We start from the raw sequence: 135,139 nt of genomic DNA, 5'->3' as shown, positions 1-135,139 counted from the left end.
GCCATTGGTCCAAGTTGGTCGTCATACAGTGGGCATTAGATATTAAGATTTGGACACAAATAGCGCTCGGAAACTTTGTCGAATCAAAATTTCATCAATTTCGGACTCAGTGTTGTACTGGACTTGCCGTCTAGCGGATAAACTCTTTTTACGATTCTTTAATTGAGCTTTCTGAATAGCAACTCGGCGTGAAAAACTCATGGGACACTGCTACCCGGATTTGGAACAAAATATGTAGATAAAGCAATTGCATGCGCGATGACGCGATTTAATCATTGCAAATTTATCCTATTTTCAAATGGATGTAAATATCATCGTACGATCCTGTACCGAAAGACCTGGATCGGAGAGATGGAGTCAGATTGAGTCGGCCGCCACTAATCTTTGTATGATTCCGGTCGAACGAGGTTGAGTCATTCACCTGTCAACAGACCAGGGAATAGAAAGGGATACTTTTGACTTTATGGTGCTTGACTGAATCTCGCCTTAGCAGAGGGAACTAGAAGGGAAATACTTGACTTTAATGTCGAAAATGTTAAGAATCGTCGTTCTCGATGATTCTTTCCAGGAAGGAATCTCGAGATGTTGAAGACTGAGTTACAAATATGTCTCTGAATGTCACTAAAATATTAATCTAAAGAGTACGTTTGCCGACTTCACACGACAAGGTAACAGATCGCGACGGATATCCGAGCTGAACGCCCGAGCTGATGTTATTTACCCTTTCCCATTTGACGCATTATGCAAGGAAGAGACTACATGCCTCATCGAGTGTTTCAGATTATTTGCTGCGATGGAAGGTAAACTTCTCAAGTACGAGATTAGCACCATTAGTACTTTTCCAGAGGCATTGCGAAAACGATCAATCACAACTGTTCATGCGTATGCGATGAGATGATGTAATTCAAATCCACCACTGAGTATTAACAACGCAATAAAGAGTAGTAGTCTGTTGCCCAAGTAACATAATGTGAGAGAAATTGGCGATGTATGCTATGTATTAAAAAAATTGGAAAGAGTTTTCTTTGACCATAACATACAAACGAGGATACCTTTGGTTACCACCAGGAACGGCATTCAAATAACATAATAATCCATTACAGTGACCATTCACAAATTATATATCGATAGAATCAGCGCAGCTTGCGACAGAACACTTTGCCGTTTTGCGTGAATGACGTATTATCAAACGTTTTCAGATCATGTCCTTTATCCATTAAGCCTGCAGATCGTTATCTAAGATAGAAGTCCCAGTGAATATAACAGAGTGTATTCTGTAGTATAAGATACATTTACTTGTTCCAGACGTTGGCAACGTATAGACTGCGATCGTTAAGGTTGACGATTTCAAGGTACACTGAAAATAAGGGACGGGTCTGTGGGGATAGACAAAGACCAGACCTGCTACCATGCCATTTAGTAGATAGAAAGGAGCAATTTCGATTTTCCGAGGTGATGATCGAGATACTGAGATAATCCTAATACTGGAAAAATTGTGATGTATTATGTTTTTAGGTAATGGCCGCCTCGGCGTAATATCATAACAATCCTCGAATGAATTATGATGAATAAAGATTCTTCTTCTAATAATTTTCAGGAACCTTTAATGTAGGGTTTGATACTTCACCGTCAGAAGCGTATCTTACTCCGCTTGACAGCGATGTCGTTCAGCGACCATATTGTCCATATGCTGGTTTTTGCCAACATTTTCGTATCGACATTGTTGGTTGTGGTGATATCGTTGTGCTTCTCACAAAGAAAAACTTACAAACGGGAACTGAGAGCAGCCTACGTTAATTCCTACGGTAACATCATTATACCACGTAATTCCACTGTGTCAAATAACACTCACACTAACTTCCATTGTGCAGGCTCGTCTCCATCCGATTTGACGACACGCAGCGCAACGCACGAGTACCGAATACCAACAAGCACAGCATCGAAGGCAGTAATCCATTTGGCTGAAGGCTTATGCCAACGAATGGTTTAAGAATGACGACGACCTTAGTCATCCGGGTGTGCTTAATGGTCCCGATTCACTGGACGAAAACGTTTTGACCGCAGAATATCTTACTCGACCGAGTGGCAAAGAGTTCAATGGCTTCACAACACAAAATAACTTGAGTCCGTTCAACGTTTATCAGCAAATCGATAAGCTGACCAATGATCTCAATTGCTGACTAGAAAATTAGAAACAACCGAATTGTAATAATGTACTCGTAGCCAATGGGTACAACACGTGTCGTGTAGCCTCATGACTTTTTTTATAAAATATATTTATTGCAAGACATTTGACTCTATGCTAACGCACGACCGACACACGTTTCATTTGACTGTTTCACTTTGGACCGAATGCCATTCTGACATCGCCTTGCTTCAAATTAACCGTATGCCAGCAAGTGCAACTAAACGTCCGTCGATTCATAATGTCCGTATACATGATCCCATTCAAGTGTCCATTTCATGTTGGGCGATGCGTGCATTCCATCCTTTCAGATGTAACTCCTGCTTTTCGCCATTACGATTCAGTCCAGTCAATGTAACACCTGCGTACCGAGTCACTTCACCCTTATATCCACAAACACTTGCACATGCCTCGTCGTAGGTCCGTTTGCTGTAGTCGGTCACTTTCATTTCGGGATTTATCAACACCTGGAATGGCAAAGGAGAAAATTGAGTGAGTTCTTCGATCGGATCTGTTTTTCATCAAATCACCTACTGTTAGTGGCAATGTCTCCATTTCTCGTACTTTATAAATCTCGGGTGAAAATTCTCTCTTCAATTGGTCGCTGAATTCCAAGATAATAATCTGCAAATCGAGCCCCACTTGTGGTGCTGCTATTCCTGCCACTTGATAATCGGACATCACTCGGATCAATTGGTCGATAAAGAAATTCAATTCTTTCGATTTGATGGCATCCAGTGGACAGGAACCGACTTTTGGCGCAAAAACCGGATCGCCGACTTGAACGATGTGAGTGTAGGGCGGCTCTAGCTTACGCGGCATCCACTTACTTTGGTACCAAGACTTGAATGAATTTAACTGTGAATTGGTGTGAATGGTGGCTGGAATTGGCCGTAAATGACTGTGATGTTGATGAAGTAGTGAAGCGACCATTCTTGACAGCGGGAACCTTTTTATTGCGAATGACATATCGTGTGACTTTGACTTATCTGAAAAATGACGGGGAATTAATCGAACGAACGGACAACAGAATCATGGATAGGGCTGTTGTAGGCTGTGTTAATCAATGTAATTAGTCTAATCTCTGCACATCACACAAAACTCTCAATGTATCCCAAAACAATTGCACTCAGTGCTCGGTAAAGGATGCAAATCCTGATATGTACTTTACGCCCAGATACTCGTCTGCACAGAAATTTTTACCTTTGAAAATGCTTAATCAGCACAGCTGTATTCGATCAGTATCGTTCGTCACTACAAACACATTATGTCAATTGATTTTATCGAAAATTCCGGCGTTTTATTCAAAACCAAAATCACATAATCAAAAACATCACGGCGAGAGGTTATTCTGCACCACGACTGACATTTCGATAAATTTATGAACTTTAAAAACCACACTGCGGATGCTAGCAAAACTAACAATATTTTAGTTGGAGATTTGAATTTTTGGCGCTAAAAATTTTTTTTTTATTAAAAAAAAACAAGCAACGGTTTGCTATAGTAGGTTTGTTCCAAGGCCATATGAATTGTCAAATTTCATCCACAGAACCATAACCTCAATAATATCTCGGTGTAAATCGCGTAGGCGACGTTGCTCGGTTTATATGAAATATCAAGTGAGCGACGTTGCTATAGAAGAAATTGTCGTTGTTCGGGTTGTCAAAGTTCGTGTTTACAGTTACTTGGAACAAACCTGTACTTAAGGAGTTGATGAAAACAATGAATACTAAGCTTACTAAAAGGTGAGTCTGAGGAGAATTCTTCGCAGCATCTATTGTTTCAGTCCTTTACCCAGAAGAACAGGCAGTAGCTTAACCCAAACCAAAATTATTTCTTAAGGCCTTAACAGCCCTAACATGGTCTTAAGTAAACTCTCGACTTAATCCTGCTAAGACGTATAATAATTTTCGCTATGATGTCTTCACACAAAAGTTTCATCGTTTTCGAGATAATAACCTGTCACATTCATCTGTTGACCTATTATCGATAACGACGAAAAATAATGACAAGCTCTGTTTATAGGCCCTTCACGTTCACATAGTAAAATGCATGTTAAAAAAATTGAAGTACAAGATTTGAAATCAACCGATTAAAAATACTTCGATCGATGGAAGTAATAGACCCGATAATAATACTGGTCGTATGTTTGCCGTCTTTAACAGGTCAATAAATTTGTATTTTTAGCCCCGTACGAAGTACTGGGGGCTTATAAGATTAATATGCCGTTTGTAACACGTCGAATTGGAAGCAGACAGTAAGGGCAAAGCACTTGGCTATGTTCATAGATGACGAATCAGCAATAAAAAAAATGTCCGTCCGTCCGTCCGTGACCCCTCTAGCTTGAGTAAATCACAACCTTTTTTCAAAATTCTTTTTTTCCCCGACTGGTATCGACAAAAGTAAGGTCAAGTTCGAAAATGGGCATGGTAGGGTCAGCCCTCCAGAGCTAGGGCCCTAAAGGTGTTTTTCAGTCTTTGGACGATATCTACCGAAATACGCACGCAATAGCTGCTTGTGATATATCAAATGAAAGGTATTGACGAGTAGAACAAAGTTGCTGAACATTGTTTTTGGGTAAGATGCAACATGGGCTTTTTAGGAGGGCTCAAAGGTCGTTACTCGGCCCTAAGTGTTTTTTGCACATAAATCGAGTAAATCTCATCCGATTTTGCTAGTTTAAGTTTTTTATGGAAGGTAATTGAATACCGAAAAGAACGTGACGAAAAAAGTTTCAAATTTGGGCCCTTGGACTAAGGCCGCTACTCGGCCCTAAGTGTTTTTTGCACATAAATCGAGTAAATCTCATCCGATTTTGCAAGTTTTTGTTTCATTTGAGAGATAATTGAATGCCGAATAGAATGATGGCAAAAAATGTTTCAAATTTGGGTCCTTGGACGAAGGCCGCTACTCGGCCCTAAGTGTTTTTTGCACATAAATCGAGTAAATTTCATCCGATTTTGCTAGTTTTTGTTTCATTGAGAGATAATTGAATGCCGAATAGAATGATGGCAAAAAAAGTTTCAAATTTGGGTCCTTGGACTAAGGCCGCTACTCGGCCCTAAGTGTTTTTTGCACATAAATCGAGTAAATCTCAACCGATTTTGCTAGTTTTTGTTTCATTTGAAAGGTAATTGAATACCCAATGGTTGGCAAAAAATTTTGGATTTCTAAAATAATGTCGTAAATTGTTGGTTTTATTTGAAAGGTACTTCGTACGGGCTTTCGTAATTGCGCTATGCGCAATTTTAAAAATGAACAGTTTCAGTAAATTTGACAATGCCCAACTTGACTTGCATTTTGGTAACAGACGCATTAGAGGGTTGTAGACGTATTAGGGTTCCGGGCTTATTAGGGCTACGGACGTATTATGGTTGCGGACGAAATAGGATTACGGGTTGTACGGGGCTAGGTCGCAGCAAACGCTCCGACTGTTCTGATGCCTTGTTCATACATACATTCATCGAAATCTCGAGAACAATGAAAAACTATTCTACGTCTCATAAGGATTAATAAAAATAATTTAGAGATAGTTGCAAAAATCACAAGTACATATGGTTGGACTTGTGATTTGAGGGGACTGAACTCAGTTTTCTTTTGAATAAAACTTTTCGTTGAAACAATGCTTTCCTATCCTAGTTTTCAAAAGTGCATTGTAAACTACTCTCTACAATACCCTTGTGGAAATGTCATTCTTTAGCCAAAACTTTTTGGTATTACACTTGGATGAATGAGCTCAAGACATTGTTGTGTCTAATTCATTAAATTTCACAATTTGAGGTGGAAGGATTAAAAATTTTGATTTCATCCAAAACCACATTACATAGTGCTCCATGACCTGATCATTACCTAGAAGAACTTTTTTTTATGTTTACCCATATCAATTTATAGCAAGGAAAAAAATTTCCGATGGGTATGAGATAAGTCACAAAATGTCGAGAAAGTTCCCAACGAAAAATTTCTCAACTTTGAAGTGAAATCTAGAACAGAAGTTGCAATATGACCTGGGTCAAATTAATCATTATTTAATTCACAACTTCATGAAATTCACAACAAAAGATTTTTGAAAATTTGGTGGAAAATTTCAAGAAAATTTGCATTTTCATTGTTGGTGGAAACAGGTCCAACAATCTTCAAGAACTTTGCAAAGTTATCTTTCACACTAGGTGAATGTTTTTGTTGCTCAAATAGATTGTCGTGAAAGACGTTTAACTCAGCTTTTCAACGATACCTCACACGTCACTGCAGTGTAGGGTGATATTTCTTTGCAAGTGTAGTCCAACAAACTCATTCTACCCGCAAGGAAAATTCCAATTCATTCTGAAACCGAAAATGTTGATAAAGCTATTTTAGTGTCAATCTCATTTCAGCATATCTTGATTTATGCATATTCGATCAGGCATGAAAGGATGAAATTTGTGAATTATTTGTAAATTTTTATGATAGGGAATGCGGTTACACTTTAATTTACCCAAGATTTTTTTTAGATGCATATATTCCTAGCAAGAGAACAAATAATGATATAATAAACCACCTTCTTAAAAGGCATATAGTGTCGTCTAACTACGGTAAGCGTAGTCTGCAATATGCTGGACCGACGCTTTTTAATGCCTTGCCCCAGACCAGAGAGCCGCCGATTTTCAGCCGGGCCGAAAACGGCGGCTGACGGCTAAAACGCCGCCGCCGCCGCCGGTGTTTTTGGTCGGCTAAATGCGGCTAGCCGCCGACAGCCGCCGCCATTGCTTTAAGTCGGCTGACTCGGCGGCTGTTATCTTTTTGTTTGTATATAAATTAAAAATTTTGAATTTTTGAATTGAAAATTATAACAACCTATTTAAATTACTACATCTGTTTAACATTTTAACTTGTTTTGATTGATCAAATCAAGCAAAACAACAGCAAGAAGTTTTACTTGTACAAATTCAGCAACACACAAACTCCAAGCAATGTTTGCATGGTGTTACTGCACTATCATCATATGAAAACTTACACACACGTACTCTTAGTAGAGTAACTCTACATTGTAGTCTTTAATAATTCGGCTATTGTTTAACAATAATTGTTATCATCTAATTGTTCAGAAATCTGAACCATCAGTTGTAAAAACGGTTCTCTAGAGTGAAGCATTTCTTAGTGTTTATATCTGTACGTACTATGTTTAAACTAAAAAGCATTGAGTTAAAATATAAATATTCATTCAACGACGATTTAGTGCCGATAAAATATATTCCCGACTGTTGTGAAAGAACTTAAAATTGATATTTTCAAATTAAAAAGAATACAAATACAAAGTGAACCGACAAAGACAAAGGTGCTGTTGAGCTCTGTGGTGAAATTGCAAAACAAACTTTGTTCACATCTTGAATATTTTGAAGACAAAATCCGTGCATATTTTAGTGATAACAAGAAGAGGATGCATTTGTGAACCTTACTACACTGATCAGTTTTAAATATTTAATTTCTACAGTCGATTTTTCAAGTTCAGTTGATAACAATAGAATCTTCTGGCATTGTTGCGTTTTAAATAATTCTTCCGAAGTCAATGTGCATGTCACCTCAATCAGAACGGTTTTTTTTAAAACTTTTCAAACACAATTTCTTCAGAAATGCATACGGTTTTTCCATGGGCATTTTCCTAAAACTTTCGCAATTTGCAAATTACAGAATGACAACGGCTAAACAGACAAAATGATCCGCCAGCAGACGAAAATTGTCTATGGGAAAGACTTATCTATTCGTCTTGCCTCCTTGTGCACCGGTGAGAATCCTTCACTCAAAAACTACTTTGGCTTACTAGTTCGGTCTGATCGAGTTATCGATGTGAAGCATAAATACTGCAAAGAATGCCTGAGTCAAGAAAAGATTACTCGGTAGGAAACTGCAACAAGCATTTTCTTTATCTACGCGAATTTTAATTTTTTGATTGTTTACGTGGCTCGTTTAAATTTTCAGCTACTCTACAAGGACGTCGACTGGAAATTTAAGAGGTCATCTTGAAAGTATTCACGGAATTGTCATTCACTCACAAAAAATTGAAACAAATCAAAGAAAATTTCGGAAATGCTTTTGAATAAGGATTCAAGCATAGCAAATGTTGCTAACGCGATAAGAGATATTTACTTGGCGCGGCAGTTATGTTTGTGGTTTTGTCGTGACCTTGTTCCGTTCAATAACTCAAGAAAACCCGGAATGAACGAGTTTTTCCGATGGGCAAATATTATCGACAAGACTGAATTTTTACCGGATAGTTTCCACTTTGGCTGGTTACCGCACTGAACGATGTTTACTCTCAGTCGTTTACAACAAAGTTCAATCGATTTGTAAAACCGAGCTACCGAACGTTTTGGGCACGTCCTTTCGATTTTTGGAGTGACAATGTTTAGACGATTGTCATACATAAATTACTGGATTAATTGGATAGACTCCAAATATCAGATGCGGTCTATTTGTCTGAAACGGATTATTTTCCGCATCCACACACCGGCCGAAGAAATTGCCAAGTCTTTCGAAAGCGTCAAGAAGGAGTTTGGTCTCAATGAGAAATATATTCGTGCATGTACAGATAATGGTTCGATATGTCAAACTGGCATGTAAAATTCTTAAATCTAGATTGGAAATCATGTCTGGCACATGAGGTTTCGTTTATTCGGTATCGGTGGATCTTGTTACATCATGAGTGAAATTGGAGTTTCCAGCTTATACAGACAAAAATGAAAAATATGATCAATAAGCATTGATGGTACAAATATGAAGATTTGCCGGAAAACGCATGATGAGAATATAACAAAACCCTCTATCGTTATTCAGCGAGCTCGAAAACATATGTAAGTTGGATTTTTCCAGTGTTTTTTTAAGTTATTATTTATCTACCAACCAGAAAATAGTGGCGATGAATGTCGTTTGACACGCCTTTTGATTGTTTCACGTACTCCTTGAATTTCAGCTGATATTGAAACATCAGAATTCATAATCTCAGATTTTTGAGTAATAGAAGAAGATGATGCTGAAATAGTGAAACGATTTTCTTCTACGATCAAGTGAGACGTGGTCACTCAATTTACAACACGATAAAGATTCAAATGCGACCGTTGGAACAGTTTTCTGACTATGCTGAATAGCTTCGACAAAAATATAGGCAAGTTCGAAATTTCTTTTCATTTTAACATTCTAAGGTTGGACTCATTGTCTGGTTTGCAGATGTTATAAAAACTGCTGGAACGGGTCGAAGATATACGATTGTTTTATGCGGACCGACATAACGTCGTAAAGGAATTTGTAAATTTCTTGGTGTATTCGAAAAAGCACAAGGTATTCAAGGATCGAAATATGCAAGACGCTCAACATGAGCGTTAATTTTTACATTGAGATAAAAGAGAAGTAAAGAATTTACATCAAGCATTGTAAGTTTTCGAATTCGTCTATGTCAATCTCTGTTCTAGCTTAATAAACTTTCGAAAGAGAGTCTTTATCACCACTCGTAGACGCGCCGTTACGATACTTTTGGACAACTTGATAAACGTTCAAGATTGGAGCGATGATATGGTCTTGGCGGATTTTTAGATCCGTCGATGCAGCACTTAGGGCGAATTAAAGACTATTTTACTAAAAATGATATTGCGTTGTGAAATTTGTGCTTGATAATGGCAGAAGTACGAATTATACGCTAAGCGAAGGTAAATCACAGTCTTCAACAGTAGATGAGAAACAAGGACGAAAGAGAATCAACAGAGCAAATGGGAATGAATGTCAAACGAATTCGATATAGAATTTAATCGAAAAGCATTGTGCAGTAATTTTCAAGTGCAGAAGTTTCAGATTCTCATCATATCAATTGTCTAGGAGGAATTGAGCAAATACACCTCGGTTGATAGGTGTTTTGGAGGACCCATTAATATGGTGGGGCGACAAATCAAAACAGTATCCTACATGAGTACAATCTCAAAAGTAATTTTATTCTTTTATGGCAACCTCTGCTATCGTTGAGAGATTCTTTTCGAGATAGCAGGAATTCTGATGACAAAAACAAATCTAACTTAAATCAATTACGATGCAAAAATTTTATTCATTCATGAAAACTTTGATCTCGTCAAGGAGGCATTCGATTTTAGTTCTCTATTTTTAGTATTTTTAGTATTAACTTTAACTTTATAATCGAACCTATGAATGTGTTCAATCGTTTCTTCGAATAAATCTTAAATTTTTTGTAATAATTGTTGCTGTGTTATTGTAAGACAAATAATACTAACACGCCGCCGCCAGCGCGACTTTTTAACCGGGGCTAGGCCAGTCGCGCGCTCCTCTTTTAGAACGGCTAAGCCGACTCAGGTCGCCGGCCGCCACTGCTTTTGGGACGGCTAGACGCCGCCGAGATTTTTGATCGGCTCTCTGGTCTGCCTTGCCCCTGACGCTTATAAGGACGAAACTCAACTTGAACACATAGCTAACGCGACCCGTACGAAACATCTACTCGTATCAAAAGCCTTTAATGTGAAATCTTCATTTCTCTTATTCATTTTCTTCTCTGCTGAAAAACTAATTCTTCCTTTTGAATCATTAATTATCACTCTTTGCCTTGTTATCATATACAACTAAATGCCGAGGCAATATAGACAGCCCCGTACGAAGTCAAATTTCATAATTCTCCTATTTGAAACAGCTATATACGCTATATTTAACTATATTTCACTATAAATAAACATTTCACAGATAAATATATGCTATTATATAGCTCTATATGCTGTATATAGCTCAATATAGGTTGGTATATAGTAGTATAATTAGATGTCCACGTCTATGGAATCCCTGAAAGCCAAAATTATTTCTTAAGGCCTTAACAGCCCAACATGTCTTAAGTAAACTCTCGACTTAATCCTGCTAAGACGTATAATATTTTCGCTATGATGTCTTCACACAAAAGTTTCATCGTTTTCGAGATAATAACCTGTCACATTCATCTGTTGACCTATTATCGATAACGACGAAAAATAATGACAAGCTCTGTTATTAGGCCTTCACGTTCACATAGTAAAATGCATGTTAAAAAAATTGAAGTACAAGATTTGAAATCAACCGATTAAAAATACTTCGATCGATGAGAATAATAGACCCGATAATAATACTGGTCGTATGTTTGCCGTCTTTAACAGGTCAAATAATTTGTATTTTTAGCCCCGTACGAAGTACTGGGGCTTATAAGATTAATATGCCGTTTGTAACACGTCGAATTGGAAGCAGACAGTAAGGGCAAAGCACTTGGCTATGTTCATAGATGACGAAATCAGCAATAAAAAAAATGTCCGCTCCGTCGTCTGACCCCTCTAGCTGAGTAAATCACAACCTTTTTTCAAAATTCTTTTTTCCCCGACTGGTATCGACAAAAGTAAGGTCAAGTTCGAAACATGCAGGCATATCTCTCCTTTCATAAGGATTAATAAAAATAATTTAGAGATAGTTGCAAAAATCACAAGTACATATGGTTGGACTTGTGATTTGAGGGGACTGAACTCAGTTTTCTTTTGAATAAAACTTTTCGTTGAAACAATGCTTTCCTATCCTAGTTTTCAAAAGTGCATTGTAAACTACTCTCTACAATACCCTTGTGGAAATGTCATTCTTTAGCCAAAACTTTTTGGTATTACACTTGGATGAATGAGCTCAAGACATTGTTGTGTCTAATTCATTAAATTTCACAATTTGAGGTGGAAGGATTAAAAATTTTGATTTCATCCAAAACCACATTACATAGTGCTCCATGACCTGATCATTACCTAGAAGAACTTTTTTTTATGTTTACCCATATCAATTTATAGCAAGGAAAAAATTTCCGATGGGTATGAGATAAGTCACAAAATGTCGAGAAAGTTCCCAACGAAAAATTTCTCAACTTTGAAGTGAAATCTAGAACAGAAGTTGCAATATGACCTGGGTCAAATTAATCATTATTTAATTCACAACTTCATGAAATTCACAACAAAAGATTTTTGAAAATTTGGTGGAAAATTTCAAGAAAATTTGCATTTTCATTGTTGGTGGAAACAGGTCCAACAATCTTCAAGAACTTTGCAAAGTTATCTTTCACACTAGGTGAATGTTTTTGTTGCTCAAATAGATTGTCGTGAAAGACGTTTAACTCAGCTTTTCAACGATACCTCACACGTCACTGCAGTGTAGGGTGATATTTCTTTGCAAGTGTAGTCCAACAAACTCATTCTACCCGCAAGGAAAATTCCAATTCATTCTGAAACCGAAAATGTTGATAAAGCTATTTTAGTGTCAATCTCATTTCAGCATATCTTGATTTATGCATATTTCGATCAGGCATGAAAGGATGAAATTTGTGAATTATTTGTAAATTTTTATGATAGGGAATGCGGTTACACTTTAATTTACCCAAGATTTTTTTTAGATGCATATATTCCTAGCAAGAGAACAAATAATGATATAATAAACCACCTTCTTAAAAAGGCATATAGTGTCGTCTAACTACGGTAAGCGTAGTCTGCAATATGCTGGACCGACGCTTTTTAATGCCTTGCCCCAGACCAGAGAGCCGCCGATTTTCAGCCGGCCGAAAACGGCGGCTGACGGCTAAAACGCCCGCCGCCGCCGCCGGTGTTTTTGGTCGGCTAAATGCGGCTAGCCGCCGACAGCCGCCGCCATTGCTTTAAGTCGGCTGACTCGGCGGCTGTTATCTTTTTGTTTGTATATAAATTAAAATTTTTGAATTTTTGAATTGAAAATTATAACAACCTATTTAAATTACTACATCTGTTTAACATTTTAACTTGTTTTGATTGATCAAATCAAGCAAAACAACAGCAAGAAGTTTTACTTGTACAAATTCAGCAACACACAAACTCCAAGCAATGTTTGCATGGTGTTACTGCACTATCATCATATGAAAACTTACACACACGTACTCTAGTAGAGTAACTCTACATTGTAGTCTTTAATAATTCGGCTATTGTTTAACAATAATTGTTATCATCTAATTGTTTCAGAAATCTGAACCATCAGTGTAAAAACGGTTCTCTAGAGTGAAGCATTTCTTAGTGTTTATATCTGTACGTACTATGTTTAAACTAAAAAGCATTGAGTTAAAATATAAATATTCATTCAACGACGATTTAGTGCCGATAAAATATATTCCCGACTGTGTGAAAGAACTTAAAATTGATATTTTCAAATTAAAAAGAATACAAATACAAAGTGAACACGACAAAGACAAAGGTGCTGTTGAGCTCTGTGTGAAATTGCAAAACAAACTTTGTTCACATCTTGAATATTTTGAAGACAAAATCCGTGCATATTTTAGTGATAACAAGAAAGAGGATGCATTTGTGACCTACTACACTGATCAGTTTTAAATATTTAATTTCTACAGTCGATTTTTCAAGTTCAGTTGATAACAATAGAATCTTCTGGCATTGTTGCGTTTTAAATAATTCTTCGAGTCAATGTGCATGTCACCTCAATCAAGAACGGTTTTTTTTAAAACTTTTCAAACACAATTTCTTCAGAAATGCATACGGTTTTTCCATGGGCATTTTTCCTAAAACTTTCGCAATTTGCAAATTACAGAATGACAACGGCTAACACAGACAAAAATGATCCGCCAGCAGACGAAATTGTCTATGGGAAAGACTTATCTATTCGTCTTGCCTCCTTGTGCACCGGTGAGAATCCTTCACTCAAAAACTACTTTGGCTTACTAGTTCGGTCTGATCGAGTTATCGATGTGAAGCATAAATACTGCAAAGAATGCCTGAGTCAAGAAAAGATTACTCGGTAGGAAACTGCAACAAGCATTTTCTTTATCTACGCGAATTTTAATTTTTTGATTGTTTACGTGGCTCGTTTAAATTTTCAGCTACTCTACAAGGACGTCGACTGGAAATTTAAGAGGTCATCTTGAAAGTATTCACGGAATTGTCATTCACTCACAAAAAATTGAAACAAATCAAAGAAAAATTTCGGAAATGCTTTTGAATAAGGATTCAAGCATAGCAAATGTTGCTAAACGCGATAAGAGATATTTACTGGCGCGGCAGTTATGTTTGTGGTTTTGTCGTGACCTTGTTCCGTTCAATAACTCAAGAAAACCCGGAATGAACGAGTTTTTCCGATGGGCAAATATTATCGACAAGACTGAATTTTTACCGGATAGTTCCACTTTGGCTGGTACCGCACTGAACGATGTTTACTCAGTCGTTTACAACAAAGTTCAATCGATTTGTAAAACCGAGCTACCGAACGTTTTGGGCACGTCTTTCGATTTTTGGAGTGACAATGTTAGACGATTGTCATACATAAATTACTGGATTAATTGGATAGACTCCAAATATCAGATGCGGTCTATTTGTCTGAAAACGGATTATTTTCCGCATCCACACACCGGCGAAGAAATTGCCAAGTCTTTCGAAAGCGTCAAGAAGGAGTTTGGTCTCAATGAGAAAATATTTCGTGCATGTACAGATAATGGTTCGAATGTCAAACTGGCATGTAAAATTCTTAATCTAGATTGGAAATCATGTCTGGCACATGATGTTTCGTTATTGGTATCGGTGGACTTGTTACATCATGAGGAAATGGAGAGTCTCCAGCTATTACAGACAAAAATGAAAAATATCAATAAGGCATTGATGTACAAATATGAAGATTTGCGGAAAACGCATGATGACGAATATAACAAAACCCTCTATCGTATATTCAGCGAGCTCGAAAACATATGTAAGTTGGATTTTTCCAATGTTTTTTTTAAGTCAATTATTATCTACCAACCAGAAAATAGTGGCGATGAATGTCGTTTGCACCCTTTTGATTGTTTCACGTACTCCTTCGTAATTTCAGCTGAACTATTGGAAACATCAGAATTCATAATCTCAGATTTTGATATAGAAGAAGATGATGCTGAAATAGTGAAACGATTTTCTACCGATCAAGTGAGACGTGCCACTCAATTTACAACGATAAAGAATTCAAATGCGACCCGTTGGAACAGTTTTCTGACTATGCTGAATAGCTTCGACAAAAATATAGGCAAGTTCGAAATTTCTTTTCATTTTAACATTCTAAGGTTGGACTCATTGTCTGGTTGCAGATGTTATAAACAACTGCCTGGAACGGGCGAAGAAGTACCACTTGATTTTATCGGACACGGAGCATAACGTCGTAAAGGAATTTGTTAAAATTCTTGGTGTATTCGAAAAAGCCACAGACGTATTCCAAGGATCGAAATATGCAACGCTCAACATGACGTTAATTTTTTACATTGAGATAAAAGAGAAGTAAAATTTACATCAAAGCATTGTAAGTTTTCGAATTCTCTATGTCAATCTCTGTTCTAGCTTAAATAAACTTTCGAAAGAGAAGTCTTTATCACCACTCGGTAGACGCGCCGTTACGATACTTTTGGACAACTTTGATAAACGGTTCAAATTGGACGATGATATGGTCTTGGCGGCATTTTTAGATCCGTCGATGCAGCACTTAGGGCGAATTAAAGACTATTTTACTAAAAATGATATTGACGTTGCTGAAATTTTGCTTGATAAGTGGCAGAAGTACGAATTATCGCTAAGCGAAGGTAAATCACAGTCTTCACAGTCGGATGAGAAACAAGGACGCAAAAGAGAATCAACACAGCAAATGGGAAATGATGTCAAACGAATTCGATTAGAATTAATCGAAAAGCATTGTGCAGCTAGTGCAGAAGTTTCAGATTCTCCTATCAATTGTATTAGGAGGGAATTGAGCAAATACACCTCGGTGATAGGTGTTTTGGAGGACCCATTAATATGGTGGGCGACAAATCAAAAACAGTATCCGTACATGAGTACAATCTCAAAAGTAATTTTATCTTTTATGGCAACCTCTGCTATCGTTGAGAGATTCTTTTCGGTAGCAGGAATTCTGATGACAAAACACAAATCTAACTTAAATCCAATTACGATGCAAAAAATTTTATTCATTCATGAAAACTTTGATCTCGTCAAGGAGCACTTCGAGTTTTAGTTCTCTATTTTTAGTATTTTTAGTATTAACTTTAACTTTATAATCGAACCTATGAATGTGTTCAATCGTTCTTCGAATAAATCTTAAATTTTTTGTAATAATTGTTGCTGTTGTTATTGTAAGACAAATAATACTACAGCCGCCGCCAGCCGACTTTTTAACCGGCGGCTAGGCCCAGTCGCCGCCTCCTCTTTTAGAACGGCTAAGCCGACTCAGCCGCCGGCCGCCAGCTCTTTTGGGACGGCTAGACGCCGCCGACGATTTTTGATCGGCTCTCTGGTCTGCCTTGCCCCTGACGCTTAAGGACGAAACTCAACTTGAAACATAGCTAACGCCGACCCGTACGAAACACCTACTCGTATCAAAAGCCTTTAATGTGAAACTCTTCATTTCTCTTACTTCATTTTCTTCTCTGCTGAAAAACTATTCTTCCTTTTGAATCACTTACATTATCCACTCTTTGCCTTGTTATCATATACAACTAAATTGCCGGAGGCAATATAGACAGCCCCGTACGAAGTCAAATTTCATAAATTCCTATTTAAACAGCTATATACCGCTATATTTAACTATATTTCACTATAAATAAACATTTCACAGATAAATATATGCTATTATATAGCTCTATATGCCTGTATATAGCTCAATATAGCTGTATATAGGTATATATAGATGTCCGTATATGGAATCCCTGAAACCCCACACACATAACAAATTATTTCCATGTTAACAGAAACTATCTAAGTATCATTTTTCCCAAGATATTTCTATTTTACTAAAATCCAATATGGCCGCCGGCAGCCATTTTGTTAGGAGACCGGAAATAGTACCGACGCTTTACATTCGTTAATACCTTTCAAACAAAAAAAAATTCATGAAATTCGGCCAAAATTTACTCGAGATATTGTCAAAATACACCACGTTCACTGTACTTCCGAGTAGCCAGATAAGAGCTCACTCCAAGAGACCTAGCTCACGCTCCGGAGAACATAATTTCATAAAAAAAATTTCCCTGATTGGTACGGTCAATACCTATCTAATAAAGCTAAAACAGACGAAATATGTTCAAATGTGGCAAAAACTGCTTGCCGCCCTGTGCCTGTTCCACACCAAGGGGTCTAACTCACGAGTCGGTCATCCGATTTCCATAAACTTTTTTTTTGTCGATCGGTATTGTAAATACCTTTTATTTGACGTATCACTTACAAGTTTAACGTTTAAATGTCCGGAGATATCTTCGAAAAACCGTAAAGCACTTATTGGGCCACAGCTCGGGAGGGGTCGATCCAAAATCACTCATCTTCGAACTTAGCCTGTCTTTTGACATTACCAAACGGGAAAAAAAAGAATTTTCAAAATCGGATGCGTTTTACTCAAGTTATCGTGCAGACAGACAGACGGACAGATGGACAGACGGACATTTTTTTTTCGCGGATTTGGCATCTCTAGACAACCACAATAGGTTTCCCCTTACTCAGGGAGTCCAATTCGACGTGTTACAAACGTATGCGTAAACCTATAAGACCCCAGTACTTCGTACGGGTCTAAAAATTCACTCGTGGACTGAAAGCGTACCTGCTAGCGCAGAGTGACTCTTAACTCTAGCTTAAAGTTTAATAGACCATGACGCGCGATAAATCATTAGACCAAGGTAATTGATCTATGAGCGAACGATTGACTTAGCACTGGATAACGATTTGTTCTTTTGAACTTATTTTGAATTTTTTTTGAAGATTATGAACTCTACCATCATTTATTCTAACTTTCCTAGCTTGCTGCCCTTTTTTTCTATTCTATTTTGCTAGTTGATTTTTGTTAAAAAAATTTTGTTCAGCCGGCTGTTTTATTTATTTATATTCTTTCTATGACTTTGATTCATACTTTGTACGATTCGTTTTACACCCAAAATAGCTCCTTTGAATTGTTAATCAGCATACTGGAGCCATGCAGTGTTTATGTTCAGTTTGGATTTATTTGTCAAATAAAGAAGTGATAGAGGAAAAAAGTCGGATAGTGCTTATTTGGGGCTCAAAAAATCCCAAATAATTCTAAAATTCGATGAAAATCGGTGGAGTAGTTTGCAAGATATAGTAGTTACGCCGTTTAGTAAAGTTACCCTCGATGTGCAATAAGTCAGCTCTGGCTTCTTCACCTATTTATTTTCTCCGTCGATATCAACTGAACCAGTCTGACATTAAACGCCCAATAGCCTTAAATGTGGTAAGCCGACATAATTTACCAACCAGCCTCATCGCATTGATGAAATGAATTTAGAATCGTTTTTTTTTTATAAAATAACATTTATTTTCAATATAATTAAATTTTCTTTCCATGCAAATAGTTTTAATCAGATTTTATAAATCCTACGGTGTTTATTTTGTTTTATTTGATTTTAATTTTAATTTGTTTACATAAATATAATTTTATTCCCAATATAACATCAATATAATTAAAACTCTAAATTAATTTAAAAAATATAAATTTTTCATCATTTTAAATTCATTTTTTTTTTGCTGCCATTTCCTTTTTTTTAGAACTTAATCTTATATACCTTCTTCTTCTTAAAAATAGTAGGTTGCAGTGTATAATAGTAGGTTTTGATCTTAAATAACGTGTAATTTAATTTATTTTTTTGTTGCACTCAAATCGACTTAAACATATTTTAAATTTCTTGATTTCATTTTTTTTTAGCACAATTATCTCCAATAAAATTTTATGTATTTAATCTCTACAGAGCATTAAAATATTTAGACTTACAGTCAATTGATTTAATATAAGTTTTTATAACAACGAATTTGTTTATACATAATATTGTAGACAGGCGTGAGTGTATTTACATCAGTACTTAGATAATTTTTTTCCACTAAAGTTTACAAGTTTCACTGATCAACGTTTCATCCACCACATAAGCAGATGTAATTCTCTTGACCTTCTTGAGTCATTGAAAACGCTAGGCAACACATGTCATGCGCGGTTAATGTGGTCTGTTCAGGGACGTTAACAACGTTGTTGGATCCCAAGGCATCCATCACTCTTTATCAGGGAAAATATTGAGAAATATTTCACTAAATTTCACTAAAAATTCTCTAAATCTGTTGAATTCTGTGGTGACCTTGGTGAAATTTAGTGAAACATTTTTCACTATTAGGCCTTGCTCTCTATCAGGTCTATTTTTTCGACTTTTCATAGTATTTTTTTCGACTGTATGAAAACTCGTACAGCAGCCTGAGGTGATGGTGACCTCTGAGTAGTCGTTTTGGAATCAGGTCTGACGTGTGAGTGTCTCATATCTATCTGCTATTACTGCGTATTTAAAATTGTTGCCTAGTGAAATTAGTCTACCTTAGTCCAGTACATCATTTTGTCGATAAACAAGACCCGAACACTCTTCCAGTGGGATGCTGTACATCGTGGATAAACAAACAACAACTAATCGATTCACTCCCACAAAAAAATCTGTATCTACGCTAAAACAAAAACGAATTAAATTTTATTCATCACAGGTCTTAATAACAATGGTTGGCTTTAAGTTGAAGCCCTTCTAATTTTACCAACTAGAAAATCTGCTTAGAACGTCTTTACCCATCAATAAAGTAAAAAAAAAAAAAATAGCTCAAGGGCCAACATTTCTCATTTTTTGTTTGTGATAAGCGATCACATGTTGTTTGTTTATGCATCATTGTAGCATTTCCCCCAGAATCAAACTGCTATTAGCCATGGGTAACAAATTGCAATCAATTTATTTCTTACAATTGAAACGGACTTGAACTATTGGGGGTAAGAAAAAATAGATTGAATTTAAGGAAATATATTAAGCTCTCAAGTGATAAAATAGCGTATAATGGATGGACCTATAGTGATGTTTTGTTCATTCGTATGACGACGGATAAATGTATTATCTCAGGCTTTGAGTGAGTATTCACGTGATAACGAAATAATATCAAGTTACAGTCCTTGTTGTTATGATATGTCATGGCTGTTTGATTCAATGAACGTCAACACAAGGTATGGTCGAATGTCAAACTTTGTACTTAGCGGAGGACATAGCGATGTTATATAAACAAACTCACCTTTCATGAGAGGTGAGTTTGTTTATATGAAATCGCTATGTCCTCCTGTTTGTATGAACAGACAATACCTGGTTTATACTTTCATTGGTTTGATTGTTGCGTAATGTGAATTACTAAACTAAAGAGCGTTAGACAATAGTCATTTACACAAAATAGAAATCGGAAATTGCAAAGTTTTCCGGTGAATTAGATTATACTTTCCGTAGATTTCGTTTGTTTCTTTCTTTCTGTTCGTTCTACTCAAGGCTGTAAACTTTGGGGAGGTCACGCAGATACAGATACGCGGGTGACACACCACAGTTGAAGATAAAATGGCGGATTTCACACAAAAATTCACCTCCTGTGACGATTCTCGTCGCCGTGGCGATTTGGTGAATTTCGTGAAAGCACGAAAATTAAAATCTAATGTTGAGTTCAATTTATGAAAAGGATTCTACAAGCTACATTAGTCGAAAGAAGTGTTTTACTAATGGGTAATAAAGTTTTCGACGCATACAGTAAACAGTAGGCATCATTACTAGCTTCCTACTTAACAGACTATGATGAACAATTGTTATATGCAATTGTTGTCAAGCATAAAACTCCCATTTTGAAAAATGCATACTCACTACTAACTCACTCACTTTCGTAAAAATAAGCAGAGCTCCACTTTTACACTTCATCGCGAAATGAATCAATAGCTTCTTGCGTAACACATGACAGCAGTTTTTTCTGACACATTTCCGTTCGTCAGAACATTCAAAGAACTTCCATTACATGTCTTGATTATGGTCGAACAATAACTATTTTTGCTCAAAGCACGGCTCACACATATTTCACACGTTACAACAAAAGCTTGCAGGCGAGTATTATTGGCGAATGGTAACGACAGTCATCATCATAAACAAGGAAGTTTTATTCGAAATTTTACAGCAGACATCACAAGCTGTGCTTCACTTCATGAATCCAATCTGGCAGAGCTTTCGTAAACAATCGACATAAAAACGGAGATTTTTTTTCTCTCTTTAATCTCGCCGAGGGGCTTTAGTTTTTGTGCAACATGCTACAGTATGCCATTATTGTAAGAATTGCGGAAATGTTTTGCATTTATGCATTTAATTGTTATGCCTTGCGTTGTATTCAAAAATATAACACAAAATTCATTTTCCGCAGACTATGTGCTGTAACTCAACTGAACACATTTTCAAATTGCTTGTGGCATAAATGTTTGTCAATATGTGGTTTTTATTAAAACAAATCATGGATGACGGAATAGGGCCATGCAGAAATGAATTGTGTACAGGGTTGAGAGATGTCTTTTCACTTCTCCTCACAAATTTAATATCCTATGGATCGGGAGAATCGTTTGAAATACTGCTCAGTACACGTCATGCTGAACTTGTTTCTGAACCTAACTTTGTGTCAGGGCATATTATTCCGAATGTAAAATTACTAAAGTTTACTAAAATGAAACACTTGCAACATTCGAGTTGCAAACCAGAACTTTGCGTTTACGTCTTGATAACAAATGTTGATTAGCGATTTAGCGACATTACCGAACTACTAGTGCAACGCAAGGCTATACATGTGACCAATTAAAAATAATCGAGACACGAGCCTAATTTATTGAGTGAACCAATTCAAGAAATACCCAAACCAGCACAGTTCCATTTAATTTTCATTTCTTTGATAATGCAGCTCATCTTTTTTACATCTATTCCAGGCATTCTGTGACATCCTTCACCTTCACATTTTTCGCTGAATTTATTTGACCCATTTCAAGCATAAAACGAACCCACATGACAAAAAAGAAACGCAAAAATTTTTCTTAATTCAAAGTTTTTACGTTTCCACATAATAAATGAATCGTTTTCCCCTTTTTTTTTGTGAATTTCAAATTACACAGCCATAAGTTCCTTGATTTCAATAACAGAAATTGAATGTCATGTTATAGGATTGCATCGTGTCTCTCTGTTTTTTCTTCTTCTCTTTTTTCCTCTCTGTACATCCGCCTCTGCTGTTTACGTTCAAGTTTCTTGTTAAAAAGGGAATCAATTTTTTTCCGTTTCTTTTTTTGTTTGTTGTACGCTAAATGAAAAACTGTTTCAAGAGTACGGTGAAGACATTAGTAACAACAAAGTATCGAGAATAATTTCGTGTTCTACTCAGATGGATGATTAAAAATTTACATATCCAATGTTCAGTCTAGTTCTTTTAATGAATGGAAAGCGTTCACTCAAATATAAAAAAGTAGCGGAAACGTATTTTATATGCTAAATCACATTGATTGAGTTCGGTGAATCCCATTGATTCGAAATAAAAACATTTTCGGTGAATGACGGTGAAATGTTATAACATGAAAGTATATTTCCGGAACAAGAAAAAGAATTTTTTTTTGCAAAATTTTATTTTATTTTTGATTATTTTCGGTATTTTACTGGAAAGTTTAGCAAATTGAATGGCAAAACGTATTAATATTTATCGGTAAGTTATTGCAAGAGGCACTGTATGAATATAATATTTCATCTTTCATCCCGAAATACGTCCTTTGAAGTAGAAATGTGTAGAAAGCTTTCACAAACATTTCTCATTTCCAGAAATGGAAGGGGTTTCGTAATTGTGCTGTAAGGCGATTTATGATGATATGATATATACATGGGAGAAGACGGAATAATCAAACTTTTCTTTGGAAATTTATTGCGGTAATCGGTACATTTATAGTTAACTGAATTGACAACATCTTTCGGAGAAAATGTTACATACAACCGGAGTATTCAAATACAATTTATAATATTGATTGAGCATTTTAACTTTCAACCAGAATATAATGTTTATTCGTTCAAAGCTTACACACTTTATACGTGTGTGTGTGTGTGTGTGTGGCTTGTATGAATATATGCAGTGAATCGGTTCTTGTAACCCAACCATATGAAACACCGAGAGAAAGTTAATTAAATTAAAACTTTTCATATTGAAAAATGTCTACTCCAGCATAATCTTATTAGAAAATTGTCTACAGCAACGAATTTAATATTTGAAGATGTGAGCAACATAAATATACACACACACATACCCATCCATCCATAGCCCGACATCCTTTAAGTTAATATGTGCGGTGAATGTCAACAGGCAATTTTGAATATACTTTTTGGGGGTTTTAACTAAATAACATGGAGTTTACATGTAGACTAATTTTTGACCCCAAAACATTAAAGTTTACCATAAAATTTCACTTGAGGCGTTGTGTTACAAGTAATATGTTGTGCTGTAAGCTGTAAGTGTGGAAAACATCATTTCATTAAGTAATTGTTCAGATAAAAGGTTCTCCTCATCAAAGGCATTTTATTAAAGAAAAAAAAATTGTTTTGCTAAGACATTGACTATCCGAAATATTAGAAAATTAATTCCAGTCGTTACAGCTTGTCTGAGACATTAATGAATATTTGGAGCGATAAGAAGTATGTGGAAAATAGTAGGGACTAGGTAAAATAACCGGTCGGGTCGTTTGATGTTTACGTTCACAGTGATTGTATATATAGTCGCTGTTAAACAATTTTACAACAATTGACCGTCGTTTTATGAAAGTTTTTGATTAAAATGAAACAATCTATGGCCAGAGGAATGTGTTGGCTTATTTCATTACGTTTAATTGCCAGGATGACTTCTAAAATACTCTTCTTTTTAGCAATAAATCAGAGAACGTTAGAAACCTGATATCAGCCTGTTACGAACGACTTTCATCTGTTATCGTTAACAACTGCAGGAATAAACGACAAGCTCGTCTTATATACCATGAAGCATGCTTAGAGGTGTGCGCCGGACAAAAATTCTCGGCGGCGGCTAGCCGAGTGTAGATGTGTCGGCGGCGGCGCGCCGAAAACGATATTTTTCGGCGGCTCGGCTCAGCCGCGGCGCGCCGATATATTTTGAATAATTTAAAAAAAATTCTAAAAATTCATAGAAAATTCAATGGTTTTACCGATAGTTAGTCATAAGAATACCTACTTCATTTCTAATACAAGAATTATGAGTTCCTGTGAACTATGGTGTAAAGCCAACAAAGTTTAATTTTTATATAGTGAAACATATAGACATCAAAATCTGAAGTGAAAGCATTTTTGCTCATAATGTCCACAGCTGGGCTTGAACTAGCAACCTCTGGTTTATAAATCCAGCGCCTATCCAACTCGACCAACTTCATTTCTTTCAAATTTTGAATCTTTGAAAATTTAATTCGAAGATAACAATAAACTGGGTTTGCTAATAGTCGAAAGAACAACGAAACTTCTAAAGTTCGTTGTTAAAAACTAATTACTTTAGTGGTAAGACTCGAGTTTATTTTTCATAAAATGCAGAGGGATGGTCCTTAAAGCACGTTACTCGAAAGAGTCCAGTGACATATTGTTAGAGATAGTGCAAAATATTCAGAACTATATGGAAACGTAATTACGAGATATAATGATAAGTCTGGAAAATGCAGATTTTGTGGATCGCCCCAGAGCTTTAAAAAGTTTAGTTTAGTTTAATTTACAATCCAATCGACGTTATTGATTCCACATACGATTTACACGTTATAATACATACGTAAATGTCGTAAAGTTGGTAATGCATGTGGAATGAAGTCCTAGGAAGTCACTAGTGACTCACTAGAGAGTAAAAAAAACTCTTCTTGAAATGCAAGGTGAGGTAAGAGTCAACTAAAATTTCTTTTCAAAAAATACAAATCCAACACAAGATATTTGTAATATGACATTAAGGCAGATTGCGATTTTTATTTAATTTAATTTAATTTAATTTTAAGTTGACGTAAAACGAGGAAATTATAGGGAATTTTTCCATACAAATTGTATTGTCAATCGACTTATAAATCGAATGTTTTACGTCAAATTATAATAAAAAGTAAAAATCATTCCACGCGCTTTCTCAGAAGGAAGTTTACCTACGTTAAACATACATGATGTTTTACAGCACTCATCGAACCGTTTTATATCGATGGAATATTCCATATATCTAAATAATAATAGAAATTATGCTTTAAAAAAAACTACTTGTTAAGAACGAAGATTTCCGATTGCTACCATTCAAAGAAACGCTAAGCTCCATCGGAGAAATTTAAAATCGTGATATTTAGTTGAATGATGCCCTAAACTTATTTTGTTGTCCAGCCGATGAAAACAGTCGGCGGCTGGCGGCGGCTGATGTCATATTTTTGTTTCGGCGGCGGCGCTCGGCTGAGTACCTCCAGCCGGCGGCGCGCCGGCTGAACTCGGCGGCGCACACCTCTAAGCATGCTCAAACAATAGTAAGAAGTAAAGGCTCTGTAATCAATCTCTTGGCAATTGTTAGATCGAAAGAAGTAATAGATGCGATAGTAAAACTGCCGATACGCTTTCCGTCTGTGAAAGGTTATATCGTTGTTTGGATCTCCGACATTTTGTTTAGAAAAAAGGTAATTAACTTGAAGTTAGCATTTAAATGGAAATATAAAAGAGCCGAGATACTCACAAACTTTTAAATTGTGCAAAATTATCAAATATAACATTTTCGTTTTACTTTCTTCGAGGTCTCATCCTTTTCCATGAAACATGAAATTTTTTGAATTACTGCCATGCATATAAGCGATTACATTGCCAAATTTAAATTGTCCACTTGAATGAGAAAAACCATCCATTAAAATTTAAATTCAAATTTAATGGTGTCCGTAGTCATGACGGTAGTATAATATAAAATGTCGTCCAATTGAAAAAATGAAAGTTATTAAAATAAAGTTTAGTGAAGGACTATAGAAACCATGGGGCGTACAGAAATAACTCAAGAGCCTTAAAACAAGATTATGGATTACACCTTCTTCGGACTATTGTCAAATAATAACTCTTGCGTTATTTCTGCATGACCTCAATTTGAGCTATCCCAATTCTTATACCCGAGCGGAACAATTAATTACAAAATCTGAATGTATAATATCGACAAAGACTACACTGTCACTGTCACTGGAGTAAGTCATCTACATTGTTCTTTTCAATTCATCGGTTCTATCAGTATTTTTAGCTTCTTTGAAGTAATCCACCATTAAGGCCAGTTCATGGTCGCATATATCGCAAAAATGTATGCGAGTATGAACTGGCCTTAAGTAAATTTGGCTTATTTATCTTCGAACTCAAAATCGAGGGGGACCGCACTGAATTTGCTACTCTTTTTTTTGCGTGCGACTCTTTTGCAACTCTTTTTTTCAGATTGCAACTCTATGCAACTCTTTTCAGAGCGGTTCCCCTCGCTCAAAATACGATTTTTTTAAATCTAGCGACTTTACTCATTCGACTTAACAAAATCGCCTATCGGCCATGAGCCCATCTATCAAAGTCTTTCGAATAATGGAATAACTTTTCTTATGAAAATGTCATTGTAACAATTTCGGACAGTTTCATCGAGTTTGCTAAGTGAAGTGTTTCCGTTCGTTCCATTCCGACACGTGTAATTATTTCAGCACGTGTATTTGATTCCATTATAGTTTCGATATCTATTTCTGGCTGTGAGCTACACCCAGAGCTCGAATATGAACACAGAGAGATATGTGTGCATCTGACTGTTAAATATGAAATGGCAGTTTTCCATTCAATGGTTAGTCCATAAATTTAACGGATCCGAATAGACAATCTTTACGGATTCCCTCCAATAAACAACAAATTAACAAACCATAAATTTATCACTGAGAGAAACACATAAACCAAAATAATAATGAAATTTTGTGTCCCACATTGAATATAATGTATGCCCATAACCCTTTTCATTCGTCCAACAAACAAAATAGTTTTTCGGCTTTATCGCCGCTATAAATAATATGAGAAAATCATTTCCAATTTCTCTTACATGGCATAATAATACGAAGTCATAATTCAAAGGACATTATCTTCAGGAGAATATCGTTTACATTGAGCGAATAAAGTGAAACTTGTAAAAATATTTCTTTTTCTCATTTTTTTTTTTGTTATGATGTGTTGAGTTTCCACGACGAGCTTGAGTATTATTTTTTTTCTTAATAAAAAAGGTCGTGAATGCTGGGTTTCTGTTTATATTATGTTTAATGACCATCATTCCAGAGAGCGATTCTTTGAAAAACGGTTTTGAAAACAATATTCTAGGCCAGTTTCGCACATTTCACCGCTTTCTGCTCAGACCAGAAAAGAACACCTTGACAATAATTTCTATACAAACTGTTCATGTCCATTCGATTAGCTTAGACTGTTTTTTCTTTAGGGATAGGAATACGTCTGCACTCAAGCAAGATGCTGAGGTATAACATTCATGAAGTTTGATATCGCTTGAACGCTAATTCTATCAGGATTTAGTATTTTAGGGACATAGGTTTCGCCGATATTTACTGAGATGGCGGGCAACTCTGTGTAAATTCATGGTTCGAACATTTTATACTCAAATTATTATAGATCAGAACAGGTCGGGTTTGACCTGATCTGAGCTTGTAATCTTCTGACCTAAAAAGTTCTCTTAAATGACCTGACCCAATTTTTCGTTGACCTGATCTGATTTCCCTAAAAATCAAGGTAACCAGTCACCTGTCAGCCTGACAGTGTCTGGCAGGTTTAAGGTCAATTCAGGTCAGGTCAGAGACATAAAATTCAGGTTCAGGTCAACTCAGGTTCAGGTCAGGACAAACAAACTGGTCACTTTTATTCGTAGAAACGATAACATCAGACCCATGGAAGTGAGACTTTACAGAATCATTCAAAATGACATCGAAAGATTTTTTGTGCTTGTCATATTACGACGGTTTTACAGATTTTTGACTAAAATGTTCGCGTGATCTCATGTATTTGGTACTGTTGATGGTCTTTGAAGAAAACACAGACAAAACGACCCGATACGCACGACCTCTTAATTAACATTATCTCAAACTCACCGTCATTTTGCTACCAAAGTTTTTAATCTTTTGCGTATTTTACTTAGTATCAAAAGAAAACGAAAAATTCTTTTAAAATGTTCCTTACTACGACAAATATCCTTAGTCTCTATATCCACGTGCGTTTCTGTTTATTTGGTGCGGTATCAATACGACCATCTAAAATAGTCTCTTCATTAACAACATCACTGAATGTAATTTGTCAGGAGATTGACGGTTTTCTCGATGTCCATCGTTGACTGGAGTTATTTGTTCGGGTCAATAGATGATCGTTGTTTTTATTTTGTGGTCCATTTACGACATAGTTATTAGCGGTTGAATTGTGATTGTGACAAGTTGATAAGTGCATGGGTATTCGTACCGAACCTGTAACGCAAACGAGAATTCAATTAAAATTATTGAATTTTTCCCCATCATTTTGTGTCATGTTCAATGTGTGTTTTTAAACTATAAAAGTTTGGTTTTGTAATGGATTTTTATTGAAACAAAAAATTGAGTTAAGCACCTGTACAGTACGCCATTTCAAATTTACTTTTAATATATTTTTATATACAATAATGGGATCATTGAAGTAGAAAAACCGTTTAAAATTTCTGTTTCGGTTAATACGTTTTCCCATCGCCATTTTACCTTTTAGTAGACATGACAAAGTACCGACCTTTAAACATCATTGTGGAACCTGTAAATTTTTCACTGCTAATTCCGCTCCGCTAATTACGGAAAATCAACTTTCGCAACCCGCGTCCAAGATGTAAATTTTCATGCAAAAGGCCGAAAATCCAAAAAAAATAATCAAAACTGCCTTCATTTTCGACCCCGAAGCATGGAAAGTTTTATACGTAACTCGGGGAAAGTGTTTTATTTTTGAGAGTATAAAAATGCATAGAACCTTGGCTTCGGCTCGGGTAGCAACACTACATAATCGATACGTAAATAACTATTTCACTCCAGTCCAGATTATGCTGAACATACTTTAGACTGAAAATCATTCACTGAGTATACACAGTACATTCCCATGTAATAGTTATGCCTAGAATGTACGAGTCTGTACTTCATAAATCAGCTAGTTCGAAGGCTTGTAACTTGAATTCATTAGTCTATCGTCGAAATGCTTCTCGTCCTAATACGCACGTTCGTCATACAGTCGATGTTGATTGAATTTCTTTTGGGAATGATAGATGAAATGGAGTTTTTTTTTAAATTTTTTGAATTCCGGAAGTTCTTTATTACACTGAAAACAGGCACCAGCTGGTTTACGTACGCATTAGTAATGTTCTCGTGCATACCAGATTTACTATTTTTCGCACACGTGGAAGTGAAATGTAAAATTAACGATTGAATAATGGAAAATTGGTTTTGTTGTCTAACAGAATTGCAAAGGTATAAAAAAACGTGGCAAAATTAAGAAGACGTTCAAAAAAAATGTCCCATTTTAGGATAGGAGGTTGTTAGGAGAGGGAGATAGAGACGAAAAAATGCCACACATCCAAACAAGAGTTTGATTTAGAACTTCAATTTCATTTATTTTCTTTCTAGACGTCTTTCCCGTACGAGTGTAACGTTCGCGAAACAGATTCAGGTCAAGGAAAGTCTTTTAGATAACAAGGGATAAAAAGATGAAAAGTAGAGTTTTCGTGTGAATATTGTTGACCTGAAGCGAGGCCGAGGCCTAATAGACACATGAAAAAGGGTCGTGTCTTTTTTATCATTAGTTATGAATGGATTTTACAAGCTAAGGGCGTGCAAATTAGTTGTTGAAAGATGAAACGTACGGTGTTCAATGCTTGTAGCATGTAAAATATAGTAAATGTGCATGGAGGGAACCTAGCATGGTAGTTATAATATTGCCTATATCAAATAAAGTAGTTTTTACTCTAATCGTATGACCTTGTCTCACATACGCAACACAAAGGAAATGATGTCATTTTACATCCATTAAACCAACCACGCTATCAGAAGACGATTTTATTTTCCAACTTCAACGAAGTGCTGTGTAATTTGTGACATGCTTCGCGGATGATTTATCTGATGTACACTTTAATTTAAAGTCTACAAACTGGCAATGTTGTCATCATTAATTTCACAATTTTCAATATTGTGGTTAATCACAAAAAACATTAATTGGAAACTTATTTCTCCGTCCCATGACATTCCATGTACAGCACAAGATATCATCAATCAACATTTCTATTTTTATTAATATTTCCAAACAAGCACTCAATGGTAACAGGTATAAGCATTTATCACTTCATGTGGACGGCTTTTCTGTGCAGTGACATTTCTATAAACCCCATATTACCGAAAGCGCAATGTAACAAGTGGAAATCGCTTGCCGCATCGTAAATATGAAACACAGAGACCAGGCGATTAAAATCGTTTCCCTCGGGTCAAATAATGGGAACAATTCTGTTGCTACCTGTACGTCGAGGGTGAATATTTAATCGAAAAATTTTTATTTGCAGAAATTCGTGGTTTATTGAGCGAACATTTTGCTTTGATGTAGCTTATAACTTTCTTCCCATCACAGATTAATGATTGTTGAAGGGAGTATATCGAATTTCCATTATTAATGTTATGATAATAGGAAATTGTCGATCTCTATGTTTGATGTTAAGTTAGATACTTGATGGAAGTAAATAAAATAAATTTTTATGTTGCAGGTAGTTAGGAAATTATGGAATGACGGCCGAATTTCTATGTTTCCATCTATACAGATTAGCCAATCAAAAAGTTTTTGACGCAGCCAAAAAAAACATTAGGTGTTAGACACTTCTAGTAGAGGTCCCCGAGGTAGAACCATTTTTGTGTGACCAACTAGCACATTGGAGAAGCGAAGAAATTTTTTTTTTTTTTATTATAAACCATTGCAACCTGTTGCATAAACACTCAATTTTCCTATGTAAAAGCTTTCAATATTTGCAAACTTGTCAGAAGTGGCCCATCACTTCTTATCGACAATCGTCAGCAGCGAAGTGAAGCATTGTGTGTAAAATGTGAGGCAATGCTTCCGAAGTTGCAGATTTAAATCGGTATACGCTTGCTGTTTAGCAGTATTCTTTGTTTTCAAATTGAGAACAATTTTCGTGTCTTTGTAACTGACACGAAAATTGTTTTTGCTTCCTGTCAAAGCGATGTCTTAACCAGGTGTGTTGGTTAGAGAGTAAGCATCAACTCGCCAACTAAAGTGAGAATTATTCTTATCGGCGAATTAATGCGAATAATTTCCTGAACATTCAACAACATATTTTAGATGAAATTGAACCTTTGAATAGACGATATAACTGTTCGTAGCATGGACACTTGTATAAAAGACGACAAGATGCCTCCTACATGTACGGGTGTTATACTTTCATGAGTTGTGTATTTTAAATCACACCAAGCAAGCATGACTCCTGTTCTGAGCATAGTAAGTCTGGTCCGAGGTGCTGGAAGAATAACTTTTGTTTGTCTCCTTTTTGTAAAGAAATACTCCTGATTTGAAACTAAATCGCAATGTAGGCAATAAGGCAACACATACAACCTGTACAGTAGTCCATGGGCTTGGGCATATACCAATTATTTCATGCTATTTTTGACTTACCCTCTCCAAAAAATTGTTTTCTTGAACATCCATCTCCCCATATGGCGCGATGTCATTTGCCTAAAGCTACTTATGATTTAAGTACATTCTGCACATGTGGAGCTAATCAATTCACTTTCGGGTTAATTTCTAAATGTCTATCAAAACAAAATCTTTTGTCGAACCTAAGATTTTGTTTAGAAATCCTATGGAATCATTATGGAGTTCTGTGCGTACGGCCAGTAATCCACGAAAATTGAAGATAAAATTTATGGTCTCTCGAAGTTTAGACACAATTAAAATAAGCCTACAACAACTTACAACCATATTAATTTCGATGCGATCTCGTTTTCATTCACTAGACGTGTATGTATACGTATAGTATATATGGTACTACAATCGAACTGTAATAAATAAAGGCACTTGAGCTAGAATTTACCTCCAAATACAACTATACGTTAAACATATGTTCTCATATATAATTATTTAACAGCCGCGTTTTAATAGTATTATATAAGTGAGGATAAAATACCGTGCTTGATTTCCGTTCGAACCTCATTTCTGAAATATAAATTGGAAATTATAAACCTTTCGCTACAATAGCTATTCATACTTACGCCAGTAGTGTGTATGTAATGCGATCAGAAATTTAACCGTTATAAATGTATAGAACGGCGCATTGAATGTGAACTGCTACAAAAGTAAAATTAAACCACCGGAAGCTATTAGTAAAACCTCAGTGGAGTTAGTGAATTTAGTTGTAGACTGTTTAAGTTCAAATAAATTGATTCCACGGTGAAATAACATTTATTTGCAAAACTTTGTAGCGCTCGCAAGTAAAAAAGAAATTCGACTGAACTAAAAACGCAATGTGCTCCAATTGTTTTGACATATTATGTTACATTCCTTGGCAAATTTTCAACACTCTCCTACCATAATACATTTTCCTAGCATTTACTATAACATCCATCATTTTATGGTTGGACGGATAATGAAATTTGATAATTTCGCGTTGTTGCTGTTATGAGGCGTCGCAATTTGATGCACTGAAAATAACTTGCTCAACAGATTAAAATTGGTCTTGAAGGAATCGTTACAAAGTCGCAACGGCTGCTTCATTTTATTTTCATGGCAAATTTATCGCTTCAGTTCAAATTCAATTAATTTATGCGTACAGCCAGTTAATCGAAAATGTGGGAACCAGTAACTTGACGGGAATAAAATTACCAACAAACTTGGGATTTACAGTCATAGAATAAAAACTTTCAGCAACTTCAACCCCACGGGAATGATTTATCACCAAATGACATTTGCGGTAATTTTCATTTCCGCGAGGCTTTGTGAGTAAGGTAACTTAACTAGTGGGATTATAGAACTTCCCACTCGGGATCAAAGTATTTTGGTGCTTCCCTTTTGTCAAAATAAAAGTCTCCAAACACTTCTACTCTCATATATCACAGTAAAGCATATGTCGCGTGGTCCTATTAAACACCAGAAGATTAATTTCCTATTTATCATTGTCATACTACGTAGGGATTGTACAAATATGACGCAATGCTTTCTCATTGAACCTTTTAATCTTCCTCCTATAACAGGACGTAATTTGTGTAATGTATTCCTATTGCTGGACTATGTTCAAATCTACTATTCATATGCAATGTATATAATGAACTGAATTGACATCACATGCAGTGCTGAGGGTTGTTATAATTCTTTCTTTGTGCATTTCAAGACAAGTTGCTTTAGTTTTGCATGGTGCGATTGGATACTTTGTACGAAAATATAATTTTTTCAAAAGTAAAACTGGAGGAATCTGCTTAAATGAACAAACCTTCACTGGAAAATTGACCACGAATGCTTTGATTCAATAGTTTTTGATTGTGATTGTATTGAGTGAAATATTTCTCGTACAATTGCCTTTCAATTTCAATGATTTTCAGAAAGTCTAGTGACAATGCCTCTTACAGGATATATGCTAGATGGTAGATCTGTCAGACCATTACACTATTAACTCGGTCTTCAATTATAACATATATTTGAACAAGGGAAAGGGAATCGCAGTATTAACATAAACTTTGCTATAACAATTTTAACAACCAACCAACCAACCCCAATGTACCGAAAATTATGACAAAGCCTCATTTATTCGTGATTCATGTTTGTAGCTTATCACACCCTCGTAACTATACCACTTAAGTAATGGTTTATCTTATCATTTTATTAAAGCAACTATGTGTCTCGTTATATTATAAGAACAATTAAGATTCTATTAAATTTTCATCTGAACCCATTGAAATCCCCTCATAAATCATCAACACCTTTTCGCCGAGATTCATTATTTTGCCTTTCATACACACATCCGAAAGTCTGGATAAACATTTCGTTTAGAAATTCATCCAAAACTATTCGCAGATTTATATTGAGGCAAGAGGCATTTTAAAGACTAAAGTGGTCTGTGTTGTTTTACTTGATGATAATATATTTCGGAGTGAAAAACTTTGAAATGAAAATTCCCAGCATAATTTCGGGCACATTATGTGCAAATATAGAATCGGATAGTTTCGGGGTAAGTTATTCCATTGTTTTCGATCAAACCACTATTCAAGTGTTTTCGCCCAATAAACACCGTTGTAGATTAGCTTGGATAACTGTTTACTATTTCATTTGTATACTTGGTTATACTCAGATTTGTTTTTTTTTTTAATTATTATTTCTTATGAATTCTTTCAGTATATGAAGGAATTTGTCCGGGTATTGCTCGCACATTTATAACGAGAGAATCTTTATCGGTTTTATTAACATTACGATTCAAGTAGCTTACAATAGTATATTATGCCACTAGGACCAAAAAGGTGTGTTTTCGACCCAGGTGGTCCTCTACATTTCTATGATTTCTTTCAATTCGTATGCTCTTTCAAGAGAGAAGAAAACATTTATTCAAAATAAAGGTACTGCCCTCGTAACGAAGGTTGCTAAATCACACAGTGTATCAATCTATCACCTAAAGACAATCTTAATACTAACAGCAAGCGGAATTCGATTTTTCTTGTCACATTTTAAGTTAACTATAAACGTGCTGATTAATAATGTGGACGGTCTTGACTAGAATCAGTTCGGTTAAGTCTTTAAGCTTAGCCTTGTCTAATTGAAAAGTCTGAAAAAAAAATTATCACACTTTCGCCATAACTACCTCTACCACCGAAAAGCAGTCCGATCACTTGCCACTCTCTTGGTCCGAATGTAGAATACTTTTCTCTGTAAAACGGTATGCATTTGTTGTAGATCGTAGCTTTTTCTTCCTGTACCGCTTTGTCTTGCTGTGGGTCGCTCGTTTCGTACCGAATTGTCGGGTCGATTATGTATGCTTTCGATGATTTTGGATCAAATGCGACTATGTCGCTGAACCTCGACTTGCCATCGGTGTCGACAGCGTAAACTTCTTCGTAGCATTCAAATCCTTTATTCCTTAACAGTTCGGTGATTACGTTCTTTACGCTGTGATGCCCAGCGGTGATCAAGGAGTTATTAAACAGGCAACATCCAGTTACGTGAGGTATTGTTTCAGTCTCTCTGCCGCATTTTCGACAGAGGTTGGATGTGTTGTTTACTCCAGGAACGCTGTGCGTAACACCGTAAATGAAAAATTGGAGCAACCAAGAAGAAAAGCTGAGATACGAAAGTAGGATTTTTTACGTGTGCAAAACACAGACTATTCTAACAAAAAAAAAGTTAATTTTAATCAAGAAATTCTGACTATTTTCAATCAAAAAATTAGATTTTACATCTGCATAACAGCTGATAAAAAACTTGATTGGTAATGTCATATTCAAAAGTTTAATAAACATTCTGATCGAATGGACAATAATTATTTCGAAATTTACCATCGTTTTCCCATATAAACTTAATCGTGTTTTACAGTTGGTGCAATAAATTTGAATTATTAATCAAATTAAATGCAACCCAAACCGAAAAATTAACAGCATCGATCGTAATTCAATTAAAATTGTTAGAAAGTTTGAATTTGAAACGCAATTGAAGTGAGACTACGTTACAAAAAAAAAGCTCACCCAGAACGCTAATGAACAATGTCTGTATAGTCGTTTCATTTGAAAAGAATTTTAACAATACTTCTGTGCACAATGAAAACTTGTGCATAAAAGTTATGAACGGTGAAGTGACTATTCGTCGTCGCCCCAATCTTTTAATTTCCAGATAATTCATCAAAAATTTCGTTCACAGTTACAACTTAAAGAGGAAAACATTATTTATTTTACGTTGTCTATAGAGTAAAATTGTTCGCTAGCTAAAAACGGTTCCCCCTTAAGTGAATGCCACGTTAAAGTCGACCTGTACGAATAGATAGCAGAAACTCTTGATTTTTACTCAAATGAATGTTGGGGACAGCAAATTACTCACAGATCGCTCCATACACAAACGGCACATTCCTAAAAACATTCCCCGCATAACCCATTAAGTAAATAGATTTATTTGTCGATCATCGCACCGCATCAACAAACGTATATACAAAACCACGAAACCGTCTTCCACAATATACAGAAAACGTAATGAACACAAGTTCCGTGCAAACTGTGACAACATTGAATTTATCCCTTTCTTTAATGACTGATTAGTATTACTTTCGCTACAATTAAATTTCACAGAGAAGCAGGTTATAATCATTGACAGCTTTAATTTAATTTTGAAAATTAAAATCACGAAATGTAAGTGGCAGAATGAATGAAAAACTTTGCCGTTGGTTTGGTGAAAAAGTTCATGGGGGAACACTTTACTGGATTTTATTTGTTCAAGAAAAATTGATTGGAAAAGGGTGTCGTCAATTATACTCGCTGCTGACGGTTTAAATAAAAGGTAGAACGGAATTATGATTTATGGGGAATTGTCATGAGAGTGGATTGAGTTTTGTCGATAATTCGGCTACAAACCGAATTGCCGTCTGAAATTAAGACCTCGTTTTCTATTCTGTTTTTCACATCACATTTGATTGTTTTTAATACTTTCCAATTACTTCTCATCCAACCCCAATTGTTGATTTCGTTTGCGTTTTGAAAAACGACCGCGCTGGTATTGGATTCGAATTATGTTATCACGCTCATTTAGCGATAATTTTTCAATTTGTTGTGCTCGTTGGTACAGTGAACTTTGCGAACATTTTTTTTCTTGGGATTATCAATAAGCCGTGTACTTCATTGGTAAGCAAAATTCTTTGATCAAATCACAATTCTTTCTTCAATTTTCCAATGGAATTTCTTCCTACTTTCTATAACGAAATTTTAACAACAGAGGGCACATTCCAAGGTTTGACGACTTCGGAAGTAACCGCAGAACTCAGCCTTAGAAGCCCTAACTCCGGAACAAATAGATATTCAGAGATGATAGAATTATGAGTGAAATATGTTGGTTTTGAACGTGTACGAGATATAGTTCCGGACAAGATATCTGAAAGTTAAACGTTTCATCAGTCAGTTCCCCATAGTCTTGAAGGTTAATAAATTCATTTCTGAATACAAAAACTTCAACACGACATACCCACTAAGTTCTGGTTTTGATACTCATGAGCAATTCTTCAAAAGCCGAAACATTAATTGTGATTACTAATTCCAAACATAAACTTGACCTCACCTCAAAATGTTCAGCCATTTATCAGCCGTCTATATTATTCACCCTCATTTCGCCAAACTTTAACCTCTCTATATGTATCGGACGTTTACATAATTTGAACTATATTTCCAACGTTACACGAAGACGGGCCTTTCCGTATCGTATTATATCAATAACAATGTATGCTCTTACAACACATTGATTATCGATATATACCCTCCATGTTGACACATTTATATATAGGTTTTCACCCATTGGCACACACACACATTCTTGCATACAAACCCGAATAATCTCTCAATTTACCAGTTTAAACAGTAATGCGCTTGTCAATATACATAACAATATGCCTGTCAGTTTTCCGTTTTGAATTTCTTTAACCGAAAGAAAGAAGAAAAAAGCCTCTTCCTCCATCCAATAATATTAAGTTATTTTGCGGTTGTACGAAAATTATGTTTTTCGATAGCACAGACTGTATCCCGTGTAGTATAATATAAATAGCCATAACAACACACAAAAAATATCTACGTTCTGTACAGTGAACATCGATACAACCAGTTATGTGTGTGAACATTATCGAGACAGTTAAAAGCTTAGCGCGCGATATCAAAACCATTCTCTTTTTTTGTGCATATATATATAGCTGGATAGGTATACAATTGCGTATTGTAAGTTGGCTGATTGTTATTAATATTTATGAACATTTTATGTTGAAAATCTGTTCGCCGAATCGTTTTGCATAAGTACATTACTTCCCATCTACAATTCATATTTTACTTTTGCTTGGATCATATAGCATTTGCATGGCAATATTTACAAATGTAAAACGCGACGACGAAATCATTGAATTTTGGTTATTGTTTTTTTTTTTCTTTGTTATACGCTTTTTTATTGAAGCTTTTTACGTACCTACATCAGACTCGGATAGAAAAAACATTTTTCTGGAAAATAATGGGAAATTATTGCCTACAAAGTGGATATAGTAATAGAGAGTAAATACGGTACACATAACACAATAATTTAAATTATTTCAGCGAGTCGTGAAGACAATCCACAAGTATCTATACAAGCATACAAGCTACAGTGAGTAAATAACTTTGTTGTGCACATCTAGTAACAGCTGGTTTTCTCTCATCTGATGTCTACTTCATTGTTAGTACGATCTGTATTTAATCATTTGTTACCCGTCATACCCACTTGTATTTTGTATTACTAAGAATTTTTTTTGATTGAATATATGACCAGGTTCGCCCTTTGTAAAGGTCATTTTCGTAGTAAACTTGAAAATTATAAAAAAAACATAGCTAACGCCGACCCGTACGAAACACCTATTCGTATCAAAAGCCTTTAATGTGAAACTCTTCATTTCTCTTACTTCATTTTCTTCTCTGCTGAAAAACTATTCTTCCTTTTAAATCACTTACATTATCCACTCTTTGCCTTGTTATCATATACAATTAAATTGCCGGAGGCAATATAGACAGCCCCGTACGAAGTCAAATTTCATAAATTCCTATTTAAACAGCTATATACCGCTATATTTACCTATATTTCACTGTAAATAAACATTTCACAGAGGAATATGCTATTATATAGCTCTATATGCCTGTATATAGCTCAATATAGCTGTATATAGGTATATATAGATGTCCATATATGGAATCCCTGAAACCCCTCACACTTAACACATTATTTCCATGTTAACAGAAACTCTCTAAGCATCATTTTTCCCACTTTATATCGTTTTACTAAAATCCAATATGGCCGCCGGCAGCCATTTTGTTGGGAGACCGGAAATAGTACCGACGCTTTACATTCGTTAATACCTTTCAAACAAAAAAAAATCATGAAATTCGGTCAAAATTTACTCGAGATATTGTCAAAATACACCACGTTCACTGTACTTCCGAGTAGCCAGATAAGAGCTCACTCCAAGAGACCTAGCTCACGCTCCGGAGAACATAATTTCATAAAAAAATTTTCCCCTGATTGGTACGGTCAATACCTATCTAATAAAGCTAAAACAGACGAAATATGTTCAAATGTGGCCGACCTACAAGCAAAAACTGCTTGCCGCCCTGTGCCTGTTCCACACCAAAGGGTCTAACTCACGAGTCGGTCATCCGATTTCCATAAACTTTTTTTTTGTCGATCGGTATTGTAAATACCTTTTATTTGACGTATCACTTACAAGTTTAACGTTTAAATGTCCGGAGATATCTTCGAAAAACCGTAAAGCACTTATTGGGCCACAGCTCGGGAGGGGTCGATCCAAAATCACTCATCTTCGAACTTAGCCTGTCTTTTGACATTACCAAACGGGAAAAAAAAGAATTTTCAAAATCGGATGCGTTTTACTCAAGTTATCGTGCAGACAGACAGACGGACAGACGGACATTTTTTTTCGCGGATTTGGCATCTCTAGACAACCACAATAGGTTTCCCCTTACTCAGGGAGTCCAATTCGACGTGTTACAAACGTATGCGTAAACCTATAAGACCCCAGTACTTCGTACGGGTCTAAAAAGTCCTCACGAGACTTTAATCTGTCACAGACTGGGAGCATGTTAACAGTTTTACTAGTTAAACTAATTACTTCATTTGATCTAAGATTTTCAGAGATTGATTTCAGAAATCTTTTACTTCATTTGTTTTGAACATGCTTTTTGCTATATCAGAACTTATTAGTCAGAGCTCGTCGTCTTGCTGTCGTTGTCGATAACAGATGACAGCCGTCTGTAACAGGTGACCACACATTTAATTCTATGACTGAAGTTCTTACAACTTCGAAACGCTGTCATTTCCTCGCGTTCCTGACTGTGTCATGAGCATAGAGCATTTGTTGAGGAATTCTGTTAAAATTTGATTCATAACGACACTGTACATCATTCAAGCTAAGAACATCGTCGAACGCGTAAATATGTATAGAACAAGTGGTACTGATAAACGATTATCTTGTCTGAATTGTAATCGGTTTGCGTTTGAAATGTTGCTTGTTTTTTCTTTCGCGAAGAAATGAATTCTGTTATACGAAGTGTTCTTGCGAACATAAAATCCTGTTATAACGATTCTTACGGAAAATCAAACACAAATGTCATTGTAGACCTAGACGCTTCAAATCATATTCTATTTCGTAAACAACAGTAAAAAAAAACCCGATGTCGTCGACCCCGGCTCGAATTTTGCGCCACTCTCTTTTCTCATGCAAAGAATGATATTAAACCAACGACAATGGAATGGATTTCTAGAATTTCAAACAGATATTTCTGGTAAATTATACAGTAGGCAATCTGAAGTAGAATCGATATTATTCCTGCGGAGTAGTAACGTAACAGAATAGGGAGTGCTTTACGTCACTGGCTACAATGCTATGTGGTCGTTAAATCACTTTTTGTGTTACGCTTGATTTATTTTTACAATAATAGACGAATGCCAATTCAACAGCATGGAATTAAATTCAACATCGTCTGAGGGGCAACGATATTAAAGAAAAGATTTGAAAATAATTTGATAGAAAATGTTACAGATACAGGGGAAAAGTTGAAAGTTTTATTACGGTACTGCTTGGTGAAATGCACCGAAAACTCTGGCTTATCGTGACAGTATTTCAAAATACGACTTTAAAATTGTATCATCATCCCCCAGCGCGCCAATAAACAAGTGCTAGCAGTCTAAACGTTATCTGTTTGAACAAACGTTTTCTTATTCTTTTGCGCGACAATCCCTAATGCACATAGGTAATTAACTGCAGCTGTAGAGAACAAAATTTCAAGAGTTCAGCTATTTTCGAGAACGGAAACAACATGCCACAACAAAGCTTACTGCTTTGCTTTTTACGACAATTTTAATAGCTTTTAAGGTAGTGCAGTTTAATGGACTCTAACAAAAGGCATTCATTGCGTTGATCTTCGCTCAGTGCATCAAGTCACTGGTTTTAATTGAAGAATTTAAAGTTATGACTATTGATTATTATGGTCCATCCGATTGTATGGGATGCATACATCGGCCAGTTCGAGACTGGCAATGAAATAATTTAAAATCTCACCTGTCAAGGCTCTGACAAAAATTCGTCTTTGGCAGATAATGCAGATTACATGGAGACAAAAGCAGTCTCTAGGTAATAGCTGCGACATCAGTTTGCAGCTCGCCATACAAAAAATGCATCTGCGACAGTTAATTTATATTACCTGTAGACAAAGTTACCTGCAACAAGTGAGATTTTCAGCTCTTTTTTGTAAGTGCGAAACTCAATAGATGATGAAATGCTCTATAAAGTCACTATTGTACATTATTGACTGCATTACCGATAATATACTTTTCACATTAAACAGCGGGGGCAATAACTGCATTCTCGCTGATTAATTATGTAAAAAAAGAAGTTAATCGAGTTTGACATTATTGATAAATGTTCCATACTGAGGTACTTAAAAATTGTTTCGTTCGGCTACCATTATTTCTGAATTTAAAATTTTTAATCTAATTTTCACCGAAACAACGATCATTGAAAATAGTGTTGATGTGAAATTCTTGGCATGGCAATGGCATGCACTAAATTTACCATTATATGAATTGCTTCAATGTTTCTCTCAATTCGTTCTCATACATAATACGTACAACATTCCTTCATTCCGAAAAAAAATTCAATGTTTCCAATGTAAAACATTTATTATTTGTCTGACCCGACAACCCATGCTTCTATGGATTTTATGCTGTGCAAGTAATAAAATAAATAGTTTTCGAAATTACGTTTATGAGAACTCTGAAAGATTTTCTTCCTCTTTATTATTTGGCATTATTAGGGTTTTGGGTTAAACGAGTTTCATTCTATACTGTGTGTGTTTGTGTGTTCCGAGGTTTCGTGTTAAGCGTAAGCTAAGCACACTGTACGTTTGCCTCAATGTGTCAACGTTGGTATGCATGGACTGTTTTTCTCGAAATAATTATGAAATTGTGTTTGATGAAATAAAAAGTGCAATGCACTGTACAATGTCCCATGAATGCTTAATGGGTGGTTTGTCTCCGTGTATGAAACACTGACCAAAAAGATCTCGAAAGCTAATCTATGGCAGGTTTTCAGTAGATTACATTAGATGTAGCAAAAGAAATATATTATCCGGATCGCTCCGATCATTCTCCAAAATTCTTTATCTACAGTCTCGAGATTAAGCAGTTCGTTTGTTGGTCGATGATTTCAGTTGAGCTTTATTTGATGAATTTTTGCATCGTGTATTGTCCCATTTGTCCAGTCCATTTCATTTATTGAAAGCCGTTTTATTTCTAATATCGTTTTATTCCTTTAAAAGCCTTTCGTTCCTTTGTTGCTTTTCTTCACTACTTGTGTTATAACAGTAAAAAATGACCCTGTTCTACACAACAATAAATATAGTTAAATATTGGCAACAGCCACACATTGAAGTGAAATGATTAAGAAACCTTAAAGTAGGTAGGTAGTAAGTAGGTATTATCAGAGGCGTAGAAAGTAACATTTGTTAGTTAAAAGTCTGGGTTCGAAAAACCGTTCTTATCAGCAAATATTTGTCACAGCCAACAACATAAAGTACAAAGAGCTCACACTAACCTTACAATGGTTCTAAGTTTTATTTGTAAAATAACGAACCATCTTTTCAATTGTTGTGAACAACATACAAAAGTGACCTTCGAGTGATTACCAAAAACCAAAAATGTTCGTGATGTCAAATGTGAACACATTTCATAGACATCAGCCACCGTTTTTTTTTGATAAAAAATTTGTCAACGCCGGGAATTCTTTGCACGAAAATAAGTCAAAATGCTAATATGAATTCTAATGACTTTTAATCTGTATAATCTGGCAAATGTAATAACAAAAATTTTCGAGTTCAGTCATGGGTGAATTATTTTGATCAATAAGGAAAGTTGTAAGGAATTTTAAATGAACACTTTCCAGTGTTTTATTTCGTCGGTTAATTTTGCCGCAGATGAAAATAACGAAATAAATTACAGTTTAATGGGCATTGATGTGATAACACATTTAAAACTGGTTTTCGGCAAGTAAATGGATTAAAGGGATTTATCGAAAAGCGAATGAAATTTTCTCTTCCTTGCAACAAATTCTGTTTTAGAATGGAAATAAAAATATTTTTAGCAGCACCAAGAACTGTAGTATATCACTTATAAACTTTGTGAAGATTGAAGTGAGGACGTAAATTCAGGCTGCCACTTGGAATTTAAATTTGGGTAATCTTAATCTATGTACTAAAAATAAGTTTCCACAGAGTAGTGGTGCGAAATTCTATTTACTCTCTTGTAGTTCAGCGACGTTTTCCTCAAAAATTTTTTTTTTACAGTGAATAACAATTTAGGGCTAGGAGAGATACTTGTCGTGGCTCGATACGGTTCTGCCTTATTAAGTTGCTGATATTTTACACACAAAGCTTGCCTTTAGGTAGATTTACGTTGTTACATGGTTACACTGCATAACAGTTTGACTAGAATGTAATCCATAATTTACTAAAAGCCTTGATACCCCTGGCAATCTGTAGTTGAAGAACAGATGATAGAATGTTATGGTGAAAGTTTTCAATCATGACGTGGGGAGAGAGCGGAGGACTTGACGCAGTCTAATTTCCAAAAAAAAAGAACCAAGAAAATTTTTTGAGACGCGGCAACTATGTATAGGCGAGAATTCTACTTTCGGCAAAATGTACAATATCGTAGCCAAATTATTTTTAAAATTTTCTCACTTGAAATACAAAGAAAATGAGCTATCACACGACTTCCAAAGTGCTTAGGAACCGGAGATATTGCGTTTTCCAAGGCGTCATTTTCAGTACAAACACATGAAAAATGGCATTCTCCAAACAATCAAAATCTTTCAACTTACTCTGTATGTTTCCATCTGGCTATCTGTCTATCGATGGTCGATCTCGGAAAATCCGCCGCCAATCTCCATGAAACTTTTCAGGAACCTTAGTCAGGTTATTAGAACTTAAGTTTCATTCATCATCATACCAAATTTTCGATTTTCGTCAAATTTAAAAATTTCGTCAAATTTTCGATTTTAGTCAAAATTTTACCAAAAAAATCTGCGACGCATGTGGCAGATAAATTTTCTTGCAGGTCTGTTCCTGAACATCTGCCACTTCGTGACGCAGATTTTTTTGGTAAAATGTTTGTTGTTTCAGTCATATTTTTTTTGGTAAAAATTATTTGGCAAATGATGAGATCAAACTAAGTCAGCTTGTTTGAACTAATTGGGTGTAAAATTTAATTTTTGCGTAACGAAGCTGAAAGCGTCAACTCTAGCGATATCATTCATTTTAGAAGTTGTATTTCAAAGACTGCGTCACACTTTTCTCGAAGAGATTTTTGTTGGGATTGTGAATAGAAGCATAATTTCATTCTTCTCTAAATCAACATCCACCCTGTACAATATAATTAGAGAAAGCAGTAGATGTTTGTTTTGCATTTTTAGATGATTGTAGATGTAATTATCATTCCCTGCACACTTGCAGAAAAAATACTCTTCGTTTGTATAGCAACATTTCTGTTTCATCATAAAATGCAGAAACGAATAAAATTATGCAAAAACCCTTTGATAAGACACAAAAAGCTTGAGTAATTGCCTCTGAGTAATTAATTTCATAACGTAAAAATATCATCATTTTCCGGTGACCAGCGGACCACTTGCCGTTGTCATACAGAATGTCTCAGAGGGCAATTGTACAACCCGTAGGAGAAATGTAATCTATCACGCGAACCCATCTTGATCCCTTTTGTTATGAATTTTGTTAATATCGTCGCTACGAGGCAAACCAGCCACATTTTTTATATGAATATACGAAACGAACAGAATAGAGGTTAAAAGTCCTGAATTTTTATTGAAATTCAGATAAATACCTACTCGCTCCGCGGGGCTTCCTTTGTATTGGTTGTTGATTAGAGGTGTGCGCCGCCGAGTTCAGCCGGCGCGCCGCCGGCTGGAGGTACTCAGCCGAGCGCCGCCGCCGATACAAAAATATGACACCAGCCGCCGCCAGCCGCCGACTGTTTTCATCGGGTGGACAACAAAATAAGTTTAGGGCCTCATTCAACTAAATATCACGATTTTCAATTTCTCCGATGGAGCTTAGCGTTTCTTTGAATGGTAGCAATCGCAAATCTTCGTTCTTAACACGTAATGTCGTTTAAAAGCATAATTTCTATTATTGTTTAGGTATATGGAATATTTCATCGATATAAAACGGTTCGATGAGTGCTGTAAAACATCATGTATGTTTAACGTAAACTTCCTTCTGGAAACCGCGTGGAATGATAAAAAAATGCGATTTTTACTTATTATTATAATTTGACATAAAACATTCGATTTATAAGTCGATTGACAATACAATTTGTATGGAAAAATTCCTTATAATTTCCTCGTTTTACGTCAACTTAAAACTAAATTGAATTAAATTAAATAAAAATCGCAATCTGCCATATTACAAATATCTTGTGTTGCATTTTTATTTTTTAAAAAGAAATTTTAGTCGACTCTTACCTCACCTTGCATTTCAAGAAGAGTATTTTTTTACTCTTTAGTGAGTCACTAGTCATAGGACAGTCTCGGAATTATAAGAAGTAACTATTACAATCCAATCGGCGCTATTCATTCCACATGCATTTCCAACTTTATGACATTTACGTATGTATTATAACGTGTAAATCGTATGTGGAATGAATATCGTCGATTGGATTGTAAATTAAACTACACTTTTTAAAGCTCTGGGGCGATCCACAAAATCTGCATTTTCTCATAATTACGTTTCCATATAGTTCTGAATATTTTGCACTATCTGTAACAATATGTCCAGACCTACCTGTGACTCTTTCGAGTTACGTACTTTATGACCATCCCTCTGCATTTTATGAAAAATAAACTCGAGTCGTACCACTAAAGTAATTAGTTTTTAACAACGAACTTTAGAAGTTTCGTTGTTCTTTCGACTATTAGCAAAGCCAGTTTATTGGTATCTTCGAATTAGATTTTCAAAGATTCAAAATTTGAAAGAAATGAAGTTAGTCGAGCTGGATAGGCGCTGGATTTTTAAACCAGAGGTTGCTAGTTCAAGCCCAGCTGTGGACATTATGAGCAAAAATGCTTTCACTTCAGATTTTGATGTCTAGTATGTTTCACTAAATAAAAGTTAAACTTTGTTGGCTTTACATCAGAGTTCACAGAAACTCATAATTCTTGTATTAGATTAGAAATGAAGTAGGTATTCTTATGAGTAACTGTAAAAACATTGACTTTTCTATGAATTTTTAGAATTTCTTATAAATTATTCAAAATATATCGGCGCGCCGCGGCTGAGTCGAGCCGCCGAGAAATTTCGTTTTAGGCGCGCCGCCGCAAATACACCTCTATTGTTGATATGTATTTTTACAATTTTTTAATAGCAATCGACCGTACCGACTTCCACAATCAATGGCAAATCAACACTACACACTTATGTGCTATTCGATCCTTCCTCCTTCCGATAGCAAAGAGAAAATATAGCAAATAAAAACATCACAGCCTTGGATAAAGCATCTTTCTGGAAAATCATTAGAGTTGCGGAATGAAGTAATGCATACAAAGAAGAAGAAGAAAATATCATCGAAGACGAACCATGCCGGTTCAACTTAAAATCTCTTATTTCGTTGGAAAATCAACACATGTAAACGTGAAGTGAAAGGGACGATAAAAACGAACTGGTATGTGGAGTATTTGATGGCATTGGAGCAAATGAATTTCGGCAATAAATATATATATTGCATTTAACTCAATATCGCTATACAAGCACTTTCGTACTTATCCGAATGTAATATATATGTCGGCATTTATGTCATGAGGGGATACGCGTGGAGGTGGGGGTGAAATAACATTATACTTATGGCAACCGTACATAATATTATGATTGCAATGTCTATGTAAATACGAAGCGAGTTATTTTTCAATGTTTTATTTCCCAAATTGCAAAAATACCTTCAACAGGACGCGCCACAAGGATAAGACGAGAAGAAAGGGGGAAGGTAATATGGTAAGTTCTGCATGCATAAAAAATAATGTTAACATTAACACAGGCGGAATCACTGTAAAGTTTGTTCAAGTCATAATTCTACCTTTTTCCCCGTAACATGTTACCTCATACTAATAAGGAAGCGATAAGTCTATATATTGTTCACACACAAAACAGGATAAACCAATCATGTTTAACCGTAATTTTAAACGAAAACAAAACTCAATTAAAACAAAAACACGAGGTGTTAAATTAATCGCAGGTTCGTCAAGTCAATTTTAAATGTTATGTCATTAACCTTTTCCTTCGACTTTCTAACAACCGAAAAGTTGTTGCAAAATATAAATGAGTGAATGGTATTATATAGAGATGATAGACACAAAAGGGAATGACACCCAAGGTTGAATAATGAATACAATTGAGATGATGGCATCCAGGAACAACTTTATATATATTTCCCTTTATTATACACATCATAATAGTGTATCGTGTGTTATGTCACTAGTCCGGTTTTCGGTTATAATGTGTACACAATGTGTGCGTGTGTAGTGGCTCCAATTTATTATCAAAAATAATAATAATGCCATCAATGTTTATGAGTCCAGCATTTTCCTCGTTTATCAAACCTTTATTGGATTAAAGTCAATATTATTTTGAAAGAAGACAAATTCACGTAATTTATTGTGGATGTTAAAGGGTAAAAATAATCCACTTTTGTTGTCGGACGAGATTGGATTTTTAATTTTCTTTTATATTCTTGTCAATGGACGAAGGCGGACAAACGTAGTGTGTATAAGATTCCATGATTTCGATTTTAACTAATCTCGCCGAATAAGTCTTTAAAAACTAGGTGAAGTTTTGGTTGTTTGCGAATCGAGCTGTGCGGTAATTGTTTTTGGGATTATTTTGGAGTTGTCTCGAGTTTTTCCTTTATTTTTCTGCATTCTATTTTGAAGATCAAGGATTTTCTGGACACAGATGGGACAAACCAGATAACCTCAACCTAAATATTTCAAGTTGCTACCCACTCACGGTGCGGTTGAATGAATTTTAACTGAGCATTTCGATGCACTTTTGATATTTTTGGATATTATGAGTCAGCTCGGAGCCCTGAACAAGGTTCTACAAAATTTTTTATTTTCATCCGTATCGTCGGTGACATTGGTGTATAGCCCATCCTGTCCACAGAGAGAGTGGTAGAAAACTGGTTGTGGTTTCAATTCATAGTGCCTGAAATTCTAATAACAATTGTACAAAAATTTGGTACCCTAAGTGCAAGTGAAGCCGGCAGAGACATGATAAATTTGAAAAAACGTGATTTTCAAACAGTCAAACAGTCGTGTATACTTGAGGAATGAAGCTAATAAATAGTTCTAGCGATAGAGCAACCTCTACCAATGACCAAAAAATTATTTTTGGAGACCAACTACATAGCCGACAGAAGCTTAAAGTTTTCCCTTCATATTTGGTAAAATTTGCAGGTTTCAAAGGGATCTAAGACGCACTTATTAAATTTTTTTGTGCATCCCACAACTGAAATACGACCTATTTTGTCATGATTTTTCATTAAGAAATGTCAGTTTTTCCCGAACTATATATCGTGCGGGAAAAAACTTCATTTCTTTACGATTTATAGTGCGGGAAAAGAATTACATGAATTTTTCTATGACTATACGATTGATTAAATTTAATATGGTGAATGTGAAGTGTGTATGTTTTCAAGTAAATTGATGTGTTTTGTCTATTTCAGTTGTCTGATGCACAAAACGTTGTTCGTACCTCGACAGGAAATGGATTTTTTCAGCACACGTCCTAATTTTCCTTACTTAGGACTGGTGCTGAAAAAATCGTCATTTCCTGTCTTGGTACGAAAAATACTATAGGTTTGTTCCAAGGCTGTATGAATTGTCAAATTTGATCCATAGAACCATAACCTCAAAAATATTTGTGTGTAAATCTCGTAGGCGACGTTGCCATATTTGTATGAAACATCACGTAGGCTATGGATCAAATCATCGTGGTTCGGGTTGTCAAAGTTCGTGTTTAGAGCTATTTGGAACAAACCTATTGTAATTAAAATGGTTAATTCTGAAATGCTGGAAGTATCAGCTGTCCATCGACTTAACACATGCAATGACTCATGTCAACAGTGCCGATATGTTGGATGAATAAGTATGTGTCCTTATAACAGTGAAATTTTGTGCATGATTTGAAAAATCTTTGAAAACACCGCTGGGATGATTCGTTTGATTAACAAAGTTATAGAGACAACAAAAAAACCAAAATAACATCGATATTTTGCTCTATATATAGATATAGACAACACACGGTTTATGTGGTCTTATTAATACAGTAAGATGAATGTTAAAATAAATGAAGTAAAAGATTTTGTATCACACATTAGGCGATATTTTGAATAAAAGAAGTAGCAGATTTAATCTTCATATAGCAATAGTACGCTAGCCAAGGAAACAGTCCCTATTATCAGTATCACAATAGATAGTACGACATATTATATTTACCAATAAAACATAATTTACCTGACATTCGGCGATGTTTCGACGGTGATCCGGGGCAAGTATATAAAAACGACCTTTCAGTATCTAAGAAGGAATTTGGAAAAAAAAATTTGCCGATAATGAAAAATGTACAAAAGAAAAGATTGTTTCACAATTCTGTGAATACTATAGGAACAGAGAGCATGCACAAGATTTTTTTTGTGCTGAAAATGAATATCTTCCACTGATCAACATACCATTCCTTACAATACGGTGGTGATCGGGCGACCCTGAGCACGAGTAGCGCGACGTGACAGCTTCCCGCCGTTGAAGTGTCTCCGGAGTAAGAGTAATGAAAGGGCACCAACGAAAAAACTGCTTGAAACCACGGCGAAATCTGAAAAAATAGAAAGAAATTGTTACTAGCGCCTTCCAGCAAGATAAAACTTCTAGAGAACTGTGACTCCCACTGCGGCTACCGTTATTAAAATTCGATAATGGGAATCAAAATTCGATACGCTGCTATGAGCAATCAACAGCTTTACGTTCATTAATTAAACTCTTCATATGGTTTCCGATTCAATTCTGAATTTGACAGGTAGAAGAGAATATCATTAATACCTCATTAACCAATGATTTAATTTCATTGAAATCGAGTTGTGTACCTTTGCCGGAAATTGGTACTAAAACTTTACGCCAGCAACTATTACTCTAAACAAAGTTTATATTTAAGTAAATTGCAAACAGAACCAATTTAATCATTTAATTTACCTTCAAATGGTTCAGATTCAATTCTGTGTGTACGGTATGGCTTACGGACATGTAACATTTCTAGAATGTGTAGCAATGAATGGTACGAATAATATCGTTTCATATTTCAGCGAAGCCGTAAAAACTAATATGCTCCATCGGAATTTAAATTCAAATATTATTGCTTAGAGGATGCTACAACTGTATGCAACTAATGGAACGTTATAGGAACATTGCAGTAAAGTGAAAATACCTAAATGCACATCTATACCCGGTAACCGATCAGTTGTAGCTTTCGGATAAATATGCCAGATTCTCTGTCGTTTCATGGAAACAAAAATGCGATGAATATATCCGGAGCCGATTTAAAAGCTGTTACAGGCTAAATAGGGTAAAAATTACGTCAGCGGCAAGTGTATGACTATACAATAATCTAATCTATTACTTCTCATGTTGTAACCTCTCTTGATTTATTCGTCTTCGCCTTTTACCATAAAAGAATACTGGCGACTACAGCTCTGAACGACGTTAGTGTAGTTGACGATATATATATGTTTTCAGACCCGGTCTGATCGTATGAGCCAATCGGGCAAATCCCATGCTCCCATGCTGTTTTTTGTTTAAAATACATTGCTTCCTCTAAACGCTCTTTAATCAGCCTGTTAGAAGCTATTCTAAATGTTAGGTATTGATTATGCGCCAGAGCTTGAATCCAAGTTATGTTGACCACCCTAATAATGTAAACAAAGAACGCATGTACCACACCATATTTTTTATCACTACACTACGGATGGTTCGTAAATTATAGACATAAAACTTCGTCCCATACGACAATAGCGTACCGACAATAGCGTACAGCTGTATTCTTTCTGCTGACTGTGATAAATTTACGATACAAGTTTAACATTGCGACTTATAATGCCATCCGCTCCAATTTTTGCCTAACGTATTGTTAATGCAGCTGTTAATTTTTGTCAATATCTAAATAGAAAGTCAACGTGGAAATGCAAGAAAATTTTCATTTGTAACCATAGTCATGAAGGCCATTTTATACACCACTAAAGCTTGGTTATTTTGTTGTTTTTTATTGATTTAACTGACGACTGACGCTGGCAGAGATATTCCATAAAACTTGAATATAAAATTTCGTTCGGTTATCGGTAGTATACCCGGTTTAACAGTCAATAAAAATTTTTAGTTCGAAAATAAAATATACAATCAGTCTCAAACCGAGTCAGATAAGCTTGAGAATTGAGAGTCCATCGGGGACTACAAGCACTTCTATTTACATTGTACATGGAAATTCGTGAAAAAGTCTCCGAAGAAAGTGGATAGCAACTTAATTTTGTATGAGATCGGAATTTATTTGTTGTTCAGTAGATGCTACAACGGCTAGTCATTTAATATCAATAACAACGAAAACCATGAGGAATGTGCTACTGTTATAATATTTGAGGATTTGTGTAATATAACAAAAGAAGTAATAGATTTGATGAGTTGTTATCACCATAATTAGTATTATGTGAACCAAAAGAAGAAATCCAAGAAAATTCTTTGAAAATCCCTTATTAACGAAATTTACAAATGTCTGACCCTTGACGAAACATTGTGGTTCGTAAGAGAATAATACTATAGTTCCACTCATAAACTTCTGAAACATTTCAAGAATATCTCGACTCAAACAAACATAATTCTATTCGGAGTCAGTCACTGTCGCAGACCACCTGTCACATTCTCCTCTATTCTTGTATAGTAGCTATGTCATGTCATATTTAGTGTATTCACGTCTAAATATAAAAAGATTCAAGCTGCATGCAATTTATGTCGAATTTGCGTTGTTGCGTTGGGGTGAGAAAAAAATACTTTATAAAACGCGACCTGTTTTAAAAGCAAACGTAAAGGTAGAAAGAAATGGTGTAGTGATGCAAATGTTGATAAAGTATTAGCAAAACGAAAACTAATTTTTGTTCCCTGTTTTCAGCGCACTGGACCATGGTCTAATTTGTTTCCATAACGCTGCATCACACAGTTTAAATTTAAATTGAATTTTAAATTTGTCCCAGTCAGTCGCAAATATTTTGCATACTTTCCGATTTCAGCAAGAAACATCTTATGTACAATGTTATGTATATTAAACGTTCTAGATAAATTTGCAACTTGAAAACAGAAAGACATATATTGCAGAGTCGATTTTATACCTCGGCGCGGTAGGTGCGGCTTCTTCAACTCAACTGGGAAATCTATTGCCCCTTTTTCACGCGAAACATTGACCATTGACAACACGCTCCATTAACAGAATTTCAGTGGAAAAGGGTCAAACTTATCCCATTTTCTAGAGATCAACAACTCGACACAGAGAATGGTACCGAGTCCGTGACTGCATCACAAAAAAATTCGCAAATTGGGGATATAAAGACGACACGTTTTTTTATTCTAACGATGCCAATTTCGGATGAGCTAAATTTTTCGAAACTATTCCACCCCACATCAGATATATTATGATATATTGATTGCCGTACAGACTATATAACCCAGCATTATGATTGATTTAAATCATTTGTAATAAAACATATCCTAATACATCATGGACAGATTTACTTTTCATTTATTTGAACAATGTAGCGAATATAATAATGAATTATGTCGGTCGGTATATAAATATATATCCGGGGGAGTGCATAAATATGTTAATTTATTATTTATAGAAACCGAAATGATTGATCGTTTCGGTGTCAATGTAATGTCATGTTATGTAATACATAACATGGTCTTAATGCTGAATCGCACACATTTGGGATTTCTCTGTTTGTTGTGGTGTCATTTGTATCGTTCAACAGCGTTTCCGGGTTGCGTGTCAGAATTTTTAAAGATTTTTAAAGTCTTCTGAAAAGGTCATTTTATTGCAGAGATCGAGAATACTACCATAGTTCACATCAACGTTATCATCTGCACTATCTTGATTAATCTTATTTGAATGAAAGATTTGCATCACTCACTAGATACTCTTTTACGCTTAAAAATTACAGAAATTAGTCGAAATGAAAGGGTCTTTGTCAAAGACTCTTTGAAACGATTATAGAACCGAGACAGTCTTCTAATAGATAAAAAGACAGGATAAAAGCCAGTTAAATCCTTACGAATATATGGTCCATTGAAGTTCCATTTTCATTTAATTACAGGGAAGAAAAGATCAGATCCTACAATTTGAATCGAAATAATTATCCAGTCATGTACATCATGTACGTGTGTATGGTAGTGTCTATATAGCATTCATGTGGCAAGAATGACATGAATTTGATTGAAATTGTTCGACCTTATGAATTTGCGTTATCAACATTAAGAACACAACATTTACATTTACATTGTATGTACCACTCGAAAAACTAAATCTCTCACGGAGTTTTTTTTGTTACGTTTTATCCATTTTGATAACCAAAAAATAACTAATAAATAAATGTTGCATCCGGTTTTTTAACTGATTTAAGTCTCTGGCCTTACCCTGGCAAGTAATTTTCCAAAATAGAACGTCACTAGCTGCAGCTAGTGTTCTCTACAAACAACAGAAGTAACATATTTACAAACGGAGTCAATGATATAGGCCAATCAACAATTTTTTGTTTGTGACCCTTACCATAAATCTTCCCTTCGTGTAACCCTTCTTATTTCAACTGATTCTCAATTTTAGTAATAAAACTCAGTATTTTATTACCAAAATTCAATCATAGTATTTTTCGTACCAAGACAGAAAATGACGATTTTTTCAGCACCAGTCCTAAGTTCTAAAAATCTTTGTGCACCGGGCAACTGAAACGATTTTTTGTTATGAAATGTCAGGTTTTTCCGAACGTTATAGGTGCGGGAAAAAATTCATTTCTTTACGATATATCCAGCGAGAACGGTTTTGAATGAATTTTTCCATGGAACTTTAATATGGTGAATGTGAAGTTTGAATTTTTTCAAGTAAATTGATGCGTTTTGTCTATTTCATTTGTCTGGTGCACAAAATGTTGTTCGTACCTCGACAGGAAATAGATTTTTTCAGCACACGTCCTAAACTTAGGACTGGTGCTGGAAAAATCGTCATTTCCTGACTTGGTACGAAAAATACTATTGAAGCATGTAAGTTGTTCGTTCAACTACGCAAAATTAAAAAGTACGGCTCCCAGTTCCAATTTATTTCAGAATTATTTACTAAACTGAGCGCTCAACTTCAAGCATGATTATTATTTTCAAACATAATGGTGCGTTGAAGTAAGTAAGTAAGTCAACGTTTTCTCACTTGAGGCATGACATAAATTGCATGACATAGTATTTTTCGCAATTCCGGTCCATAATCATCACCTTTCCATGCATCCATTTAATGTCGTTTTGAAGGTATTTATTTCACTGTATTACTGGACACAGTGCGATATCAACTTTTTTTTCGCACGCTAAAGAACCTATTACCTTCAACGAAGGCTAAATTTTTATAAATAAAAATCTTGCATTGACCAGAAATCGAACCCCCGACACCAAAAGGTTTTTGAACAGAAAGCAGCGACTATAGCCATTCGGCTATAGAGTCACACAATTTTATCTACCTAGGTGAAATAATAGCAGTGAAAAATTGCTATTATTTCGCCGTCGGTAGATAAAATAGCGTATTCACCTCTGTCCAAATGTTTATTTAGACACTTGGGGTTATAACACTCTCCTTCGGCTCATGCAACAACTCCCCAAGTGTCTAAATAAACATGTGGACAGAGGTGAATAATCTAGTAAAGCCGAACGTATTGTTGAAGCGTATATACTAAGCATTGACTTATATAAATAACTATTTCCTAACGCAATGTAAATGGCTTCTTTAGGAACAAATAGTTTTGTCTTACTACATTTATTAGGGTTTTCTGTAATATCACTAACCACACTCCCTTTTGTCTCGGTTTCATTAAATTACTAAAATTTGATTCAACAAAAACTTCAGACACAGAAAAGAGTTTTTCTTTTAAATTAAAAAAAAAATCCCCATACTGAACTAACAGAGGAGCACCCCGACAACACCAAACTATACACTCGAACATTTGAATAAAATCTCGATATATTTTCTTGAGTTTCCTTGTGTGTTCTTTTCACTCAAAAGATTTTCATCATCAAATAATATCAATGAATATTTTATTAGGAAGATTATTGAAAAATGTTTACTGTATCGGTTGGTATTGGTTGATGTTTGTTCATATCAACATTTCCATAATTTAGAAGGTTTCAACGGGAATTCATCTGAGAGATTGCAATTTTCCTTTATAATTATAAGTCGACGTACAATTTGTAAGTTGACTGCTTAAATGACAAACTGTTGAAAAAAGAACTATTTGTGAGAATAAAACTTTCTACATTCAAACTGTTTAATCACGTTGAATCTGACATCAGTTTGTGAATAGTATCAAAGAAGTAACAAAAAAATATATCTATTCGGTGCACATTTACATTGCCAAGCCATATAAAAATTGATATGAATGTGAATGTAATTATAACACTGGAATGCTTCCTTTCACTAAATTAAGCCAAGAGTTTTGTTTCCGTAAGTAAACATTACTCATTAACCTAATTAAAGCTTTTAGACTGAAATAATTCCACCCACAACAAACATTGATGGGAATAAAAAGAAATTCTACGTTTAAAAAGCCTTTCGCGCTAATTGAACTCCTCTATATGTACCATTTATTCATGTTGTCTCTCTACCACTAAACTTTACTGTTGTCGCATTCATTGTGACTTTAACATGAATGAAAGTTGAACATTACTTTTGCGCTGATGTTTTTGCTGCTGTCTTCACAATATTATTATTTTTTTTTTGCTAGGTTGAAGATTCGAATATTTATTTATTTATTCAATAGACAGCGTAGGTCACGGTCTTTAGTGAAAGCTTTGACAAAAAGCGCTTTTCTGATATAATGTGGTGAGTGGTGACTATGTAATACCGAATATATTTTAAGAAAAATCCAATTAAATTAATAGAAACAGTGTTTCATTTGCGTGTGTTTAATAAAATCATTTAAAAATTTGAAATAGTTTGTGGGATGGAATTAAAATTGCATGAACAAGTCAAACGTTTTTTTTTTGTATTTTTAATTGGTTGGAGGGCATTCGTAAATCCCATTAGTTGTTTATGTCACACCTGAACCCTCAAAATTCATCTAACAATCGAATTAAATTAAAAAGAAAAATGCGTAGGCCGAGTTGAACGCGAAAACTAGAGAAGCGTTCGAGTTTTCTTGTGTTATCAAATTTATGAAGTTTTCAATTCTATTATATGCGGCGTTTATAATGCAACCTTCTCCCCTCCGAATTTGTCGTCTTTTTTTGAGAAACTCCTTTCCCTCCTTTTTAAGCTGACGTGATTTATGAATGTCTCCCCTAGTACATTGTACATACATAAACCACAAGCAATTTCTCAGAATGTTTTTCTTTCGCTATGTTACCGTCACACGAAATTTTCCCGGAACCATTGTATGGGACCTATAAAGGGACATATGGGTTCAAATATGTTTTTAACTTTACTGCAATATTGTGCAATCAATTCTTCGCTTTATTGTTTTCCAATTTAATGACGTTGTTTACCCTGTTTTTGCGATTTGGTAAGAGCTGACGGTGTTCGCTTTAACTGTGTCAGGGTAAATTAAAAAACAAAAAACATTCCAATCCACATCCAATTCCCATTGGTCTCATTGAATTATTATTATTTTTTTCACCGAACTAAAACGATAAAACTATCGTCACACTGTGCTTTTTTGTCTTGATTAAAAAGCATCGACAACTTTTATGTGTTTTGCATATTGTCAAAGCCAAAGCTAAGTGTGTTGTGTACCCTTCTAAATATTTAAATCATTTCAACTTTATAATATGCAATGAAATGTTGCTGTAAAGGTGGGTAGATGTCTTCGCTGCACATTTGCACAAGTAAAAACATGTCACAATGATATAAAGCGAACATGTAGTAGAGTGCAATTAAATGTAATGGATTGTAACATCCAATCTTTCGATATTGCGTTCGTTCGGGTAATAAACACTTTCGATGCGGTGGTGCTGCATATATATACTTATATAGTACAAAACGTTACAACAACGCCTGTGATATTGTGATGAATGTACCATGGAAAGACAGATTAATTGTGTAGCAAAAGACATTGTACATTTAGCAATGAATTTCTCAATAAATGGAAAATTTTTGCTCAATTGAATAAAATTGTGAAATTGCTCCAGTAGTAGGTAGTAAGTTACATTCACTCGGTGTACTGTACTGTAGCAAACAGTTGTGTATATTGGAATTGCATCTGGATGTAGGTGTGGTGCTCATCCATTTCAGGATATATACTAAATTGCGTTTACGTTAGTTATGTTCATGCAATTCATGAATTCATATTATGCTTGGTAGTAGAGTCTATACAACATCCGGTATCAAACAAACATAGAGTAAAATGAGATAAATAGTTTAAAGTGTTGGAATCGTGCATGGTCTTAGTAATTTTGGATTCATGTCTCTTTAAAAAAAAAACTTGTCGTGTGTTGGAATATACACCAATTTATATCGTATACCCGCTACCGCCGAGACTACTACCATCCACTGTGTATCGCTTTTCAATATGCTTAGTGTAAGAAACATAAAATGAAATTGCTCCAATTTAATCTGCTGCTTCTTATTACAAAATATATTTTCTACTTTAGGTACAGATGTAACTCAATTCAGTGAGTCATAAAAATCGATTTTCTACGTGCGGTTGTGAAAATCTAATTAAGTTTATGTTATTTTGGCGAAGAAGTGGCGTTGTTGTACTGTGTTACATGCGATTACATTCATTTTATTCTATTTTATGCTCCATTTATATGGTTCGGTTATTTATTTTTAGAAAACTAATAAAGGACTAGTTTTGCCCATTGCAAAAAAGAGTACCGACCCAAAATTTCTTTAGATTGTAATTAAAAGTTGTACGTCCGATAAAAGTCTATCGTTATAGGGTGGATCAGTATGTCAAACTCATGAGTCTTTAAGAAATGGATAGCTGTATCGGCAAACATGAGGATAATATTATATATTATGGGAAAATGTATCTACAATCAAAATAAATGTCAGATTTTAGCAAGGAACTTACTTAAAAATACATTCTTGAATTTCGAACATTTTCCTAGATTTTCTTAATTAAAAAAAGTGGAACAATTTTGCCAAATGTAACATTATGTGGGAAAGTTCGAGAAAAAATGTGAAAATGGTAGGTAAAAATCCGTAGTGGTTTTATTATCGATCAGGACCTTGTGTTAAATGTCTTGGCAGAGAGACATGTCATAATGTCTTCAAACTAATAATTTAAACCCTTTTTGATCTCTGTTTTTCCGATTTTATTCGGCACTCCTCCTTGAAAAAATCGTCTAATTATTTATAATTAGATCAAATCCAGGTCAGGTCATCGCTAGCATAAATCATATGTAACATTTTGGCGAATTTAATTGCAAACATTTCTTTATATAAATCGATCCGTTCTATCTCACGATGCGTAATGAATACACCTTTTGTAAAATCAACTGCAGCCACATAGTCCTTGTACTTACCTGGAATTCATCCAACAGTAAATGATCGGATTATACATCGAGTTGCTCATAGCCAGCCTGAAAGAGTAAATACACAAAATTGTATTATATAATACACAAAAGATGAAACTGTTCCAACGATAAAAATCCGTTTAAAATGCACACTAACCAATAAATCGCCAAGTAGATCTCTTGAATGTACTCAAATTTAGTGATTTTCGGGTAGTATGACGTGAGTATGAAATAGACTTGAAAAGGTAACCAGCACACAGCGAATATAAGCACCACCACCATCATCATTTTGACAACCTAAAGCCGGAGGAAGAAGAAAACAGAAGATTAAACATTTTTACGTAACGTTATATGTCGGTACACACAGTAAATATTTTCATAATAAAATATATTTTTTCAGAATCTTTGGTCGGAACGGCGACATGAAGTTATTATAATACAAAAAAAAATCAACCGCATAAAAGAATGCCAAGAGTTTTCTTGGCGAATGAGATGGAGCTTTCAAGTAACCGATTATCCCAAAACAATTTGATAATTATTCGGGGTACGGCAGACCATATTTCGTTTCAATTTATATATATAAAAAAAAACAGAAAAAGATTAAAAAAATAAACGAAAATTGAGATGACATTTAAAACAGAGCTATTTTTATAACGCCCATGTCGTTTCATTAAATTTCCGTCAGTGGATTAAATTCTATTTTTCTCGACTGTTAATTACATCAAAGGTCGTTTAATCTATACAAAATGCTTCTGAAGCTTTTAAGTTTGACAAAGTTTGTCGAAACCATTTCATTTATTAAACGTGGGGTTACACCAAGATTGCCTTTATAAAGTTGAGTATATTTTACACCAGAAGATTAAGGTTTGGAATTCGGAACGAAACAAGAAGAAAAAATCAGAAAAGAATTTCCAAATGCATTTCAAAGTCGACAAAACACGGTGTGCCTCAACAAAAATAAAGTTTTTCTTAAGGTTACCCAAAAAATGATTTCTGATCCGAGCGCTAGGACCTAAAACAAGTTCAAAACCGCTTTGCTTAGTCTTCAGCTAGATCCTTCCCCATAGTCGATTTGTGAAAATGCGACATTTCCCATACATTTTCAAGATTCTTTAGAAAATGATGAAACAGAATTACAATTTTTAGAGACAATATAGAACAATTTTTGGCTCAGAATAACGTCGTTTATCGATAAAAAAAAAAAAAACGTCAGTAGGCAACAGTTCAGTTTCATCATTTTCTGAAGAACCTTGAAAATGTATGGGAAATGTCGCTTTTTTCACAAGTCGGCTATAGGGAAGGATCTAGTTGAAAACTAAGCAAAGCGGTTTTAAGATCCTTTTAGGTCCTAGCACTCGGATAAGAAGTCATTTTTTGGGTAACCTTCAGAAAAACTTTATTTTTGCTAAGTGACACCGTGAAAACGGGTTTGTTTAAATGTTGTCATTTGATAAGATATTGACTTCTGGGTACAATAATGTATTTATGCCTAAAAATTCTCGGAAGTCAAGAAAAATTTCAATGGAAAACACCATCTCAACTGTTCTAAACTGTTATAAAAATTTCGTGTTTTAATTTTTTTGAACAGTTGAGAATGATTTTCTTTGATAACTTTTTTACCTTCCACTTCAACTTCCCACTTTTTATTTCAGGAAATGTCTTTGTGGTCATAAATACTTCATTGTAGAAATGAATCGGTACCCAGTGGTCAATATATTCTAGGTACGGCCCCGGTTTGATATATTATATAGTTAAGTGACCGTTCACAAATTACGCAATCCAAAAATTACGAGATCCCTCGTCACGCTTTTATTAGACTCTTTGTCCACACTGAAAAGTGACCCCAATTTCTGAATGGCATCTTCACTATTAGATTGCGTAGTTTGCGCAGTCCGCTGCATTTATTTTCTTATGATTGTAATTTTACACTATAAGACTAAAGCATCCACTATGTCCTAATCCTTTTTTTCTAGACTGAACTCAAAATATTTTTCTATTTCTACGTTCTTCATGGGTCAAAAGTTTTGTTTGTTTAACTTTCGTAGCTTTTAAAACAATTACAAGAACCAAATCGATAACAAATTGCTGCCGATGTATAAAGCTTGGTTTGGAGACGATGTTCACTTACATGGTGAAATTAAAGTGGAATGATTGGAACAAATAGAACGAATAAAAGCCAAGAATAATTACAAAAAATTATTACGATATTTCGTTCGATTCTGAGTAAAACCATATTTATTTCACTCTCAGCGCTTTTCGCTTCGTACGACAAGATGTTTCTTCGGAAATTGTAATTTCGTGAAAGTACCTCGCATTTACAAAATTATAGAATTATCTTCAAAAGGAGAACATTTTCGTTGATACATTGACTCCACTACTGCAACGTACTGTTAATGACGTGAAGAATATGAGTTCATGCACTGTGGCTTTATGAATAAAAAGTGTCATTCATTAAACGTTCAGATAAACTGCAGCAAAGAGAAAGAGTGGTAACGTTAATAAATCCTTTCATAATTATTTTTTCCTATAAAGGAAAGTCTTCCATTGCCTTTCACAGTTATCTCTTTTTGAAACCGAACCATTTTTTAATTAATCTAAGTGTTGTTATACCGAGAAAAGTTACTTAGTGAAATTACTTTTTTTTAAGAATAAATACAGAAAAATTTCATTTACACTCGTTTCATTTGGCTGTGCATCAACTGATTCCTATCTATTTTTAGAATGCAATGAACACCTGTAAATTGGTGTAATATGTTCAAGTGCTTTGCTGGGAAAACACAAAATGAAAAGTCATTTCAATTCATTCTCACAATGTTATTGATGATGAAAATAGAGAGAAAGGAATAGGAAAAAAAAAGAAAAGAAAGAAAGAAGCAAATAATATAAAGAAAAACGCTTACGAATAAACAAACGTAGTGTGTTCTATATTTAGCATAACATAAAAACAAATAAAGCATTTATTTAGACATATAAAAAACGAATATGTAAACATTACCAAATCTCTTGACTTTGTTTACTAAAGAAGATCTGTATGGGTTATCATCATCTAACGTGGTAGGTATTTATGTATGCTTTTTTCTTCTTGTGTATAAATTCATGCGAGAGAAAAACACGAAAACATTTTCCTTTTTTTCTATTCTTTTTTTTTCTTCCTTTCTTTGTAACTTACAAAAAAAATGGTTTGCATGTTTGAATTTCCCGTGTTTGATGAACGATGTGCTGAGAAGACCCGTGCATAGGAGGTTATGGATGTAAATATTGTGTCTTAAGGATCAGATTTGATAAAATTTAAGGATATGTGAAACATTTCTGAATAAATAATTTTTCCACGAATAAATCTTCTGAAAGTCTAGTAAATTTAAAATAAAAATCTGCAGATCGTGAGAAGATTTTAAAAAAGATTTGTGTTGTTCATTTCACGTAAATCTACCTGCTACAAAACATTTACATCTGATTTTGGTAGCATTTCTCGTTTAATAGAACAGGAGAGCTGCTTGGCATCTATTTTTATCCGGTTCGAATGGGGTGCCAATGGCACCGTGCCAATGAGATTCACTAATATTGCATTTCCTGCGGATTTGCGAGTGTTAGAGGAAACTAAATTTCCGGACGAATCTGTTTCAGCTGTTTTTCAGCCGATCAACACAAACAATTAAAACATTTATACGTCTCAAACGGTTTTACCACTATACGACGCGCGTGCGTGTTGAAATTTCACTGCCTTTGACTGTATAAAGTTTCAAACTATTTTTGAGGCATTTTTATCAATGAAAATTCGTCAACCAAATTTGGAACTAAATTTTTGGCAACTGGTCCTTGAGACTCCAATCCATGCGTCTTTATACGTATAGTTTGATAGTCACACAGACAAAAATCAGAGGATAAGCTTCTATGCGCTTCTATGAGTGGACCAGCTGATAAAACAGCTAAAACAAACTTAGACACAAATTCACTTGCTGTACTTTAAATAATCATTTCATATTAAGTTGTTGGATGGCCTTGTTAGATCGAAAAAGTAAGAGAAAAGAAATGACGACAATTTTCCAAACAATTTCAATAGTTAGCATAGCTCACCTAGCATTAACACTGAATTGAAAAGCGTTAGACTTGGAGGCTTTAGTGATAGAAGCCAACGCTGAAGATTGTTTGTATTGTATGTTTTAACTTATACAACGAAGGCTGGTATCTCTGCAAAATTAAGAAATAATTGCATCAGCCTCCCGGAGGCTGCCTCCGAATATTTTGTATATTGATGCTAGGAGCAGTGCTATGAAGTTAGACTGTTAGAGAAATCTAGTAACAATTCAAGATTTTTTCTCGCATTTTTGCACCAGTGCTCAGTGTCAATTTTCGATAATTTTTTATCATAATACATTAACCATCCTCATTTCCACATTTTTACAGATATTGTACTTGTCATACCAGTTGATTTTAGTTCATATTTTTGCGTTGTCATGTCTCCGATGAAAGACTACAAATCGTTAAAAGTACAAAATGACTTTGTTGTAATAATGACCATTTTACCTCAGATAAATTCAATTATTCAATCTCCTATTCATACAATCAACTAATTATCGTTTAACTCATGTGCATACCTTATTATTTCAGATGATTGACTGAATACTGATTCACATTTTCTTCGTCCTATTGCATTGAATCTGTAGCTCACGAGTTGTAATCCATTCATTTATTAAAGCTTTGATTTTATTGTTCCTTTGTTTATAGTATTCCTTTCATGCGGATTTGATTAACATAATCAATAAATACAGTTGCCTTCATTAATTACATTCGTTTGCTTCAAATCCGAAACCAGAGCAACAACGGAATGATGTTGCCCGAAAGTTATGTAGCTATTTTCAGTAGAAGTAAACGGAATTCAGCTGTTGTTATAAGGTCAGATTTTATGCGAAAAACTCCTTGTACTCGTATGTAGATTGGAAAGTGGAGGTTTTTTTGGTAATTTAAACGCTACTCATTCTATATATATGGTGAAAACTGTAATTTGTGATCGTTTATAAATCTTGTCCTCTTTAAAGTGGAAAGGAGGCACGGCAAAAAAAGGACACGAGCCTTTTAAGAAATTGGAAAAGTGACAACAAGGGGAGGGTGGAATTAAATAATTCTTTCGATCGATACTCTCAGCGTCACACACAGATAAAGATAAAGGCCGATATATTCACACACAAAAATATTTGATTGCCTGCCCAAGTCGAAAGTTGACCATTACATAGCAGTTTGCCCCATGCGAAAATGTTACATTACATGAAGAATGTTTACGGTTAATTTAACATTAATTCCTTTGTGATACCCAACTTTCGCAATATCCGTTAACGTTAACACCAGTGACACCTGCCAACTGACTCGTGTGTTTTTGATTAACTTGTTTCGGTAACCGTTTTTCGCCAAGTGTAGTTGTATACCTTGACTCCGGCTCGGATATACAAACTCTAGACTTGTCAAAAAGACAGTACTCCTCCTAGAAGCTAAATGAGGCACATGAATATAACATTCATTTTTGCACTATAGTGTTGAATACTTCGATAGTGAAATGGTTCACGAAAATCGGTGCTTTCTTAACCAAATTACGAAGCATTTTTTGCCGTCGATAATATAATTTGATATAAAAACCAATTGTTGAGATTAACTCGGATTGGTAAAATAACAGGTTAATAGACTGTCTCTGAGATAGAGACACCCTTGAATGCGTTTCCCGATGTTTCTTATTTCTTTTATGGTTATATCTGGTTACGGGATTGCTTACGAGAGATTGTCGAAACGATAACAAAGAAATGTACGCAAAAGGAACAATTTACTAAAACTTGTTCCATTAATTCTATGGCATTTTAGATAATGACTGACCGTACACAGTCGCTATCGCTGAAAACGATCGCCAGAAATATGTATTTACAATCACATTTCCAACTTTAATGAACAAACAACTTGATTGAAGTTACACATAAAAATCCTTTTTTAATTATTTTGAAGAAACGAAAGACTCCCTATTCCCTTATATTCGATATCTGATAGAGAAATTTCGTTTCCAAAACGTACACCAAATTATGTGAATTACATTGGCACTCGTTAGGTATAGAGTACACACTCCATCCAACCATTTTTCATCATAATATAGTACATACAGAAACCATTTCTTTTGGCAAAGGCGCATTGACATGAACATTTTCTGTTTTAGTAAACTGTGTAGCTTCTCGTTTGCAATGAAACCAATGAAACTAATTTCACTCAAACGTGAAACGAGACAAAAGCGTTTGAGTTGTACACAAGGAACTGAACGTCTTTGATGACGTCGTTAAACTATAATTCTGTCAAGTCAACTTGTTTTGAGATTATTTAACTTATTTAAGATTATGTTCTTAACATGATGATATATTTACGACAAGTCTTGAGAGATTGTAACATGTAATACCATGACTGATGGTAAACACACTGGATAGCAAACGAAGCAATCATTTAAAGCTCTTTTTACCGGTTGAATGTTTCGTTCTCAACATGGTGTGTCTGGCGATGTTCGATGCTACATGAATTATTTATGTTTAAAACAAAACCGGTCTGCTATCTGATATCATAAAATGTATAATATAGTATGCACTGCACTACGTCAATGCAAACTGTTATCCGCTTTCATTTTGCTCTGGTCATTACTACTTATATTGTTCGGCTCGCTTTCTCAGTATAAATACTTTTCAAGCATTTTGTTTCTTTCAAATCCGATTAGGAAGAAGGCAGAGGAATAGAATATTGCCCGAGCGAATAGGGAATTCTGACGAATTGGCCACAGCCTTAAATCCTTTACTCCAATGACTGCTACAGATATGCAACATGATTAAATGAAGATCCTAGGTGCAGTACAATGCTAACTGGCCTTGTCCTGTAGCAGTACTAACTGGTACCGCTGCGACTTCTGAAAATTAGTGTTTGAGTCGATTTTTGTAAATATCTGACATAGCTGTCTAGTAAAGACGCTAGAACAAAATGTTTTGTGAATGGTACAAATGTTAATAGGACCGAATACCGCAAGAATTTTCGTCTAACATTTGTACTAACGCAACTGTCTTTACAACTAACATTTAATATATTCGGCATTCGGATTTCATGTGCTCCAAGTGCTCCATGTGGTCCAGGTGACAGATGGGGAATGACAATTTCTGTCGCTGAAGGCTTGGCGTCTTGAAACGTTCCGCCAAAAGCTATTCTACGAACGATTAGATGACAGTGAATTGACCAAAGTGGAATTGGATTTGTTTCTGTTTACAATCCACTCAGAAAATACAAACATGAAAAAATATAATCCCCCGAGGCACTGAGCTTTAAGTCTCCGAGTATAATATTTAACTTCATTTTTTTTTTTTGAGTCTGTATATGAGCTCGAATATTATTTGAAGAGCGTATTAGGATAATGTATTTTTAGTACGGTGAATGCACAAACATATTCCTTCGAATCGTGAATTTAGCTACCCAATTTAGATTTCGACTATCCAAGTTATACAAAAAAACAAAGAAATTGCACGAAATCAAATGTTTGTCGAAAAGTACGTGATTTTAAAAATGTATATCAAAGGCAAATTAAAAAAGTTGTGGGAAAGAACTTTGTAAAAAAAAAGAAAGAAAAATAAGGAGTGAACATGAGTAAAGTTTTTTGTCTAAACTTTCGTATCATAATAGTCTTGGAATACAAATGTGATTTAATACAAAGGTGAGCAGCGCAAAAAAATGTAAAGTAATTGAATATAACAACGAAAGGAACTCAAAAACAACAAGTGGATATCGGTATTTTCTATGAAGCGAACGTCGTGAAAGCTTTTATTTAATTACGTTCGATGCAATGACTGTGTCGCATCTTTAATGGAAACGACAGAAATCGTGACTTTACCGAGTTGATTCAGAGCATAGAAAAGTTGTCACTTTTTGAGTGATGAAAACTGGAATGAGTCTTTAGATATTCAGGGTCAGTGAAACTATGGCTTCAGTACTTTTATTCGACGAAGGATACATTACACAGATCCAGAGGTTTATTTCTTCGATTACAGGCTTCGCAAAAGAAAGAAAACTCTGCTGAATGGCTGTTAGTACCTTTTATTGAAAATTCGTTAATTAATGTCTGAAAGGTGGGAAATATTTTGATGTTCAACGGCGAAACACAAAATCGTGTTTCATTTATATCCCTTTATTACACAGAAATTGTTACGAGAATTACAGCACAGTGGATTTTTTTGCTATACCGACCGCAGCGATCAACCTTCTCACATAAAACCTTGGTCATTACCTCATGTGTACTCTACTTTATTAACAATTGCGATCTACTTTACCAATGCTTCTATTTAATTTATCGTTGATTTGAATTTTCACTAATTTTTTGTCGAAGACGGATGGTAAAACCAAGGCTGTATACATTGGGACGGTCACGCAGATGCAGATACGCGGGTTAGACACCACGTTTCATACAAAAAAATTGAATTTTGGTGAATTTGTTTGTATGGAAAAGGTGTGTTCCGGCGTATCTAATAAAATGGCCTGCATGACCCATCCAAAGTATACAGCCTTACGGTAAAACATATAGCGAGTGAGCTTGAAATTTAAATGAAAGTCACAACTCTTCTTCCATATTTCGCTGAGCCGAAAGATATAACGGTCGATTTTGTTCTAGCCCAGGGCTGGTAGCCCTGCATCCGTATTTTTGTTTTATTGAATTTAAGAAGACATCGTTCGACGGACAAAATCTTCTCAATCATTCGAAAATCTACGAACATTTGGAACAAAGGCTAAAACAAAAGCATTGAGCATAATAGTGTTGATAGCAAGAACAACCAGCAGTGGTACAAGCTGGTGTTTATGTTCCTATGCATGTTAAAGCGATAGTAGACAAACAGTATGAGCACGTAGCAATGCAGGCATTTAAATATTGTTTAGCTGATGACAACCAGTTGTTGCATATTTTAAACAACCCAGAAATTCCTATTATACGAATGTTGGAACATGTACGTGTCAGACTCTGTAACAATTTTAATAATTTTGAAATAAAATTCAACTTTCGAGCTACATATTTGGCTTAATCGGTTTATCTTCTTGGTGCGCCACCGCCTACCTCTATCTTTACTATGGATTACTCTTATTTCCGTCAAAATAACTGTTTCAATGATGTTACGGTAAAATCTGAGTTTAGGAATTCCATACCTTTAATGTAAACTAAAAAAAAAAAATTCATCTCATCATATCTTCAACTGCAACCACTTAAAGCAAAAAATTAATCTCTCCACCAAGCAATATCATAAGTGAGATAAACTTTTGCATGTTCAGCGAAAGCACTTAATGAAAAAACTTTGTGAGGAAAGTAAATCCGAAAACCGAAATCTATCTAAGTGTATCCGGAACGTATTATTATGCAACGAACTATGCTACAATATTTACTTTGGTATACAATATCTACAATATCTACGTTATCCGTTGCCGTAGCTGAACTCAATATCAATCAAATATGATAATACAATTTTACTATCCTCTCAATCGGTGTAGTAAATATAACACAATATGTGTATTATGTGCGGAGTGGATATTAGTAAGATAAGTGTAAATAAAATCACAGCTTTAATCAATACCGTTCGCTCGTGTTGCAGACGCGCCGAACAAAATCCGAAATTTATTTACCGAAAAAAAACAACCCTAATCCCTGCACTAAGTACTTACCCTTCGTTTACTCTTGATATTATCTAATTGTCTCTGTGTACATTCGCCGATACTCTGCGATCCCCATAATTCCAATCCAACACGTGCATATGTAAATGTCATTGATCCAATTGGCAGAAAATATGTTAGCAACGTAAATAAAACGTTATATCTGGAGGTGAAAAACAGACAAAAAAATGTAATTAAAAAACAAGCAAACCTTCTACTTGAGAAACACATTATATCAGGCCCAAATATGGGCATTTCACTGACAACCAAATACATATCAGAGAAAATTGAGATTTTCCTATATTTTTTTACAGACACGGACACTATAAGTTATAGTAAAAGAGGTTTGATTTAATTGCCTTGAAAGCATTTCCGAATGTTTTTTGTTTGAGTAATTTGAGCTGATGAATTCTGAATTCCATGGTAGGAGTGGGTTGAGAGGTAGTTGAAATTTGATAGTATTCTGTTCGCGGCTGTGTGTTCTGTTATGTGATAATAATAGAAAAACGCATGTAGAGGGTGGTATACACTCAGCGATATCAAAATATTTTAGACTTAATCAAATTATGATTAAAATATATTCGGGCGCGATTCGGCTACTAAATATATTAAAATGACGTAACAGAAAATAAATTCAGAATTGAGGGTGAGAGAGACAGAGAGAAATGAAGAATGTGGCGAGTGAAGCGAGCGAAAATTTATTGAGTCAACGAAATTTACAGAAAATTTAATTCTTGGTTCTACTCCATTAAAAACCTTAACGCTTCTAATTCTGTATCAATGGAAAAAGGTTTTTCACTGAAATGATGAAAACATTTTCTTGCGAACACCTATGTTCCCTTATAATTTTACATTGAACATTTTGAGTCCATTTGAGTCCACACATTCATATGAATCACAAGAATCACAAAGCAAAATGGACAAAAGAAATAAGAGGCTGACGACGCCACTTTAAGCTGTTCCTAACTGCACTTCCTGAAGTATTCGGATTCTGAAGAGTACTGTCTACCGAACGTACGTCCATTATTTTAACTCTCACCAAAGGATGCTGTTGCATGCTAAAGCCGTTGCATTCTGTATCTTCAGGTATGTTTTCTGTTTTCCCCATTTCTGACCAGGAAAATTTGTATTTATTTAAAAATTTATTTTAATATGAAAACTTGTTTCAAACATCATTTTTGAACCAGAATCCATTCAGGATGTTTTCAATAAACCGCATAACACAAGAGTAAGCATGAGGTATCACAACACAGCAACAAATTATGCATTCAGGAATGCATTAGGATAGCAAGAATTTCGTTATGAAACAGGTTACGGTACGAAGCTTTGGCATGCAGTCCAATAAAAGCATGATTGCATTTTTCGTTTGGCATCGCTGAACTTTAAGGCTTATTTAAAGGCATATTTTCGTTTCGATGTGGAAATATGGTTTGTGCCACCGAGAATTGAAATACGACGGATTTCAATATCGATAACTAGATTGAAATGTCCAAAATTACAACACCCGTTTTCATGGCTTATTACAACACTCAAACCAGTGTTGAAATGAAATTCGTATGAGTTATTACAGCATTCGTTTTAAAAAAATGCAAAGCAACGTGATCGATCAAATTCGAAGAGTGATTGTTTACAATGAAAATTCTGAATTTTTGTGCATTTGTCTATTTCAATTCTCGGTTGGCACAAAGCATGATGTGTTACACGTATTGTAATGAGATTTTTTCAGCACACGACCCAATTTTCCTTACTCGCTCCGCTCGTAAGGAAAACTTGGGTCTAGTGCTGAAAAAATCAACATTACAATACTTGTAACACAACATACTATTGTGCCACCGAGAATTGAAATACGACGGATTTCAATATCGATAACTAGATTGAAATGTCCAAAATTACAACACCCGTTTTCATGGCTTATTACAACACTCAAACCAGTGTTGAAATGAAATTCGTATGAGTTATTACAGCATTCGTTTTAAAAAAATGCAAAGCAACGTGATCGATCAAATTCGAAGAGTGATTGTTTACAATGAAAATTCTGAATTTTTGTGCATTTGTCTATTTCAATTCTCGGTTGGCACAAAGCATGATGTGTTACACGTATTGTAATGAAATTTTTTCAGCACACGACCCAATTTTCCTTGGGAAAACTTGGGTCTAGTGCTGAAAAAATCAACATTACAATACTTGTAACACAACATACTATTATATCGGACACGGATAGTATTGACGTGAAATCGATTCTAATGAAAATTTGATACACTGATTAGTTATTTGTTTACCGAGGGTAGAAGACAAGATATTCCATCAAGAGCTAAGTTTTAAGGCCAGGGCGTAGGGATGAACCGCGAGTCGCTCGAGTTGGATTTTCTCAATTTTCCAGATGTAAATGCATGCCTTTTTAGCCTTTGTTCTCCACGACACAACAACATCAATTAGTTTCATAATTTTTCAAAACAAAAACAAATACGACAGTTCGTAGAGGAAAATGTCTATTTTCTCCCCTTTCAAAACAAGAGGTGAGAAAATAGATATTTTCTCCTCCGAACTGCCATTAGACAAAGTGTCAATAAAATGTCATTTTCTCATGGCGGTTACAGAAAAAAAGGCTAATCACATCGGACATATATGAAAAATATTTATCGAGTAAACTTACATATTTTCGTATGTTGAATGATTTGTGGGTCCGTCCGGCCATTCTAAATAACAAACTATTCTGATTTCGTCGTTTGACAAATTTACATTCCAAGTGGTAAAGTATAGAAAATTGGGACTAGCCAACAATATACCCATTACCCAAACTGCACCAGCAATTGTCAATGTTGCTCGTTTGCCCATTCGAGGTCGTAGTGGATTCATGATAGCCATATATCTGAAAAGAAAATGAACAATAAAATGTTAGAACAAAATTTTGTGAGACCATCGGCTTTGATTCTTCGAAAAGAATCCTTTTTAAACACTCATTTTACGTCGATAGGATTGTTATTCTTAGTAAAAAAATCTGTCAACTTCCCTTAAAATTACATAACTTTTTTACAAGTTATAAAGAAACAACTCAAAAGTTATGAATTTTTCAAATCCTTGTTTAGAATAACCGAGGCTATTGTCTACACTATGGTGGTGTAGTGGTTCGAGTTGTGATGACGAGATGGTTACATCTAAATTTCGAGTTGCTCTATAACATCTCGATATATATTGTAGTGCTTTGACTGACTTCGACTGCTTAATTAAAGACCAATGCTAAGCTCACAGTCTAAATAAAATGTATTTAGAACAATCGAAGTAACAGATTCAATGCATGATGATACTCTCGCCGTCTGAAGGCGTATATAATGTGTTTAGCTGTGGTATCCTAATAATACTGTCGTCAAGTAGTCGTTTGATTTTCAAGTTCACTTTTTGTGTCTCAATTATACACTCGCGGAATTTTGAAAACCGATACATTTTCTTTTTCGTCGTTTAGTGGTTTTTTGTGAATTTTGCATGCATTTTTATATGGACAAATGAGAAACTCAAGTAAAACACAGAAACAGAAAATGTGTCGGTTTTCAAAATTCCGTGTGTGTAATCAGGGACGCCGACTTGTGTTTGTGAGTAGTGGTGCTCATACAACAAGCGAATCTGGGAGTAGTGGTGCTCTTTCAAGTAAAACTGGAAAGATGTAGTGGTGCTCATCATTCGAGTAGTGGTGCCCGAGCCTCGCTTGTCCTTAGAAGTCGGCGCCCCTGTGTGTAATTTTATGAACAGAATATACCAATACCCTCTCAAGCAACCAAACTACTTTTATTAAGGTGGTGAAAGAATCAATTAGCCTTTGGAATTTACATGTACATTACAGCGTAGTCAGTCAAAATATAGAAAAGTATTTGAAAAATATGATGAAATAAGGTGTTAATTTGACACAGAGAGCTGAGAGTTTGTTTGCTAGAGAGACTATTGAATATACACAACCCCAAAGTTAGGTATCTTATTCCACTTTTTCTGCTAAAAATGATCTAAATAGCAAATCTGGCGCTTCAAATTCTTAGAAACGTATACAGAACATGAGTGGCAATTGAGGAATTTAATGAAAAGGAATATTCATAGAAAAAAAGTCATAAAATCTTTGCTTAGGTTCGGTTAGAAATAAAATGGCTAATTGAGAGAATTTCTTTGGGACTAGCACAATGTTTGAAATCGTAGAACTGTGCGATTATCCACCACAAATTTCCACAAACACAAAAACTTCACTGTCATATTCGCTTTATAAATCAGGTACACCTTTAATGCTAAACTGAATCCGGAAGTATTTTCATTCAACCGAATTTGGCAAAGAGAAAATAACAGACAACGAACGCAACGTTCTCATGACATAATTCCAACTGTTTTATAGTGATTTTATACATTCCGGAAAATTATTGCTGATGAAAGGATGGTAAATAATTAGGTTTAATATATCATTATGGAATATAAATGACTTTGCTCAAGACTTTCTTCAAAGTTTTCAAGTACATGTTGGTGTAATATATTAGGTAGATAATTTCGCCTTTGTGGTTGACTCTGAAACTGGTATTATTGTATTATGTTCAGCATATAAGAGCATTTTGATTCAATGAAGAATGTCTCCATGATTTTATGCTTTAATTTAATTACAGTAGTAAATACGGTTGTAAAACTTTTGTTTTAGATATATTTTCAAATGAATTTACTTTGACATGAAAGTTATGACGGATATAATGCGAATTTTCGTATACAAATACAGTGAAACCAATCAAAATTATGCTTCAGAGTTTCGGACAAACATACTAAAACTTCAACTCGGCATCAAATGATTTAACTCAAAATTCTACGATCAGTTTGTATACTGGGCGAATTAATTTTGTACATACTGACTGATGTATGATGGAATCGAGTAAAATTTTAAAATTATTATTAAAATCATATGCACACAGTGTAAGCTTCAATTGTTATGTGGAATTCACTACATGCTTAACTCGACCTGACTGACAAAAAATATTTGAACTTATATACTATTAGCATTGTGCGACCCGAAGGCAATGTAACAGTACATTATTTACATTATTTACCAATGCTGGAAATGGCACTTGTTGTATGTTTACACAAGACATTGAGGTAAAGTTTCGCCACCGTGAAGTAAAGTTAAATTTACCTTACGTTTTACAGTAAAATACAATACGCACCTGCAGAAAAATTTACTTACTCACTCTGTGGCTTATAGCCCTCGCCTTCGGCTCTGAGTATAAACTTTACTTTCGTGAGTAAGCAAAGTCCGGCAGGTACGTAACATACTAAGAAATAAACGGTGGCAATTGTCTGCGAAAATGTGGGGTGATATCAGTTACCTTCAGTAGTTGAATAAACGTAATCAAATCGGGACAAATACGTTATCAGAGTTCTTAATTTGCATCTGTCCTCGAGAGACGACTAGTGTCCTCTTACACATCAAAATGCATGGTGAAATTAAGTGAAGTAAATATTCTACATTAAAGGCTAGACGATGTCACAAACGAAAGAACAAAGAAATAGTTATATAACCATTCAACATAGACGGGCTTTTGCTACGACTAACAATAAAATTGAGTACTCGATTTTAATCCAATTCATCCTTGTATGTCGACAATGTATGCTGGCTGAACTAATTTTATTTGCAAAAGAAAAACTGCTAGATAATTCAGGTCCCTAGTCCAATTAGGCGCACATGCCCGAGAAGAATTACTGCATGCTTCCTCTATTCTCTTCTCTATCAAAATTATTATGAAACATTTTCATAGTAACTTTGGTAGAGTATAGAATAGAGAAAGCATGCTGTAATTCTTCTAATGTTCTAAATAGCAAATCTGGCGCTTCAAAATCTTAAAAAAGTATAAGGAACGTGAGTGGCAATTGAGGAATTTAATACATTCATCTAAAAAAGTCATCAAATCTTTTCTTAATGGAATGATTTTTTGTTCATTGTACTTGACGAGGGAGATGGTCCCGGGTGAAAATGGAATCCTCAGTTTGTCGAAACGGAGTTCATCAAATTACATTGTTTTTTTTAGATGGTACTTTGCTCATTTGGAAAAATTGGGGATTGGGGACTAGGGGAAACTTTCACTTACATCTTATATCGCATTTTTTCGTGAAGCCAAAAAGTAATCATCCTATCAAAATTGACAGTGAAGCCTCAACATTCTGAGACATGATGAACATGTGATTTGCCCTTGAAGGCTCAAGCTACCGATATAAAATTTTAACTCAATTCGAATTGCCTAATTTCAATGAAAACAGATACTTCAAATTGTTTCAAATCTTCTCTTACATCTTAAAACAATATTAAAACGATTTGAGCTCACCTAATCGATTTTTTTTTTTGCAATAATCAGCGCAAGTACAGTCGTCAGTTTTTTTTTCTAATTTGAAATTTAAATTAAAAAATCGGCAAGAAATGACGTATATACTGTTCCTTACTCTTGCTCAATTGGGCATAACAATATTTATGAACGCAATAATTACTGTTGAAGCGTATATTAAAATATACCAAAAATACAAACACCACGTTAAGAGACTGATTTTTTTTAATTAAAACCGTTTTGCACTGATGTGTGTTAAGCGTTCAAATTGCTGCAATATTACTTATAGCATTTAATATAAATAAATAAAATATACGAGGTGTGATAAGAGCATTTCAACAAATGTTACTACTCTTAAGCTTCCAGGTTAATAATTTAATTAACCGGAAAAATACCATCAACATATTTTCAGTGTATTTTACAGGTACGGGTAAACATTAAATATTATATTTAAAAAAAGAGAATTACAAGACCCATTTCACTGGCAACTGGCATGCATTAATTAAAAATAAACATTAATTTCCGATTAGAAACAAACGACCAATACAATAAGTATTTGAAATTTGTTTTTCATGCGTGGCTAATTAACAGAAAACTTTATATAAGCTAGTGTTATCGTTGAACGAGAAAATAGTTTTTCTTTTATTAATTTACCTAGCAGTTGGACGAAAAAATATTGTACGCTGCGTTCAACTCTTTATGTTGATTGTTGATCTGTTAACGTTGTATTAGTTGTTATGCGATGAAAAGGATAAACCTTTTGTGGATAATATGGATATTTGTCACTTTAGAATTCAAGGTAATTGCACACAGAGAATTTTCATTATTTATTTTAATGTAGAAATTCGAATAAATTCTACCAATCGCTTTTTTTTTTGCTATTTTTGCTATTATTTGTTTTTGCTGTGTATTTTGCATTTCCATTCTGCACGGAGACACATATGTTCATGTATGCTTTGATAATGTTTGCCTTTTAGAAAAGTGTATTTTGGCACCGGAATCATGACAATTTTTTCATATTTTAAAGGTTTCGTCCTCGATTGTTTCGTTATCGAAACAAAACCAAACAAATAAAGTCAAAACTTGTAATGCAAAGCTTAATCAACTAAATATTTAACGTTAACATACACAAAAATAAATTCTAGGACGTCGCTTGCGTGTCATATCCTGGTGTTTACAGAAATGAAGTTCCAATAATAGTTCCGGGTGCTTCACCTATCGAAACGGCATTCGTTACCGAACGATATGGAATAAACTATGAATGCATTGAGACATGTTATCCGATTCTCAATCTATGCGATGATAAATGTAGCGTTATGCCGGAACTGCCAGAGTGTTTGCAATGCCAACGGCTACCAGATATTCAGCCAACGCCAATTATAATCGAAACACCGCCCTTTGAGCCGATACCACCGTATGAGCCGATTTCACCTTATGAGCCAATACCATCTTCGTTTGATCGACCAGTAACACCAATTGTTTCGTATCCATTGCCATTACCACGCCCACCCCTATTTCCGAAACCGAATCCACCCAATGTACCGATATTCCCGTCGCCTCCTAGGCCATTTCTGCCCGAAGTTTCTCTACCTCCAGCGTATGAATTGATGCCTCCAACACCGACTTTACCAGATATTCCACAACCTCCAGATGTGCAACCATTAAAGCCGGATTTACCAAAATTGCCGATTGTGCCTCCTGTACCAGTCCCTCCGGAAGTAGAAACAGAGATACCACCCCAAGTAACTGTTCCCGATGTGCCACTTCCGAACATATTCGAAGAAGTTACACCCGAACTACCTCCAGCACCAATTTTACCTCATGTTCCACAACCACCCCAATACGAGAACAGATTGCCGCCGCTACCAAAATTACCCGAGCCACCACAATTAAAACCTAGTGCACCTATCTTACCTGAAATTCCATTGCCTCCTCAGCCGATATTGCCCGAAGTTCCACTTCCACAATTGGAAATAGATTTACCACCGCAACCAATGTTACCTGACATGGAAATTTACTCTCAACTTCAACCAGAACTTCCTTATGTCCCAATGCCTCACAAATATCCTGAATTCGTGGATGAGTTTCCAAATAAAGTTCCATCAATTACAATTTACGAACCACCACAGACTCCAGTTATGCAACCGGTAATTCCAGAAATTGTACGAATTCCTAGCCCGGTGTCACCAGAAAAAACAATTATAGTCACCGCTTATCCAGACAATCCCGAACAACCGATCGTAACCGAATATCGAGACATCTGTAGCGACTATTGCCTACAAAAACGGAACATTTCTGAATGTGAAATTTGTTTGAAAACCGGTGTACCAGCTGACCACTTGGAATTATGTTCTAATTGTTTAGTAAATCCGAGTGAACCAGACTGTGAACTGTGCTATCCGATTTTGTTCAATCTGTGCCGGGAATTCTGTATTTTCGAAGAAAATGAACCGGATTGTTCAATGTGCTATCCTCAACCAATAATTTTGACGGAGGAAGTCGTTAACACTCCAGTACCAATATTACCCACACCGATCGAATACTGTCCTGAATATTGTGCACTTACGCCAATGTCACCCGAATGTGAAGGATGTGGCATCGGAGTGGAAGTCATAGAAAAAGTGTGTATCGACATCTGCGCTGGCTACTGTCTGGACAATCCGAATGATGAACAGTGTGCAGTGTGTTATTCAGAGGACATTCCTGACATCGTTCAAAATCCTGTGGAATGGCCCACATTGGAGGTGATCAATTATCAGTGTTGCTACGGAGACTACTGCACACCAATGCCAAGAAATGGCATTTGTCCGGTTGTCTGTAAAGATCAGTGTACAACTGCTTGTTCGAATGATTGCTTCAATCCCACATGTCCGGATTGCCAAGAGATCGTTGCACTAAATGAATATCAACGAACACAATTTATGATTTGGTTAAAATCGAAATTGTCCGATATGAAATCCAGATATATGGCAATGATCGAGGCTTGCATTCGACGAACGGAACTCATGTATGAAAGAGAGTTACAGGCCATTGAAATGGAAGTAGATACTAGTCTTGCGCTGGCATAAAATAAAACTTTTTGTAAATATTTTTCTTACAAATTTTGTATATTTACTTTGGCAAATCAACTTTGTGTGCTTTTGGACATTTTGAAATTCGATGAGAGCACCCCTACCATTTTTTTTTTGTAACGTTTTACCATAACAGAATCTTTGTAAATAGTTTCTTTAATTTTTTTTTAAGCAATGCGGGTTATTTTAATTGTATATACACCCCTCAACACAAAAATAAAAATGAAAGATTAATTGCATTACCATGTAAAACTCTCCAGAAATTAATAAATCTTTGCTCTATGCTCCTCTGTATTTTTTAATTGAATTTTTGCTTTCCAATTACATTATTACACTCCGATTACATAACTTTCTTTTGTATGAGGACAGTTGACAGTCGTCAGTTAACAAAACATTTTGAGAACAGTGTAAATCGAGCATTACATCACGAGCGAAACCAACACTACACACTATAAAAGGCAATGTTTTACATACATACGAACGACGGCTGGTAGAATTTTGATTTCTTGAGCCGAAATCACATTATACCGTTCAAAATGCACCTCCAATAACATTTTTTCCTGAGATGTCCACCTAAATAATTGTTTTTCTCCAGTTGATTCAAATATTGTATTTTGCGTAAGGCGCCAAAAACCAATAGCCCTTGATGTAGACTAGACATGTGGCCAAATATAATAGACGATATTGGCTATAATACCTCTAGGCATGTTCGATAAATCATTCAATTGATGAATTATCGATTATTTCTCTAGAATCGATTATTGATATTTTCAAAAAATCAATATCAATCGAATGTTTTATCGATCATCGATAAATATTGACTGATAATCGGTAAATATCGACTGATTTATAGATTATCAGTCGATATTTACTATCAGTCGATATTTATCGATTATCGATTATTCGGTTATTTTATTATCGATTGATGATATTTTTCAGTGAACATGCCTAAATACCACTGTCCGCGTAAATAAATAGTAAAATATCTTACGTTTGTGCCTATTATCTTGATAACGATAGATGCTGAAGTGATTTTTAATTTACGATAAACTAGCAAAACTCACACAGTTTTCAACAAAAACCTCAATAGATTTTGATCCTTCATTTATGCCGAGACGCTAGCTCTAAGGGATAAGAAGAAAGTGGAGAGTGCTTAAGTTCGTTTCGTAGACGTAGATGATACATTGGGGCCTGTTCATACACGACCTATTGTATTAAGGGAAAATCTAGTTGAATATAGCGAAAACTATACAGATAAAGGAAGGACCTGAGTGGGCACGAAGCGTCAAGAAATCGGAAAATTCCGCACGTCTTTTACGAAACAAATATGTTAGAATACAGCTTTTCGAGTGCAAATTATGTCATTGTCTGAAACCTGGAAAGTTCCGTTATAAATACGAATTTCTTATAGTAGGTACGTTGTTGCACGAGAAGAAAAATAAAAACTTTTGTTTGAACGAAATTCAAAAAGAAAATTTTTTTTTGGAAGTTGAAGAATGAAACCATTAAATCAAAAAGAAAAAATTAATAAGAAACGCCAGAAAATAAATTAACTGCAGCCAGAGTTGAGATGTAAGGTCCGTCCGAAACCTCCTGTCCGATCCGGTCGGGTTATGTTCATTTTATTTTTATTTATTCGACTGAAAACATCGCTATAAAACTGGTCTAAAGGGATGTTCAGAAAATGTCGACTCGGAAACCTCTAGTGCAGAGTCATTTTTCCCATTTATGGACATAACAGCATCAAAACTTTTCACTTTTTATGTTCAATTTTGTGTGGAGATGCAAATTAAATTTTCATTAAAATCAATTTTATGTTCGACGTGATTTACTAGTTTAACTTTACAACGCATCGTGCTGCTAACTTCCTACTTTCAACTTTCTAAAATTTCCATAGCAGAAACAAGTTGTTCACGATAAATTTCAATTTCATTCAAAGAAACAATTCGGATAATATGGAGACTGCAAAGTATATAAAAGTGACTTGGCATACAAAATAGTAGATTGGAGAAAGGAGCATACTTTCGTAAAATTCGATCCACTCACCTCAACGTTGTTGCCAGCGAAAAGACAAGCACAAAATTAAAACTATTTTCCTTATTGTTTAACTATTTCTTTTATTGAGTTTGGGGTTTTAAAATAAATGTTACGGTTGGAATAAGCAGGGAAAAGTTTTATAAATTTCACAAGATTTTCGTTATTGAGCAGAACTAAGTATTTTTCAACTGGCTATACACGGGATTTTGCTAAATGGATTTAACAAAAACTACCCATGTGAAAAAGTAGTCAGTACAGTAACCCAACACAGGGCAAAAAACGATCAAGTTTCATTGTTTTGTTTGTTGGTCAATCTAATATCTGTGCGATTTTGGACTGCCGCTTCATTGTTTTAGGTATGATACAGAATTCAAAAATTTATGTTTGTTTTTATAGAAATTCCACTGAATTCTAGGAACTCTTCATAACTTTATAGAAACAGGTGAACTTTATATCGACAACGGTGAAAATAATAAACGAATTAATCTGCCTTTTATATATAGATAAAAATATACTGAAACAAACGAAGTAAAAGAATTGGTACAAAATATTTGGCAATACTTTGAACAAAGAAAGTACTAGATTGTGATTCGCCTGTCATTTGTAATAGGTTAAAGCTATGACACAAAATCGCATATACATTGTTGAGACACTGAGGCATTAAGGGCTGTCATTAAATTGCAGAAACATAACACCTAACTATTCTGGATGTTGTATTGCTTCGGACACACCGATCGTTAGACTAATTTTTGAAATTGAAGAGTGCAAAGTACGAGAAATCAAATTGAAATTTGGAAATAAAATTTTTGTTGTACGCGCCCTAATGAGATTCGAACCCGAGACCTCTTGCGTATGAAGCAAGCGGTCAACGATCTGAACCACCGGACTGAACAAAATATTTTTTTTTTTAGATTCGGTACGACGATACAAATTAACTGAAGATTGTGCTATCAATCGGCCCAATTATAACGATATGTGACACCCATACTGTGAGTAGTCGAATGAAGTGATTCATCAATACTTACATGTGTTGGAGATATAGTTATATATGAGCCGGTTGCAAAGGACGGTTCGAAATTGGAAATAAAATTTTTGTTCAGTCCGGTGGTTCAGATCGTTGACCGCTTGCTTCATACGCAAGAGGTCTCGGGTTCGAATCTCATTAGGGCGCGTACAACAAAAATTTTATTTCCAAATTTCAATTTGATTTCTCGTACTTTGCACTCTTCAATTTCAAAAATAACACCCAACCAATGACGAAATGAATACTTGCAAGTATTTTCATCTGGCACATATTACAACAACAAAACCAAAACTTGAATACTTAAGTCTGGTTTCCACTTAAAAATGTTCGCCGTAAGACAGTAACGTGAAAGATTTCTATTGTTGAAATTCGTCTCTCTCGTTTTTTACCTTCACGAAGCTCTCTTACGACGAAAATATTTGAATGGATATCAGGCTTTCAACTGCATTTGAATTTTTATTCATTCTTGTCCTCTGACCTCATGTTCATTACGTAACAAAAAAAAAGACCGACATCGTTGTTGTAACGAAAGAAATAAAAAGCTAACAGTTTTATTGTGTTTGTAGCACGCTTATGGGGTTTCAATAGCCTACGTATCACCACAATGTAATCGAAACTTCGATAGTATTCCTATGAGACGAATCGATTATACGGTCAGTGGTGACCTTAAAAATTCACCCGAAACACAAACCGTTCATGTCACCCCCAATAAAGGCCGGTCAACACCGATTGTTTATAGGAAAATTGTGCAACTGAAATCGTACCCAATGACACGTTATAAGTTTCAACAGCAGAAGAGCTTTACATTGCCGTTGGATTGGTTGGAACAAGATTTTTCCGATGGACATTCGTTTGTGGCTAATAATTTTTTGCGAAGATCGAACAGTAATTTGAACGTACCGCAACGGCGAACCAGCGACATGTTTCCAGCGGGAATGGGTGAGTTTAGTGATTTGGAATTATTTATTCGAAATTACGAAGAATGAGACATGAATGTTAAATAAAAGCAGTTTTGAACATCAAACGGTTTTTTCTTTGTAAAGTGGAAGCATTATAATTTGATCGATTCTATTCATTTTTAAATAATTGTAGTTTTTCAAAAAATCATTTCGAAAACATTACAGTATAAAAGCTTACACATGCGCATTAGAGCTGTTTACTCGCGGTATACCTGCGGGTAATCCGTTCAAATGTACGTGTCTAAGCTTTTATCCTGTAATGTTTTCGAAATGATTTATTCGAAAACTACAATTATTTAAAAATGAATTAAATGAGTAGAATCGATCAAATTATAATGCTCCGACTTTATATAGCTCAAGCTCACAGAAATTCTTTATTTTTAAAAACTAACTCCAGAGAAATTAGTATAACCAACGTATGTGTGGTAGTAAGTCCGAATGGAATACTGAAACTGAACAGCGTATCATACAAACTTGCTTGCAGTGCGTTGGTATAACATAAACATTTTTCCATTATACGCTCTTGATATTTTAATTTGTATGTTTACTTTGTTCTTCACTGGGTCCGCGCACCAAGCCGTTAAGGAAAGGCAGGAAAGACACTGATTACAGAAATAAATGATGATCTCTAGTTAACGTCGTATTGCAAGGGTGAACCTACACACCCTCGAAGGAATTGCCGGAGCATCTGGAAATTAATAGGAATTGAGGGAAATACAAGAAATTGAAGGAATTACAAGGAGTTGACTGGAAGTACGAGAAATTGAACGTAAATGAAAGGAAATACGGATAAGTATGATGAACGAAAGAACTCAGCGAATGCAAAAAAAAAACTTCATCTTCTCACTCACTGCAGGTTTTTGACCTTGGCTATTCGGTTGTACAGTTCATTTGCTGATTGTTTCCCTTCATTTATTTTCAATTTCTCGTATTTCCAGTCAATTCCTTGTAATTCCTTCATTTTCTAGTATTCCCTTCAATTCCCATTAATTACCGGATACTTCGGCAAGTACGAAACTGCAATAATTTCGACGGTTTTTGTCGGTTTCTTTATATTTGAAGGAAATTACTTTTGTCACGACTTGGTTCTGATATTAGTAAATCGTTAAAAATTGTCGAAATAAAGAAAAGTCCTGGAAAATTCTTTCTAAATAGAAGACAATGAACTGGATAGTAACAGAAAATATCGTGGAATAATTAGAAATTAACAGACATTGTAGGAAATAAACGGAATTAATCCGGTAATTGAAGGAATTTAAAGGAATTAGAAATTGATTTGCCACTCTTTTTACCAGTGGTTTCCCCCTCGTCGTATTGTATAACAAATCGTATTGTAAACCAAATGATCTGAAAGATTTTAATTTAATCATTGATATGCCTGCCGTCTGTAAAATGTAGAAAAACACAAAAAACCGAATTTCATTTCAAATTTTATTTAAATATGAATATTGTGCTATAATTTGGAAGTCGCGGCATCGATGTAATGTTTTTACTCTGCAATCATTCGATTATCATTATCTGATCAATTTAAGGTTCTATGCAAGTTAACTCCTACTCCATTTTTCTGTAACGATTTACTGGCATCTCTGATCTGTATGTTCATTTGACTGACGATATATTTTTCCGTCTTCTTTTCAAATCTTTGCTGGATATCAATGAGAAGCTGAAGCAACAATAGTCGTTCATTTTCATAATTTCGATTGTGTTGCATGTAATTGGCGAGTGCAGAGACTGTATTGGACCGGTTTGGTACTTTTGGTAGAGATTGTAAAAGTATTCGTCGAAATTTAGGATAGTTCATTCCAGTGCTCCCATTGAACTCCGTTTCAACTCGTTTGGCTGCATCTACAACCATTTCTAGAACACTATCGGTTGTTTGTAGCGTATCCGTGTATTTTAAAACGCAATAAATCGAGGAAATAATTTGTTTAACATTGCTGCTAGAACTGTTCGTACAGCCCTCGGTAATGTTGTTCGGAGAAATTGATAGCATGTCATTCCACAAACCGACTAGATCTCGCTCAGAATTGATTCTCTTTTTTGAGTACTCGTCAGTGGTTTCGCCAACAATTTCGGTAATCAGAACATGTGCCCTATTTAAGTAAAACATGTCCCGTAATTCGGCCAATTTACGAGTGTAGTTTGCGGTTCTCGGTTTATTGCAAATTGGCATATTCGGATAAAGCAGTGAACACACCATATCTGGACAGCATTCTAACGTAGCATTTTTTTTCATTGCAACTGTTTTATGAGCATCCATTGAAGTTTCGGGAACCACTGTATCACATTCGGTAACATACTCTGTATGATCATCGAAATTTTGCTCAGTTGTTTGCTGGTCTTGGCTCGACATTCTTCTCATTGAACCGGATAAAGATGGTGTTATCGTCGTCACTTCAACAAAGTCTTCATGCCAATCACAGCCGCCCGACGAATTTTCTTTCGAATCAGACATTCGACGCATGGAGTCACTTATTGGTGTCATTAGGATGGCAATTCCATCGTTATCCATAAGCTTCAGTAATTCGTTTGAGTTTCCGTTGTTGCATTCAACATCAGACTCTGACATTCTACGAGACATCACATTCACTGGCAATGTTGGTTTCAATGAAGTCAGCTGATCATTGAACGGAGACATAGTGGTAGATTCTACTGGCTCTGTTAAATAAACCGTTGGAGAAATTGAAGTTATTTCGGTTACAAATGGTTCTGTCACAGTTTGATCTATCTCTTCCAGAGAATCACATTCAGTTTGCATTTCATGGGATTCAGACATTCTACGCATTGAATCAGTTATGGCTGTTCGGCCTGTTGTTGTTCTTTTGTCGGTTATCAAATTAATTGAAGCTGGAAGTTCATTAGATGGTCCAATGATTGTTGAAGACTTCGGTGTTTCTTTAAGATCTTCAGCACTATCACATTCTGTTGACATCTCATCAGATTCAGACATTCGTCGCATAGATTCACCAATCGTGACAGTTTGTACTTTGGTTGTGACAAGTGGCCTTTCGGTTGATGTTAGGGACAGTTGAATGCTTGATTTATCGTCAAAAGTATCGGCGGGTTCACTGTGCAAGTTATGAACAAAATCGGGTTCAGGTGAATTTGGTTCAGTTCGATCAGGTTCAGTTGAATTAGGCTCAGTTGAATTGGGTTCAGTTGATTCCGGTTCGGTGTAATTGGGTTCAGTTGGATCGCACTCAATATCATAATCGTCATGCTCTTCATGTGAATGTCGTCTCAAATTTTGGGTTTTCAGCTCGTTATCAGCGTAACTATCGGTTGGACGACCTTCAGTAGTAGTCGTGAATTCTGGTGGACTTACCGCAGGTGGTATGAAGGTGCTGGGAGGAATAAGAGTTGACTGTAAATTATTCGTTGGTTTCGTTTCGTGATGTCGTTGTGATATTAGGAATTTAGTCGGAGTCGGTGTGGTTATGAGTGGTACTATTGAAGTAACCAAATCGAGAGTATCTAAGTTGGAGCCGGATGAAAATGTGCTGTAATCAGAATACGGATCAAGTTGCTTAGTTGCGGGTGTAGCCGCTGCCTTTACGTCGTAAATTGTTTCAAATGTTAGAGATGATAGTGGTTGGTCGGTCGCAATACCTAAATGAATTAAAAACATATAGATTCCCTGTTCAGAACGTTGCATTCTTTTCAATTTACTTCCTGCAGCCGATTTTCGGTTGATGGTGATTGTTGGTGATGTTACTGTTGTTAGTGAAATGGGCTCTCCGTCGTCTTCGATTTTTTGGCTTTCTTCCTTCGCACTATACGACATTTCGGTGGTGGTTTCTATCACCAGAGTAACCATTACGATTTCATTAATTTCGAGAATATTCTAAAATACCTGCACTTACTGCTTGTTCCTTTTTTGCTGGGCTTGTTGCGGATCGAAACGATATCGTTGTCATCTTGGACGCTGTTGTATCTGTGACGTCGTCTATTTCTGTCGGAGTGGGAGTTGTTTGCACAACGACCTCTTCTTCAGGTGTAGATTTCGTTCGACATCTTTTGACGGGAAAGCATTTCATGACGCATGCCATTTCTTCACCCCTTATCTCTTTCACAAAAACGCGGCCGTCATTATCGGTGACTTCAAGTTTCATCTCTTTTGTATCCTTTAAAGTTATTGCTTTATTGGTTGATTCTGCATACTAAACGGTGCAAAAGGAATTCGTTTTATTGTTTACTATGCGACAAAGGTTACACAAGTAAAAGATATCCCATAGCATAATGTAACATGTATACACCATCGTTGAAATTCACAATCACAATTTAAATTTCATTCGATGAAAAATTGCACAGTTGGAGACAAATACTTGTTTGTCTAAAGTTGCTTCAGATGTTTTTATTCAAGTGAAAAACAAACATACAACCGTACAATGTAAATTGCAGATTTTCGCATTTACATGCTCGCATTCGCCCCTACATTCAACATTGAACTTAAAGCAATAAATAAGTCAGTTAAGATATATACATTAGTGAGCCATAAAATAAATTCTTGTTAAAAGGAAGTCTGAGTCTAGTTTGGAATTTAACCTCTTAAATATAACTATTTGAATGCTTAAAGTTGACTTAAATTTACATAAAAACATTTTTCAAAGATGATTTGTTGTGGAATTGGCTAAGATATTAAACAATCAGAAGAGGACATCCATAATTCCGGTCCTCGAATAAAAGATATCTTAATTTTTCACACTAGAGTTCAAATCCATTTCCCTTAGAAAAACATTGGGAATGAAATAGCAATTGTGCGACCGAGCTTACATTCTAAGTCTAAGCGATTATTAAATCTTAGAACCATTTTTGTTATTGATCTCAACAACATCCTTGAATGATACAGGGAGAGAAATGTGAAATTCGACATGTTTTCTGATCTGGAAGTTATTGTGCTTTGTAATTGATTCCACAAGAATTTCGTTGAACAAATGAAAATCTAGATTTTTTATTTCTGAACTTTGGTTAGGCACGCCCGCGCGACAAGAAAAAACTAACTAAAATAAAAAATCTTTTTAGATTTTTGTTTGTTAAACCAATTTTGTGTGGAATCAATTACAAACTACAACAACTCTCAAGACAGAAAACATGTCGAATTTCACGTTTCTCTCCTTGTATAATAATCCTTGCTAAATTGCTGGTTCTCACTAGCTGTTGAATCATTTAAATGTGTATGACACCACGCATATTCCATTTACATTGACCGTGATGGACTATGTAAATCATCAATTTTACCGAAGACCATTAACAAGTACCACTAAATGAATTTGTGATGTTTAACACAAGGTCTTATATCAACATAGCCATAATGCATTTCTGCATACCCTGTCATTCCTGCAATTCCACTTGGGAAGAATCGCAAGAATGTCGGTAATTTTAACCGCAGTGCATGTATGAAATTTCAACTAAACAAAAATTGGATATATGCAAATTATACAGCAAACCAACATTCTTGCGAATAGTGTCCAAGCGATCTACGTAATGTTCGTATAAAGAAGCTTGTCATTTTACATAAAACGGTTTCACAGTTTCAAGCATTTAAAAAAAGAAATTATAACAGATGATACCATCAGAGGCCCTGAGGCTCCGGGTAGGAACTTTGTTTAGGCTTTTTTTTGTAATTTTGTCAATAGATTTGACTTTGGAGCTTTCACGCACATAGGAGATGTTTGACTCTAAACAATCTGGCAAATTAATGTGATATGAGATTTAGAATTTAGAATATGAAGAAAATCAAAAACCTTAAAAGAAACCTGCTACAGTAAAACAATGGGAAATGGTAAGAAAAAGGAAAACGCCAAAAAAATGTTCGAGATAAAAGCTTTTCAACATTTTTAATTAGTTTAATTGAAAATCAAGTACGACGACATAACCATGAAGAAAAAGTTACATTTTTTTCGTCTGTTTGTTGCCACATCTTGAGGGCATTGAATTGTCTATTGAACGAAATTCGCTTAAAAAATCTTTAAATATTTTCTTTGCCTGTAACCGTGTAAATAATGCTGTCCAATGAATCTTCTTGGAAAGCGGAAGAGAAAAAGATTTAGCAGCGACGTAGATCTTTTTTCTCTCAAGATACATGATATACATATATCTCTCTATGTTTGCATTTAATTAATTTGAACCAAAATGTAGTGCTTTAAAGGATTACAAAATAATTTCGCAGAAAATCTTCTTTTTTTTGTATCCTGAATGTAAATACATCCTACCTCTAAAATCAACAAATCTAATTTCGTCTTTAAGATTTTTTTCCACTTCTTCTTTTTTTTTCTTAAAAAGAATTATAAATAAAAAAAAAGTTTTCTATGATAAACATCAGTGGAAAATCAACATCAACTCGACTCTTAAGTATTGTTCTTATTTTTATTTTATGGGTTCTATTTTATGCGTAACTGTACTCATTTTATATACAACGCCAGTGGAAAATCATAGCAAATGGGCGGGAGGATATTCCAATGTTTCAATGTTAATAAGTATGCAAACGAAATTGAAAATAAAAATGTCTTTTAAAGTGTCTGCAATGTAGATTCAGAGTGCGGATAAAAAAAAATAAATGTTATTATAAAGTCGTATTCGTTGAGAAAATGCTTCACTTATTACTACATTACGACTGTTTGAGTGAGTATACTTATAATGTAAATGCGCACAACAAGTACACAAATTCCGTTTATATCGATAAAAGTTAATTTAAATTTATGGTCAAGAATGTTAAAGCGTTTTGCAGAATTGATCGAAAAAGTGAATTGATATTTGAGGGTGAAAGTAATGGAATGTATTGCGATATCATCGTTGGTATTTACACCTGACAGCGACAAGGGAACCGCAAGGTTGCAGTGAATTTGATACATTGGGTGAGTACAGAGTCTGTAGAACGGGCACTGTTAAATTCGAACAATTTAGAATGTACACCAAAGGAATGTGCATAGTGCGTTGGATAGGTATCGGTGTCCTGAGTACAAAAAAAAATCTATTGGTCACAGTGACGCAACGTCTATGGTTTCCCTGCAGCCGCTTCAAAAAAAATGTTTTGTAAAAGTAATGGGAACGGCACACTGTACGGGAACAGTTATTGGTTCAGAAGATACCTTGGGTACCGTGAATTCAAATAACCACTCCATATGTCTTCACTATCTATCATTCGTACATTATCGAAAAAAGATTAAAATTGATGTCTACCTTCGATGAAACGATAGGCTTGTAGTTATTCGAACTCACGGCACCCTAGATACCTGTCCAATAACCAATAACTGTCTCGTTTTTTACATTCTTTTTTAACGGCTGCAGTGGAACAGCGAACGTCATTGGGACCAAAGGATATGTGTTTCGTATTCAGGCCAACGAGACCTATACAACGCAATATTCCACCATTTGTGCACAAAACCTGAATGGCGTGGTGTAATGAACGGAAGCGTTAGACGCACAATTATCACTGTATGTAAATCGATGCACTAGTCCATTTTAATGGTGTAAGAACTATAGTTTGACGAAATGTAATGGAATTATGCAAAAAAAAAAAAAATTACATTTTTGAGCATGAGTTCTCAAACAGGATCCCCCTTTTGGTAATAATTTTCCGACACAACAAGATTATCACCTTAACAATTAATGAGTCTGTTACTTCTTTTCATCTAAATATTTTCAAGAGATCGAAGCAAAAAGTTTTACTTCAATAGTTCAATACGCACATGGTTATAAAAGCCCATAGGCCCGAGCTTATCTATTATTTTGTAATCGCTGTCAATTACAGGTGATTCAATTACCTAAGCAGACTACAATCTGCAACAGAATTGTCTTCGATTTTTTTCACGAAAATTTGAACAAGGACACCTCCCCACACACCTGAAATATATCCTCAATACCCTCACTCAACGGTTCAATAGCGGCTGAGTCGAAATTTTTCAGATTTTTCGAGGAGTTTTTGTTGGTCCACAGAAAAATTTACGTATTAAACCTACTGGTAATTTTTGATGATGAAAAGTGAAAAGATCACCCACACCGTGTTTTAAGCCAAAATTTAACCGATTGCCGCTATAATTGTGGTAATTGTGACTCAACCGACTATTATCTATAGAGTGTGTGTTACTTGTATTGAAGCAATTTACTTCCTACGCCTACAGTGGTGGGAGTCATATAATCCTTCTTTTAAATTCAATGTCTGACCTAATAAATCAATGGATTGGTACAATTTACGGAAACGATAACTTGACAAAAACAATTGCAGCCTAAATTTATATACACTTCGCATCGCTGCATAATATGGAAGATGGTATAATGGCTTCCGGTTATTAATCACCGGGCCAAATTTATTGTCGAGTACTTAAATCAAAATCCAATGAATTAGTTTTTATGTTGCCACATATAAGCAGAAATGAAATAATTAACAAAGCAACAAAAGAAAATAGCGGATAAAACAACACAATAATTCAATATTAAAAAAAGTCGATCAATCACGAAATTAGTTCAAATAAAATCAAATAAAAAATAATAAACCACCAACACTTTCATGCACACAATATATTCCAATCAATAAGATCATCCATTTGGTATGATTAAATCGTATCATTTTTCACATGAACAATTTTCCCAGCATTTACACTGTTCCCTTGGTCCTTCCAAAACAACTTTCCGCAAGCTGAGTTCCAAAAATTATCCAAAATGCAGAACCACGTTCAGTGAAAATTGATTTTTTTTTCTCTGTTTTCAATTAACCGAACTGGAATGCAACTTGCATGTGAACTGTTCGATTTGTGTGCATTTAATTTCGGATATTGTTAAATATATTAGTAATAACAATTACAGTTATTGCAGTAATTCGGCATGAAATTAAAAATAAAAATGTTTTGTATTTTGTGAGATGGATTAATTATTTTGCTACATTATGTGAAAATTCTAAGGCTATGAGTTAATAAATTTTTAATAGCAATTCGATTGCATTAGCAGTGGATTGGTGAGGCCGCTTTTTGGTGTGTGTACATATCGGAACATTATTCAATGTTATGTGAGTCGAATTAACGTTGAACTTGAATGCCATTTGTATGACTTCTAAAATGTATTCCACTTTAAAGACTTAATGTTTTACTTTCGACAGAACTATTTGACTTGTTATCGTTTTGTAAGTGTTTATAATTAACATCTAATTACTTTTTCCATTTGTCTTAATAATCTGGGCATGGAGCAGGGCCTATTATCGGTAAATTTATTTGACATTATTCACATTTTTCATGTTGGAGTAATTGATAAAAAACGATTTTCGCGACCACTTAGGAGAACAATTTTCTAAGGGTTATGACAGTCAAACAAAATTTTTTCGGGAAAAAAGTTGTTCCACGATATTCTCAGAATTGAACGACGATTCATTTGAGCCACACCTCGATCGGATCGCCGTCTGCTTGAATCCCGATTCCATATAAGCTGTTCGAAGTTTTGGCGAATTGACTCTTATTGTTGAAATCTGGCCAAAATTGTTCCACCTCGGAGACAGATAATCGGTTTTTTGATTGTAAAAATCGGGTACATGGGGCAGGTGAATGTGCTTTTACATCTCTCACTCCTTTGTCACCATCGTAACCTTCTCAAAATTCTTGAGCAATGTCGTAGAATTTTGAAAATGTAATGAAGGAATGCTGGAATGAGCCATATGCGATAACAAATTACCTGCTGCAGGTATGTATTATTTACATGTAAAATTGGATTACATGCCTTCGCTGTCGAAATGAATACTTAAGTAGGACAGAAAAGTTAAAAGGTTTGTAGACCCGAGGCAAAACCGAGGTCGATAATCATGCGATAATATTTTCAATGCAGAAACGTGTACAGTATTCGTCAGTGATAAATTATAAGATAGCCAATAAGATAATTCGGTGGATATATTCGACAATGTTCTCCGGTAACCGACAATTTTAATTGGAATATTTTCCAATGAATCATAAAACTTACTGACATATTTCTGGCCAAGACATTCTTTAAAACGATTTTTCACTATGAAGCCATGATGGCTCATTTTTCGTCAAATGGAGAAAATCGGTAGATCTCGTTGTGGTATTATTGCGCAACTAGCGGTAATTGTGTTCAATAAACAAAAATAACATAAATCAATGTAGAGTGACTAGAATGGGGTGTTATAGTCATTGGTCTAAAAATATCACTGAATAACTCGCAGTGAGCCAAATTTCCGAAACACGACTCATCGACAAAAATGAACAGCTTTTCTGATTTCGATCGTCCTGAAAATGACTGCAGTCAAAATTCGAACAATTGAAGAGACTACGACACTAAATACACAAAACTCTCAATTCCATAAGTATACGTATTATAGACACCACATACGATTTTACGAGTTCTGCATAGATGTTTTTATTGAATTAACAATCTGCCACCGATGTCTTGTAATGTCAAACGAAAATGCCTGTAGTTGAATGCCAAAGTCCGACTGAAACCGTTTTATGTTGCTATTTTGGTATTGATTTTGTGTGGTGTTTCGGAATGTACCACTTAAATTCAACCACTACCATGTCCACAGACATAACAACAATCTAAAAACTTATTTATTTGAGCTATACCACATAACCATATGTAACAAGCATAATAGTAAAAACCTCTTTAACCACCATCAAAACTACATATAAAAACATATAAAAGCCAACACGAAACACAATGTACATCAGCTTGTTTCAATTAAGTTTTAAGGCTATTTTATTCACATTTTTATGATAGCTTTTAATGCTGTCGTAAATAATTCCACATTTTTTTTTAGAAGTCACCGACATAAATTGATATTGCACCAAAAAATTGCCATTATAATAAAAGCGTTTTCTCTTTAAATTATTACATCCAAGTGGAGCGAGGAACATGGTTTTTTTGTGTGTCTCTCAGGTAATCTTGTCATTATTTCAAATTTCAATTTATACAAAAAATGTCTTCACTGCAAAAAATAAAGAAAAAATTTGAAAATGACGAACACGACGGTGAAGTATTCCGACGGGTAGCAGATAAAGTCAAAGATGAAGAATATATACCAAAGTGTCAAGCTAACACTTTCAATGTTGTGACAGTAAATTTGTTCGTGATGACATGTTTTCTGTGCAGCACAGCCAGGGCGGTCTGATTACTTTCAGCATCCCCATTAAACACTTTATAAATAGCAATGCTCTTAGCATTAACCCTCGTGTTTCGCGTACAACTGCATGTGTTTTGTGTGCTTTAACTCCCACTAAGAAAACACGACTACTATCTCAACGAAAGCGATACGGGGCCTAATTTGAGTGTCTCAGCCTCCGAATATTTTCTATGTTAATGCTAGGAGCAGTGCTATGCTTTATCAAAAAAAAACACTTGTCGGGTCTTTTGCATGACTAATTTAGCATTGTTGTAAAGATTCGATTTCAGGCTTCAAAGAAAGTTTTGTCGTCATATCGGAATTGATCACCATTTAAAACTGACGAGATTTTGATGTTCATCGGCTACAGCTCCATGACCACAACGTCTAGTAATTTTTCCTATCGCCTTAGAATTGATCCAAATGCAAATCGAGATACCAGATTATTTACTAGCCTTCACCCAAAATGAACCGGATTCGATTCCCGTGTTAGACAATTCCATATGGAGTTTTGCTAGCGATTTAATTGCGTTTGTAACTTCCCCAAGTTCACTCAAATACAATTAATTTAGGCGAGATATCAGTTAAGCACCTAACTTTACTCAGATAACATTGGCATATTTCGATGTCAAGACTGCACTTGTAATTGGCCGTAAAAAGCTCTTCGTGAAGAAATCAAGTTATTTTTGTGCTGAAAAATTAATAAACTTCCGAAAAACTCCGATATTTTTCGTCGAAATTTTCCGGAACTTTTTCAGCGTTTAAGTTCCCAAAATAGGCCCTGTGAGATGGTACGTATGTCCTTAAAAAAACAAAACAGGACATTCGATATTTGATATTGGTAACGTTACGGAGGATCATATGAGTCAGTGTTATGTTGTGTGCTTGTGGACATGTAATTTGAAATGAAAAATGGACACATTATAGAGGTACGTATGTTAGCAGAAGTTAATCTGATGAGAAATCAAGGAAATTTGTTTACTGTTAAAGTCCATGTTGTTAATTTGTATGACTAAACATTCAACATGATTGATCATGGATTCTCCTGCGAGCAGTGTGTATTCCAATTACCCAGATCGTCCTCAAGCTAAAACCAACCCTTGCTCCAACTATTTAGAATCTTTCCATTCATCATCCAAAAACGAACTTCCTATACCCACCTGAATGCCTCAAAAATGAAAAAAAAAATCAAACATTCGCATTGTCTTCTATGCATTATTCATTTTACTTTTATGGTCATCGATTTTTATTTTTAAAATTAGTTCCGTGATGGTATTTTGGTTTTCCTTATGAACGCGCGTGTTTTATATAATATACGAACACATAAAACGTACTGTACGTGATAAATTCTATAAATATCTTCGGTATAGAAATCCTTTTAAGAATCCATTTTCACGTTTACATTTTAAGTCTTGTCCCGTCATATATAATGTGTGTGTTAAGGTTTTTAATGAAATTTAATGGCATTCGGTGCATGTAATTCTTTCGGATTCGTTCAGTATTGAGGTTTATTTAGGTTGGAAATTTTGTAACGGCGATGGTTGCTTTCAGCAATAAAACTTATCTGCCCAATAAAATTGTGGAATGTATTTTATGCGACGTTTGTAGTCCGTTGATGGCACTATAATGTGAGGGTCGGTTAGTCCGTAATTACTAAATCGATCAACAAAAAATGAGTAATTGAGATTGTTCGCCTTCACCCTTTTATTGATCGAAGAAAAACACGTCAATGTTGTACAATTAAAAGATTAATGGCTTCTCTTCAAAATCTTCTAAGTACTGTCTTTAAATTTTCTCATTTACGTTCGACAATTGAAAGTTTTTGAATTATATATGCAATGCAACCATCAGCAGAATTAATTCGACTCTTTGAATATTATCAAAAGTTATCAAAACAGTAAAGCTTCCCATCGTGAATCAATAAATTTCCGAGAAATCATTTCCGATTAAACATCAATCTAAACAAACAGAAATGAAGAAATTTAATAATGAAATAAGTTTTGTAATTGAATGAATATTTTAATTACGGGATAATACCAGCACCACTTATTCTGAAGAAAATATTTTAGAACTAGGCACTTCTATTGTGAAATGAATATGCCAGAATTGTCAGTCGTAGCTCTACTATGTGGCTACCAAGACAATTGTTGCTATAACTATTCCATATAGTAACAGTATTCACACTCATTCTGTTTAAAAACATGCTCGAAAGTTACAGCTTACTCTTCGAAAGTTACAAATCGTCCCATTTAATTGGTCGATTGTTGCGATGCATCTTGCAGCAGCTTCATTTTATGTAGGTTTAAATGTTGTTGACATATTATGGTCAATGTAACAGGGATGTACATTGTACACGTAGTGGATTTTGATGACCCATTGTCTTCAAATTTCTCCACGATTAAATGGCAAAATATTTTCGAATTTATTTAGGAACGCAATTTGTGAAATTATTCTTAATCCATAACTCGAAAACTTACCCAGGATTGTGATGAATTTGAGTTCCATGTTTCAAATGTTCAGTGAATATACCCACTTGTCTTTACTTCACAACTATTATTGGTCTAACATTTTCTTGCTTTGCAAGTCCCTTCGCTTCTTTTCACATTTTTTTTTTATCTTACAAAGCGATGAAAATCCTCAAACAATTCTTTAGAAGACTAAAAAATTCTTGGAAAAACAAGAAAAATTCTCAACACTCAAAAAGACATTCCTTAGAAAATGAAAATCCTCAACAAAGCATTGAAAATCGTACAAAAATAATTCTTATTTTAAATCATTTGTCTATAAATGTTTACAAATGTCTGCCCCTCGGAAAAAAGTGATAGTAAAACCTTGAAATTACTTCAAAGAATTCCAACGTCGATACTGATTATGATTTTAAGCAAAACTCCGTGGGTCGTCACAGATTCCTGCAAGATCATCAAACAAATCTAGGTGATTACCAAAATTAATAATGACCTTTAAATGTGTATACAGCAAGGCACAGCTTATTCCCTTGACTGAAAGTCATGGGTCTTACGGATGATAAACACTCTAAAATGTTTATCATAAAATGTTCGCTATTATGATTGAAAATGCATCAATGTATGACTAAAAACCTTGAAAATGTTTGTCACACACTTTGTTCAGTACTTGATAACACGATAACTTGAGTAATTCTCAGCGGATTTCCAAAAACTTTTTTTTTTATTCGACAGGGAATTAGATTCCTGAGGTTAAGTTCGAAGATTTGACGGGGTATAAAATTCCTTAACCTCAGGCCATAATGTCGCTTGATCTGTGATCTGTGATGTTCCCAAAAAAAATGTTGTCTTGTCGCTTGATAACACATTCAGAAAATAATTTTTTTATTGATTTCGTGGTAGTTGTTTGTGTAAAAAATTAAACGAGTATGAACTTTGCCGCCAGAGCAGACGCGGAATCTAGCACATGAAGAGAGAAAATATTACATTTTCGAAATAATGCTACGAATGTTTCCTTATCGTTAACGAAACCATGCATTTTTTTTAAATAAAATAAAAGGAACGTGCAATTTATGAGGAAGTAAGACAGTTTTATGGTATTTTTGTAACAATCGCAAAAATTGATTGAGAAAATCAGTCCGTCCCTTGACCTGACCCACCCAAAACGTGGGGCCTAGTTTTTCCGAGACGAGTAAATGAGATAGACATAAAAGTCCATCAGCCGCAAAAATTTTCACGATTCATCAAAAACAAAATTAAATTTTTTTATTTTATTATCGAGGAAGGAAAATCGAATAAAATTTTTGTTGGTTGTTGTTTTGTTCTGTTTACGCTGACCCTATCTTAAAGTTCATTGTCTGGTCGGTTTATTAAGAATATGATGTAATAAGTAACAACGAGGAAAAAAAAATTGTGAAATGAAAATATTTATTTATTTTTTGTTTGAAAATAGAAAGGAAATTGTTTATGCCGAAAAAGGGTTTCGTTTTTATTTTTCATCGTAAAAAATAAACTTTTAAATCCTTAACAAAATAAAATGCTTAACGCGCATAGCAAGATGTCCTATTCATCATACGGTATACACACTATGCTTGTATTATATGCTATTAGTATACTTGTTGAAAATACCCGAGGGAAATGTTAGCATGGTTGTATAAGTGTGGATATTTAAAGACTTTATTGTTGAATATCCCCGTTCTATGTGCTCGTAAGAGTGAGCAAAAGAAAGAACAAGAAAAAAATAATAATAAACCATTCGCCAGGGTAGATTTTAGAGAATTGAACCCTATCCAGATCTTGACACAAGATAAAGCATGGTCGAATAGGACGCAAATTTATAGTCAAGGGACTCAACATAATACAACAAAATACACATTATTAATGGACCATAAAATACAATATGTCATGATTCATTATTGTTTCCGGTGTACAATAAATGGTTTTAAAGTATTCAATGAGAAACATATTGTCATTTTATTTTTGTTAAAACTTATGACACAACGGCGCGTCTCGCGTCCGGAAAATTTTCGAGGAAAATTGAATGGTTCAATCTAATATTTGTATACGACAGGAGACATCGACAGAACATTTATGAAACATTTTCGTTGCACAGGATGGTTCGATTTTGTATTTCTTTTGTGGCATATAGTCGATTTCATAAGTCACTTATCACTCAATTACTTTTTTCGAATTATATTGTGAATGGTTCCGTTGTATTTTGGGAATGAATTCTTTTGTCAGTTCAATGCAATAAATATACCGATTTTAGCCAGGTGAGATGCTAACATATTCTTCTTAAATATTACATATTACCTATTCTGAGATATAAAATGTCCCTCTACCACATAAATCGGAATTTTTGGCCTACACATTCTTTACATCGATTTTTAACCGTGAAGCCATGATGGCACATTTTTCACCGAATGGAGCAAAATGGATCCTCTTCTACCATTTTCTTCATTTGGCAAAAAAATGTGCCATCATGGCTTCACGGTTAAAAATCGATGTTAAGAATGTGAAGGTGAAAATTGATATTTACGTGGTAAGGTTTCTGCTGCTTTGGTAAAAGACACACTATTTCCGACTTTTAGACGAAAAGTGTATTAACAACCGTAAAATTGGAAGTCGTCTCAATATTACAACTCGAACCATTGTCACACCATAGAATACAATTTTATTTCTCAATCCTGACCAACATATTTCTTTAAAAAAAATGTTAAATCGAGTCACCCTAACTTTTCACTTCACACTGAGTTACGCATTAGTTTCGATGTCAAAGTACCGTATGTTCTTATTCTATGATACAAGCTTGTCTAATGTAACGGATCTTTATATATATAAAACAAGGAAATGCAAAATAGTACTTACCGATCGATAGCAATTGCCATTAGCGTAAACACTGATGCTCCTATACTCAAAATTGCTACAAACTGTGAAATTTTACAGTATAACGTACCAAATGGCCAATGAGAATTCAACATGTACGTAAAACTGAATGTTACGTTTAAAGTTGATACCATAGCGTCCGCTATCGACAAATTCACTGAAATGATAACATAAACATGATAATCCGATTAGAACATCTACTTGAGAGGGACTTTTTGTGAGATGATGAGAGTAGTATCTCATGCTAGTAAATATATAACGCATCGTTATTGGTGCGGTCGTAAGTAAAATAGTATTCGCACTTCCACTGAACAATTTTGGAGAGCGAAGCAAAACTTTTGCCGCAAGGAAGAGCATATCTACACATGTGTAGTGGAGTATTACTTTTTCACAGTGATTTGAACGTGACATTATGCCACTGTGATACTGCTAGGAAACTTCATTATTCGTCAGAAAACAAAACATCCGACTTGTATAAACAGAAAGTTTCTGTCTCTGCAAGAAATCATGCTGTTTGTGAGGAGAAGTTTCTGTGATTGGATACTGTACTGTTTATTCCACGGTTAATAAAAATTTCAAACGGAAACGTTTACGGAAAGGAAACGGTAATAATTTTAGATAAATTTGTTCGACAATATGTTCCAAAGTTGAGCTCGATCAACGCACTTCAAGCATAAGTGCTATTTATGACAGCTGCCAAATAGAGTATTTTTTGAAATTTTATCCCCACTCTTTTTACAGTGTAAAATTTTGTATGGAGCACTGTCACGTTTCAGTACCCTATTTAGAGTACCACTTTTTCTTGAAGTGCGTTGGCTCGATATAATACATAACACTCAAGAGGCAAACAATGGAGTCGCAAACATTTGATTACGAAAATCTCTGTCACAAGCGGCTCCTATCGATAGAGACTACTAGAATAACCAATTGGTTGTGGTTGTAGCGTCCACTTTTAGCAATATGCACAGTGAAGCTGATCAGTCGGATGGGTAGAGGTGGTTAATTTCTAATTACGACTCATGCCACGCCTGAACGCAAAAATTTGAACAAGGAAAATTTTACAAACAAAAAGTTTTGGGTCACAAAAGTTGCAGTCAATCATCTGCGGGTCTAATGGGTGTTATGGCCTTCGTTTCAGGCTACCAATTTTAGAATACAACGCATGTCTATGATAAGACGTTTCGACCACTGTTCCGATCTGTGAGAAAATTATTAGATCTCGTTAATGTGATCTTATAATGACGAAATGTTTGTTATAACTATTGAAGTTTAGTGTAGTCGATAACGCAATTTTCAGTACAAACGTTTACAAGAGTTTTCTGCTTAGATTTCACCCAAAAATACTTCTAAAAGTATTCTAACAAGAAGAGACAGGAAGCTTTAGCAAAAATACAAATTTCTCTTCTTACTAGGACACATTTGGAACTTTTTTGGATGAGATATAAGCAGAAGACTCTTGTAAACGTTTTGCGTTATCGACTAGACTAGTTACAATTATTGAAGTAAAAGATGCTGCATCAAAATCAAAAGAAGTAATAGAGGCGATAAATTCATTTGGTTCATTTGTAAGCATCGTTCAGGTATTTGGGGCTCGAGAGTTTTTATTTTAAACTAAATCGGCTGGCTCATGAGAAATTAAAACAGAAAAATTGTACAGTCTTTAACATTTGAAATGTCTCACTGTCAAATTTTTCTGAGGATTTCATCGTGTCATTGCGAATTTACAATGACATTCTTTGAAAAAATTGACAGTGAGACATTTGAAATGATAAAGCTTGTAGAAAAGTGGAGATTTAGGGTCCGAGTAGCAGTTTTTTTTTCTTTCAAATTACATCACGATGCTACCTCAACGTTAACTGAACAAATAAAAACAACATGTATGTACTCCAGTGGTCATAGAAACGGCTAGAACATCATTTTAAAATGGAAAACTCATATTAGCACAATTGCAGAATCAGGATGGTTTTTCTCCCATTACGCGCTAGAATATCGTAATAATGGGCAAGCGCTTCAAAAGGAAACCCGAAAAAAGGAACCATGTGCTTCAAATACGTTTTCTCAAGTATGTTTCTCGTTCCCTGAAGCACTACATCAAATCTGAACATCATTTCGTCATAATACACATCTCCTCCGGTGGTTAGAGAACATCCACCTTTGGTTTTATTAATGTAATATATTTTTTTTGATCGATTATGAAGAGCATTATTATGCCTCGGTTATGACTATAAATAACGTTTTATTATGGATAAAGTTAGTACGTACCTAAAAAGTAATTTGTTGGTGTACGCATTCTTTTATGTGCTAACACAATCCAAATTACAATTAAGTTGCCCACCGTCGATACGATAACCATTCCGCCAAACAGTATACTCCATAATATTTGTCGCCATACCGGTAATACGAATTCGTTGGGATCGTATGTTCCACTATTTTGATAAAAGAGAAGTTGGAAAATTTAGTTTCGATACTATTCCTGAAACAGTTTGCATTCTTCGCCTTACTTGTTATTACTGGTTGGACTAACATTTTGATAGCTGGTAAAATATGATTCCTCGTCGTAACTGTCTGTGTAATTTGCATCATATAGGTAGCCACTTGTTGAGTTTAGCCAATTTGAATAGTCAACCGTTGAGTAAAAATTATCAGTCATTTTATATCAAAAAGAGCTTTTGGTTATAAACGTTTCCTCTGGTGGTATCTGAATCGAATGCGGTTGTTGCTTTCATGAAATGATTGAGTCATTAGTGGCCATTAGGAGCATTTTCTTTCCGTCTTCTTCTTATAATTAATATTACAAATATAGTAGAGATTTAGGACAATAAATTGTTCAAACAAGCATTTTGTCTTGTCAAATTTCGTTTTTTCTTTTCTTTTTCACCATTCATCACAGAACACATAATTTTTTAGCATTGCATTTAGAGTCTTTTTATTAAAACTTTTTAAACCATTTTGGCACAACATTATAAATTATAAACACAACAGCTTTTTATTTTCGAATTAAAACCGAAACGTTTCTCGTATATTATTTTCTTACGGTTTTGCTGATGATATGTGATTATAGTGTTTTAGCACACACACACCCCAAACGAAGTTTATGTTTCAGTCCCCCGGGTTTGGTGCGGTTTATTAGATCAAGGTATATTTATACGATGTATAAGGTAGCGCACACCATTTACGAATTTACCGTTTATGTGGTGTATGTGCTTGGCGTTAAAAAATTTTATATACTTTTTTGGCAGTATAAATATCTAATTTTTAAATAAAAAAAATAAAACGAACGGTGAGTGTTAGAGTGTCTAATTAACTACCACTGAAAAAGTTTTTCCTTGATGAGATTATACACATTGATTACGCCTTATCTTAATGTAGATTTTATGCGGGCTCTGACAGTAGAAAGTGTAATTTCGCCAGGTATTTGATGAAGTCGTTTGTAAAATCTGGAATAAAAGAGAGTAAAGCAGGGTGTAAGTTATTAGGTAAATAAAATGAATAATGCATTTTGATTTTATTTTATTATTTAACGAATAAAAATAATTGTAAAATCATTTAACCGTAAGCGTCCCATTATTATGCCGCGCTGATGCAGGCATATATAATAAGTTCATTGAGCTGAAGCAAATTTCTCATTAGAACTGAATTGATATTTGAAATGAGATTATTAGATCATTTACATTGATTAGAAGTGTTTTACAATCTGACAATATGGATGATTCAACAGTTGCTGAGGAAGGTGCAGGATGCGCTGTTTAATTTTTTTCATATCCTTGTAGTCAGCGCCACCTGCACATGTTTTCAACCATTTTTTTTTAAACTTTTAAGTTGAACTATGTATGCGAAAAGTGTTTGAAAAATGATGTTGACAGAAAATGTATGAGCCAGCTGTCATAGTTATTTACATAAGAAGGCATAAATAAATAGTCGAAGTAGTATTCGTGTGAGTTTTGTTGATCCGAGGCGATGCCACACACGAAAATGAGACTTTTTTTTCTTGTTTTTCCTAGGTGCGTAATAAGCCACTTTCGACCAAAGTGAAAATAGCACCTTTTTACGTTCTTTATGCTTGATGTAAACCTGATGTAAACGCTTATTTTTCAGATATTATTCATCCGTTTTGCATAGTCTTGAGTACTAGCCTTTACGTAAGCGTAAACAAACTACTGATGTGTATACTGCATATGAATAGACCGTGTGCAGTATAAATAATTTATTTTTAATTGGTGTAGATTATTATTCTGTAGAACAAAAGTGTGAACAGAATATGTGAAAAATGTCTGCTTGATTTTATATCTCACTTTAAAAGCTGTAATTTGAATGAAAATAAAAGGATATCCGAACCATTCTAATTCATTCTAATTGGATTCTTACTTAGATTCTAATAAGTGGGATGGCATCGGGATGGCAACAATATTTTTCAATAATTTCTATTAAAAAAATTAAATATTTTTTTCAATGGTTTTCATGGTAAATCTTCTTTTTACTGAAATATGAAACTTTTTTCTCAAAATCGCACACGCTCTATTACATTGCAATCCTGCATGGTTTACTTTCAACGGTTTCAACGGTTGCCTGAAAAGTCCGACGCTCTGCAACATCATCTTTATACCTGGTCTGTATGAATTCCAAACAAGATCACTCAAAAAGATGTCAACAGAAAATAAAATCCATTGTCGACCGTACCTTTTCATTTTTATATTTCTCTCTATATAAATTACGTCATATGAAATGAAGTGGCACGATTTATTTTGCCACAGCTAAAACCTATACCGAATACAAACCACGGGAGCGATGCAATTTATTCTTACATAAATGGGATTCAAGTGGATCATCGTTAAGCGATTGCCACTGTGTATTACACATCATCCATCACATTGATTCACTGCTGGTATAACAGGCTTATTCAAAAGAACAATGGATAAGAAAAATGCTCTTCAAACTACTGAAATTATAGTCATGTAATAATTGTCAAGCAGCTGAGCTATATCTTTATCCGAAAATTGTCATAGTTGTTTATTGTTGAATACTTTTGTAATTGTCTGAAAATTTAATGAATGCTTAAACTCTCAGAAACGGTAAGCGTATCACGATGTAATAATTAAATCTATTACTTCTTTTGATTGAAGTGTTGCAAAAATCTTTTGTGCCACCGAGAATTGAAATACGACTCTTTTCAGCACTCATTTTAGTGTTGTAAAGTGACTTATTTCAGCACCCGTTTGATGGGATATTTCAACACTCAAAGCAGTGTTGTTATGGAATTTGTATGAGTTATTACAGCATTCGTTTTAGAAAATGCAAAGCAATGTGATCGATCAAATTTGAAGAGTGATTGTTTACCATGAAAATTATGATTTTTTGGGCATTTGTCTATTTCAATTCTCGGTTGGCACAAAGCATGATGTGTTACACGTATTGTAATGAGATTTTTTCAGCACACGACCCAATTTTCCTTACTCGCTCCGCTCGTAAGGAAAACTTGGGTCTAGTGCTGAAAAAATCAACATTACAATACTTGTAACACAACATACTATTTCCTAACTAGTGTTGAAATATCGCTCATTCGTCGCTTATTTCCTACGTCGTTTAGGAAAAACGTTGTTCCTAACTTATGCTAAAAGGTTTTTTTTAGAGAGTTCGATTCGCATCTCATTTGCTAATAAAGCATTTTAGCATGCGTTGGGAAAATAACTATTTTTTCATTGGTTAGCATTCATTTTGCCATTCATTTCATGTAAGTCTGAACCAGTCAAAGGTCCTCGTTTTTTTTCTCGTTTTAGTCGATAGCAGATGACTAGCCGTATCTAAAAAGTGCACTCATTCCTGGTTCACACCATTTGGCATAATAGCGACAAAAAGTGTAATAATTGAAACATTTCGATAAAATCGTATTCACGAAACGTAATGATAGGTTACGCAGATGCTAGTGTTCACAAGAAAAGCAAAATCTTCTAGATAACATTAAAAAAAAGTAACGGGCAAAAGAAGCTCATCATTCATTTATGATGTGTCTTGTCTCCAAATATGGAAAGACTCGAACGATTCATCACTGTCTTTATTTTTATTAAATCCACAAAAATCTTTAAAAATATTGCTTACACGTTATAATGTCGTTACAGCATGAACTCTATGTCGAAACAATAAAATTCTATTTGACCCTTCACTTAAACCTCGAATATGGTTTGCACGTGATATAAATATATTACCTATATGGCCATCATGGTATATAACAAGCAGTTATGGTTATTCGTCATTTATTTTCTGCTAAGGTAGCAACAGACACCAACTACGTCTACACGCATAAAAAGAATCGTAAAAAATATATTTTCTTCCAAAAGTATCTTTTGATAAAAAAAAAATTGGGATTGACTGTATGTATACCGTGGAAAGATGTTTGGATTGGCATCGTATACAAATGAATAAAATGCTGCGAAATTTGAATTCCTTTAGCGAATGTTGTTTAAATTTTATATAAACCGGAAAATTTATGGAAAAATATACAACCATCCGGATAAGGAGTGCTAAAGAAAAGTTTTTAATTAGAAATTAGTGAAAATATAATTTTCTAATAATTTACATGAGATGAGGAGTTAGCTAACATAATCATGAAATATATCTCTTTTGTTGGGGAGATTATTGTGTTATAGAAATGAATTACGTATATTTTTAGGGTTGCCGTACCCCGGAAAAGGGTCTTCCGAAATGTGTTTAAAATACCTGAGTATTAAACAGAATTTTAATTTTCATGATGTTTAAAAGTTATTACAAACAATTGAAACTGATTTTTGCCATCTTCTGACATCTTCGAACCCAATTCTCTCCATTAAGTACAAAAACACACACCCACTCCATCAATTAATTTATTGATATTCTGGATTCATAGAAGTTTTAAGAAAATTTTGACATCCGACGTAGTTCTGGCTGAAGAAAATTTTTCTTTTTCCTATTATTTTGCATGCAACGTGCGTCGAATACAAAACTTTTTCGAAGGCTGTAAACTTCTTGTTTTTGAAGCCGTTCTTTCGTCTCCGACCTCCGCAAGTAATATATATTACTGTCATTAAAGGGGAACATCGAGGCTTGCCCCTTCAATGTCAGTAAGATATTTTATTGTGTAAGCAAAAACGAGAGAACAAAATAGGGAAATCACTTTGAAACTTCACAGAAGAATAAGTTAGAAAATTCTCCAAACCATCAATTTGTAAACCGAAAAGTTTTTTGACATTACGTGGGGACAGTGCACCGTTTCTATTAGAAATGTGCGTTAATTACACCAAACCGGACAATTAACTTATTGCAGCGTACAGCTAACATGTACAGTGAACGGTGACGTGGTAGATTTTCACTGCTAGAGTGTTTTACGTGAAAGAGTTCGTGATATGTATATCGTACTGTCTAGCTTATAACGTTTCCGATTTTTATGGTTTATATAAACGAAATTCTTACATAAAAAAGTGCGACCTTCATGCTGCCTAACATTATTACAATCTCTACTTTACAAAATTAATGGCTCACATCATCTCTTCCGTATTCGTTGGGTACCACAATTCAATTAGCTTGTTATTACCAAACTAAATGAAGTCTAACACAGCCATTATTTGTTATCGACAACATAGACCGAAATAGGTAATGATTTGTGACTAGGGGAATTTGTCTACATAGCAAAATGAATGCTAGAACTAATGAAGTAATAGATTTTTTGTCAATCAGTTAAATTACTTTAGACGAAAAATTAACAGATTTAATTAATAATGCTATATGTAAACTGTTGAAGATTTGATTGATTTTTGTACTTAGAAAGATTGTTCATTATGTTCTTCTATTTAAAAAAAAAAATGTCTTACGTCATTTTAACACTTTCTACTTTCCAAGATTTGTCTTTTTCTTGTGCGATATAACTTTCCCCCATATAATCATTATGGCATTATTTCATCGAGAAAAGTGTTACTAAATAGTGACGAGAACATAATAAAACTTCCAAGAAAAAAGCCAGATGGTGTGTTAAGTAATTTTTATGTTACTTTAGCAATTTTTCACCATCGTTGCTATACATTACGTTACATTGAATCAATGGCATTATTCAATATGAAACCAATCTTTGCCTCCAGAGAATAGGATTTTAGCACGAAACTATACAATAAAATGTATGTCTTTCTGCTGGTGTTCCGAGTCGCGTTTTTAGATTTAATATTAAAAATATGAAATAAAGTAGAAGGGAAAAAAAATTCTCTAATGTAATAAAGAGAGTGTTGTTGGATGGCTTTGGATGGGATAACACGAGGTCACGTAGATATATATTTTTTTTTCTCGGATAAATATAAAACCATCACGGAAAAATGAAAGAAAATTGTACACGCGTCTTAAGCCTTTAAGCAGGCATATAACAATCACTTTCGGATATATATCAGAAAAGGGTTCCATCACAACATATATTACGGAATTAGTTCAGTATAAAATCACAACGTGAAGTCCTTTTTTTGATATTGGATTACAATATCATATCAATGATGGGTAATATTGAGAAAGAGAAGAGAAGAAGAAGAAAATATAACGGCATTGTTGACTGAGTCAGGTGGCATTCTTGACAATACAATGCCGTAAAAATTGTAAGAAAGAAATTCAATTTATCACCAACTTAACTCATTCAAATCCGATGTCAAATTATAGACTGTTTTTATAGGCTGCGTCTTAGCGTAAATTTAATACCAGCTGATAATAATGGAAAGCTTATCTGCCATTCAGAATATTCTTCACATGAAATGGAACAACACCCCGATTAATTCATGTTGAATTGCGGTTCAAATTGGATTTTTTTTTTTTAGACAGATGGACCTATCGATTTTTTTAGCTGTAGAATGAGAGTTAGCCGCCTCTCATGAACAACGCCAATGTAAGAAATTATCCAGATATCCCGTCCTCTCTCCAACAAATCTGTGATTTTCATGCTTCTATGCTATGACGAACAGCATAGCGACGAAGTAACGGCAATGATAATATTTAAGGTCAAAATATTTTTGAAGAGCAATATGGAGAAACTCCTTGAAGGGAGCAAAAAAGTAACGGCAATGGTAATATTTAAGGTCCAAAATTTTTTTGAAGAGCAATATGGATGGAGAGGAATCTATTTTTCTACGAGCTCAATTTCTTCATACAAAACTGCAAATTTATATGTAAAAAACGAGACGGTCTGCGAACAATTTCCTTCATGGAACTACTGTATAAACTATGTGCCTGCTCTACTAACAGTTTCAGCGTTAAGAACAATATCCTCTTTATACATTTTAGTTGAATCTTTTCATTTGAATATTTGAATGCGGAAAGGGTATCAGCGAATTATTAGAAAAATTAAATTTAATTGATTTAACTTCGTTTCGAATTGTCTGGCGATCTTAGATGCATTTAGATATTTATACAGACACATTATATTGAAAAATATTTATCAGTTCAACTGAACACTTTACTACAATTGTTAAAAGTTTCCTATGTGCAGAATGAGCATCAGCTGAATATCACCAGCTGGATCTACTAACACACACTTATTGTATGATAAACAATCAAAACACATTCTTAACAATGTGTTTACTTCATTCATACGTGTTGTGTGCGCATACAGATGACGTTAACGTAGAAATACACTGCGTGTAGGTTGGCAGTGTTTGAATTATTTACAATACAAAGTGTTTTTGTTTGTACACCAGCTGGTGATATTCAGCTGGTGCTCATTCTGCACATAGGAAACTTTTAGCAATTGTATAATGGTACACAAAACGTATCTTCAATTTATTTGTCGAAAAATTATCCGCATGAGAGTTCTTGAAATCGTTTGATAACGGAGTAAACTTCACTGTATAATTGATTTATTTTTGATATGGCAATTAGCGACAATTGAGATACAATGGAATTTAAAACCGTTGCTAATCGTAAATTCAAAATTACAATAAACTATCAAGTTGAAAACTATTCGAAAACAATACCAAGTACCAAGTGCATGACACGAATTCATTTTTGTTTTTTCAAGTAGTTTTCAAATAGGATGGTATAACGCCAACGAGCTCACTATTTATAGACGAAAATCTCGGAAACGTACTGGTATATATATATATATAGATAGAAAGATAGATACGACAAGACTAGCTTGACACTCATTCATTGAAAAGATTTTGTGTTTTGGTTCGTCGGCTCCTTTGACTGACCTTAGTGACACTGCTTCTTATGAGAATCAAAAATTGGATAATAAAAATTTTTATTTTTCAGCACAGCTCATCTGTAATCCCTTAGTATGGCTCTGTATTTCATTAAAATTTATTTAATAAAAAAAAGGAAAGAAAAAAGAAACAGAAGAAAAATCTAAACACAGAAGGAAGAAAGCTGTAAAGAGAACTCTCTTGCATGTATATATCGTAAAAAGGGAAAATTTATTGTATTGTGTATATAGATATTACTATACTTAGACAAGATGCAACGAACCATAAAACGAATTTCATTATTGGGCAAAAACAGAGAAAAATGAGTGTGACAAGGCTTCACCCTCATTTAACCGTTCGTCGTTTTTTACTTGAAAACTCTTTGATAATAAGGTACACAAACGTTTTTATGGGTCACTTTAACCAATCACCTACAATCGTTGCGAGATTTTTTATGGTTTTTTATTGAAGCCTTCAATCAAGGGAATAACGCTTTGGGAATAGTAATAAGCACATTGTGAATAAATTATGTGATTTCTGGAGTGGAAGTCAATTGAATATGGGATTCTTTATGGATACTCTGACGCGCTTCCGTTAATTATATTTAATGATTGTTTGAATTAAGATTTACTAAATGAGCTCAGTCGTTAGCAACCCGAGCAAAAAAGATACGATTTCGATATTCATGGTTGTTGTCCACTTTTTTGTATAGCGAATGTAACGATACGTTTTGGATAAAAAGATTTATTTGGATTGGTTTGGTATTTTTGCGAAAGATTTTCGTGATTGCCAAAATTAAAAGATTAATTATTTTTTTTGGGTATATCATCGAATTGGACAGAGGTTATCGACATTGATTTCTACATAAGTTTCGATAATTGTTCAATGATTAATTTTAATTTAATTTCAGCTGCCATAACAACCAATATGTTCCATTTTTATCGTGAAATTAATCGTCCGTAAATCCCTTCGATAAGTCGTGTTCAACATAAAATATATCTGAAACCTAAAACGCTAATCGAATTATATGGATGTTATATTTCGAAAGACAACGGTATCTTCAAAAAATCAACGCAAAAAAACTCATTAAAACAATGTCTCATATTTCAATTTTCAATTGATAAAGTTATTTTTTGTCGTCAATAAATTACGTGCTTCAATTGTGAAAAAAAAGAAATTAAAAAGCAGTGGAGAACTCAGCAGATGTTGCGAAGTTAGTCTCGTACGAACCCATAGACACATAAACTAAAGCGTACGTAAATTAATGTGTACGACAGACTAGTACGTACATAAACCTAAACCCTAGTGCTTTCGTATGCTGAATGCAAAAGTATACTTTATCAACTTTGAATATGTTTACTACAAGGCCATTGACCTTTTATATACTTAAATAAACGAAAATTAAATGAAAATGAAAAAACCAATTCAACATTCACCTTTAAGTTCTTCATCTGCAATTCTTTACGAAATGATGGTAAAACAATGATTTATTTATTTTCGTTTAAAGACCAAATAACAGGCCAAGGCCCAATAAAAATTCAGTCTTCAGTCTATGATCGTGGAACATAATATTGGTTTAAAAAGACGTAGGACCTAGCCTAATAGCTACCTCACTCCAAGATCATACGAATAGCCCCAGTACTTCACATGGGGCTAAAAAAAATGAAAAGTTTAGTGTAAGGGAAAAATTATAAAAAAAAAGGAAATTTGTGCTCATCATAATGTCATTATCATATTCAGCAATCTCTATGAAAAAGAGTGTTGGTCAGAAACGAAAACAAACATTTTTTTCTCTTCAAAATGAAATTGAACCACATGGGTGGTTGCTTTACATATTTTTTGTGTCTCACTTCTGCATATGTTTTGTTCCATTCGTTGTTGGAAAACATGACATTGCGAATCTGCATACCCAGCCTTTCAAGTAACAAAAGTTTCCCACAAAAAAGAATAATCAATCATACGTCTGCATGGGTCAGACTTATTTTTGTCGGAATACCCTTCACACTTCTGCAAAAAAATGTGCTTAAAGTAATGTTTTAAAGTGTTTGTTGGAGAAAAACTTATGGGTCGCCAATAACGGGACACCAATTCTAAACGTACAGACGTGCTAATATCGTTGAACACTGGAAATTCCTGAAAATTTGTTCAACAACAATAAAGTTACAAAACGAAACCTTCTAATACCGACCTTTTCGAGTAAGATAATAAAAAAAATATTAAAAGACAAGAAAGGTAGTTATCTTTCTCTCGATGTAAACCAAATTTTAAAAGGTAAATAAATTATAAGGAAACATTTTTATTGAAGTTGAGGGCAAAGATTTTGGTATTTTATGAGACTTTCCATTCGAATTTTCCTTCAGAAATTTGTTGAGTATTTTGGATCCGTTACAAAAAAAAATTCAACGTATGATATGTAAGGTGGTATGTGTTTTTTTGACTATTGTATTGTACATATTGACAAATCAGATCGGTCAAATAAATTCGAAGGTATGTCCAAAAAATTTCATTATCCAGACATTCAAATACAATTGGACAAAAGATTTTAATATGGAGATGGTGAAATGACTATATTGAAACAGGAGGTTGAGTAATCAATGGCGAAAGTGAAGGTCGAGTGTGAATGCGCCAAAAAGTGTTTCTCATGTTTCAAACAACTCTTCCGCTCCTTCAGCATTTAAATTTCATTCCGCAATCTAATGACGGAGATGAACCCTATTTTGTACTTCACACTAATGTAAAAAGAAGTGATAATAAAGAACTATTTATAAAAAAGCCCTTTCCTGACTGTTCTAATGTTATAACGTGCTAGTCCGTTTCAGCCGAGAAGTGCTGGTGAGACCGAAAACTTTCGGACAAGCCACTTCCTAAAAACAACCATTCGATTGAAAGCACATGCACGCAGTCCATGCCTCTTGAAATTGTACCAAACACATCAAGAGCTTATTAGTACAACTCAAAGAAGTATATGCAATTTTGGAAATCTCCTTAGCAGGTCACCTCAAAAAGGTTTATCAATTCGTGGTTTATTTGTCACGTACTCAATGGTAGGGAAGATTTGTCGTCTGTGTATATTTCAAATCTTACACAAAAAACAACATCTCAAATATATTGTTGTTATCAACTCGTGTTCATATCCTTGCCATACATCCACTGTATGAAATATGTCAAGAACTATGTCTACAAAGTCACAACAAACTTTTATGATTTTTATGTCTTTTCGATGTTAACTTTTGTTGACGAGAATGTAATTTGTTTGAATGTTTCTCGTCGCATAAACGTTCGATTTATCAATTAATGATTTTGCGGGCATCTGGACCAGGAACATGATTTTGATAACACGTCTGATTAAGATGGAAAGAACTTTGCGAAAATGCCAGCATTAAATTGACTAAACGACAGCTGAAGAGTACTAAAAGAATTATTTTCAATTTTCGTTTTGATATGAGTAACTTGTCCAACGTAAATGCCCGCAAGGAATGTTTGGGCGAGCATATAATGTTTGGCATTATTGATTGGGTCATCACAATTTCTATTATCGTTTTGACAATAACAGCTTGACTAAATGGCTTGACTTTCGTGCCTACATCACAAAAAATTACTTCCTTTCAATAAAGTTTTATTGAAAAAGAATTTTTTTTACACCAAAAACTAATTTGACGAACTTTGACATGGCAGCACAATCTACAAAGGAAGTAAAGAAGATTCAACATTTCAGCTTCGTTAAGCACATTTGAAAAATCCAATTATAGTTTTCATATTTCCCGTTTTATTTGTAATGTGTTAATGGTTAGGCATGTCGTAATCAGAGAATAAGTTATTAAATCCTTTCAGTATTGATGAACATAGTAAATCGGTTTTATTGAAGTACTGAGGCACTAACGATATGTCTTTTTTTTTGAAATCTAAAAGGAAGCAATGGTAACATTCAAATTTTGGGAAATAGAATTTTGTAGATTAAGTTTACATGTCCAGAAATATTGAAAAAGCTGACCTATAGGTATGTCTTTCCAATGAATTCCGCAATTTATATAATTGAATTACCTTCGCTAGATAACTTTGTGGCACTGTAATCAACAATAGGTGGTACGCCACATAAAAAGGACTATTTTGGGAAAATATTTTCTTGCAATTTTCCACATTTTCCTAGATTTTCCCTTAATTTGCCAGAATTGTTTTGGGAAAATTTTGAAAAAATGACGAAAACTGAGGAAAATATTTTTCCAAATATAGTCGGTGAATAATACAGATTTAGCTGTCGTAATATTTTCAAATCTCTTATGTCAGTGTACTTTGTATCAATGTCCTTCCGTTTCATAATTCGCCAAGTCGGTTGACCTCGTTGACCAGTATATTTTCTTATACTACTTCATTCTCACTGGACTATTTTTTTGTGTAGCAACTTCACATTGATTCATTTCCATCAAATGTCACAGCAGTGAAGTTTGTTCATGAAAAAAAAATTCAGTGACACATAACAAAACGTACTAAAATGTAATAGTCTGCGAGAAAAACCTATTACATTTCACTATCAATTTCAAAACAACCTTTTCCTATAGACGGACTATGAATTCAGGTGCATGGTTGATTGATAATCATTTGATGCTAAAAATTTATTAAAAAACGAATTGACTTATTGAAGGAACTAAGTGTAAATTAGGATTTGTTCTTTCCAAAAGCAAACAAGTGAAAACAAAGGATGGATTGTTGAGTACCGTACATTAGAAGAAGAAGAAGAAGAAGTACATTAGCCTCAAACGTGCCCCAAGTCTACACATACATACATATAAATGACTGATTGAATGAATTTCAATTAAGTCATTTAAACTTCTAAATAAACTTTTTAGTTCAAAATTTATCGTATAACAATGATAATTAAGCACAATGTGTAAAGTATAAACTTTATGTTTTCCATGCAAACATGCTTGAAACGTTTCGTATTTTATTTGTTTATGAGTTAGTTTATACGTATCACAAATTACAAGCAAGTTAAATTTAATTATTTTGATATGATTTCGTAATTGAAGCTATAATAAAAGGGCTCGACTCGCCATATAAAAGCAGCCGTAATTTTTTTTTTGTATATTTTTATGAAACTGTTTCAATTAACTCAATTTGCATTTAATCGTATTCAGGTTGTTGCGTGTTAGAGTTAAAATTGTTTGTTATAAAATCTCTTCTTGTAAAATTGTTTCTAAAATATTCTTTTGTGTCGTTAAATGTTTACAATGTGAATGACTAATACTAACTGGAATAATAGACTAATGGTCTAACATTAGCATCATAATAGCACTATAAAAGGTGTCATTAAAAGATTTCCTTGTCGCATTCTTTACAATCTGATCTGATCGTCATGGTCGCCTGTAATTTTTAAGCGACGCTATCGCTAAAGGCAACACCAGAAAATATTATCAGTTCGAACCGAAATAACCAATTCACGATGGAAAATAAATTGGTGGTCACTTGTCTTTACAAAGAAAGTCCTCGCACAGAGGATGGACTATAATAAATATAAAGTTGTGGTCTTACCCTATATAGTTTTATGTGAACACACAAACACTTGAATTCTCTGTACAAATATCTTAAGTATAACTTTAGGCGTAGATGTAATGAGCACCCGATGAAAAATCTTAAAGAAAAGGCTTGCTAACGTATAGGCATAGCTCGGAATTCACGTAATGCATGTGGTCCACACTCACCAACCCGCACTGGCACGCGTGGTGTTTCATGGCTAAATTTTTTACTGTCATTTGTCGTTCTCCTTCTATTACTATATCACTCACGAACTGTTCCATGGTGTATGAGTATTGAGTAATGATGATTGTAAAATATGGTCGCTGCATTGTATTAATTTGTAAAAAAACGCAAATATCAAAGTACATCCACCACCACCACCATTGACAATTTTGTTTTAATTATTTTCAAATAATTAAATGAGGACTTGTGTAATTATTATTATTTGTGTGCATCATCGATTTCAACAACTACAACATGTTACGTTGAATTTGGTTCATATTCATGTTTTTAAAAGTTTTGGAAATTGAAGAAAAAAATCCACAGTACGATTCATTTTCAATAGACACGTAGTGCATCGTGCCGATATCTGTTGCTTTGTTGACCGAAAAATTGGTTGCCTTTCTTATACCATTGAGTTAATTTAGGTGGTTTCCTTAAAAGGACTCATATTAAGAGACATATTTTTGTCATTTTCGAACGTGAAGAGCCGACTTGAAGTACACCTTCCATAAAATTAAAAGCAAAATAAAATCAAGATACCCACTCACTTGGTTTAATTAGTCACTTTATCTGTAAAAGCTTCTGGCTGTGATAGCAACCAACCGTGACTCCAGCATTTAAGTGTTTTTTTTTTATTTATTTATCCATTTCCATTTCAATTGTCTTCTGCTTTGTCTTGGAATTTAAATGATACTTCGTGTTAGTGTTCCTTTTTATCTTAAATTTAAACACAATTGACTTGACGATGGAAAATGCAAAGTAAATGAGGTACATATTTGTACATGTGAAGAACTCAACAATGACGATGAAGTATCATTGAGAGTTTTGGATAATAGAGTGGATCTTGATGATTAAAAAACAATTAAAAAATTGAGATTAAAATAAATCAGTCAAAAGAAATTGATAAAGATTTAAGCTCACTTTAGGTATAAACATGAACGTAAGAACACATGGATCAGTGTATCATAACGCGTGTATAATAATTAGATGTGCCCACAATTTTAACGTTTCAAAAGTGGAAATTCAATTAGAAACAATTAGAAACCGAGACAAGATTTTAATGTAGTATCGATTTTAATAATACAAACCGTATGTGCGATAGTTTGTACTCCGAGCCGAAGGTGACCGATATAATCTACCGAGTGGATATACAAAATTATTTGAAGAACCACGGAATAGCAGTAACGCAGTATTTATCTTCCTACACAGACTTCTAATGTGAACCAATTATCTCGAATTGTCATCGCATCTTAATCACATCTCGATACACACTTCACGTATTTCATCTATATTTCTGATTTATACGGTTCATAGAATCTGTTCATCAATTTAATCGGTTACAATAGATCGATGACGCCAGGACCGGACTGTCCATACTGGATGATGTTGCCCAGCTGGCTGCTTTGGGCCGCTCAAAATTTTGATATTTGACAAAGCATTGCCCGAGCGGTTGTTAGGTAGCCAGTCCGGTTCAGGACGTAGCACACATGTGCGACCTAAATTATCCAGATTTGTAATAAACTAGCCATTTTAAAATCGTTCGATTATAATCCTCGACCTCGACACACCTCCAGCCAGTTGGGATAATACACATTTTACTTATAAACGTTCGTTCGTACGCATTGTGTCCTTGTGTATAAAATTAGAATTCGTTCACAACCCCTCAAACTAAGCTTTATATATATGATTATACAACATATCATATTCTATGATGTAATAAAAATTTCTGCAAAATGATGCTTATAGAGCCGAAGAGGCTAAAAGCAATAATGAAATAGGAAGAAGAAAAACTTGTAATAAGGAAGAAAGGAAAAACAAACCTCACGCGAATAGGAGATACATACACATGCAAAGTACATATGATCGCTTTTCGAGGTATAAGATTGTCAATATCATAATAAATGAAAAATCGAGACAACATAAACTTTTGCCTATATATGTCTGTACATTGCACAATATTGACATGAAATGTGTTATTTCTATATCATATAAAAATGCGAATGGTAAGTGAAATAAAATGGATCTATACCTTCGACGACAGAACAACGAGCCAATTTCGATTGAATTTATTACGGTTATGTGTAAATATACTAACAGGGAAATGTGAATTTTATGAAAATTTATTACTATATTATTTTCGATTCTTCTCGAAAGGAAGGCATTTACGCTACGTATGTATACATTATAGGTGTGAGGACTCAATGTAAATTTTTTCTTTTCTTTCTTTTTGCTCATCTTGATTTTGTGTTTAAGGATGGTTATGTGATTGGAACGATTTTAGTAAAAAAAAAATAAGAAGAAAAGAATGAAGACGAACGAAGCAAGAAACCGAAACGCGTGTGCATAATATGGTGTCTCATGGCATATTATAAATCAATGAATGTCTTTACACACTCAGATTCAATAAACGAATAAAGTTAACCATCCAGAAAAAGACTATTATCTTCAGAAAATATATTAGGGCGACTCGTTGTCTCTATATGTATGTATTTCTTATTGAATCACTGATCAGAAGGTATTAATAAAAATAAAAAATGTTATTGGTCATGTATGTTACGTACGTATGTATAAATATACAACAGAGCCACATCGCAGTCGTTTCTTCTCAACTGAAAATAAACAAGAAGAAATGATAGATAAAATCCAACGACCACACCAAACAATAGAAGATCGTAAAATGTAATATAATATGAACTCGATTTTCAGTTTTTTTTTTGTCACGTTAGACACAAACAAAGTAAAACTTTATCGCAGGACGACACAAGAAAAAAAGCACTTTGAAAACTGAAAGGGTATGTATATATGACAAAAGATCAATAAACTTGCTTTTTTCGGTATGATTGCGGTAGAACATTAGCACACATCTATATACGCAAAATAATAAGAAAAGGACACACAAAAAAAAACAACTGTGAACAACGAAATATTATTGAATATTCAGATCGGTTATATACCTATATATGGCGACCATATCATAAAATGAAATTAAAACTTTTGCTGCTATATGTGGCAGACTATAAATGGATGGTGGGTGATATGTTGAAATAATTGTGATGGTAAACTTTATTGTCGAGCAGATGCAAAAATATTGACTGCAGACACATTTTATTATGGTAGATCAACAGCAATAAATATCATTTTATTGCATGTTTGCGGTCGCTATATTTATATTGCATTTAGACTGTTTGCATACTTGTGATAATAAATTGACACTAGGTACCATAGTTAGCTGGGGCAACATACTAGAACAGTTATACAAAACCGACGAATAGTGTGTTGTGCGTGAATCGTAAGGATTGCTTTGTTGTGAGTTAATTTACTGGGTTTTAGTACGAGGTGTATGCTTGTCACACGAGATTAGTCCGCATTTCGTCAATTTATTTGCATCTCGTAAAAAAACACAGAACGGTATTAAACAATAGCATCACTGTTTACTATTTTTATCTCACTATAATATGAGATAGTAGCTCAGATAGATACAAAGTTGAGTGATTTACTGTACCTTATGGTAAATCACTAGTGAGCATTAAAAAGGCATTATTGAATAAACCAAGGAATGAACATTTCGCTAGAATTTGTACGTTATAACGAAATTAACAAGCAAATGATGTTTGGGAGCAGTCTAGCAGGTTGATTGAGTAGTAACGATTATAGGAAATGATGAAAAAACTCGGAAAAACTCCACTAGTGCATGCATTTACAAATATCGACCATTTAGGTCATATGCAACCTGTTCAGTTTAAAAACTGTTACGTTGCGAATTTTTGTAATTAACAAGCAACAACAACGTTGTGTAACCAATTTTATAAAATTTTGTGTGGCTGTTAGATTCGTTAGAAAGATTGTGTACGTTAAGCAGAATGACCTGTTAAAAATTTTGCAACTTTTTTTTTTTTCAACTTCTCAGAAAATGAATAAAAAGAGGGAAAAACGTGCTGTTAAGCAAAGTGAATAAGCGGTTACCATTTTTGGTATTGTATTTATTATTTAAAAAAATAGATTTGCAGTGCCGTACAAGCTTTATCAAGATACTGATGACGGACTAACTAAATATTCATAAATTTGGAAACTTTTTTTTTCCATAACTAAATCGATTCGGAAATATTTCAAACTTTGGATCTTTATAAGTTACTTTAGTTGTGAAAAGTTTGCCCCAAAAGTTCCTGATTACAGAGAGTTTTTGTTAAAACGTGTTTCATAATCATAAGTTCTGATCGAAAATTCTGAAATTCGCAAAAACTGCTAAAAATTTCACGAAAATCTGTCACTTCCGGTCTCGGAAGTTACTCGACTACGGAATTCTAAGATTTTCAGTGATTTTTAAGCTTTTTTCGGGACTCTCGGGATTATCAAGGTGGCTGCAGGCTCGCTCCTAACATTCGATGAGCGAGAACTAAAGGATTTTGATGGATTTATCAAGTTCCTAAGATTTCATGGTCCATAATCTTCCCAGAGCGAGAAATTAGGGATTTTTAGACATTCTTCAGGTTTTTTTTTGTTCCCCTCTGGACTTTCGTCAATTATCTAACGCTTGTCATTCAATAAAACTCTTACATTTATTGAACGCTAAGCCACCATCAGAACTTCCTCAAACAGTGTGCCCGTGTCGTTGCGTACTGTTGCGGCTCTGTACGAATGTTGTCTCTATTCCGTCCGAAACGACGTATCGATTTTTTTAATTTTATTTATCTGCTTTGGAGCGAAAAGTCATTTCTCTAAAATACAAATTCGTTGGGAAGCGGTAGGTGTGAAGTGAAAACCATTTTATGGTAAAAAAGTCGCATTTGATAATTACCACGAAACATAAACATCCGTCCCAGCGACACTAAAGGGAATAAAAAATATTTGAAAATAAAATGAAAATTATGTCAGACTCAATTTGCAAAAAAATAATAATCTAGAAATGAGACAATTTTTAGTGGTTAAAAAAAAATTGCCAGCAAAAAGTAAATATAAATCTAAATTTTTCCATACGCGACACAGTGAGTGAAAAATAAATAAATAAACAAAACAATTCTCATTAAACGAGTGTGTACGTATATACAATGCTGTACGTTTCTTGCAGTAAAAAGCTTTCGTTGGAAATGATTTTGCTTTCGCTTTATGGTTGATGAAGTTCGTTTCACTGTTTTCGTTTTTATGTTTATGTTGATTTGGTATTAAATAGAAATTAACCTTTAATGATGTCAGTAACGTGATGTAAAAAGTTGAATGTGATGGTTGTTACGTGTGTTAAACGTTCCCGTTGAATATTTGCTAAAAAAACGTTACTCAAATATGCTGCGGAAAGTAGGTACCTGTTCCTATATGTATACAACAGAGTCTGTATCACAGACCCAGAACAATATATGGTGACGAGTGTGCTGTTAAAATGTGAAGGGTAACATTTTGCGTAATGTACGTCATACGTAAGGATGATTATTTAATGTTCTGGTTCAGTGTTCAGTGTAGCATATATATATACGGAGTATCAAAATCATCACCATCTCTATCTACAGGATGCTTAAAGTATTTTTGTCTCATCTTTCTGAAGTCTTTCATCTTTATTGTCTATTAGTTAGTTACTCAACACCGCACTTCCATTATGTCTCATAGTACTCGTACTTTCTTCGTCTTTTTTTCTCACTTTCTTTTTTGCCATTTTCCACTCCAAATAATTTACGATCCTAATGTCACTCATACTGGATGGGAGTAGTAAAAGTCTTCGGATTTTTCTTTTTCGGTTTTTTATTTTTTGTATGAAAATATTCTTTACTTTAAATATCATGTGAAATCAATCTGGTTCTGTAACTGAAACGTTTTCTGTTATTTCTGGATTTATCGTCATTCGTAAGATGTAATTTTTGTATTAGACGGAAGTGAATGTATATCTATCGCTTATATCTATTGTGTTCGATCGCTTGGTAAAATATTGCGATGTATAGTGGGTAATTTAAGAAAATTTATGAGATCATTTTGCTATTCTTTTATGCTTTAAGTGAAGAGGTTTATCTGGCATTTCTACACACACAACGAGTGAAGTTATTGGTTTGTTTGTTAACACAATTGTTTCGAATTTGGTATCAATTTAAGTTGATATCGGTATATAAATATCAGATCACGCAAATCTGATTTCTGGTAATTTTTTTTGTGAAACTTTTTTTTTGGGGGAGGCACGATTGATGTTTGAAAACTTTTGAGATAAAAATTATAAATCAACGATTTGAACATCATAAATGTGTTCTAATCCATTTAACTTATCGATAGTTTTGAGATACCGAAAACTATTAGATTCTGTAACATAATTGCTTCGATAAAGTGAATTCGGATATTAAGGTCCCTGACCGTGATTTGTGGTATTGTGACAATTTTTAACTTTGTACGTCGTTTTCTTGAAATCCTTTGACATCCAGGAGTAATGGTAAACTTTATTATGAAGATAATTTCGCAATTAATCAAAAATTAATCGATATGTACAGAAATTCTTTAACTAAGTTTAATTTTTTAATTGTATCGAGATTTGCGTTATGGTGTCCGTGATTTGTGGTATTTTATATGAAATTCAATAGAGACCGATATTTGGAGGTATCTAAAGCGTCATACAAATTATACCGCAAATCAAGATCCAACATAACCGTGATTTGCGGTATATTTTATTTTACATGTAAATTTGCATAAGCAAAACACGATCAGGTTTTCGCATCCGCACATCACGGTCAGGGATCTTATTCTATATCTATTTACTGGAAGGTATGATTGTTGCTGATGGATGTTTAGATTTTCGTCTATTTAGCTCTACCGGTAGGAGATGTTCTTAGGGGAAACAGGAACTATGTTTAGGAAATTTTAGAAATTTAATGCCTAATCCTAAAAAAATAAAATTTAAAGAATCGTTACAATTTAAGGATTATTTTAAGAAGTTCTTCAATTTTGAGTAATCGCACTGTGTCCGAATAGTGAAACTATTATAAAGAGACATACAGTGGGAATAGTACCTACCTTTTTACTCAAAAGCAGCCTACTATTAAGAATTAAATCCCATAAAAAAAGTTGTTGATTTTTTGAATTCCTAAATTAGGGAGAATTTTTGGGAATTGAATTCCTAAAATTAGGTCTTGCTCAAAAACGACTAATTATACAGAAATTTCGTTTTTATATTGTAGGAATGAGCAGAAGAAATCTACGAATTTTTTGAAGTCGAAGCCTATCATGCAATATATTCATCGATTCTTTCACTTCCTCAGTTGAAAGTTCACATCGGTTGTTTCAACATATATTTTGCGGACACTGTTCATACCCCCAACCTTGGTTGGACCTTGGTCACAGAACATAATTAACTTCTCACAGGGAGGTGTTATATAGCATTGTTGTTCTAAAGGCATGCAATTATTTCGTTCCTGGAAAGTTCTCAATACAGAAAAATGCTTTAACAATGTACGGTCTACGATGAAAACAAAACAAAAACATCAATTTTGTAGTTCAGTTGTAAGTGTTAGAGCAAATGTTACCAGCAATAGTTGGCAGTTCGATTAAAAACGTTAGAAAATGGTGTAAAATGAAAATTGTGTAATTAAAAGCTTTGTTCGTTTCGCCTAATGGGCCATTCAAGCTCTGGTATATTGCAGGTGCTTTGCATTTCATAATAGAACGAGAGCGAAACCACTTAATAAAATGTCGCATAGATGCATCAAAGAAGGTGTACAAATTATAACGTTAAACAAATAAAATCACATGAGTGTAAGGGAAAAGTTAATAGCTCGCGGTTTGTCACACTTGAGAACATTAAAAGCGAAGTGCCGTTTTTAATAAAATGCTCTGCTTCGTAATGGGAAAATGACATTCTGTGTGCTTTAGCTTTAATGTGATGTTTAAAATATCAATAACTTCATATCAGTTTAAACCTTCAATAGTATACTGACAAAAAAGTTTCGAAAAACTCCCCTGTAGCAGGTAACTTTGTCTCCAGGTAATCTACACATTATCTGCCGCAGCTGTATTTTTTGTATGGGGCGCTACAGCTGTGGCAGCTATTGTAGATTACCTGGAGACAAAGTTACCTGCAACAGCTGAGTTTGTCGAAACTTTTTTGTCAGTGTAAGAAGCTAAATGTTTGATGAGGTTGATGAGATACGCCATAGAGGAAGTGTGACATAAGTTCCAATGCTGGTACACCTCCTCAGTACTTGTGTTGTCGTGTTTAAAAGACGAAGAGAAGTAAAACTTGAATACCGGAAAATGATCATTGTTGGGATGAGTTGGCCGCATTTACACCACATATTGCACTAAGTTTGTTTCATAGCTTTCCCATTAAATATGGGCATTTCAAAAAGTTATAAACGGAAACAGCGAAACAGGTAAAATAATGATTTAGCCCCTGGGTTTGTTAAGACAGATCAATCATTATTGTATTTAAATATTTAAAATGCGGGATAATATATAAAATTACGCTTTTGCGTGGGTATTCACCTCGCTTTTGTCTCTTGGGTGAAAAGTTGTGATTCATGTAACACGTTTCACATGATTTATTCAATAACACCCGATGGTTTTTGTCAATCCCTTCTTCGCGATAATAAGTGAAACCTGTTGCATACTGTAAAACAATGTATACGACGATGTGGAGCACAGTACAGAGTGTATTTTCAAAATTTATTTTGATGTCTTTAAAAAAAAAAAGAATAAATAAAAACACCAGCAGAACCATTCTTTTTTATCGTACTACAACTGGAGCCATTAGAGTGTGCTTTCCACATTATTAAACTTTAAAAATTTCAAAGAAATATTTTCTTCTTTATACTCGTAGTGCGAGTAGATATAAACCGATATAAGTTTCGATATGAAATCCTTCTAGTAGTGATATGAATTATTTCTACCCTATTAGCGTTTTGATAGCGCACAGAATTGATTTAGGTACTGTATAAGGGGTACTGTGTAAGGAAAATGTCACTTTGTGGGTCATTGTGAATAACCAGTAGTGAAATTCCTCAACACCATGAATTTAACAGCAACTGAGCAACTTCCTTTTCTTAGCCAGACATTTCACATTCTCTTGGCTAGGTGTACTAAAATAAAGCTATTTGTTAATGTACAGGAGTTTAGTCCTGAACAAGGAAGAAGAACAAAATTTTCATAGTCATCACCGTCAGGAAAACACGTTATTACAATTTACAATTTACATGAAATCAAATTACGGGTGCGAATAGACACTACAATAATTCTGTGACCCGCTACAAGCAGCTACAAGCGATTGATTTCAACACCCACGGTTGCGTTACAAAATTTCTGAGCGCAACCCTTTTAAGCAAATGATTTTTCAAAAGTTTCCTTTTCAACACAAAGCTTGCCGAGTATTTTCCAATTTCATTTTTCTTTCTAAAACATTAATGAAAACTTTGGAATGTTTGTAGAAAAAAAAACTTTTTTTTCATGAAAATGGACCGTGCCTTTCAGCAACAATAAAATAAACAGACACCTCGTTAGCAATGGATTCCCCTAAAAATTGCTCTGGCATGATTTTATCGTTTTCGTGCGATTTTCGCCAGACTTTAAAACATTCGTTCTATAAAATGGGTCAGGTCCACTGGCCAGGTCAATCGCGAAATCCTTGACCATGTTATAATTGAATCCAAATATTTAATGAAAATATTGTTTCCACGGCTTAGACTAGTTGCTACTGCAGAACTACATGACTATTCGCCATTTGCACGTAGGTGACACTACTTTCTTCGATTTATTTCCACTACGCGCCGTATCCTTCGATGCAAATCTCCAATAATAGGCCAAACACTTTAACAATACATTACCAACGACCGTTACTCGTTACTTAATCAGTGCTGATAACGAATATGGGTAGATGTGAAATATATCCAAAAAAAATCAATAAAATTGTGATCTACGTGCATATGCATACTCCAACTCCAGACTGCATATAAACGTATTATATGACTTACTGTAACTAACCTCACACATGCCATCCATTATTGATATAAATTACTTGCGTCAAGCTGTTTAGAGCAAACAAGAATCATCATACACCATGCTGCGACAGAGTCGAGCAATTGGTAAATTTAGCACCCATGCATGCATTGAATTAATTTTCAAGAAAGGGAAATAAATTAGTTGGATCGCTTACGCTAAATGTACGTGTTTTGTGGATTTTCGTATGCCGAAATATGTAAGTCTGAATCGACTGGTGTATATATATTGTCTAGGAAATGGATGATGTATATGAGTATATGGATTTTGGTGTATACTAATGACGTTTCAGGACATTTATAGCCATTTAAAATAGATTAAGAGCGGCTACAGACTGAAGATGATTTGAATAATTTGCCAATAATACACAACATAACGAGCAAATGTTGCAGTTAATGTTCCGCTAACATACCAACAGAAAAAAAACGTGGAAAATGTTCGGTTGAGTATTTATTTTTTGTGTAGCCGTTTGTTAACAAAATAAACGAAATTTCAACCCAACCAACGGAAAAAAATAAATCGTACGGAATGCTAAATTGCCAAATGGAATGTTTTGTTAAACATTTTATCAACACAACGGAATCAAATGTTATATGCCTCTCTTCCAAATCGCGTATTAAGTCTATTGCGTGTTTGTATATTGTTTGAATTTTGTTGAAAAACTTTAACCAAAATAAAAGTTTTCATGTTGTGCAGCATATTTTTGAGGTTGGATTTTACGCAAAAGTAAAAATAAATTTATTGTTTTCCCATTCAGTGATACCGAGTTCCTGTCTTCTTAAACATTCAGCTGAACTTCTATTAAATTAAGTGATGTATTATAACAGAGTACCTTAAGTAACATGATTAATTAATTGCACAACCGACTGCTCGATGTTATGGTGTTAAGTAAAATCCTTTTTAGTTTTTAAACCGTCAATTATTAAGTGCAGAATGAAAATGTATTACGCCGCAGGGAGTTTTATCAAAGAGAGTGTGCAATGGAAAGCATTGATGTAAAAATAGTTAGGTTTTGTTAAGCCGCAGGATGAAACGAGGAATAAAACACAAAATATAGTTAGCGGGAAGTAATTAACACAATTTGAAGAATTTAAAAACTTTACGTTGAAACTGACAACCGAGACTGAAGGACAACATTTATTGTGAGTTAAGACGAATCGACACAATGCTAAATTGCAGCCTTAATTTGTGCGCAAAAATAATATATTTCCAATAACTCCGTGTCCGCGCTCTTTCTGGAAAAAGTGGGACCACGAAGCGAAGTTGACGTTTTTGTGTTAGTGGTGTGTGTGTGTGTGTGTGTGTGATATAGTTTTTCAATGAATTTCGGTTCTACCTCTATGAGGCATTCCATCGTTTTGTGTTAAAATGTGTTGGCTTTGAGTAAAAATAATAAATGTTTGTGGTGGTGTAACCTCCTACGAGAAAACGCAAACATTTATCATTGTTACTGAAAACCAACAACTTTTGACACAAAATGATGGTCCCACATTTTCAGAAATGACACGGACTCGGAGTTATTAATATTATTTTACATGCTACATGCGTCGAAAACCGTACTTTTCTAGTTTCAAGCACTTCTTTCGAAGCCCTCAGCATGTAAAATCCATTACATAACTAGGGATAAAAAAATGAAAAGTCTCGTTTTCGTGTGTTTATTGACCTCGGCCTCGCCTCGGATCAAAATTCACACGAAAACTCTACTTTTCATCTTTTTATTCCTAGTTATGTAAAATACTATTTTTGCACAAATTTAGGCTACAATTTATCATTGTATCGATTCGTCTTAATAATAGTCACAACGAACAAACTTTATAATTTCGACCCGGTTATTATTCATGGACACAACGGCAACAGATTTGCAGATTTTGAAAGACCTTGTAAAAAAACATAGTCTCGAAAGTTCGAAAAACGTTATTATTGTCCAGAGCCTATTTTCTTGAAAATATTTTCTAAAATTTTGTGGAATTTCTAGACATTTCTAAGTATTTACAAATTTTATTATTTGAATGTTCTACAAATTCTACACATTTCTAAAGTTTTCTAGAATTTTCAAAGATTTAAATTTTCTAGAATTCCTACAAAAAAAATTAATAAATTATGCACTGCCCCAACGCACTTCAAGCAAAAGTGCTATTAATGACAGTTGCCAAATAGAGTACTATTTTGTGTGAAATTTTATCCCCACTCTTTTTACAGTGTAAAATTTTGTATGGATCACTGTCAAGTTTCAGTACCCTATTTAGAGTACCACTTTTGCTTGAAATGCGTTGACTGCCCCCATTTCAACACTCAATAGATCTTGAGACGTGAAGACGTTTTCGTTAAATTCGTTAACACCACAAGTTTAAAAGCTAGTCATCGAAACCCCGACGCGTGGTCGGGGTCAAAATACGTTTTATCAGTTGCTTCAATACGTCATTAGTATATAATCCAATCATCACAATTAAACTTTCTATGTGTTTGACGACCCACAGTTTTTTTTTTGTTCCACATGTTGTTAACAAGAGAAAAGTCATTGCATGAACTTGTATTTGTGGATCGGAAAAAAATGTAAAGAGAAGTCAATACTGTGATGTGTATATTTACATGGAACGAATATAACCAATAGAACCACTTCATTTTCTACCCACAATATACATCATTCCGCACATTCCAGCAATTAATACTTCTTCAAAAATGTTATTGAATGTGTGTAGGAATAGGAAAAGCTAACATAGCATGAAGATAATTGACAAATTACAAAATTTAGAGTACGATACGGAGGCACCGTGGTTACGAGTTACGACATTATATTTTTTACTTAAAGACAAATTGGATTTCCCAAAAATTATGTTTTCCATCATTCTATCCACAGCAGCTATGAAATGGTTTTAATTGGCACGCAACTGTGAGCTAGAAGCTACATAGAACAGATAATTTAAAATTTATATTTCTATAATTGTTCATCCTTTCGAATATGGATATGCGAATATGAATCAAAATATTTGATTGATAAATCTCTGTCTCAATTAAATATTAAAGTACATGAGGGTTGTGTCAAATGCTCGGTTAGCGAACCGTATTATGTGCCAGACACAAAATGCAAATCCGAAAAATATTTTTTTTTTATTCATAACGTTGACGCTGCAATTTTCGTACGAAACGTACACAAAATTAAATCAGTGGCACATGGGTCATTTTATTCTGACGGAATTGCTGTAATTGTTATTCATAATATAATTTCAGTAGAAATTTTAAAGCAGAGCTTCGCCGATGGAAATTCTTTTTAAACTTTGGCAACATTTATCAAACGATCAGTTTCAACAGCACACTTCAAGCAAAAGTGCTTTGAGTGACAGCTGTCAAATAGAGTACTAGTTTTACAGCTTTTTTACAGTACCAAAATTTGTTTGATGCACTATCTTTCATCACTCTGTAGAGTACCACGAAGAAATAAGAGCGATTTACAAAATTGAACTTGCTGCTCTGTCACTGTAAAGTTCTTATTGCACATGCTCTACTAAAAATGCTTCCAAATTATAAAATCAAACGAAGATTGTTTTATCAGTCCATCGTTTTCTTTGCAAACGCAATTATCTATGAAAACAAAAGATCCAATCCTTTTCAGTATACACGAGTGCCCTTAATATCACTAAAGTTTTAATTATGCCCATCCATCATATACGTAAAGCAAACAAAATTTTCAATCAAAATTTAGATTCGACATTTTCTGCACTGCAACTGCTCGGAAGAACATTTCAAAAAAAAAATCTCTTGGATGAACATAAAACTTTATACGTTTTAGTTTCGCATTGCTTCAAGTATGCTTAGCAAATCCGTTGCCGGTGTATTGGCATTAAATAAACTGGCTACATTTTCCGGTAATATTAGAACCTCTCTGTCCCTGAGTCAATCAACGAATCCTGTCGAAATATATAATATAAAGATTGATGTTTGTCTCTCTGTGGAACCACAGTCTAGAGACTTGAAAGTTGGCATACCGCGACTAGTGAGGAAAAGTTAGGACGAACGCGCAACAAACACTTTATGAACGCGTTAAAAATAAAACGAAAACTTTTGACCCTGAAAATATTTTTTTGGAGACATTTATATAGGTTGGACGCGTGAAATAGTTATTAATGCAACTCAGCATCGTAATGTTCGAAAATTGCGAACTTTAGATGCCTCTTGTTGCATAAAACGTTGTATGAATCTCGGTGAAAAGTATTTTTTTGTCCTTGAAGACTGAAATTCGACGGATTTCGACACGCATTCTACGATCGAAAAGTTCAATTTTTCTGAACTTCTCAGAGAGAGGTATTTGCGGCCAAAAAAGTACTTTTCATACCTAGGACCCGAAAAGTGCGAAAATCGTCGTTTGTGACTCGTGATGAAAGCTGAAAAAATCAACTTTTCATCACTCGTAACAAAATGTACTAGTATTAGGCTCACTATGTGAATTATGACACATGGCCTTCGGCGCCTCGTGTCATAATTACACATCTAGAGCATAATAAAGTACTTTAAACTCGATGTAATAAATACTAAAATATTTAAATATTTCGTCACTGTAGTATTTCAGGGCAGGACCGGGGGTATCATAAAACATCAGTGTCAGATAAAGACTTATTGTTATAGAAGAATGATGTTTAGAAACTAAGAAGAAATGTAATAGAGTTTTCCCATATTTTACTACTTTCTGTCATAAAATTACTGCTGTCACTGCGTTTATTTTCATGTGAACCAACTTCATATGGTGACATTTGTTCTGTAATGACAAATGTGAAGTTGGTTCACATGAAAATAAGCCACAGAGAATGAAGTACTATGAAAAAAATTTGTTGCCTCTACAGGCTTGTCCCATAAAATTATATGTTTCATCAACGTTCCTTGACATTGGTAGCTCATGTGGAACGGATTGAATTGAATTCACATATCTTTAAATTCAAGACACTTTTCGGAGGTGGCTATGCCGTCTGTTATCTACAGCGACAACATAAAAATAAGCTATGTACTGTGCTCTTATTATAAAAAAATGTCAGTACAAAATTTTTTGCGTTAGATATGTTTCTGACGTACTTCTCTTCGCATAATGTTCGCATTCGACTATGAAAATTGGGTAAATGTTCATGGTTTTAAGCAAACAATCATATATGTATTCATACAAAACTTTCTCATCCGTGGATCTGAATCAACATTTTTCCTGCATTGTGTTGAATACAGATGCCAAAAACAATTCAATTTCAAAATCCGACAATTCAATTTGAGTTCTCGTGGTCAGAAATTGTAACGTCTAGCACCGGAAAGATGAATAAGCACCTAACGTTGATTGTCAGTGAAAAATGTTTTCCAAGTACATTGTACAACATACATGCAACACGCAACATTCCGCTGATCGAACGCTTTATTAGTTCAATCCGGTTCAATCAAAGCTTTGTGCAAAATTGAAACTATAAATATTTGATACACGTGATGAAAATGTTTGAAAGAAGTATAATACGTAACGAATTACCAGGGTCGGGTTGTAAATTTTTTTTTTTTATTATTCAATAAGAAAAATGAAGCTAGATGTTTTCTCGGCGAAAAATTTAATTTGATTTGTTACATAATGTATGTGAAATATATTTTATAGTTTATTTTATTTTAACGAAAGATAATAAAGAACGAAACAACATAATGTTAAAAAAAAAACAAACAAATTACATCCGAGTTATTTCAAACTTTCTATCCATTCCTTATATGCACTGAAACTTTTCAATTTGATTTCTACATCCGTGACATAACACAGGGCAAAAAAAATGGTTTTAACTTTTATGTACGAAATACCTGGAGGCAACATAGAAAATCGTATAGTTATTCAGAGTTATTATTCAGAGTTAAAGAAAAGGATATTGAATTTCTTGCAAATTTCATGCAAATATTTCCTTTTTAACTCCTCCGTGCCGTTATCCATGTCTATACATATGGAATATGGTGTCTGTTAGTTGAACTAAGTTAGTTCACACTATACACTTGAGACACGGATTATATAGATGCAGGTCCGCATTTTTCAGTTGTATGAGAAACGTTCAAAGAGCAATATTTGTTTTCAATGTTTGACTCCTCTTTTCGTTCGAGTAAATAACTCCCTTTATGCTTCTATAATTCTCATGGACAGAATGATGGACACTATGGAAAATATGTTGACTTTTATTTCTCAATATGAAAATAAAATTTTACATTGAACGATTGACATGATTGGGGGTAAGCCAATATGGTTCGTAAAGTTTGTGAGTATGGCGATTTCGTTGACTTTTGAAAATATATATGGAAGAAATGTCAAAAGCTCACGAAATCGCAATATTTCATTGCTAACTTTTCTTTCACAAATTCATGCAAATGTACTTACGCATAACTAAAGTTACCATTAAATACGTTTATGTTATTCCCACAGATGTGAAGTACGCACTTCACGGTATTCAATTACTCGTACACTTGACAATTGTAATAATATGACAGAATTTCAACAAGCTCTACTTTAGTGCAATTAATGTCACACAGACGACAATAGAAAATATTTAATGAGGCGGAGGACACGTCTAAAAAAACCGCAAATTATTTCAAATTTGTTAAAATCATTTGATACGAACGATTTGCGTACTCGACATGTTAATTATTACGTGTGTTAAAGACTCGTTTTCTCTCTGAACCATACCTCCATGCGACACGCGACAGTCTATTATCCGTTTTTTGCTAGAACTTCAGAATATAATATCGCAACACTTAATTTTACTTAGTGTTCACGCTTCAAATGCGCACCTATATGCTATGCAACCATCCGTTAAAGAGAGATTAGTCTGCTACGAGGGTAGAACGGAACGGGCGTAAACATATAGAGTTCGTGCCGGGAAGGTAGATGTGATAGAAAAAGACTTTTTACATTAAGATTCAATAACTAATTAACAACAATAACAATTTAAATAATTGCCCTTACTTTTCGTAGAACTAGTTAATTTGTCGTGAATTGATTGAAAGCTTTTTTCATTGCCAAAAAACTTTCAAAAGGTATTCCAGAGACGTTGTAAGAGCAAAAATCGGCAAAAATAAAAAGTATTCGACGGCAGAGCCGAAAATAAGCCATGATTTACGATTAATGTTATCTTATATAGCGAAATGTGTGAAAAATATTGAAGTAATAGATTTTGCGATAAATCCTAGAAGATTCTCAACACCAATGAAGGAACAAATTTAATGTTTTTTTGCGATACACTTGCCGTTCAAAAACATTTACAGACTAGATTCTTCAGTCTGTCTTTACCCTATAAAAAAATTAAGGGCTTAATTTGAAGAGTGATTTAGTATCTAATATGTTGAAGGCCTTCTTTCGCTGACAGTGAAAAAAATAGTTCAGCAGCTGTAATCGCTATGAAATAGAACTTTTCGATGAAAAGTTACTGATTTGCATATCAAAAGTGTACTTATTGTATCGTATCGGTGATACATGTTTGATATCGATGGAAAGTTGAGGTTAGTAGAAACGAAGGCAGTAGGACTTCATCGATATGGTCGAATTTTTCCATTTTTTCAACCACTTCAATCTCAGATGAGTCGCAAACCCCCTTAACTACATGAGCTTACCATGGACGGTCATGTCCCTCGTGGTCTGTTGGAAAAAATCGCATAGGAAAATAGGCCCTTTTCGGTCTCAGATCACAACCCACTACAAATGGGCCGGAAAACGTATTTTAAATGTGGTAATAGAGTCTAGGGATCAATCCTATCTAAAATGACTCCTCTGGAGAATGAATCCGATTTCGTAAAGCTGTTTTTCAAAATAATCTCACAAACACGTCTGGGAGAAAGGTATGCCACGAATTATTTAACCGTAATTGAACGAAAACAGTAAGTCTCGGTAAAACTAACAATACAATTTTATTTGGCTAGACAGGTCACACCTCAATCTCAATGAATAAACCTAGTAACTTTCGGAAATTCATTTGTCAATTCCGTTAGTTTCGGTATCTGTTAATTATAGAAAATAACACAAAAATATATATTTTCGAATCATGTTTCGAAATACATTCCAAAAAGGTTTCCTATCTGTTTTCTACAGCATCGGTAGCAATCCCTTATTAATATGGAAAACGCAAGTAATTTTCGTGCTCTATTTAACGTGTGAAAATTTATCTTGTTTTAATTCATTTTAATATTTCAAAGACTAAGAACGGTTACATCAAACGGGTAACTGACGAAGATTTAAATTCAATGGCACTGGAAATCGTCGGATCAAATATGGCAACAGCATATATTGTGACACCAATACATCCCAGAGAATCACTTGCAATAAAATTACCGTTCATAGTGCTCATTATAAAGAATATGAACAAAAGTTTTTCGTTTGAAGTTCAAGTTCGTCGTTGCAATTATTTAACCTATTTAAAAAAAAATTAAAATTTTCTTACTTGGTGCTTCTAGATTCTCGACGACCAGAACGTATTACGAAGGTTCCGTGTTTCGAATTGTCACAATTCCACGAAGATCAACAGCTTTTCCACAGCAATGCCAATAGGTAACTCAGACTGAAAACAATGTAAAGAAAATATGTTAGTGAAAAGTGGTAGGCGGACAAATATTTTATCTCAAAACTGTTAATTTAGAGTGGTGGTTATCGATTAATTCGATCAGTAACAGAGGGTAATTTCAATCACAGAGTGACGGTGAATTCTCTTAAAAGTACTTCATTGACGCCAAACACTACATATTACGTAAACTGTACGTATTTTTGGGTACCGTGGGAAGATTTCCGATGAGACTCGGCAATCCGACAGTTAGTTAAGATTTCCAATTTTGTCTTTTTATACAACCGAATATTATCATAATGGCTAAAGTCCATTTGAAGATTTTAGTTCAACCCACTCGAATTTCTGCCAGTATCACATCTGTATCACAGTGTGAGAAAATGAAGAAGGAGCATTTTCAAAATTACTAATCTGCTTCGAAATGCGATATTTACATAATTTTTTAGACGCATATCATTCGTACAATAATGTACGAATCACATGCGGAATGAATAAAATTGAGTTGAAGCGGTCCGTTCCTTTAATTGTCAATTTGTAGCGACTTAAAAAAATTCATAATTTAATTAAAATTTCCACTGTAGTTATGTCGGATGGATGGAATCAAATTCAATTTAATTTGGCGGACTTTACCCGACGTGCATATAATACAGCTTACGTTGAAACAGTCCGCATACAGATCCATGCCAACGTTCGAATTCGACGAATCTTTTTTTCCGACAGGTAATTTAGTTTTAAATACCGCAACGTTTATGCCCTATTTCCAATAACAATTTCATGCAGAATTTACACTGACGACGAGAAACCGGAACAATATCGGTTGTTCCTGCCAAAGGAACGTGTAGCGAAAAAGAGTGAAAAAACCAATAAACCACCCACCACTCCCAAAACTGAAAGAAATGATTACTGTGTAGATACTTGCAATCAGCCCTGCGCTTACATCAATCCTTCGTAGATGGCTTTCCTCATTCTGTTATTTATTCGTCAATAAATTTTCAATAAATCAATAAAATGGTGAGACGGTGGTGTTAGGAAAATTTAACTTTTTTTATATCAATTTACATTCGATTCCGTCATGAAAATGAATCATAAACAAAATCAAAGCAAAGACATACGATGAAATTGAAGTAGTTTGAGCTTTTTCATCGTATTTATATTTACCATAAAGCTGCTTGAGTAACAACAGAAGACTTTTCTATAATGTTCTCTTTATCCATTTATCCATTTTTATACAGAAGAAATTTTAAAACAAATTTTCGCAGATTACATTTGGCATCTTTTTGATCTGAAACAATGCTCTTGTGATAAAATAGCGGGGAAAACTTGAAAATATTTCTTCTATTTCAGTGTACTTCAGCAAACACAAAACATATTCAGACCTACAAGTATTCCGACTAATCCAGACTACATGTTTTGGGGTCGGTATGAATGTTATCTTTAAGATACATTATACACTTTTGGTAGTTTAGAGTTTCACGACGGCCGAATTTATGTTTTCAAATGTCTTATAAATAGTTCAATTAATAGTACATTACTGCTATAAGGCTGTATATAAGAGGAGTGAAATATGATTTTAAGAGTGCATTTTTAGGTGGTATGTCGTCAAGTGAAAAAAAGCATAAGTATATTGGAATGCAAAATGTAGTAATTAATTTGGTTTAAGGAAGAAGAACAGAATGCTTTTTGTGTTGTGTCTTCACATTTGTCTTACTATTCTGTGAAGTACTTCGTTTTCTCCTCTTTAATAGAAATACGTTACGAATCGAAATCTCTCCGTGGGTATTTTGTAGAAGAATATTGATGGGTCGATCGAACATTTCAAATTTAAACAAAAAAAATTACCAACGGCATCAAGTTGCAGTTCAAGTTGATTATCAAATTGTGGGTTTTGTTTCTTCGCCGTTCATATAAATGTGGAAAATTTCTCGGACATAGCGGCGACATAGACGAAAGAATGCGAGAATTTTCGCAGTATTTCGAGGCTTGTTCACCTCTTCCTATAAATTACA

The 135,139-nt window shown here is 34.5% G+C and overlaps 5 protein-coding genes and 1 long non-coding RNA gene across 8 annotated transcripts; 3 read left to right on the top strand and 3 right to left on the bottom strand.

Moving 5' to 3' along the window:
- Nucleotides 1-2,259: 2,259 nt before the first annotated feature.
- LOC119084500 (peptide deformylase, mitochondrial-like) lies at nucleotides 2,260-3,544 on the bottom strand. Of its 2 annotated transcripts, none has more exons than XM_037194522.1 (3): nucleotides 3,290-3,544; nucleotides 2,720-3,177; nucleotides 2,260-2,652 (listed from the first exon to the last, which is right to left on the bottom strand). In XM_037194522.1, exons 2-3 carry the CDS (start codon nucleotides 3,152-3,154, stop codon nucleotides 2,449-2,451), a joined length of 639 nt encoding a protein of 212 aa, XP_037050417.1. In that variant the 5' UTR covers nucleotides 3,155-3,177; nucleotides 3,290-3,544; the 3' UTR covers nucleotides 2,260-2,448. The 2 variants fall into 2 exon arrangements, with proteins under 2 accessions (XP_037050417.1, XP_037050422.1); XM_037194527.1 differs by having other exon boundaries at nucleotides 2,720-3,174; nucleotides 3,389-3,544.
- Nucleotides 3,545-25,300: 21,756 nt separating this feature from the next.
- Nucleotides 25,301-133,133, bottom strand: LOC119084486 (tachykinin-like peptides receptor 99D). The gene is made up of 11 exons (XM_037194488.1): nucleotides 133,017-133,133; nucleotides 101,233-102,168; nucleotides 100,994-101,157; nucleotides 98,714-98,888; nucleotides 71,519-71,734; nucleotides 68,878-69,028; nucleotides 59,336-59,475; nucleotides 59,188-59,244; nucleotides 50,115-50,254; nucleotides 49,900-49,962; nucleotides 25,301-28,528 (listed from the first exon to the last, which is right to left on the bottom strand). Exons 2-11 carry the CDS (start codon nucleotides 101,379-101,381, stop codon nucleotides 28,365-28,367), a joined length of 1,419 nt encoding a protein of 472 aa, XP_037050383.1. The 5' UTR covers nucleotides 101,382-102,168; nucleotides 133,017-133,133; the 3' UTR covers nucleotides 25,301-28,364.
- LOC119084481 (calphotin-like) lies at nucleotides 75,819-78,559 on the top strand. The gene is made up of 2 exons (XM_037194473.1): nucleotides 75,819-75,993; nucleotides 76,340-78,559. Exons 1-2 carry the CDS (start codon nucleotides 75,937-75,939, stop codon nucleotides 78,260-78,262), a joined length of 1,980 nt encoding a protein of 659 aa, XP_037050368.1. The 5' UTR covers nucleotides 75,819-75,936; the 3' UTR covers nucleotides 78,263-78,559.
- Nucleotides 83,698-91,035, bottom strand: LOC119084466 (mucin-3A-like). 2 transcript variants are annotated; one of them, XM_037194453.1, is made up of 4 exons: nucleotides 90,786-91,035; nucleotides 86,139-86,445; nucleotides 85,955-86,083; nucleotides 83,698-85,894 (listed from the first exon to the last, which is right to left on the bottom strand). In XM_037194453.1, exons 1-4 carry the CDS (start codon nucleotides 90,849-90,851, stop codon nucleotides 83,808-83,810), a joined length of 2,589 nt encoding a protein of 862 aa, XP_037050348.1. In that variant the 5' UTR covers nucleotides 90,852-91,035; the 3' UTR covers nucleotides 83,698-83,807. The 2 variants fall into 2 exon arrangements, with proteins under 2 accessions (XP_037050348.1, XP_037050356.1); XM_037194461.1 differs by lacking the exon at nucleotides 90,786-91,035 and having other exon boundaries at nucleotides 86,149-86,290.
- LOC119084497 lies at nucleotides 103,272-128,916 on the top strand. Its single transcript, XR_005089070.1, has 4 exons — nucleotides 103,272-103,283; nucleotides 104,053-104,059; nucleotides 113,346-113,349; nucleotides 128,801-128,916. It is a non-coding gene; the product is annotated as an uncharacterized LOC119084497 (long non-coding RNA).
- Nucleotides 132,543-134,159, top strand: LOC119084491 (cilia- and flagella-associated protein 20-like). Its single transcript, XM_037194501.1, has 5 exons — nucleotides 132,543-132,704; nucleotides 132,772-132,963; nucleotides 133,030-133,123; nucleotides 133,715-133,853; nucleotides 133,914-134,159. Exons 1-5 carry the CDS (start codon nucleotides 132,621-132,623, stop codon nucleotides 134,083-134,085), a joined length of 681 nt encoding a protein of 226 aa, XP_037050396.1. The 5' UTR covers nucleotides 132,543-132,620; the 3' UTR covers nucleotides 134,086-134,159.
- The last annotated feature ends 980 nt before the right edge of the window (nucleotides 134,160-135,139 follow it).

The sequence above is a fragment of the Bradysia coprophila genome, chromosome X, assembly GCF_014529535.1.
Source record: "Bradysia coprophila strain Holo2 chromosome X, BU_Bcop_v1, whole genome shotgun sequence".
In the NCBI taxonomy this organism is placed as follows: domain Eukaryota; kingdom Metazoa; phylum Arthropoda; class Insecta; order Diptera; family Sciaridae; genus Bradysia; species Bradysia coprophila.
Note: the sequence above shows the minus strand (reverse complement) of the source record. Positions and strands in the feature narration are given on the sequence as shown.

Coding starts and splice junctions, on each gene's coding strand:
- LOC119084500 (XM_037194522.1), bottom strand. CDS start 3,154: ATGTCATTCGCAATAAAAAGGTTCCCGCTGTCAAGAATGGTCGCTTCA. Junction 2,653..2,719: donor TGGAGACATTGCCACTAACA/GTAGGTGATTTG, acceptor TTGCCATTCCAG/GTGTTGATAAATCCCGAAAT.
- LOC119084481 (XM_037194473.1), top strand. CDS start 75,937: ATGAAAAGGATAAACCTTTTGTGGATAATATGGATATTTGTCACTTTA. Junction 75,994..76,339: donor TTGTCACTTTAGAATTCAAG/GTAATTGCACAC, acceptor AATAAATTCTAG/GACGTCGCTTGCGTGTCATA.
- LOC119084466 (XM_037194453.1), bottom strand. CDS start 90,851: ATGATACGATTTAATCATACCAAATGGATGATCTTATTGATTGGAATA. Junction 86,084..86,138: donor GGAACAAGCAGTAAGTGCAG/GTATTTTAGAAT, acceptor CTCTGGTGATAG/AAACCACCACCGAAATGTCG. Junction 85,895..85,954: donor CCGAAAATCGGCTGCAGGAA/GTAAATTGAAAA, acceptor TAATTCATTTAG/GTATTGCGACCGACCAACCA.
- LOC119084486 (XM_037194488.1), bottom strand. CDS start 101,381: ATGACTGATAATTTTTACTCAACGGTTGACTATTCAAATTGGCTAAAC. Junction 71,735..98,713: donor ATGGCAATTGCTATCGATCG/GTAAGTACTATT, acceptor TTTTCTTTTCAG/ATATATGGCTATCATGAATC. Junction 50,255..59,187: donor TACTGTTGGATGAATTCCAG/GTAAGTACAAGG, acceptor CTATTTTTTCAG/ATTTCGCCGTGGTTTCAAGC.
- LOC119084491 (XM_037194501.1), top strand. CDS start 132,621: ATGTTTCGAAATACATTCCAAAAAGGTTTCCTATCTGTTTTCTACAGC. Junction 132,705..132,771: donor TATTAATATGGAAAACGCAA/GTAATTTTCGTG, acceptor AATATTTCAAAG/ACTAAGAACGGTTACATCAA. Junction 132,964..133,029: donor GTTTTTCGTTTGAAGTTCAA/GTTCGTCGTTGC, acceptor TGGTGCTTCTAG/ATTCTCGACGACCAGAACGT.